This window comes from Nelumbo nucifera, chromosome 2 (assembly GCF_055504915.1).
Source record: "Nelumbo nucifera cultivar China Antique chromosome 2, China Antique-T2T, whole genome shotgun sequence".
Taxonomy (NCBI): Eukaryota; Viridiplantae; Streptophyta; class Magnoliopsida; order Proteales; family Nelumbonaceae; genus Nelumbo; species Nelumbo nucifera.
In genome coordinates this window covers 83,501,191-83,645,369 of record NC_142650.1, presented here as the reverse complement: position 1 = coordinate 83,645,369, position 144,179 = coordinate 83,501,191, and the positions used below count along the sequence as shown (strand labels likewise).

Here is a 144,179-nt window from a genome sequence, read left to right as displayed (position 1 = left end):
TCAACAAAAGATCATAGCCTACCTTTGTTACCCAAGAATCCAAGCCTTTCTTCACCCTTTAAAGAGACCATCACACTTAGCCTTATCACACCACCTACAATAAAATCTCTAGTTCATCCTTGATCGCGAAGGATGGCTGCTCACAGAATCAACCTTTCCCCTATCCCGGATGAAACTCACTTCAACAATTAATAACAAATGTAGGCTGAAATGAGAAACACCCTACAACTACTCCTATAGAAAACAACAGTGGCTGAATGGAGATAAGGGAATATGTCCGACGGAGTATCCTTTCAGAGCCAACCTTGCATCCACACTAGACAAAGTACAGAGCACTCGCTTCTCCGTCGTCGAACAACCTCACATAGTCTCACGAAGTAATGCGATGACGGACGCACCTATCAGTCGAATGGAGATAAGGGAATACATCTAGGACTTGGTGGAAGAAAGCCAGAATAGAACCCAACCCACATGTTAACAAGTTTGAAGACGCACTAGGAGCATTTGCCTTGGATGGAAACTTAAAGATCCAAGAGTTCTCTAAATCCTTGAACGGGCCAGCCTATTCGTGGTTTGTCAACCTAATAGCAGGGAGCATCAACTCATGGGTAGAGTTAACTAAGAAGTTCTTGTCCAAGTGGTTCACCCACGAGCAGAGGTTGACGATGGTGGATCTACGCAATATAGAACAATGTGCTAGAGAAGACCAGACATATATCATGTAATTCCAAAAATTATTGCACTTGGTCTTCGAAGAGCACATGACAGAAAAAGGCTTTATGGAGCAGTGCATCCAAGGGATGCACCTATCATACAGAATGGGGATCGAGAACATTGAATTTGAAACCTTCTACCAGCTTTGGAAATGTGCTGAGAGAATAGCGTGGACTGTCACCACCCCGGTGTCACAACCAATCTCATCAGGGTCGCAATATGCCAAGAACGAGACATAAGCTATCAATCATAGACACTAAATGCTAGAGAGCCCAGCCAGGGGCCCTACTATCGTGGAAGCAACCAAAATTGGTGAAATGGCCTGCTACCAACACCCCCTCCTCCTTTCCCTTGTAGCAAGAGTGAAGTAATCATGATCATGAATAAGCTCGTAGAAGGCCATGTAATCAACCTACCACCACCACCAACCGAGGTTGACCCCAAGAAGGAAAGACACGGGGAGAGATGGTGTAACTATCACCAGTCGCCATATCATGACCTAATGGACTACTTTACCCTCCGACAGCTCTTCGGGCAAAAAGTAAAGTTGGATGTTAAAAAGAAGCCAATGCAAGTAGAAACCGACCCCCTGCGCACTCCCGAGGAGGCAGTATAAACATGGTCAGATCATCAAGAGGTGATCATGCAAACATGTTGATACATTAGTTTGACCAAAACCCAAACCTGTAGTAGTTTCTCGGCAAACAAGGGGCCAATGCCACGGTGCGATAGCTCGCTATCAGGGCACTAGTGAAAGCTTTCAGGAGACCACTTGAACCCCACTGCATAAGTAAGTCCCATGTGAAGTTCACCCCAGATGACATGTTGGCCACAGACCCCCATCACGACTGAACCCTATATATCATGGCCAAAATAGGGGGTACAAGATGCAGTGCTCATTAATTGATCAAGGAAGCTCTATGAACCTAATCTCTCTCCATACCCTAAAGCTCATGAACATACAAAAAGAAACTGTAAGAGGTCTGCCCATTGAGGTCACAAATTTTAACAGAAATATGTCTATCACAAAGAGGTCGATCAAATTGCCAGTATCCATTGGAACTTTCTTCATCAACTAGGAATTCCAGCTAATCTCAAGAAAAATGGCATACCACGCCCTATTGGGGCAACCATTGATACACGGCTATGAGCTCCGGGAAGCTCATGGCTGGCTCAAAAAGATGGAGTCGCCACCCATTTTTTAGAGGAAATGGGCCCTCATTTTAGATTTGAAAAACTTGATTTAAGTCTTTGATAGTGACTTCATCCTCCATGGAAAAGGCACATAACTAAGAGATTTCATGTCCCAAAGACAGGGAGAGGAAAGATATTAGGCACCCCTCTTTCCAAGCTATTATAGTAACCCAATAAGGGGATTGTTCATAATCAATTTCTTTCGAAGAAAAACATAAATTGTTGTAGGAATTTCTTAAATCTAGATGAATATGCTTCCAACTTCTCCTAAGACCAATTTTGATGTGATGTTATCAAGTCTTAGGTATTGATTTCCCTAAGACCCTCGCCTCTCTGCCTCTATTTTTAGTCAAGAAGAAATTGAAAATGATGGTTCTCCAACATTTCAAAACCTCAAGCAACCTAGAAAAACTAAAAAACAATAGTGATTATGAAATCAGGTTTAAAAGTTAAAATGAAAGGCTTACCTTTCGTATGTACCTTGACGGGAGTTTTCCAATAGCTAGGGATGAGATAAAATGAAGTTTAAATGGGTTCTTGAGCTAGGGGTGCTTCTGGTTGCAATAACTTCCGCTTGAAAATGGAGGAGGCGAGTTTGGAATTTGATGTTCAAAGTACCTCCGAATTTTGGGTGAACAAGAGGCAATATATGGCCTAGGAGAAAGCTCTCTTCTCTCTTTGTTTCTCTCTCTTTCTCTCTCTCTCTAGGGGCCTCCCTCAGGTTTCCTCCCTCAGGTTTTTCTCCTCCTTCCTTTCTCTTTCCCCTCTTCTCTCCCACCCCTCCTTGAGCTTAAATTAGGTCAGTATTTATAGAGGAAGGGAGGGGGTCAGGTGTAAATTCATTCAGCTACAATTCTTGGGATTCAACGAAGGTTTTTTACATAATTAGGCAAAGATTCTTCAAATACGTAGTCAAACTTTCCTATTTGGTGAAAATTTTCTTTGATTTAGGGGTGATTTTCACGGGTTTTGTGCATCCAATGGGAAATTAGAGCGTGCCTATCATGGCATTCTCGTATTTGGGACTATTAGGCAAAAAATATAAATTTTATGAACTTATAAATGTTACTTTGTCTTTTCTTGGTTTTAAGTAGGGATATCTTGAAGGGATAGGAGATCCATCATATGGATGGCTGAACCATGTAGGGAGGCTAGGCGAAAATTCAAAAATTTCTATTCTTCCTTCCGGGAATCGAATTCCCAGTTTTAGAAAACTGCATTTTTCAAGGATCATTCTTACACCAAACAGGACCAGATCTGAAACCAAAAGAAAGAGGAAGGAATACCTAATATGGAATCCATATGTGTAGCTCCCAAAGTAGGTGTTCACGCCCAAAGAGGGTGAAGGGATGAGAGATCCATCATATGCATGGCTGAACCCTGCAGGAAGGTTGGGCGAAATTTCAAAAATTTCTCTCTCCCATCCGGAATCACATTCCTTATTTTAGAAAGCTGCATTTTCAATGATTGCTCTTGAATCCAAAACCAGACTAGATCTGAAACCATTAGGAAGTGAGGGATATACCTGATATGAAGTAGTAGTAACTCCCAATGAAGGTGTTCACACCTAAGGAGGAAACCAAAACCCGCTTCCACTGAAGATGACACAGTGTGTGATGAAGCAGGATCAATAGGGGTTGGTGAGCACGACTTTAGATTGCTCCTTCTACCAAGAAGCAATGTCAACAACAATTCTTGATCACTTCCACAAGTGGAGATCGAACTGGGTAGGGGCGGAAAGAACAGGGAAGAACTTTGTAGATTGTTGTGTGTTAAAACTGAGGAATTTGCCCCCTATTTAGAGTCTTCTTTGGATCAGCCTCCTATTCTAATTAGGAAAGAGTTTCTTGATCCAAATCTGATATTTGGATCTGGACTCTTAAATGGATAAGACTTATCTTATCCTTTCAGCTAATCTTAATCAGATTATACATCGATCTACACATCAACCACATGGGTTCAGCCCAGCCTTTGTTACAAGGCCTGACCAAATTCACTGTAGGAGACAGTGAATCCCTGAGTCCATCACCATGGGCTCTTAATGGGCCCAACATTTACACTAAATGCTCCTTAGGTCCAGCCACCTTTGAAAACCCAAGGATTGTGGGCAGATTCAAGATTATCCCATCAGGTATTACCCTCAATGGTCTTACACTTAACCTCTCAGCCCATAATGATCAAACACTACCCGACAAGAGAGGATCTCTACCTTGGCTGCAAGGTACAGTGTTGTACTCTCTACTCACATGGATCCCAAGAATTAAAAACTTTTTGCAAAAATTTTGAAACCATAATATATATATGTATATCTCTACATAAATATATTTTGCAAAACAAATTTCAACGTTTGAAATCAACTACTGGCAATTTAGGTTTCTATCAAAGAAAGTGCATTCCCCGATCGTTCACTTTGTCTGACAAAGGAGCTGATCATGTCACAATGATCAGATGAATTCTTGGACTGTCCCAACATACCCAAGTTTTGACCCCCTTTAAGGATCTCACTGATTGGCATATCAAAGATAGCCCAATCCGACACCTAGTGCAGTACCATAATCAAGTCTGGGAGTCAGGTGCAACATTCTAGTTTTGCTCATTTATCTCCAAGGTCCAGGGCAATACTGGAATTTGGTCTGGTTTAGGGTTTCAAGAAAACCCACACTGCATGTACCTCAATTCTCACCCTGTTAGCTGAGACAAGCCACCCCAACCAACTTGGTGGCACATCAGTGTCAGCCTTGGCAGGATAAATCTCCCCAAATTTATCCAATGGCCATGAAGATTCTAAACTAACACGAGTCTCATAAGTGTCTAGTTTAAGCGTATTACACAGAAACACACCACAATGACATGAATCAATTATGTACTTTATTCATTTACAATAAATGTCAAAAGATGCATCAATTTGATTGGAGCTAAGGGCATAACTATCTAACAAAGGGTACCAAAACCCGCTTTCACTGAATATGGTGCAGCTTGAGATAAAGCAGGTTCAGCAATGCAGTCCTTCAGCAAGAACTGCAACCAAATAGCTTGGATCAAGCAAGGGAGGTGAGCACAAATTAGATCTAATATTTTCTTGCAAAAATCAGAATCAGAACTGATCTCAATCAGTTCAAGAATGGAGGTTGAATTAGGGTTAGGGTGGCAAGAGCAAAAGGAGAGAGAGAGAACTAAGAGCAGTGTGTGTAAACTGGAGCAGTTCACCCTCTCCTTTTATAGTCCTTAAAGTGCAGCTCTCCTAATTCAATTAGAAGTTTCCTAATCCAAACCTTTATTTGGATCTAGACTCTTTAAGTGGATAAGAGTTATCCTCTTATCTTATCTGCTGATTCAAACCTAGATCCATACCCATATTCGCCCCATGTCACAGGACTGCTTAAGCTGTCATGTGACACCCCTGATTAATCAAATTAATCTTGGGCCCTAGGCCCATTAAGTAAATGGCTCACATCCCTAATCAGTTGATGGCTAACTTGGCTCTCTTTGTATGGCATGGGACCCTAACATTGGCCTTACAAATGCCCATTTGGGTTCAGCCTACCTTCTGTGACAAAGCCTTGCCGAAATCACTGCTGAGCATAGTGAACCCCTGAGTCCATTTGTATGGGCTTTTAATGGGCCCAACATTTACAATAAATGGTCCTTGAGTTCATCCATCTTATGAAGGCCCAAGGACAATGGTCTTAAGTGAGATTAGCCCATAAGGAATAAAAGCCCTATATGGTCTTACACTTAACCTCTCAGCCCTTAATGATCAAACACTGCCCGACAAGACAGGACCTCTCCCTCAACTGCAAGGTTGAAATCAACTACCAGAAGTTTATTTTACAAAACAAATCTCAAACAAGTTTGAAATCGACTGAAAGAAGTTTTGGTTTCCTAATCATTCACTTTGTCTAACAAAGGGGGGGATCCTATCACTGTGATCACCCACTCGAGTGAATTCTCAAACTGCCCCAACATACCCTGGTTTTGACCCCCATTAAGGATCTCATTGATTGGCATATCAAAATATAGCCCAATCCGGCACTTAGTGCAGTACCATAATCGAGTCTAGGGGTTAAGTGTAACTTTTCAGTTTTGCCCATCAGTCTCCAAGGTCCAGGGCATAACTGGAAAATGGTATGGGTTCAATGTTTCAAACAAACACATACTACATGTGCTTTGGGTCTAACCCTGGAAGCTGAGACAAGCTACCCCAACTTACTTGGCAGCACATTAGCGTAAGCCTTGGTAGGATAAACATCCCCAAGTCTATCCAACAGCTGAGAACATTCTAGATATAACATCAATCAATTATGTACTTTTATTCATTTACAATAAATGTATATGTACATCAATCTGATTAGAGCTAAGGGCATACACTCACTGTCTAACAACTTCCTCTTGCACTTAAGTCCAATCGAGTACAAGCCGGAGTCCCATACTTTCCATGTGTTTTTCGAACATTTTCTGTGTCAGTGGTTTAGTCAATGGGTCTGCCACATTCTCTATTGATGCTACCTTTAGAATCTAGACATCCCCTCTACCAACAATCTCCCTCAGTACCAGTGTTGTCATACAATAGTGGAATGGGTGATATGGTAGGATTCCAAATTCTAGGATGAACAACTTCATTCATTAGGTAGCCTCACTTACGACAATGTGTTTGGCTTGGGTCATGGATTATTTTTCTTACTACATAAGACCCCATCATAAAGATGTAACCAGATGTAGAATTTCTATCATCTAGATCTGATTGGAAGTCAACATCAGTATACCCGATGATCTGTAGTGAACTACCATCGAATTCTAGACAAAACTCTTTTGTCCTATGAAGGTATATGAGTATGTTCTTTACAGCAGTCCAATGCTCATGTCCTGGGTTTTATTGGTATCTACTTACTACACTCACAACCTGAGAAATGTTTGTCCTAGTGCACAACATGGCATACATAATGCTCCCTATGGCAGAGGCATAGGGAGCCTCTCTCATGCCCTCAATCTCCTCGGTAGTCTTGGGAGACATACCCTTGGAGAGAGTGACTCCATGTCTGAAAGGGGCAAATCCCTTCTTGAGTTCTCCATGTTGTATCTTCTGACAATCTTGTCAATGTAAGTAAATTAGGATAATCCCATTATTCTTTTTGATATATCTTTATAGAGTCGAAGTTCCAAGATGTAGGAGGCTTCTCCAAGATCTTTCATCGAGAATTGTTGCAGAAGCCATACCTTTACCATAGTTGATAGCTATAAATATATAACCCTAGCAAGTGCACTAGTTATCAAGTAGTATAAAAATATCGTTCCCACAGGGATTTAACAAAATAAGTATTAGAACCACCATCTTCCCTAATTATCTGGACAATCGAATTTCAGATTTGAGAAAGATCTACTGAAAATAAAAACTAGAAAAAGATAATAGAAACAAAGGTGATCACTAACCGAATATGCAATGGATGAAATCACTAGGGTTTTTGGTCACCTAACCAATGTAATCAATATTGATGGGTTCAATTAACCAAGATTATTTGTCATTCCCATAAGCTGAAGTCTTTCCAATGTTATTTAATATTCTCTCTCGAGATATACTAAAACTACGTCCATCAGGTAACCCTTCGATCTCTCGAGTAGAGCTCTCAAGATGGAAATGCATTAAGTCCAAGAAAAACCATTAAATTCAAATGAATTATGTATATATATCTCTATATACCATTCAATTCACACTATGAATTATTCAGTTGATTATGTGAATTCTTCTCTTGATTCATTCACATAACACAAATCAATTAAGAGGTGGCCAAGCTCTTAATTGCATTAAGCACAATAATTCATAGACTATATGGAAATCATAATCTTGGATAAATCATAGAGATAAAAATATATTCATTAACATGGTTAGGCTTTCCACAACCCTAGCAAGAAACAAATCAGTTCATGATAAGAGAATTAAAGCAAACAAAGGGAAAGAAAGAACTCTTGAATTCGCCCATGGTGCTGAGATCTCCTCTTCTTGCCGCCACCTTCTTCTTGAAGTTTCTTGAATTCTTGATCACCTTTCCTCTGTTTCATGATTTCTTTTCTCCTCTCTTGACTGATTTCTCAATGCAATTCATGATCCCCTCCAGAGATTGAGTGATGCTAAGGCTGGTCCGCCCCCTCCTTTATATAGCTTAAAGGGGAGGTGGTGGTCTCCTACTTCCTCTTGAAGTTTATCTTACAAGAATAGAAAGTCCTATTCTAATCCTACTCTTATCTCTATATCTATTGAACTCAATCCCTTTATCTTTCTAAGATTACATCAAGAATTTAGATCTGGAAAGACTCTTTTCAGTTTCTTGTTCTTGGATTCGTATTAGACCTCTTCTGCGAATTGGGCTTCAGCTAGGCTTTTCTACAAGTTGGGCTTCAGTTGCAGATTGGACCTTCCTACGAATTTTCCCCGACTGTGGGCCCAGATTTGACTTTGATGCAGAACGAATCAGCGAAAGCTCAAAACACAAAAGTTGTGGATTTTTCTCTTATCTTTCCAGTGGGTCTTGAATCAGCCCAATCTAAGTTTGGATACGCGAGTTATGCCCAGATTACTGAACGGTGCCGAAACTGTGAAAAATCATCCGATTTGCCTTTATTTGCTCCTGATGCCTTCTTTCATGCCCTAAACCGAAATACAAGGAATATGAGTCCAATTAAGTGATAATTAAGTATGAAAGACAGAATTTTGGGGATAAAAATGTGATAAATTCTATTCTCATCAATAGTCAACATTCCTACACCATTCTCAATGTGTAGAATGTCGTCTACATACAAAACTAGGCTCCCACTGATTTCCTAAAAGCATAGGGTTCATCTGGATTTTGTTCAAAGTCAAACTGTTTGACGGTAGAGCCAAATCGGATGTTCTAACTTCTTTAAGCTTGCTAAAGTCCATAGATGGATTGGTTTAGTTGACAAACCATGTGTTCCTGACCAGCAGCAATAAAACCTTGTGGTTGTTGCATATAGAAATCTTTAGTAAGATCTCTGTTCAAGAACGCGGTTTTGAAATCCCTTTGCCAAATCTCAGAGTCATAGTCTACAACAACAGCTAGTAGGATCCATATGGATTTAAGCATGGCTACTGGAAAAAAGGTTTCCTCATAATTGATTCCTTCTTTCTGAGTATACCCCTTTGCCACAAGTCGAGCTTTGTAGGTCTCAACCTTCCTATCAGGGCCCTTCTTCCTCTTGTAGATCAATTTGCAACCAATTGTTTTCACCCCAGAGGTGGGTCTACAAGAGTCTAGACCTTGTTAGTTTCCATTGAGTCCATCTCGGCTTTCATGGCATCTACCCACTTCAAGGAATCTATGTCCAACATAGCTTCAGTATAATTCAGGGGATCTCACTCACTGATCGTTACTTCCATCAAGTAACATTCTTGATCATAGTCGTAACGAACTGAAGGCCTAGAAACCTGGGTAGATTTTCTAAGTTGGGTGTTATTTGGAACTTGTGGGACATCTCCCACTGCTCCCGAACTCTCCTCATCAAGAACAATTTATTGACAATGATTGTCCAGGATGTAATTTTCTTCCAAGAAGTAGGCATTTTGACTACAAAACACCTTTTGCTCTCTTGGGTCATAGAATAAGTATCCTATAGAGCTTTTGGGGTAGCCTACAAATAGGCAATGTCTAATCTTGGATTCCAATTTTTCAGCACTTGTACTTTTAACATGTGCCAGACAACCTCAAATCTATAAGTGTTTTACCGGTCCAAAGCTCATAGGGAGTCTTGGGAACGGATTTGGTTGGAATCGGGCTCAGCATGTATATCGCAATGTCCAATGCATACCCCAAAAGGATATAGTTAGTTCTGAATGAACATGGAGTGATTGGACCATATCTAATATAGTCTGATTTCTCCTCTCTGACACACTGTTTAATTGTGGTGTAGGAGGAGGAGACAACTATGGTACAATCCCATTGTCTTTTAAGTAGTCCATGAATTCGTTGGAGAGATATTTGCCTCCTTGATCTGATCGAAGGGCCCTGATCTATCTCCCCATCTGTTTCTCAACTTCTTGTCTAAACTCTTTGAACTTTTCAAATGATTCAGATTTATGTCTCATTAGGTAAACGTAGCCATACCAAGAATAATCATCAGTGAAAGTTATGAAATAAATGTGCTAGTTACATGTCAGTATGTATTAGTTCAAGTGTGCATGTAGATCTTTCAGGCTTTCCCGCAAATGATCATTTTGTCATCTTACCCTGAAGGCAAGGTTAACAAGTTGGTAGATCTTCTACATTTAGAAAATCCAAAGGACCATCCTTTACCAACCTTGTGATACGATCTATATTAATGTGGCTAAATCAGTAATGCTACAAGCATGTAGGATTAACTGTATCACGCGATCTTTTCTTGGGGATAATTTCCGACGTAGTTTCGGTTATATTTGTTTCCAAAGACGGACAAAGGACATAGAGACAATTGTTAAGTTCTCCATAAGTAAGGAAATTGTTGTTCAGTTTAATAGTAATCATATTACTAAACAAAATAGAATAACCATCCTTGCACCATTTTGAAACAAAAATCAAATTTCTTCTCATAGTTAGTACATAAAGACAATCTTTAAGTTTAATAAAATCCCTCTCTGAAGAATAATTATATAGTTCCTATTGTTGTAGCTACAACTGTTGTAGAAGTCCCCAAGTAAATTGTCACCTCATCATCACTCAGCCTTCTACTTTCTTTGAACCCCTGCAATGTGTTATATGCATGAGTAGAAGCCTAGAGTCAATACATTAGGATGCAAAAGTGACAAACATATTGGTCTCTATGACAAGAGATTCGAAATTACCTTCTTTGTTCTTGGTTTCCAGATATTGAGGACAGTTCCTCTTCCAATGCCCGTTATGTTTGCAAAAGTGATGTTCATTTGATGCTTTGTCCTTCTTCTGCTTTTTCAGCTTGCCTGCTTTCTTCTGAGGCCTCTTCTTGCCCTTCTTCTTTCTCTCGCCTGACTTGCCACTTTCAACAAGAATGGCTATCGATTTATCATTCTTTATCAGTTCTTCGAACCTCTGCAACATATTGCTAAGTTCCTGAAGGCTAACTTTTAGCTTGTTCATGTTGTAGTTCATGACAAACCGGTTAAAGGAGGGAGGTTGAGAGTTTCAAATTGCATCAGTTTTGGTGTCCTCATCTAGTTGAGAACCAAGAGCCTCCAGTTCGTTAATATAACCCATCATTTTTAAATAATGGTCATGGACCCATTGCTTCTCGATCATCTGGGTGGTCATCAATAATTTGAGGACCTTTTAATGAGCAGAACAATTATGCTCCTCATACATAGTCTTTAGACTATCCAGGATGTCTTTAGAAACTTTGATCTTATCGAATTGCCTCTAGATAGCATTATCTAAAGATGCTATAATGTAACACTGGGAAAGAGAATTTTCTTCTCCCATTCCTGATACTCTCTTTTGCAAACCTCAGAAGCCCCGTCACCCGGACGTTCCAAAGCAGGGTTCTTAGCAACCTTGTCTAATTTCTTGGATGTCAAAATCAGGTTAAGGTTACAAAACCAGTCAACATAATTGGGTCCCTTAAGCTTATTATCATCCAATAACTTAGCGAATTGTCCGTTTCCCATTTCTGATAAAAGGCAATAGTGATTAGTCCACAACCTAAAATTGATTCATGTTAATTACATAGAAAGGTCTTTTATCTATGTTCCATCTCCATTTATACATCTTTGAGATTTTCCTCCTATCTTAATGACGGAGACATGGTACATGTCTCTGGAAATGTGGGAAATCACATAGGTGCATGGAGTCAACTATTTCAGCTGCAAAACCCCACCACTTTCTATGAATGATTATATCCACTCATCCAATGAGCTTTCCCTTTGGCCTCTATCAGACAAGATTCATTACCATTTGAGGTTAAATCTTTCTGTCTAGTAAGTGCTAACCCGTCATATCGTGGACCCCAAGGTATCATGAAAGAGTCTTTCCATTTTAGGATAGGCCTCTCCTACATCGGTCTATGGCGCCCCTATCATCTTATGAAGCAATCCAACCAACCGGACCAGCAAATGGATAACCCAATTTTATGGTGCATATCCTCATTGTTGATTCAGCCCGCCTTCATGCTAATGACAGAAGGCCTTTAGAGAATTCATCATATGAAATTACCTATCACTTGCACTTATATTAACTGGAGGGAACAAATTAAGATAAATCCTAGATTTGATTTAAGTCAAACTAAAGTGGCTCCTACTGACTTTCATAAAGTCATATGCAAATGGGCCCAAAATGGGCTAGGGAGATCATCCAATGATCTGATGGGCATCATGGCAATGATGTGCATTCATCAATGATGTTCACAGAGAGTCACATACGATTAAACATGGGCCAAGTGCTTATGGCCCATGTGCGAATCACATTCAGCACATCACATACATTCACATCCATAGATTGGTCCAATCAAATAAATAATTGTAAAACCCTAATTAGTTTTAGTTAGCACACTACCATCCCATTAAGCCCATGTGTTATCAAATAATAACATCTAGGTATATGGGCTAAACTACAGAAGGCAGTTTGGCCCATATAGCAGTTATGCTGAAAGTTGGGCTGATGTTGCATTAACTTAACAGAAATTAGGTCTTACAAGGGAGGGCCAAATTGTATCATGTAATGGGCAATCAAACCCTTGACCCATAACCAAATTTAATCCACTTAAAACCTGACCCATGGGATTGATAACAGACCCCATTGGACCATGGGTTCGGTCCAACCAGTTTAGACCAAACTAGGTCAATTCGGCCTAAGGTTTGGTGTCCAAAACATGTTACAATTTTCAAGATTTTGATATGAAATTATTAACAGCCAAAATTGAAATTCAATCACAGCAAGAAAACACATAACATAGGGCTGCAAGTGTAATGGTTCAAATCTGATCCAGACGAACTGCAAACCTGCAAGAAAAGTGTTAATTGCAGATTATAGAATTCCTCCTCCGTGCTCTTTAGCAAATCTTCCAATGTAAAAACAATAGAAAAACCTAATTTTCTATTAATTACATCAGAATAAATCCTATACATTTTGTCTAAAAATTAAAAAAATATATATATTTATAGAACAAAATTGAATAAACAAAATTATAAGGTGTGCAAATCTTGGCGCCGTTAAAGAATTCGTTCTCCATCACACAAACAGCCCAAGAATTCAAGAAATAATGATATAACAATTCTATAATTATTGCAAAATAATAATGAACTAATTTCATATCAAAACGCCCAAAATCTGAGAACCAAATTCTCAAAAAATTGCTAATTGCGCAAATTGGGTAGAACAATTCTGTTGATTTGATTCTTGATTCAGATCTAGTTTATTTTGGTTCAAGATTGAACCTTTGGCCCTGATACCACTGAAGGGAAGGGAGATCCATCATATGGATGGCCGAACCATGCAGGGTGGCTGGGCAAAATTTCAAAAATTTCTTTTCTCCATTTCTGGAATCGTATTCCCATTTTTAGAAAAACTACACTTTTCAAGGATCGTTCTTACACCAAACCAGACTAGATCTAAAACCAAAAGAAAGGGAAAGGAATACCTGATATGGAATCTACACGTGTAGCTCCCAAAGTATATATTGACACCCAAAGAGGGTACCAAAACCCGTTTCCACTAAAGATGGTGTAGCTTGAGATGAAGCAGGTTCAGTAATGCAGTCTTTCAGCAAGAACTACAATCCAATAACTTGGATCGAGCAAAAGAGGTGAGCATGAATTAGATCTGATATTTTCTTACAAAAATCAGAATCAGAACTGATTTCTATCAATTCAAGAATGGAGGTCAAATTAGGGTTCGGGCGGCAAGAGTAGAAGGAGAGAGAGAACTGAGGGCAGTGTGTGTAAACTGGAGCATTTTGCCCTCTCCTTTTATAGACCTTAAAGAGCAGCTCTCCTATTCCAATTAGAAGTTTCCTAATCCAAATCTTTATTTGGATTTGGACTCTTTAAGTGGATAAGAGTTATCCTCTTCTCTTATCTCCTAATCCAAACCCAGATCCATACCCATATTCACCCATGTCACATAACTGCTTAAGTTGTCATGTGACACCCCTAAATAATCAAATTAATCTTGGGCCTTAGGCCCATTAAGTAAATGGCTCACGTCTCTAATTAGTTGCTGGCTAACTTGGCTCTCTTTATCGGTAGTTTTGGTTTCCATCAGAGAGAGTGCAGTCCCGATCATTCACTTTGTCCAACAAAGAGGTTGATCCTATCACTATGATCACCCACTCGAGTGAATTCTCAAGCTGTCCCAACATACCCAAGTTTTGACCCCCACTAAGGATCTCACCGATTAGCATATCAAAGATAGTCCAATCTGACACCTAGTGCAATACCATAATCGAGTGGTTAGGTGTAACTTTCCAGTTCTGCCCACTAGTCTCCAAGGTTCAGGACATAACTAGAAAATGGTACGGGTTCAATGCTTCAAACAAACACATATTGCATGTGCTTTGGGTCTAGCCCTGGCAACTGGGACAAGCTACCCTAACCTATTTGGCAGCACATTAATGTCAGCCCTGGCAAGATGAACTTTCCCAAGTCTATCCAATGGTTGAGAACATTCTAAACTAACAAGAGTCTCATAAGTGTCCAGTTTAAGGGTAATTACACAGAAACACACTAGATATAACATGAATCAATTATGTACTTTTATTCATTTACAATAAATGTATTTATACATCAATATGATTGGAGCTAAGGGCATACATTGTCTAACATATCTTGGGGTTTTTGGGCCTTTTCAATTAGGATCTATCTCATTGGTGCAAGTGTTCTAATGGGTCAAGAGTGGGTTTGACATTAGCCATCACCCTTTTGAACCTTCAGGTTAGGACAGATGATGTGGTAATTTAATATAGTGTGTCAAAATGGTATCTTTCTAGTTTAACGGTCAAACGGATGAATCTAGTCATGAAATTTGATGTTTTAGGGTTTTTTGGGTCTTTTAACATAGTGGTGATGTCTGATTGGTCAAATAGGATCGGAATGATGGAGATCTATGGCTGACAAGTTTGAATCAATGAGATTTTCTGAAATAGAATCTTTGTTTGATGAAGGGTGAAACGTGGGAATTTTGGGATGAAATTTGGTGGGTTGGTGCTTTTGAACATCCTGAATCTAATGGAAGTAATGGATCTTTTCAGTGGTATAGCTTGACTAATTTAGTTTGGATAATGGTCTTAGCTTATGGTTTTCCAATTAATGAAAGGATTTGAAAAGAAATCTTACTTTTTTTAATGGTCAAATGGTGGGGTTTGGTCATGAAATTAGACATGTTGGGGTAGTCTAAGAATTCACCTGAGCGGGTGATCATAGTGATAGAATTGGCCCCTTTTTCAAACAAAGTGAATGTCAAGGTTTATACTCTCTTTAATAGAAACCTAAATAACTAGTAGTGGATTTCACAAGTCTTTCAAATCTTATTTTGCAAAATGTATTTATAGGTTATATACTGCTATTTTATGAAAAAGGTTTGCAAAAAACATTAATCCCAGGATTTATCTGAGCAGAGAGTGTGGCACTACACTTTGCAGCTAGGGGAGAGGTTATTCCCTATAGGACAATGTTTTGATCATTATGGGCCGAGAGGTTAAGTGTAAGAAACCATTACAGGGCTGATTACCTAATGGGTTTTGTCTTACAAGTGAACATTATCCTTGGGTCTTTATAGGGTGGTTGAATCCAAGGATCATTCTGGTGTAAATGTTGGGCCCAAACTAAACCAATGTTGATTGGGTCAAGGGTTCACTACCATACAATATCAGGCCCAAAGTGGCCATGCAACACTTAGAGTGTTGGACAATTTTGTATACCCTTAGCTTCAATCAGAATGATATACTTTATGAGTTTATTGTAAATGAATAAAAGTGCATATTTGATTCATGTTCCCTTGGTATGTTTCTGTGTAATACCCTTAAACTGGACACTTAATGAGACTCATGTTAGTTTAGAATGTTCACAGCCAGTGGGTCAGTCTGGGGAGACCTATCCTGATAAGGCTAACACTGTTGTGCCACCAAGTCGGTTGGGGTGGCCTGTCTCAGTTGCTAGGGTGAGACCCTAGGCACATACAGTGTAGGATTAATTGAATCTATGAACTGGACAAAATTTCCAATATTGCCCTGGACCTTGGAGATTGATGGACAAAACGAGAAAGTTACACCCGACCCCTAGACTCGATTATGATATTGCACTACGTGTCGGATTGGGCTATCTTTGATGTACCAATCAGTGTGATCCTTAGCGGGGGTCAAAACCTAGGTATGTTGGGATAGTCTGAGAATTCATTTGAGTGGGTGATCATAGTGACAGGTTCAGCCCCTTTGTCGGACAAAGGTAATGATCGGGGATGCACTCTCACTGATGGAAACCAAGACTGCCTGCAGCCGATTTCAATCGTTGAGATTTGTTTTGCAAAGTATATTTTATATGAGATATAAAAGTACATATATTATAGTTTCTAAAATGTTTGCAAAAGGTTTTAATTACCGGGATCCATATAAGCAGAGACTGCAACACTGTTCCTTGCAGCCGAGGGAGAGGTCCTCCCTTGTTGGGCAGTGTTTGATCATTATGGGCTGAGAGGTTAAGTGTAAGACCATTGAGGGTAATACCTGATGGGCTAATCTTGCATCTGCCCACAGTCCCTAGGTGTTACAAGGTGGCTTGGCCCAGGGACCACTTAGGGTAAGTGTTGGGCCTACAGAGCCCATTTGATGGGTTTCAGGGGGTGCACTATCCATAGCAGTTTATTCGGTCAGGCCTTGTGACAAAGGCTGGGCTGAACCCATGTGGCTAATGTGTAGATTAATGCTTGGGTCCCACGTCATACATGGAAGCCCAACTAGGCAGTAGTTAGGAAGGTTAAGTGAGCACATAAGCTTAATGGGCCTAAAGCCCATTTCGAACTGGACTTATTTGATAAGTTAAATATGGGCGAAATAAGAGATGGATCAGCAGATAGGATAGAGCCTTAACCCTATCCACTCAGAGAGTCCAGATCTAAATATGATTTGGATCTGGAAACTTCCTAATAAGATTAGGAGAAGGTTGATCCAATCTGCAGATAAGATAAGGGTTTATCCTTATCACCTAAAGAGATGTTTTGATCCAAATAAGATTTGGATCAGGAACTCCTAATTGGATTAGGAGCTGATCCTTTGGAACTACAAATAAGGAGGGGGCAGCAGCCTTTAGTAGATACATACTCACATCCTCTTCAGAGCTGAAATCATAGAAGAAAGATTTCTGCAATCCCTGCAAAGATCTTTCTTACCGCCTCCATCCTGCAGCCGCCAGACTTCTAGTTCGATCTCCTGTTGTGGGAGAAGTCAAGATTCGATCTTGACATCAGTTCTTTGAGAAAGAATTGATAGGAAGTTCTGCTCACATGCCATTCTGCTGTTTTTTTGCGAAGGACAGAATTCTTGGAGAAGAATACTGTTGATTCTGCTCCATCCTGCACTGCGCCATCTTCAGTGGGAGCAGTCTGTGGATCCTTCCTTGGGCATGAACACCTTCGTTGGGAGATGGTATTTCTCCGTATCAGGTATATTCCTCTCCTACTTCTTTTGGTTCAGATCTGGTTCAGTTTATGGTTCAAGATTGATCCTTGAAAAATGATTTTCTAAATAGGGAATGCGATTCCTAGTTGAAGGGAGAGAAAAATTTTTGAAATTCGCCCCTTTATTCCACAAGATTTGGGCGTCCATACGATGGATCTCTCATCTCTTCAACTGAACCAATGTTGATTGGGTCAAGGGTTCACTACCATACAATATCAGGCCCAAAGTGGCCATGCAACACTTAGGGATGTGAGCCTTTGAAGAAAGTGGGCCAAAGGTTCATTACTAATTACATTAGTTAACTTGTCACATGACAACTTAATTTTTCATGTGATTTGGATCAGAGCTGGGTATGGTTTTGGGTATGGAGCACCTATCCTCTTAAGTGGATAATGCTTATCTCTTAAAAGAGTCCAGATCCAAATCATATTTGTATAATCTCCTAATTAGATTAAGGGAGCACATATCCTCAAGCTCTCTCCTCTTCTCTCTTCTCTCTTCTCTTCGAGAAACCCTATCATGACCAAGGCTTTTCAAGAAATGATTTTTATCAGTTTATCCTATTCATTTTAGTAAGAAAAGTGTTGGGAAAATCAGGTCACAGATCCCATTCAACCTAAGTAAGTTGGATAGTAGTTTTGCTAAAAATAGTGTTGCTAAACCGGCTTCTCCCATACACTGTGTCATCTTCAGTTGGAGGCTAGTTTTGGGACTGATATTAGGTGTGAACTTCCACCTTGCGATCTGCACTTGTTGTATCCATATCAAGTCTAATCTCCCATTTTGATTTGGTTTCAAACCTGGACCGATTCATTGCAAGATCAACCCAAAAAATGCAATTTTTCAATACATTAAGAAATCAATTCCTAAAAGGACAGTTTTGTATGCCCTTAGCTTCAATCAGAATGATGTACTTTATGAGTTTATTGTAAATGAATAAAAGTGCATATTTGATTCATGTTCCTTTGGTATGTTTCTGTGAAATACCCTTAAACTGGACACTTAATGAGACTCGTGTTAGTTTATAATGTTCACAGCCAGTGGATCGGTCTGGGGAGACCTATCCTGACAAGGTTGATACTGTGGTGCCACCAAGTCGGTTGGGGTGGCTTGTCTCAGCTACCAGGGGAGACCCTAGGCACATACAGTGTAGGATTAATTGAATATTTGAACTGACCAGATTTCCAGTATTGCCCTGGACCTTGGAGATTGATGGGCAAAACTAGAAAGTTACACCCGACCCCTAGACTCGATTACGATATTGCACTAGGTGTCGGATTGGGCTGTCTTTGATGTACCATTCAGTGAGATCCTTAGCGGGGGTCAAAACCTGGGTATTTTGGGACAATCTGAGAATTCATCTGAGTGGGTGAGCATAGTGACAGGATCAGCCCCTTTGTCGGACAAAGGTAATGATCGGGGATGCACTCTCACTGATGGAAACCAAGACTGCCGGTAGCCGATTTCAACCGTTGAGAGGTTAAGTGTATGATCATTATGGGCAGTGTATGATCATTATCGGGCAGTGTATGATCATTATGGGCTGAGAGGTTAAGTGTAAGACCATTGAGGATAATACCTGATGGGCTAATCTTGCATCTGCCCACAGTCCCTGGGTGTTACAAGGTGGCTTGGCCCAGGGACCACTTAGGGTAAGTGTTGGGCCCATAGAGCCCATTTGATGGGTTTCAGGGGGTGCACTGTCCATAACAGTGTATTTGGCCAGGCCTTGTAACAAAGGTGGGCCAAACCCTTGTGGTTGATGTGTAGATCAAAGCTTGAGTCCCACGCCATACAAGGAAGCCCAACTGGGCAGCAGTTAGAAAGGTTAAGTGAGCACATAAGCTAATGGGCCTAAAGCCCATTTCGAACTGGGCTATTTTATTAGTTAATAATGGGGCGAATTCTGAGATGGATTAGCAGATAGGATAGGGTCTTGACCCTATTCACTCATAGAGTCAAGATCTAAATGTGATTCAGATCTAGAAACCTCCTATTGAGATTAGGAGAAAGCTAATCTAATCTGCAGATAAGATAAGGGTTTATCCCTGTCACCTAAAAGGGGTCTTATCCAAATATGATTTGGATAAGCAGCTCCTAATTGGATTAGGAGCTGATCTTTTAGGTTAACAAAAGAAGGAGGGGGCGGCAGCCTTTATGAGACACACAATCAGATTTTCTTCAGTGCTGACATCACAAGAAGAGAGAATTCTGCACCCTGCGAATTCTTTCTTACCGCCTCCCTGTTCTTGCCGCCCTGTTTTGCCAGTTCGATCTCCACCCGTGGGAGAAGTCAAGATTTGATCTTCACATCAGTTCTTGGAGGAAGAATTGATAGGAAGCTATGCTCACGTGCCATCCTGCTGTTTCTTGCGAAGGACAGAGTTCTTGGAGAAGAACATTGCAGATTCTGCTCCATCCTGCACTGCACCATCTTCAGTGGGAGCAAATTTTGGATCCTTCCTTGGGTGTGAACACCTCCATTGGGAGGTACTGTTTCTCCATATCAGGTATAATCCTCTCCTACTCTTTTTGATTCAGATCTGGTTCTGTTTATGGTTCAAGAATGATCCTTGAAAATATGATTTTCTAAATAGGGAATGCGATTCCCAGTTGAAGGGAGAGAAATTTTTGAAATCCGCCCCCTTATTCCGCAATTTTTGGGCGTCCATGGGATGGATCTCTCATCCCTTCAATGGTATCAGAGCCAGGTTCAAATCTTGAACCAATTTGTTTCAGATCTGAACCTGTGCAAATGGGCAGAAGGTGTTCTACCCGATTTGCGCAGATATGGGTTTTGGGAAATTTGTTCCCAAATTTAATGGGTGAATAATCTGAAATTAATTTTACATAAATCTGATTATTATTTAGAATTGTTCTTTATGATTTTCTTGATTTATGGGCTGTTCGTACAAAAGGAGATCGAAATCTTGATTTGCGCAGGGAACTTGCGTTTTTGCAGTTCTTGAATTATTCTTGGTCTGTAAATAATATTTTTTTATTTTCTAGACTCAATGTATAGGTATTCAATCTGATGTAATTATTAATAGAAATAGGATTTCTATTTATTTTAATTTTGGATCGAAGATGGTCGTGCAGAAAAGGAGATTTCGCAGATGGAAGAACTGCAATCTACGATTTGCAGTTTATGAAACTGCAAACTGTGATCTAACCTCTATTTTGCAGGATGGATTGTGCGAACAACCCTGTTTGACTGATTCTTGTTTTTCTTTTATCAGTATTTAATTTCAGATTATTTTCTTGAATTAAAGATCAAACCCTAGACCCATTCGAACCAAGATTGGTTCAAATTGTTTGGACCGAATCTAGGGTTTAATCAAGGCTGAAAGTCAGCCCTAATTTTCCCACTAATGGGCCTAAGGATTGATGTTTAATTAAATGGTTAATTCGGTCCAACCTGTAAAGGCCCAGTTTTAAAAGGTTAAAACTGCTAAAAGCCCACTTAACATTTAAAGCTAAATGGGCTGAACCATTTGGCCCATGTACTTAGATAATATTAATGGTTAATATTATGAATTTAAAATGGGCTTCAAATGGGCCGTACAAATGGTTAATTGATTGGATCAATTTATCCCTGCATGTGATGTATGGATGTGTGATGTGCTACGTACATGGGCCAAAAGTACTTGGCACATGCTCAATCGACAGTGGCTCTTGCGCACACCATGGCTGAATGCACATCATTGCCATGGTGTCCCTTTAGGTCATTGGATGATCTCCCTCAGTGGTGGGCCCACACCTCATCGAGAGGTTACGTGCGGAACCCTAGCCGTTTTAGGCCCACCAAAATCTGGCTTTATGAAAGTCAGTGGGAGCCACTTTGGTTTGACCTAAAATCAGAACTAGGGTGTAATTAACTGTTCCCTCCAGCTAATATGAGTGCATGTGATAGGGAGATTCATATGATGAACTCTCTAAAGGCCTTCCATCATTAGCATGTGGATGGTCCTTCAGTAATGAGGAAATGCACCAGAAAATGGGCTATCCATTTTAAGTGAATGTTAGCACCCTATTTTTGCTCGGTCTCCTTTCTAACTCACTTTTTCACCCTAGATACCCAATCAGACCTCACCAACTTCCTCAAAACTTGCCAAAACCCTAGGAAACCAAATATCAATTTAAATACCCTCAAATCTGCACTTAAACCAACAAGATTCCTTTCCAATTGTCACAATTATGCCATGTCACCATACCCACCACACGATCAGCCTCCATCACATGAAAAAAAAAAACCTTTGAAAAACCAATCATACTGAATTTTAGCCCTAAATTCATTGAGTTTGCCATTCATCCATTAGAGATTCCATTTTGACAAATCTTGCACTACGACACTTCTCGAACCAAAAACCTATGGTCAACGCATCCTTGACATGACGAAACCCTCTCCACAGCCTTGTAATTCAAATCTATGCCACTATACCAAGCTAAACCTATAATTCCCTATTAACCCATCCATCAAGCCAAGATTTCATTGAGTCCCCACATTGGTAGAAACCTCTAAAACAATCAGATACTCCCATTAGACCCCAAATATCCCAAGATATCCACCACCCAAATTTTATATCTAAAAATCCCTGTTTTGCCCTTCATATGCAAAGATTCCAATTCGACCATTCATATTCTCTACTCCCAAAATCTTAAATTTCCATTATGACACTTCTCCTAACATTTCCAAACCCTATCATAACCTTCATTAACCTCCTGATTGACCATCCAACAAATTCCAGACCCAAAAATATCCATTTGGCCCTTCATTTAAAAAGATTCTAAATCGATTTCTCTCATTAAATGCAATTATCCAAATCCAAAATTTCCATTTGACACCTCCAAGCCTTATCAAAACCCTCATCAACCTTCTGATTGACCATCTATCAAATTTCATATCTCAAAATGACCATTTTACACTCCGTTTAAAAAGATTTTGAATAAACCATCCTAATCGACTGAATTCAAGAACTACATTGTAAATCACCATCCAATGCCATCAAACCTAATCAAAATCCCCATTAACCTCCCAATTGATGATCCATGACATTTCAGAGCCTAAAATGACCATTTTACCGTTCACATAAAAAGACTTCGAATGGACCATCCTCATCGCCCAATACGCCCAATATTCAAGTTATTCATTATCATGCATCTATCGATACCTCCAAACTCTATTATGAGATCCGGGAAGCTCAAGGCCGGCTCAACACATTTTCGCCACCCATTGTTTAGAGGAAATGGACCCTCATTTTAATATTTGAAAATTTTGATTTAAGTCTTTGATAGTGACTCTGTTCTCCATGGAAAAAGCATACAACCGAGAAATTTCGGGTTCCAAGAATTGGGAGAGGGAAGGTATTAGGCACCCCTCTCTCCAAGCTGTTGTAGCAACCCAATATGGGAGTTATTTAGGTTCAATTTCTTTTAGAGAAGAACATAAATGGTTGTAGAAATTTCCTAGATCTGGAGGAACATGCTTTCAACTTCTCCTGAGACTGATTTTGAGGTGATGTTATCGGGTCTTAGGTACTGATTTCCCTAAGACCCTCACCTCTCTGCCTCTATTCTCAGTCAAGAATAAATTTTAAACAATGGTTCTCCAACATTTTAGAACCTCAATCAACGTAGAAAAACTAAAAAATTGTGATTATGAAACCAGTTTTAAAAGTCAAAATGAAAGACTTACCTTTTCGTATGTACCTTACTAGAGCTTTCTAGCAATGGAAGCAAGTTCAAGAAGCATGAATAAGATATTGAGATGGATGGTGTGCTTTTTGGTTTCAAACCTTGCAAGTGAAAACAGATGGTGGATTTGAAGTTTGATCTTCAAGGATTTTGGGATTATAGAGGTTGGAAAAATGGTCTTCTTTCCTCTTCTTTTCTTTAGATCTCTCTTTTTCTGGTTTTCTCCCCATTTCTCTTTTCCTCACTCTCTCTGGAGGCCTCCCTCAAGTTTCCTTTTCCTTCTTCCTTCTTTTGAGCTCAAATTAGATCAATATTTATAGAGAAATTGAGGAGGGTCAGGTCTAAATTCGTTTAGATACAATGCCTCGGATTCAATAGAGGTTTTTCACACAAATAGGCAAAGATTCTTCAAAGAAATAGATGTCCGGTCAAGCTTTCCTATTTAGGGAAACATTTTCTTCGATTTGGGGGTAGTTTTCATGGGTTTTGTGTGTCCAATGGGAGCTTGGGGTGTGCATGTCGTGGCAGTCACGTATTTGGGGCTGTCAGTGGTAGAAAATGTAAATTTGATAAACTTCAAAATGTTATTTTGTCTTTCCTTGGTTTTAAGTAGGGATATCTTGGGGTTTTGAGCTTTTTGGTTCTATTAGGCTGTATTTCATTGGTACAAGTGGGCCTAGAATGGGTCTAAAATCAGCCATCACCCTTTTGAGGCTTCAGGTTGGGACAGATGATGTGGCAATTTAATCTGATGCATTGAAATGGTATCTTTCTAGTTTAATGATCAAATGGATGAATCTAGTCATGAAATTTGATGTGTTAGGGTTTTTTGGGTCTCTGAACATAGTAATGGGGTCTGATTGGTCATATAAAGTTGGGATGATGGATGGTATGCTCAAATTAATGAGATTTGCTAAAATAGGATCTAGGCTTGATGGGGGGTCAAACTAGGAATTTTGAGCTACAATTTGGTAGGTAGGCATGGATTAGGGTGAGGAGTCAAGCAAATAGTTCTGATCTGAGAAAGATATGGTCGATCTTGGCAATCGTTTAGGGCCATCAAAATTTGATGTTGGTATTTTTGTTGTTAATCATCATAGATTTATGGTGTGATGCATTAGTTGATTGCTTCCTAGTGGTCTTAAGGTGATGAACGTGTTGGATTTGATTTTAAGGATTTGGAGTTTAAATATCGTATAGGTCGAGGCTATTAGAAAGGAAGTTGATGTGATGAATGGTGGGTCTTTGTAGTTTAGTCATAAAAATTAATGTATAACTTAAGTTGTAGTTTTCCAAGTCTGGGGATGATGTCTGATCGAACATTGATATTGATCTCAAGGTTCTTATTTGTCCTATGGATTATGTCAAAGGTGGGTATTTTGGGTTTGGGAAAATCTCAAGTTGATTTGGTTATGTATCCATATTTCTGGGGTCTAAGAGGAGGGTACAAAGAGGTTGAAGGGACCGAGAAAAAATTGGGAGCTAACAACTGCCCCTCTTTGTTGGATGTAGCAAACTGTCAAACAACAAAGAAAAAGAAGAACATGGATTTTTGTGAGGAACAACTGTTTGAAAGGAGGAGATTTTGCTACTGGAATTTCAGTCAAGGTTGAAGTGGATGTAGTGCAAAACCTTTACTTGGAAGGTTTTATACCATCCCAAGCCTTGGAAGTAAATTGTAACTATCAAACAAACACGAGAAAAACATAGTGTTGCTATCCAAAAAATAGCTAGCATTAGTTTATGTTTGATTTTTGATTAATGCATGCATTAGTGATTGATGATTCAAAGGATTTTATAGGTTTTGGTATTGGTTGTAGTTTGTTAAGTTTTTTTATGGATTTCAATTTTGATATTTGTTGGATGTTTATAGGTTGATTTTGTATGGGTTTTGACCTTTTTATGTTGTGACATTTGAATTGATGTTGAATCCTGAATCAATCATTTGATTCAAATGATTGATGGAGTTCTACTTAGTTAATATGCATTTTGGTTTTTGCTTTGAGTTATTTACATATCTTCATTTTGATTTAAATATTTGATGGATTTTGAATTTTCATGGTTTTGATATTGATTTGAATATTTCAATCCCCAGTGGAGTCACCAATTGTGAGCTCCGAGAAGCGAATGGTCGGCTCAAAAAGATGGAGTCGCCACCCATTTTTTAGAAGAAATGGGCCCTGATTTTCAGATTTTAAAATTTTGATTTAATTCTTTGATAGTGACTCCATTCTCCATGGAAAAAGCACTTTACCGAGAAATTTTAAGTCCTAAGGATTGGGAGAGGGAAAGTATTAGGCAGCCCTCTCTCCAAGCTGTTGTAGCAACACAATATGGGAGTTGTTCAAGCTCAATTTCTTTTGAAGAAGAACAAAAATGGTTGTAGGAATTTCTTAAATTTGGAGGAACATGCTTTCAACTTCTCTTGAGACTAATTTTGAGGTGATGTTATTGGGCCTTAGGTACTAATTTCCCTAAGACCCTTGCCTCTTTGCCTCTATTCTCAGTCAAGAACAAATCGCAAACGATGGTTCTCCAACATTTCAGAACCTCAAGCAACCCAGAAAGACCAAAAAAAAAATGTGATTATGAAATCATGTTTAAATTAATGGGTTTTGTACGCCCAATGGGAGCTTGGGGCGTGCCTATCATGGCAATCTCGTATTTGATGCTATCAGTGGTAGAAAATATAAATTTAATTAACTTTAAAATGTTATTTTGTCTTTTCTTGGTTTTAAGTGGGGGTACCTCTGGGTTTTGGAGTTTTTTTAGTCTATTAGGCTCTATTTCATTGGTCCAAGTGTTCTAATGGGTTAAGAATGGGTTTGACATCAGCCATCACCCATTTGAAGCTTCAGATAGGGAAGGGGTAATTTAATTTAATGCGTTGAAATGGTATCTTTCTAGTTTAATGGTTAAATGGATGAATTAGGATATAAAATTTAATATTCTAGGGTTTTGTGGTTCTTTGAGCATAGTGGTGATACCTGATTGGTCAAAAAGGGTCGGGATGATTGAGATTTATGGCTAACAAGTTCGGATCAATGAGATTTGCTTAAATAAAATCTTTGTTTGATGAAGGGCCAAATGGGGGAATTTTGGGATGAAATTTGGTGGGTTGGAACTTTTGAACGTCCTAAATCTAATGGAAGTGATGGATCTTTGATCAGAGGTGTAGATTGATTGATTTTGTTCAAATCATGGTCTTAGCTTAAGGTTTTCCAATCAACAAGAGGGTCTGAAATGGAATCTTATTTTCTCAACAATTAAATGGAGGTGTTTGGTTGTGAAATTTAATGTGGTAGGGTTTTTGGGTATTCGAACATAGTGGTAAGGTCTGATTGGTCATATGAAGTTGGGATGATTGATGGTAAGCTCTAATTAATGAAATTTGTTGAAATAAGATCAAGGCTTGATGGGTCAAACGAGGGAATTTTGATTTACAATTTGGTAGGTAGGCATGGATTAGGGTGAGGAGTCAAGTGGATGGTTCTGATATGAGAAAGATATAGTCAATCTTGGTAATCATTCAGGACCATCAAAATGGGATCTTGATGTTTTTATGGTTGGTTGTCGTAGATTCGTGTTAGGATGTGCTAGTTAATTATTTCCTAGTGATCTTAAGGTGATGGATTTGTTGGGTTTGATTTTGGAGTTGGAATTTGAATATCACATAGATCGGGGCTGTTACAATGGGAGTTAGTGTAAGAAACGGTGGATCTTTGCAGTTTAGTCATGAAAACTAATGTGTAACTAAGTTATAGTTTTCCAAGTCTGGGGATGATGTTTGATTGGACATTGATGTCAAGCTTCTTATTTACCCAGTAGATTATGTCAAATGAGGGCATTTCGTGTTTTTGAAAGTCTCAAGTTGATTTGGTTATGTTTCCAAGTTTTGGGGGTCTAAGAGGATGGTACGAAGAGGTAGGGTGAAGGAACCAAGAAAAAATTGGGTACTGACAGCTGCCCCACTTTGTTGGAAGTAACAAGCTGCCGAACAACAAAGAAAAAGAAGCACATGAAGATTTTTGTGAGGGCCAAGTGTTTGGAGGAGGATATTTCGCTGTTGGAATTTCAGTCAAGGTTGAAGTTAATGTAGTGCAAAACCTTTGCTTGGAAGGTGTTGTACCATCCCAAGCCTTGGAAGGCAATTGCAATTGTCAAACAAATATGAAAAACATAGTGGTGTCATCTCGAAAATAGCTAGCATTAGTTGATGTTTGATTTTTTATTAATGCATGCATTGGTGATTGATGATTCGAAGAATTTGATATGTTTTAGTATGGGATGAAGCTTCTTATGTTTTTTTTTATTATTTTTATGGACTTCAAATTTGTTATTTGTTAGATGCTTATAGGTTGGGTTTGTATGGGTTTGACCTTTTTGTGGCATTTGAATTGATGATTTCATGAAAGCCTATAAATTTTGGTTTGAAAGACTGTTGAGTTTTATGGATTTAGGTTTTTGATAATTGATATTGAAGCTTGAATTTTCTATTTGATTTAAATGTTTGATAGAATTTTACTAAGTTAATATGGATTTTGGTTTTTTATTTGAATTTTTTACAGGTCTTGATTTTGATTTAAACATTTAATGGATTTTGAATTTTGATTTGAATTTTCATGTCTTTTGATTTTTGAAATTAGTTTTTGATTTAAATATTTGAATTATTGTGGGTTTTAGTTATTTGATTTAAATGAACGTTGGCTTTTGATTTAAAGTTTTATGGTTTGATTTTTTAAAATGGTTATTTGATTCAAATATTTGATGGATTTAAATTTTTACAGGTTTTGATTTTTGAAATCGGTTATTTAATTTAAATATTTGATGGAAGTTTGCTTACTAATTTAATATGGATTTTGGCTTTTGCTTTGGATTTATACGGGTTTTGAATTTTTATGTTTAATGTTGAAATCATTTTAGGAAACCATTTTGAAAACTTTACAACGGTCATGTGATTGCTATAGTGTATGTTGCCATTTTGATAGGTAATAAGAGTCCTTCATATAGGAGTTACTTGCGCGTTAAAACTTCAATAATTCGGGCAATGAAAACTATGTGGTGAAAAGTGTACGATGTTAAAGTAAGTGTAATGCCCCTAGTAACAGTTTAGATTTCATAAGGGTGGTTTGAGGACAAGGTGGTCTGGTCACAACTTATCTAGCTTTCTATGATTCTGGACATACTGCCATGCATCAAAGGCAAAAGATTTTTGAACTCTATAATTGATTTTAGGAATGAACGAACTAAAAGTTTTTATCAAATAGTGACTCCAAAGCCTAAGCACTGACTACACCCGTCCAAGTAAGACTCGGATGGGAGAGGGAAGGGGTTAGGCACCCCTCTCCCAGGTCCAATAGGTGGGTCCCACATGGAATTCCCAAACAAGCATAAACACAAAATAAGCAACTATTTAAGCAAACTAAAGAAAGCAAATCATAAGAAGAAATCATCACAAAAGAATGGAATCTTCCTATATTTTCCTTTTTTTTACTTTTTCATTATTTACATTTTTTTGTTTTTAATTTTTCTAGTTTTTTATTTCCATTTTGTTTATCATTTTTTATTTATTTTTTACTTTCTCTCTTTTATTTTTATCAATTATTTATTTTTTGGTCATTTTCATATGAAATCCTATTTGTAGATTCAATCACTAGTTATTTACTAGCCTACTTTCTCCCAAGCCCTTCTCATTATTTCTTATATTTATTTGTTTATTTATTTTGTTCATTATTTTTTATCTTTTCTTTTCTTTCACTATTCTAAATCAGCCACTCACTCTTTCCCATCTCTAATTCACAAAAGCACCAACTTGGCTCCCCTCTGGTAATTCACTCACCTTTCTCCTTTCTCTTCCTTCCTATTACTTTATCATTTTGTTGTCATTTATTTTATATTCTCTATGATTAATCAAGTTTCCAATCGAGGGGAGTCTAACATCAGCAGCCTTCTCTAACTCTAGTACACTAAGGCTTAATAACCACAAGAATCTAATATTTTTCATCAAGATTTTAGGCTTTTTAACAAAAAAAAAGCATTCAATTCTAACAAGAGTAATCCTATAACTATGATAACAGGAAAATTTATCAGTCCTCAATCCTATTCTAAACAAGTCATTAACCATTGAGCTAAGAGAACACCACTACCTTATCAATTCTCAACATGCCAACACAACAAACACCATCCTAATGAGATGCCTAGGAGCAGGAATACTTATTAGTCCTCCACTCAAAGTAGGAATAACATGATAGGTGAAATGAATAACAACAATATACTGGAATTAGGGATTATCCTTAGAGAAAATGATAACAAGAAAAAGAAATCGCACAAGTCCAATTTCTAGATCTCAAAGAACTAGTAGAGACCCTTCATTTGAAATAGAAAAAAAAAAAGAAAAGAAAGAAATGGTTGAAGCAATAGGAAGGAGCCATGACAAAATTGAGCCAGTGTCAGAGATTTTATGGGAGTTGGCTCAATGATAGCCTCATTGCTAGCTCCGATTACTCACCCCTCCCATTCAGATCTGGATTATCCCATGGCAAAACACATAGGACTCAACTCGGGAAAGCATGAAAATGTAAGTAAAAAATGAGAAAACAAAATGTAGGAGAAGATGACAAAGCTTACCTAGTCGTATTTTGGCCCGGGTTCACTGCTGCACCAGGGGAGTTTCAATTGATTTTAGGTTTCCTTTTTGAATGACAATGGTGACTGGAGGTGATGTCTAAGATGTTGATGAAAGGGGAGGTGGTTCCATTGCAAGCTTCACCTAAACTTAAGAGGAATACTTCTGGTAAATCTTGTTGTGGTTGGCTCTATTCAATGGACAACGAAATAGAGCTTATATGGAAAATGAAGGGAGCCAGAACACTAGAAGAACCAATGTGGATGATGGAAAATGAGAATAATCTCAAAATGACTGTAAGAAACCATCAAAAATTTGAGTGAAAATGAGGTGAAGATCGCCACTATGATGACTGGAGTATAGGGGTAGAAGATAATAAGAAAATGGACACCAACAACAAGAAAGGAGGGGCGGAAGTAGTGAAAAAGAGAAGGAGGAAGAAGAGGAAAGAAAAAGAAAAAGAAAAAGAAAAAAGAGGAAGAGAGAAGGGGAAATTGGGTTGCCACTATCACTGCCCTATTTTTGTCAAGTAGTAAATGATGAATAATACTTCTCTTCCTTTAAATATAAAAATTAGGTTTCATTTAATTATGCCCGAAGGTAGATCTCAAGAAGTGAGAAACTTTGATGAATTTCAATAAGTATTCGATTACGCATGAAGACAGATCGCGCGAAGTGAGGGTCGCACGAAGCAAACGACTTTGATGAATTTTGATGGGTATTTGATTATACCCGAAGGAGGATCGCACGAAGGGAGAGATTTCGATGAATTTTGATGGGCATTCAATTATGCCCAAGGTCAGATTGCATGAAGCGAGGGTCACACAAAGCAAAAGTTTTTGATGAATTTTGATGGGTATGTGATTATGCCCGAAGGTGGACCGCACAAAGTGAGAGTCGCATGGATCGATAGTTTTTGATGAATTTGGATGGGTAGTTGATTATACCCAAAGGCAGATCACACGAAGCAAGAGATTTTGATAATTTTTAATGGGTATTCTATTATGCCTAAAGGCAGATCGCATGAAGCAAGACACTTTGATGAATTTTGATGGGTATTCGATTATGCCTAAAGGTAGATCGCATGAAGCAAAAGTTTTTTTTTTTGAATTTTGATGGGTATTCGATTATGCCCGAATGAGGATTTCAAAAAGCGAGAGATTTTGATGATTTTTTGTGAGTATTCGACTACGCCCAAAGGCAGATCCCACAAAGCGAGATATTTCGATGAATTTCAATGGATATTCGATTATTCTTAAAGGTGGATCACACGATGCAAGAGATTTCAATGAATTCCGATGGGTATTCAATTATGCTCAAAGGTGGATCGCATGAAGCAAGAGATTTTGATGAATTTCGATGGGTATTTGATTATGCCCAAAGGCGGATAACACAAAGTGAAAGATTTTGATGAATTTTGATGGGTATTTAATTATGCCTAAAGGCGGATCGCATGAAACGAGAAATTTTGATGAATTTCAATGGGTATTCGATTATGCCTGAAGGTGGATCACATGAAGCTAGAGTTTTTAATGGATATTCGATTATGTTCGAAGGTAGATCGCATAAGGTGAGAGATTTTGATGAATTTCAATAGGTATTCAATTATGCTTAAAGGCGGACTGCACGAAGCGAAAGTTGTTTATGGGTATTCAATTATGCCCAAAGGCAAATCACACGAAGCGAGAGATGTTTTATGAATTTCGATGGGTATTTGATTATGTTCGAAGGCAGATCACAAGAAACGACAGATTTTGATGATTTTTTATGGGTATTCGATTATGCCCGAAGGCAAATTGCACAAAGTGAAAGATTTTTATGGTTATTTGATTATGCCCGAAGGCGGATCGCACAAAGCAAGAGATTTCGATGAATTTTGATGGGTATTCGATTATACTCAAAGGTGGATCGAACAAAGCAAGAGATTTCGATGAATTTTGATGGGTATTCAATTTTCATTAGTATCATGTCCTAGTCCTTGATGGTAGGCACAATAAGCTTTCTGGTTGAAATTCTTTAGATCTGCATGAGTCTTCCAAGACAATAAATGAAGGTATCCTTTCTTGACCAAGATGGACAAAAGTTTTGAAAGTTGGCAAGGTAATGGGCTAAAGTTCTTTACTTTTTTCTTGGATGGTTGAGGTGGTGGCGTAGGATTCGAAACAAAAACTGGTGGTATTGCTCTTATGTGGGAGATTAGCCAATCAACTTTGAAGGATAATAGGTTAACTGCTTTTCAAAGTTCTTCGATCTCTTATTGGATTTTGAATTGATCTCTGGTAGGTGTGGTCATCTTTCCTGTTGGGAGCATTAGACTTTAGATGGAATACAGACATGCATGGAATGAATGTTAGTGAAGTTGTGCATAATATGTGTGCATGTAATACAGGGTTGATGTAAGCAATGCCTACACTATAAGGGTTGGTACCTAGAAAGTGTTTGGGTAGAAAGCTTAGGGCTTTTAGGAGAAGATGCTAAAAGGTATTAATTTGAGAATCCTAAGATTTTAATTTTATTTGATTATCCGAGTCACACCCAAGCGCCACTTCCCATGCTGCCTACGTACTCCTTGTGTGGGTTCAGACCAATTGTAGTTCTTGAAAAGGTTACAAACTTGATTACATATTTTAGTTATGTTTTAAAGGATATTGTCCGATGTCGATAAGATCTTGGACGCTGCCTTTGAGTACTATGCAATTGTTTGTTGAGTGCTCTGGTCCTTGGTGATAAGAGCAATACTCACCCATCTTGACGCTCTTTGGTAGGTGATTGGGAATTGGTTTTGGTGACAAAGGTGTCCAATATCCATTCTCAATCAATTGAGAAAGAAAGAGGGAGGGAGAGAATCATTTCTTGACTCTTCTTTTGAAAGGATCAGTTAAAGTTTGACGTTTTTGTATTGAGGAGGAAGATTGATGTTTGATGGCAACTATAGTAGGTTCTTTGATCTCAACTAATGGATTCGTAGATGCTAGGTGGATTCTCTTGTACTTAATTCCCGGTTCAATGCATGCACCGACCTTTTCTAATTGATGAAAGTCTTAGAAAGCTTGTCCTATCATTAATGAATAGAAAGGTTCTTTGAGTGACTTGATAAAAATCTTAATCACTTCATCCTCTTGCAAGGGTTCCTTTACTTTGATAGACACAATCTTCCATTGTTTCAAATACACAAAGAAATTTTCATCCAATCCTTATAAGGTGTCCTAGATCACCCCATGTCAGTGATGAGTGGAAATCAAAACTCTTGATAAATTGTTCTGCCAATTTTCTCCATGTCCTCCAAGTGTCTAGGTTGAATCGGGTATACCAATCCAAAGTAGCTCCTTTTAGGCTCTTAGAAAATAGTTGGGCTTACAATCTTTCATTAGAACCAAGTTGAAACATATTCATACTATAAAGAACGATGTGAGCTCTAGGACAACTAGATCCATCATACTTATGGAATTTTGGGATTTTAACATTTTTAGGAATGTCAAGGTTGGGGTAAGGGCACAAAGCATTGAACCCAATTATCTCTTCTGCTTGGGATTTTCTTATGTCCTTTATGTCTTCTTTCATCCTGACCAATTCTTCTTGATAAAGCACAAGTGACAACTCTTGCTTGGTGGGAGGTTGATTAGAGGCTTGCTTCATGATGATCCTGAAAGGGTTCTTTTTAATTTAAGAGGGATTTGAACTTTTGTTTGATTTGTGTTGTGTCCTTTTATTTTACTCTACTAGAGCTAGGCTAGGTAGATGTTTTAAAGTTGGTTGCCTCAAGGACCTATGTTGTTGGTTCTATGAGGGTATAAATCCAGGTTGTTGGCATCTAACAGGTGGGAATAGACTAGTGTGGGCTAAGAACTAGTTTTAGGGATGCAACATGTGATGACATGCGATATGCTCATGCAAATGATGAAGTGCAGGAAAAAACAATGGAAAACCATGACAAAGCCGATCTGCCCCTAGTATGCACCTAGAGCTATCGAGGTTTCTATAACTTAGCTAACTAGATATTGGATCCTAAGAAAGAATGGGTCAAGATTAAACCTAACTTGCAAGGGTATAGGGTTCTATGGATGAGGTTAATGTAATAGACTTGGTGTGAAGTTATAGGGTTTTTGTGTCTACACAAGTGTTGGTCAAAAGGAAGGAATTAACCATATTCTATGGTCATCTAGCTATTAATTGGAAGGCTCCTAAGAAGGCTAGCTGTGTAGGTAATTTGATAATATAGCTTCCTTGGAGTGGGTCAAGAAGACCTAGCAAGGATGTGAAAGGATCTATAGAAAACTAGGCAAGATTATGCAAGGGGAATGTCTATAATTGGTGGATTTCTATCGAAAATTGGATAAAACATTTAGAAGGTAAAGACCTAGGTTGAAGTTGAAGTTGGTAAAAAAATCCATTCTTCAAAGAAACTTTGAAAAACCTTTTGGGGGTTTGAGCAAACTTAATTAACTTTTTTGGTTTTAATAAAATTGAAAGAGTATTCATGGACTTTGGTATTTTCTCAAGTTTATGAAATGTTGATTTTTTTACATGACTTGAAATTATGTGAGTTAGGATTTGATAAAGAGACTTTATTTGATAATCCTTACAATATAAACTAATGGTTTGACCATGTTATTTCACTTCATTTCATGAGTTTTTCCTTTATTGTGTTTTTGTTGATTTGATAGAATTATATGTTGGATGATTCTGGAAATAGATTTTTATTATGAGTTAGGTATTGGGATTTGATGATATTTGATACATTTATTCTTTCCCCTCATTTTTTATTATTAACTTTGGAACATGAGCAGCTAGTGTTGTAGTTAGGAACAAGTTCTAATTTAGAAAATAATTTTGGGTTTTGGAAAAGGTTAAGACTTAAAGGAAATGCTAAGAGTAATTAGTTCCTGCATCACTCTTATGAAACAATAACCTTTTTTATGTTACTCCTTAAGAGCAAACTCATTAGGTCAACATCTACTTAGTTTGGAGAAGAGCAAGAAAGATATTTGAGCTTTAAAGTTTATGAAGGATCATGAGAATGTCTTTTTGATACTGGCTAAGGGAATATCAATCCCTACACCATATGTATACCTACTTGACATCCTAGAGTTTTGAAGGTATGAAGGTCTAAGTGGCCTTTTGATGTTATATTGGTCAAGGGAGGGTTAGACCCTTTATTATATATATCTACTAGATACTCCTGGAGTGGGTCAATGTGGCATTTTAATGCTACTTCTTAAGAGTTGAATTCATAGAGTTATGCATCTACTTAGCCAAGAGGTGGATACTAGACAAATAATATAAGGGGTCAAAATGGCCTTTTGATGCTACCTCTCAAGAGCTGAGCTCATAGAGTTATCCATCTACTTAGCCAAGATTGGGAACAAAAACCTGGAGTCGGAAGATGATCATTTTAGATGAGAGTTTCATATTCTAATAATTGTAGTTTTGATTTTGTTCTTAACTCCTAGATTTCTTATCCTTATTTTTTTATTATTGTAGTTTGAATCTTAGATGAAACTTGTAGATTTGATTTTCATTTGTTTTTCTCTATTTATTTGGTTTTGATTTTTTTATCTTACATTATTATTGTTATTTAACTTTGATTCAAGATTTTGATATGTTGAAGTTTACTTGGGATCTAGCTTAGACTTGGATATCATTTGGAAATTTGGGCCTAGGTGTTGCCTTCAGTAACTTTTAGGGTGTTTAAGTGTCTTCTAATGGAAGATCAAATCTTCTTTTATTTTTGTTATTTTTTTAACGGGTTGAAAGAGTTTGGCCTTCACTTTTTTATCCTACTTCTAAAGATGGAAACCACATAGTGCAACACTCACGGTGTCCTAGTCCTAATTAGACTACAGTTCCGCTATCCTATTCTCATTGAAGGCTTCTATGTATGGGTATTATAGGTTCAATGAATGAAATTATTAGGTGGTTTCTAGACTTAAAAGTTTTAATCAAGTTGCTAGCCTTCAAACCTCCACACATGGACAAGTTGGCTTCTTTGGTTGGTGGCTAGTTTGAAGGTTTTGGTGGAGCATTTGAGAACCAAATTCTAGAGGCACACACATACTATCCTTCTCCTAATAATGTAAAATGGGATTCTAATTCTATCTACATGAGAGTATGTAAATTATGAGTGTTCAAGCATGCAAGAAAAATGAATAGGAAAAAAACAAAGAATAAGGGGAGAATGCAGCCATGTGGCCACATTTGGGGATCTAATAGAAGCTATATTCTCTTGATGCTTTTTAACTAAAACAAAGGAGAGGAAAGAGTAGAACAAGAAACCAATACAATTTACTCCTACCCAAAAACAATGCTAATTACACTTAGTTATAAAGAAAGCAAAAAACTACAAATTTTGCGAGATTACCAAAGGAAAAGGGGGGGAAGAGAAAAAAAAGAAAACACCCAAAAGAACAAAAAAAAAAGGAAAAAAACAAGGGGCTTGTAAAAGCCTCATAGTTTCTGGGTGGTAGGCCCCTTTAGGGCCTTCCAGATGGGAACTGTAAATTTTTTCTATGGTATTGAAGGATAGTCGCGATAGAGATCCAATGCACATGCAATGGAGGGTGCAATGCAATAACAGGCGCATAAAGGGCAGATGGGTGCGATTTAGGTGTGATAAGACTGAGATAAGGTGTGATGGGTAGGTTCTGAGGTGCGATGAGCAGGTTCTATGGTGCGATGAGTAGGAAGGAAGGTACTATGAACAAGTTTTGGAGTGCGATGAGCAGGTTCTAGAGTGCGATGAGCAGGAAGGAAGGTGCGATGAGTAGGAAGGAAGGTGCTATAAACAATTTCTGGAGTGCAATGAGTAGGAAGGAAGGTGCAATGAACAGGTTTTGGAGTGCGATGAGTAGGAAAGAAGGTGTGACGAGCAGGTTCTGAAGTGTGATGAGCAAGTTCTAAGGTGTGATGAGCAGGTTTTATAATGCAATGAGAAGGAAGGAAGGTGTGATGAACAAGTTTTGGACTGTGATGAGTAGGTTCTAAGGTGCGATGAACAGGTTCTAGAGTAAGATGAGCAGGAAGGAAGGTGCAATGAACAAGTTCTAGAGTGTGGTGAGCAAGTTCTAAGGTGCGATGAACAAGTTCAGTGCAATGAGCAAGAAGGAAGGTGCGATGAACAGGTTTTGGAGTGCGATGAGTAGAAAGGAAGGTGCAATGAAAAAGTTTTGGAGTGCGATGGGTAGGTTCTGAGGTGTGATGAGCAGGTTCTAGGATCGGCCCAACCTTTAGAAAACACTCCCAAAACCTAATTTTTAAAACCCTAGCTGCTCCCCTCTCCATTCCCTCTCAAAAATTCAATCAAACAAGTTTCAATTTGAATTTTAAATTTTAAATTGGGAGCTCCCCCATTCTAGGTCATTAATAAGGGTGACAAATGGGAGAAAGTTAAGGAAGCTTGTCTAGCCATTTATAGAATAGAGAAAAGGCCGAACATAGATAGGAAGGAGTCTAGGTTTGTCCTAAGAAAGAAAAAGAAAAAAAAAAGAAAAAGAAAAGTTAGAAAAAAAATTTAGAAGCCTCTCACCCCTTGGGTTGGAATCAACAAATCCCAATCCTCCATATTTTTAAGCCTTATTATTTTCTTTGATAATTATTTTTAAGCCTTATACATAAAACCTAGAAAACCCTAACCAAGACCAAACTAAACCCAAACCAAACTCCCCCCGTTCGGTTCTAACCCAACCAAGTCATCCTAATCCAACCCAAACCGAACCAAACTAGCCTAACCCCATTCGGTTTAAACGAAAAAACATTAAAAAAAGGAAAAAAAAACTAGACTAAAACCCAAAAACCGAACCAAGGGAAGGGGACTCACACACACTCTCTTCTCTCCAAGACTCATTCTCCCTTCTCTCTAGACTGAACCCTAGCCTGCATCTCCTTCTTCCTCTCATCTCCTTCCTCCATGGTGTTAGACAGTTGTATGCCCTTAGCTTCAATCAGAATTATGTACATTATGAATTTATTGTAAATGAATAAAGTACACATTTGATTCATGTTCTTGTGGTGTGTTTCTATGTAATACCCTTAAACTTGACACTTAATGAGACTTGTGTTAGTTTAGAATGTTCACAGCCATTGGGTAAGTCTAGGGAGATTTATCCTACCAAGGCTGACACTAGTGTGCGACCAACTGTTGGGGTGGTTTGTCTCAGCTACCAGGGTGAGACCCGAAACACATGCAGTGTAGGATTAATAGAACCTTTGAACCGGACCAGATTTTCAATATTGCCCTGGACCTTGGAGATAGAAGGGAAAAACTGGAAAGTTACACCTAACCCCTAGACTCAATTATGATACTACACTAGGTGTCGATTGGGTTGTCTTTGATGTACCAATCAGTGAGATCCTTAGTGGGGGTCAAAACCTGGGTATGTTGGGACAGTCCGAGAATTCATCTGAGTGGGTGATCATAGTGACAGGATCAGCCCCTTTGTCGGACAAAGGTAATGATCGGGGATGCACTCTTTCTGATGGAAACCAAGACTGTCGGCAGCTGATTTCAATTGTTGAGATTTTGTTTTGCAAAATATATTTATATAAAGATATATATATATATATGTTATGGTTTCGAAATGATTTGCAAAAGCTTTTAATTCCCGGGATCCATGTAAGCGGAGAGTGCAACACTGCTCCTTGCAGTCGAGGGAGAGGTCCTCCCTTGTCGGGCAGTGTTTGATCATTATGGGCTGAGAGGTTAAGTGTAAGACCATTGAGGATAATACCTGATGGGCTAATCTTGCATCTGCCTACATGTCCCTAGGTGTTACAAGGTGGCTTGGCCCAGGGACCACTTAGGGTAAGTGTTGGGCCCATAGAGCCCATAAGATGGGTTTCAAGGGGTGCACTGTCCATAACAGTGTATTCGGCCAGGCCTTGTAACAAAGGTTGGGCTGAACCCATGTGGCTGATGTGTAGATCAATGTTTGGGTCCCACGCCATACAAGGAAGCCCCAACTGGGCAACAGTTTGGAAGGAGGCTAAGTGAGTACATAACCTTAAATGGGCCTTAAGCCCATTTCGAACTGGGCTGATTTGATCAGTCAATTAAAAGGGGTGAATTCTGATATGGATCAGCTAATAGGATTGGGCCTAGACCCTATCCACTTAGAGAGTCCAAGATTTAAATGAAATTTAGATCTGGAAGCCTCCTAATTAGATTAGGAGATGGCTAATCTGATCTGCAGATAAGATAAGGGTTATCCCTTATCACTTAAAGGGACTTCTAATCCAAATATGATTTGGATTAGCAACTCCTAATGGGATTAGGAGCTGATCCCTTTAAGATTATGAAAGGAGAAAGGGGCGGCAATTGTTACGGGTTGATGTTCAATTTTCTTCAGAGCTGAAAATCACAAGAAGAGAGATTTCTGCACCCTGCGAATTCTCTCTCGCTGCCTCCTTCCTGTCGCCGCCATCACCTTCAGTTCGATCTCCAGTTCTTGGGAGAAATCAAGATTTGATCTTGATTCCAATCTTTTGGGAAAAGATTGGTAGGAGTTGTACTCACAAGCCATCCAGTTGATTCTTGCGAAGGGTCAAGTTCTTTTGGAAGAACATTGCTGATTCTGCTCCATCCTGCACTGCGCTATCTTCAGTGGGAGCAGATTTTGGATCCTTCCTTGGGCGTGAACACCTCCATTGGGAGATATTGCTTCTCTGTATCAGGTACATCCTCCCTCCTACTCCTTTTGGTTCAGATCTGGTTTGGTTCTTGATTCAAGATTGATCCTTGAAAAGCATGCTTTTCTAAATATAGGGAATTCGATTCCCTGCAAAGATGGGAGAAATTTTTGAAATTTCCTCTATCCATTCCGCAAGACTTGGGCATCCATGTGATGGATTCCCATCCCTTCACATGGAACCCTAGCCTCCTCCCACCTCTCTTCTCCCTCTCCCAAGACCTCCATGAATGAACCTTCATAACATGAAACCAGCCATCAAAACCTTCCACCATCGAACCCTTCTCAAGATCTCTCCCTCTCACAATGCCTCCTACTTCCTATCCCCCATCTCCATCTCCTTTAACCTCCATCAACAACACCACCGAATACCATCTTCTTACTTCTCCATTTCCATCAAAAAATGAAGAAAAAGAAAACATCAACAGGGATTTTCGGCCAAGAAGAAAGAAAGAGGAAAGGATAAGAGAATAAGAGAAAGAAGAATAAGAAAACAAAAGAAAGAAAGAAAAGAAGATGGAGGACCTTCACCCTTTTCAGCCTAGGTATGAGCTGAACCAATTGATCTCTCTCTCTCTCTAGCTCTCGTTCCCCTACCTTCCATCCTTTTCCTCTCACAACAAAACCTAGCTTCATTCTTTTCCTTTCCATCACCACCAAACCCTCAAGAACTCTCCTCCCCTTTGGATTGAGCCATTGATCTCTCTCTCAAACCTTTATCCCCACATAACCCAACCGAACTCACCCTCTTCTTCTTCCTTCCACTGAACCACCTCAACCAATGAACTCCCACTACCTCCATCCTTCTCATTTAGTCCAAGCAACCCCAAACAAAACAAAAAGGAGAGAGAGCTTGTGTGGAAAACTTAGTACATTTCCACTAAGGTAGAAACAAAAAAAAAAAAAAGAAAAGAAAAGCAAGAAGGAAGAAGGAAGACATCCAGTCCAAGGGTCTTGGGAGCAAAACAATCCCAAGAAGAAAACTAGAAAGGGGATTCCTCTACAATATTTGTGCAAATCTGGTGGAAAAAATCCAGTCCATTGCATCCCCCCACTATCCATTTGATCAGAGGTCACAAAAAAGTTGATCTTCTCACCTCACTCATTTTTTTTTCTTTTCATTTTTGTTATTCATTCTTAATATTATTTTTTTTCCTTATGCATCCTATTGATTTTGTAGTTAGTTTTATTTTTTTCAAAACTTCATTTTCTGCTTATAGGATAATTTCATGCATTATCTTTAGTTGACCATATGGTGATTAGATGTATGAATCATTAGAGCATTTTGTTATTCAATTTAAATGAATATCCCATGTATTATAGTGTTTATTTTAGCTTAGTTTGAATTTATTTCAGTGCTGAAATTTGTTCATTTTCATAGCTTTTTAATTTGATTTTGTCTAAGTTAAGTGAAACATGCCGATTTGAGCTACTTGTTTGTTTATTCTTATACTAATATTCTAGGTAGTCCCTTATTTCAGATTTGTCAATTTTATTTATTGAATGTTGTTATGCAATTTTCTTGAAGTTTAGTTCTCTTGTGATTAGATGTAGGAAAAATTAGTATAGTTTGTTGATAGCTTTCAATGATTATCCCATGTTCTTTTAGTGTTTATTGGGCATGTTTTGAACCAAAAAACAGTGCCGAAATCAACTTATATTAATAGGGGTCCAATTCGGTTGTGATTAGTTAAGTGGACATGCATTTTAGAATTCTTTTTTGAATGAAAGAATGTATATTTATTGGTGTTATTAATTCTGTTTTCATCCTAATTGGAATCTTTTTTTTTTTTGGCTATCATGATTGTTTATTTTTTGGGTTGAGAACTGCTTTAGAGAAGTTGCTCATGGGGGATTGAATCCCTTGTGATTTGGCCTCTTTCATTTGCTTAGTAGGAGTGTAAGGAACTTTGGATAAAGAGGGAGGATGCCATGTAGTTGAATCACTTGGGAAACAACTCCATAGTGACCATCCTCTTTGGTAGGCAAACTCACTAGCATTCTTGTTGGCTTAATCCATTCTAGTTTTTTTTTTTTTTACTTAATTAGGGGAATGGTATTACATGTTGAATATAGGAGAGGGATGCCTAACACATTCCCTCTCTCCCCTAAAAAGTACGTAGAATAACCTTACTTTGGGCACATGAGAGTCTTGTTTTGTTTTTTGAACTTGGGAGGCACGTCACTCCCATGTTCCTTGCATTGATGGGTGGTGGCTCTATACCATTTCAGCCATGGAGTGAACCCCAAACTCAATTGGGATGTTCACAGTGAACGAGTATAGATCGAATCATATCTAATCATGTTCAATTCATTCTTTTAGATACACTATTTAATTGTGTGTAGCTAGAGGGGTTAACTATGAAAGTATTTTGCTTTCCCTAAGGTAATTCTTGAATTCATCTAAGGGATATTCACCTCCTCGATCTGACCAAAGGGTTTTGATCTCCTTATCCAATTGCTTCTTAACATCTTGTTTGAATTACTTGTATAGGTATGGCACTATAAAGATGACCCAAGTTCTGGAGATAGTGAGTAGGATGTTGGAAATACTAATGGCATCAGAGATGATACTAGTTTGTTTAAGTGAAAATGAAAGTTTTAAGTAATAAAGGGCAAGATGATGCTAGGGTTAAAAAGCTTAGGGAATGAATTATGTCTGGACAAAGAAAATGGAACCAAATGGTGGAAAGATGAATGATAGAATGGTCAGAATGATAGAAGTCCCTTTTCACGTCATGAGCCCTACTATTTATAGACAAGAATAGGGCTCACCTCATGCATAGGCAAGAATTCTAGAGCATCCCCTAAACGGTTAATGACTTAAGAATTCTAGAATATTCTCCAAGTGGTTAAGGGCTTAAGTCCTTAGGTTTCTCTGATGATGACACATATTGGGCTACAATGTAGAGAACATATTCACTTTGATTTCCATGCCCACGAGCTCCTACTTTGTGTCATCTCAGGGGAAACAATATCGACCATATGATAAACTTTTTAGTTATTTTCTCCCTAAACTATAATTTACTTTATTTGTTTTTGTTTTGCATCTTACGAAAGGTATCTACAATTCAAGGTTTAGCGGTAAAGAGCATTGTGGCTGCCCTCTACAAGAAGAGTCTATGGCCCTCCTTAGGTGAGTACTACTAACTAAATAACCATAAAAACTAGTCTTGTTACTATTGATAGCCCATGGTGACGCTTTAGTATTATATAAGTTCATCCCCTTACACTTCGAACTCAAAGGATTTAGGTTTGTGTCACATCAAGCATATGTACCCATACCATAAGAATCATTAGTAAAGGTAAACTTATCCACCACGTACCCTTATGTTCATAGGACCATATACATTTATCCGTATCAAATCTAATGCACCTATGGATCTATGAGCTTCTCTAGTAAATGGCCTTTTAGTCATTTTGCCTTGTAGGCATGGTTCATAGTCTATAAAATTCTCTTAAGTTTAGAAAATCTAAATGACCATCCTTAACTAGTCTTGTGATACTTTCTTTATTAATATGGTCAAGTCTGAAGTGCCACAAATAGGTAGGGTTAATAGTTTCACGAGTTCTTTTCATTGAAACGGTGACTATTGTTTGTTCAATAACATTAGTTTCTAGGGAATGATGTAGTATGTAGAGGTATTCTCTATTTCTCCACTAACTATGACTTTACAATTCAATTTAATAGTAATCATATTACCAACAAGAAAAGAATATCCATCACTAATAAGTTTAGAGACAAATAAAATCTCTTCTTAACTACGAAATGTAAAGACAAGCTTTCAAAACTAACATTTCTTGCCCAAAAGCTAACTTTACTACTGTAATAGATATAGTCGCAATAGTTGTTGACATTCCCAGATGGCTTTTAATCTTTACTCAATGGGCAATAAGACCTAGGACTTTAGATCTAGAATTTGGCTTGAACAAGTATGCTAGGGCTTTAAACTAGATGGTTTGATTTGATATGCTAGTAAGAGTGTTAGAAGGAGCTTGATCAAGGTAATTAGATAAAGATTGTGCAAGTTTGATGATTGGGTTTCTAGAGTTTTTAGGCCTTTCAAGAAAAACATTAAGGTGTGATCAGGTGCTTAGGGCATGGATTGGGGGATTCGAGAAAAAATTGAGCAAAAATTGAGTGGTGACAATCCTATAGGTACCCATGAACTAACCATTTTCCCCTAACCCTAATGGGTTCCTTACCCATATTAACACGCATGATAGATGGATGGGTTAAGTTGGTCGGCTTAGAAATTGCCACCCCTAACACTAAGGTGGCGTTTATAAATCTGAAAATTCATATATGAAAAGTTAAAAAGATATTAAAACAGTCTGAAATCTGAAAAGAGGCATTGATGCTTTTCTACTTTTCAGATGCTCTGAATACTTTGGCTTGTTTGTGTTTGACCAAATTTTTAACATCTGAAATGCATTGTTTTTACTATTTTACCCCTAGAATAGATTATTTGGTAAATTTGAGCTCAATTTGTACTATTTCATATAAAATAATTTATCAAATTCAAAAATAATATTGAAATCATACAAAAAAATAATAAAATATATAATAATTACGAAAAATAATTAATAATTAATAAATAACGTAATTAAATCAATAAAAAATAATCTCACTTAAAAAATAATAAAATAATAAAAATTAATAGTTATAGTAATATTGAACTTACACGAATAAAGAATAATTAAATGCATAATAATTATGAAAAATAATTAATAATTTATAAATAACGTAATTAAATTAATAAAAAATGATTATTCACTATTAAAAAATTAATAAAATGATTAAAGTTTAATAAAAATTAATAGTTATAATAATATTGAACTAACGCAAATAAAAAAATAATTAAATACATAATAATTACAAAAAAATTGTTAATAATTAATAAATAACATATTTAAAATAATAAAAAATAATTACTCATTATTAAAAAATAATAAATTGATTATATTTAATAAAAATTAATAGTTATAATAATATTGAACTAATGCAAATAACAAAAAATTAAATACATAATAATTACGAAAAATTAATTAATAAATAATAAATAATGTGATTAAAATAATAAAAAATAATTACTCACTATTAAAAAATAATAAAATGATTAAAATTTAATAAAAATTAATAGTTATAATAATATTGAACTAACATGAATAAAAATAATTAAATAACGTAATTAAAATGATAAAAATAGTTACTTACTATTAAAAATAATAAAATGATTAAAATTTAATAAAAATCAATGGTTACTAATTAATAATTAATAATATTGATTAAAAATATCTTCAACAAAAAATACAAATTAAAATTTAATAAAAATTAAAATGATCAAATAAAAATAAATAAATACATAATAAAGCGATGCACGCTGCATCCAAGTGCCATCTCTTCCTCGAGCGGTTGCGATATTCGGATTTTCTACAACCAAAATTTTATTCAATTGGCCTTCTGTGGAAGTCTCTGCATTCTCTTACCAGAAGTTTGTTGGCTTCACTCTGGAAGAAACAAAAGGACGAACCCATTTGGTTCCTTCGCCTTTACAAGAGAAATTCAATTCCATGAAGGCCATGGATGGAAAAACAGAGCTATAGATGCTAGCTTTTCAAGCTCCCAATATCAAACTCCTCCGCAGTCATAGCATTGAAGAGAGTGAAACAATGCAGATTTTGGATCTTGCTGTTTTACCTGAACCTGAGCTTGATCTACCTATATTTTGTGCCAACTTTTTCACCACAGCTAACATGAATATAGTTGTCTTGGACCTTAATCCTACCTTCGATGTTATGAACCACAGTGATTACAAACAGAAGTACTACAAAAACTTAATGCCCTTGGTCTCCAGTATACCAATATTTTACCATGGGGAGGGAAGATTACAAGTGAGTCATTGAGATTTTTCTCACCAATTGTGATATGGACCAAGTTCACATCAAGCCAAGACAAACATAATATTTTATATTCTGGATTCAGGACCAAGCATCCATCTCCTTTGATGGACCAAGCATCAAAGGAGATGGATGCTTCTCAGGTTATCTGTAATCGTGAAGCACAGCATAAATGTCTATCATAGAGAGCAGAGAAGGATCCAGGTCACCAAGTTCTGAAGAAGTTGATTGGAGAGAGTCATGCGAAGGTTTGATCAGAAGCTTCCTTTTCAATGGAGTTGATACACTAGGAAGCAAAACATTTTTGGATTACTTTCCAGAGTACTGGTGTGAGAATGGGAGTATAAACCAGAAGCGCAGTATCATTGGGAAGTCCTTTGAAACTCGTCCTTGGGATTCAGGAGGAAAATTCATTGGTAATGATATTAGATAACTGGCCTTATTTTCTTTCTGTTTCTCTTATGTTTAGAATGTGGAAAAATCTGTATCACCTTCTTGTTACAGATCCGTGTATGAAGTTCGTGTTTCCTTAAAGAAAAAAACAAAAAAAATCGTCCTAAAGCGTCTTCATATTACAATCCACTAAGGCGAATAAAAATGTGCCAGAATAAATCATCAACAGTGGAATAACTAAGGCGAATAAAAATGTGGGAACTTAAAAAAAACACACATAAATAAATCATCAACAGTTCATCTTCCAAAAGCCAAAGCAAAGAGGAAAAAAAACATACGTAAAAGCAAACAAACAACAACAGTTCATCTCCCGTTCAACAAAGCAATCTTCCAAAAATCATCAAAGAAAACAAACAACAGTTCATCTTCCGAAAAATAAAAAAACAAACATAAATAAATCAAACAAAAACAAATCAAACGAATCAGAAGAAGAATGACTACCTGGAGCCCAGAGCTTGGACAGAGGTGTTCTTCCTGGAGCTTGGACAGCAGCGTTCTTCCTCGAGCTTGACTCACCAGTGGCGCTTTGGGATCGTTCGTAAACACAAAAATGTTTAGGTTTTCTAGGTTTTGGGGTTATCAAGGGTAACTTTGGTCATTTACAAAAAAATGTAAGGATATTTTGGACATTGGGACAGCTCTGAAACGCGTCTAAGCACGTTAAGAGTCGGCCCAAGGTCTATGATTTTTAGATCTGAAAATCAATTTCAGACCCAGTTTAAGAGGTACAACCAAACAATGGGTGAGGTTTGAAAAATAGCATTTTCAGATTCAAACCTCTAAAAAGTGCAATCAAACGCCACCTAAGTGATGACCATCTCAACTATTGGGGCATTGGCCAAGCATCCACAAAGAAGAAAAAGAAACATCATAATAAATTAAAACCCCAATACAACTCATCCCTAAGAATTAGTTAAATAGACAACCTTGATCTACCCTACTAGTTAGGGATGATGTTATACATAGTTACTACTCTTTAGGTAGGCAATGTTAATGCTCTCAACAAAGAAACAAAGACTTAATTTCTTCTATTTCTTGGATATCTAGTCTTAGGTTTTCCACAATGAATGAGTTCGATATGAGTTTTATATTAATATATGTTCTTTACAAATCAAAAGAAAATATGTGGGGTTGGGCCAATTATCCATTAATGTTCCTATTGAATTCAGATGTTATATGACATGAATAAAATAAACTAAAAATGCATGAATATCATATGTTATTCTTTTACCGATAGAAATAGACTCATATATAATTTCATAAGGAAGAAGATTGCAAACTCCATAGAAAATTCTATCATGGTTACCCTCTTAAGTCTATACCTTATTTCAAGATCAAATTCAATGTTACTAATGTATTTTGAGGATGTATTTGAATTTCTATAGCATCAAGGTTGCATATCAAAAGGCTTGGAAATGGCTATCTTGATACACTTTGGGCAGGCATGGATATGGTAGAAAGATCAAATCAATAAATATATTATTGATACAAATTGAAGTTTGAAATAACTATGAATAAAGTATAAATACATAACAATTGTATAATTCAATTGATGGGGCAAGAAAAAAAAGAAAGAAAAAAATGTGTGTATGTATTCTGTTTTGCATGTTTTTCTTGCAGTAGGATCCCAAATTGTTGTTTTTGGGTAGTTTTGTTGAAAATTTGGGACCAAGGGTATTTTCGTCATTTTATAAGCCAGATTTTAGTCAGGGGCAATTGGGTGCATTTCTGTTGGGTTTTGGTCTCTTGGATCTTTTGTAACAAAAGTTATCTTTTAGGGTTCATTTGAAGTTAGTTTTATTCTTAAGGAGTTGTTGGTGAAAGGGAAACATTCTGGGAGCTTATGTGTAAACTAGATTGTCCAACAAAGTAGTGAGTCTTATAAAAGAGAAGGGGGTTGTTTCTGTAGGGATATTTTTAGTTCTTCTCTCTTATATGAGCTATAGCTCTGCCCAGCTAGGGTTTTCAAGCATTGGGAGCTTGGGTTTTGAGGAGTCAACCCATTTTGGCACCTTCCAATCCCTCCATCGCTGCGTGTCCACGTGGGAGGCCAGTTTGCTGCCATTGTTACTATAGCGGAACTGTTCCAGGAGGAGTTCTACTTCATGTCAGGTCTGAAATCCCTAAAAATCCAACTTATTTTGTTGTTTCCAGCTTGGTGTTTCTTGTTCTTATTGTTGTACTACATGTAGCTTGTCTTTCTGTCCACATCAAGTGGTATCAGAGCAAATTCTTTCCTTGGGTTTGCTTCAAAGTTCATCTCCTTCTTGTGTTTTCTATATTATCATGGCTGCAAGGGGTGGACATGGTAGGGGTGGTAGAAGACCACAACATGTCACTATAGAGGTTTTCCAAGAGGCTATAAGATGACTACAAGAATAGATTGAACATCTTGCTCAACTTGTAGTTCAAAATGCTGCTAGGGATAGCGACGTAGCGAATGATTTAGGGCTAGGAAGAAGAAGACAAGCTCCTTAGAGTTGATGATCAACTCACTGACATTATTAGTGAAGAATCAAGTGAAGACATTGAGCAACCTAAAGGTGATCAACATGGAAGGAATAACAACCAGCGGTGGGAAGACCGAATAGTGCCAGCTTTACAATCTAATCAAGGTCATGGTGTTCAACTTCATATTTCCGAGTTTGATGGTGAGTTGAAACCTGAAGAGCTTCTAGATTGGTTGCACAGTATTGAAAATTATTTTGATTGGAAAGAAATGAATGAAGAAAGTGTTAGACAGTTTTGTATGCCCTTAGCTTCAATCAGAATGATGTACATTATGAGTTTATTGTAAATGAATAAAAGTACATATTTGATTCATGTTCCCTTGGTATGTTTCTGTGTAATACCCTTAAACTGAACACTTAATGAGACTCGTGTTAGTTTAGAATGTTCACAGCCAATGGGTCGGTCTGGGAGACCTATCCTGATAAGGCTGACACTGATGTGCCACCAAGTCGGTTGGGGTGGCTTGTCTCAACTGCCAGGGTGAGACCCTAGGCACATGCAGTTTAGGACTAATTGAATCTTTGAATTGGACTAGATTTCTAGTATTGCCCTGGACCTTGGAGATTAATGGGCAAAACTGGAAATTTACACCCGACCCCTAGACTCGATTATGATACAGCACTAGGTGTCGGAATGGGCTGTCTTTGATGTATCCTTAGCAGGGGTCAAAACCTGGGTATGTTGGGACAGTATGAGAATTCATCTGAGTGGCTGATCATAGTGACAGGATCAGCCCCTTTGTCGGACAAAGGTAATGATCGGGGATGCACTATCTTTGATGAAAACCAAGACTGCCGGCAGCCGATTTCAATCATTGAGATTTGTTTTGCAAAATATATTTTATATGAAATAAAAGTATATATATTATGGTCTCAAAATGTTTGCAAAAGGTTTCAATTCCCAGGATCCATATAAGTAGATAGTGCAACATTGTTCCTAGAAGTCGAGGGAGAGGTCCTCTTTTGTCGAGCAGTGTTTGATCATTATGGGCTGAGAGGTTAAGTGTAAGACCATTTTGGATAATACCTGATGGGCTAATCTTGCATCTGCCCACAGTCCCTAGGTGTTACAAGGTGGCTTGGCCCAGGGACCAGTTAGGGTAAGTGTTGGGCCCATAGAGCCCATTTGATGGGTTTCAGGGGGTGCACTGTCCATAACAGTGTATTCGGCCAAGCCTTGTAACAAAGGCTGGGCCGAACCCATGTGGTTGATGTGTAGATCAATGCTTGGGTCCCACACCATACAAGGAAGCCCAACAGGGCAGCAGTTAGGAAGGCTAAGTGAGCACATAAGCTTAATGGGCCTAAAGCCCATTTCGAACTAGACTAATTTAATAAGTTAAATATGGGCGAATTCTGAGATGGATCAGCAGATAGGATAGGGTCTTAACCCCATCCACTCAGAGAGTCCAGATCTGAATATGATTCAGATCTAGAAACCTCCTAATGAGATTTGGAGAAGGCTGATCTAATCTGCAGATAAAATAAGGGTTTATCCTTATAACCTAAAGGGATGTCTGATCCAAATAAGATTTGGATCAGCAACTCCTAATTGGATTAGGAGCTGATCCTTTAGGGTTACAAAAGAAGGAGGGGGCGGCAGCATTTAGAAGACACACCTACTAACATCCCCTTTAGAGCTGAAATCACAGAATGAAGAATTAAGCAACCTTGCAGAATTCTTTCTTGCCGCCTCCTTCTTCTTGCTGCCCAAATTTGCCAATTCGATCTTCAGTTGTGGGAGAAGTCAAGATTTGATCTTGATATCAGTTCTCGCAGGAAAGGATTGATAGGAAGCTGTGCTCACGTGCCATCTTGTTGTTTCTTGCGAAGCACAAGGTTCTTGGAGAAGAATACTACTGATTTTGCTCCATCCTACACTACGCCATCTTCAGTGGGAGCAGTCTTTGGATCCTTCCTTGGGCGTGAACACCTTCATTGAGAGATAATTTTTCTCTGTATCAGGTATACTCTCTCCTACTCCTTTTGGTTCAGATCTGGTTCAGTTTATGGTTCAAGATTGATCCTTGAAAATATGGTTTTCTAAATAGGGAATGCGTTTCCCAGTTGAAGGGAGAGAAAAATTTTTGAAATTCGCCCCCTTTATTCTGCAAGATTTGGGCATCCATACGATGGATCTATCATCCCTTCAATGGTATCAGAGCCATGGTTCAAATCTTGAACCAATTTGTTTCAGATCTGAACCTGCACAAATGGGCAGAAGGCGTTCTACCCGATTTGCGCAGATAAGGGTTTTGGGAAATTTGTTCCCAAAATTATGGGTGAATAATCTGAAATTAAATTTTATATAAATCTGATTAGTGTTTAGAATTGTTCTTTATGATTTTCTTGATTTATGGATTGTTCATACAAGAGGAGATCGAAGTCTTGATTTGCGCAAGGAACCTGCGATTTTGCAAATTGTGGATTATTTTATTACTTTTGGTCTGTAAAATAATTTTTTTATTTTTTAGACAGAATGTATAGGTATTCGATCTGATGTAATTATTAATAGAAATTAGGATTTCTATTTATTTTATTTTGGATCGAAGATGGCGGCGCAAGGAAGGAGATTTTGCAGATGGGAGAATCGCAATCGGCGATTTGCAGTTTATGAAACTGCAAACTGTGAACAGCCCTATTTGACAAATTCTTGTTTTTCTTTTATTAGTATTTAATTTCATATTATTTTCTTGAATTAAAGATTTAATTAAAGATCAAACCCTAGACCCATTCGAACCAAGATTAGTTCAAATTGTTTGGACCGAATCTAGGGTCCAATCAAGGCTGAAAGTCAGCCCTAATTTCCCACATATGAGCCCAAGGATTGATAATAATTAAATAGTTAATTCGGCCCAACCTGTAAAGGCCCAGTTTTAAATAGTTAAAACTGATGAATCCATCAACCCTAATTTGTCCCATATACCTAGATAATATTAATGATTAATATTATGGACTTAAATTGGGCTTCAAATGGGCTTTACAAATAAGTAATTGATTGGATCAATTTATCCTTGCATGTGATGTATGATGTGTGATGTGCTACGTACATGGGCCATAAGTGTTTGGCCCATGCTCAATCGACAGTGGCTCTTGCGCACACCATGGCTGAATGCACATCATTGCCATGGTATCCCTTTTGGTCATTGGATGACCTCCCTCAGTGGTGGGCCCCACACCTCATGGAGAGGTTACGTGCGGAACCCTAGCCGATTTAGGCCCACCGAAATCTGGCTTTATGAAAGTCAGTGGGAGCCACTTTGGTTTGACCTAGATCAAACTAGGGCGTAATTGACTATTCCCTCCAACTACTATGAGTGCATGTGATAGGGAGATTCATATGTTGAACTCTCTAAAGGCCATCCATCATTAGCATGAGGATGGGTCCTTTAGTAATGAGGAAACGCACCAGAAAATGGGCTATCCATTTGCTATTGAGCTTGTCTAAGTGTTTCGAAAGATGATAGGGGCGTCATAGACCGATGTGGGAGGGGGCTTCACCAGAAAATGGGAACTCTCTTACGGTACCTTGGAGTTCACGAATATGATGGGTAAGCACTCACTGGATAGAAAGGTTTACCTAAAAACGGCTCCGAACCTTATCTAACAGAGGCCAAAGGGAAAACTCATATGATGAGTGGATGTGATCCTTCACGGAAAGGTGGTCAAACTATGCAGTTGAAACAGTTGGCTCCATGCATCCTATGTGATTTCCCACATTTCCAGAGACAACCCGCAGTCTCCGTCATTGAGAAAGGGGGGAAATCTCAGAGATGAATAAATGGGAATGGAATGTAGATTAAAATCCATATCTATGTAATGAACATTAATCAAATTAGGTTATGGACTAATGTTTGCTCTTTTATCAGAAACTGGCGAACAGACAATTTGCAAAACTGCTTGATGACAACAAGCTGAAGGGCCCAAACTATGCCGACTGGTACAGGAACCTTATGTTGGTCTTAACCTCTGAGAAATTGGATAAGGAAGCCAAGAATCATGCCCTGGATCATCCGGGAGATAGGGCTTCTGAGGCCTAGAGAAGAGAACTCCCTTGCCCGCTGCTATATCATTGCCTCCTTGGACAACCCAATTCAGAGGCAGTTTGATCAGATCGAACTTGCTAAGGATGTATTGGACAGTCTCAAGACAATGTACGAAGAACATAATCATTCTACTAGGCAGAAGGTCTTGAAACAGTTCATGACCGCGCAGATGTCCAAGGGCCAACAGATTCACGACCATTGTCTCTGGATGATGGGTTATATCAACGAACTGGAGGCTCTTGGATCCGGGCTGGATCTAGTAACACAGATCGATGCTATTCTCAACTCTCTGCCTCCATCCTTTAATCCATTCATCATGAATTACAACATGAACAAGCTGAACGTCAGCATGTTGGAACTCAGCAATATGTTGTAGAGGGCCGAAGAATTGATTAAAAAGGATGAGCCCATTGCCATGCTCGTTGAAACTAGCAAATCGGGCAAGAAAAGAAAGGCAAAGAAAAAGCCTCAGAAGAAGGCTGCCAAACCCAAGAAGTAGAGGAAGGACAAGGCATCGGATGCCTGTCACTTCTGCAAGTAGACCGGCCATTGGAAAAGGAACTGTCCCACCTACCTGGAATCCAAGAAAGGTAATCTCAAAACTTGTGTTATAGAAACCAACTTATTGGTAGCTTCTGCGTCCTGGTGTATTGACTCTGGGGCTTCAACTCATGCGTGTAACTCACTACAGGGGTTCAAGGTAAGCAGAAGGCTGACTGAAGGAGTAGTCATGCTCTACTTGGGGACTACTACAACTGTTGCAGCCGTGGCCATAGGAACCGTGGAGTTACTTTTTAGAAAATGAACTATTGTACTGAAAGATTGTCTTTATGTACAAAATTTAAGAATAAATTTGATTTCTGTCTCAAAACTGTGTGCAGATGATTATTCTGTCTTCTTTAGTAATACGATTACTATTAAAAGAAATAATAGATTCATCGCATACGGGGAACTGGAGAACGGTCTCTATGTTCTGCATCATTCTCTAGAAACTAACATAACCGAAACTACGTCGGCTGAAATCCCCAAGAAGAAAGCCCGTGATACAGTTAATCCCACAAGCCTGTGGCTTTACCAACTTGGCCACATCGGTGTTGACCGAATCACAAGGTTGGTAAAGGATGGTCCTTTGGATTTTCTAACTGTAGAAGATCTTTCCACTTGTGAGCCTTGCCTGCAAGGCAAGATGACGAAACGGCCGTTTAACGGTAAGCTTGAAAAATGTATAGGCACACTTGACCTTATACATACTGATGTATGTGGTCCCCTGAGTGTTAGGACACGGAATCAACACATGTATTTCATCACCTTCACCGATGATTTTTCACGATATGGTTTCGTGTACCTAATGAGACACAAGTCTGAATCCTTTGAAAAGTTCAAAGAGTTCAGACAAGCGGTCGAGAAACAGTTAGGGAGAGAAATTAAAGCCCTCCGATCAGATCGAGGTGGCGAGTATCTCTCTGATGAATTCAGGGACTACTTAAAGGACAATGGGATAGTATCACAATTAGCTCCTCCTGCTACACCACAACTTAACGGTGTTTCAGAGAGGAGGAATAGGACCTTATTGGATATGGTCCAATCGCTTCTCATACACTCAGAGTTACCCACATCCTTTTGGGGTTACGCATTAGAGACTGCGATTTACATGCTAAATCGAGTTCCAACCAAATCTGTTCCGAACACTCTATATGAACTTTGGACCGGAAAGAAACCAAGTGTCAGACACTAGAAGATTTGGGGTTGTCCAGAATATGTTAAAAGAACGAGTGCAGACAAGTTGGAATCCAAGACCAGCCGTTGCCTATTTGTAGGCTATCCAAAAGGCTCTGTGGGTTACCTATTCTATGACCCAAGTAAGCAGAATGTGTTCTGCAACCGAAATGCACAATTCTTGGAAACCGATTATATCTTGGACACCCATCGTCAGAAAATAGTTCTTGATGAGGAGAGCTCAAGAGCAGTGGAAAATGTCCCACAAGTTCCAGGTAGTAACCAACCTAGAAGATTTACTCGGGTATCCCGGCCACCAGTCCGTTATGGATATGACCAGGATAGTTACCTGGTGGAAACCTTGACATGTGAGGAGGATCCCGTGACTTACGCGGAAGCTATGTTGGACATAGATTCCCAGAAGTGGGTGGAGGCCATGAGAACAGAGATGGACTCAATGGAGACCAATGGAGTCTGGGCTCTAGTAGATCCGCCCTCCGGGGTAAAAGCAATCGGTTGCAAATGGATTTACAAGAGGAAGAAGGGCCCCCATGGTAGGGTTGAGACCTTCAAAGCTCGTCTGGTGGCGAAAGGGTAGACTCAGAAAGAGGGCATCGATTATGAGGAAACCTTTTTGCCTGTGGCCATGCTTAAATCCATTAGGATCCTGCTAGCTGTAGCAGCATACCATGATTATGAGATTTGGCATATAGATGTCAAAACTGCATTCCAGAATGGAGATCTTACTGAAGATATCTATATGCAGCAGCCGCAAGGCTTCATTGCTGCAGGTTAGGAACACATGGTATGTAAACTTAAAAGATCCATTTATGGACTTAAGCAAGCTTCTAGAAGATGGAACATCCATTTTGACTCTACTGTCAAATCGTTTGACTTCAAGCAGAATCCTGATGAACCCTGTGTTTACAAAAAGTACAGTGGAGATAAGGTTACCTTCTTTTTTCTGTATGTAGATGACATTCTACTCATTAGGAATGATGTAAGAATGTTAACTACGGTGAAAGTATGGCTTTCACAGCAATTCTCCATGAAAGATCTTGGAGAAGCCTCCTATATATTCGGTTTTCGACTCTATAGAGATAGATCGAAGCGGATAATAGGATTATCCCAATCTGCTTACATTGACAAAATAGTCAAAAGATACAGCATGGAAAACTCCAAGAAAGGAAATGTTCCTTTCAGGCACGGAGTCACTCTCTCCAAGAAGATGTCTCCCAAGACTTCTGAGGAGATTGATGGAATGAAAGACGTTTCCTATGCCTCTGCCGTAGGGAGCATCATGTATGCCATGCTGTGCACTCGTCCGGACATTGCTCAGGCAATGAGTGTAGTAAGCAGATTTCAGGCCAACCCAGGGCAGGAGCACTGAACTGCTGTGAAAAACATACTTAAGTGCCTTCAAAGGACAAAATAGTTTTGTCTAGTATTTGATAGTAGCTCACTACAGATCCAAAGGTATACAGATGCTGATTTCCAGTCGGATCCAGATGATAGAAAGTCTACATCTGGATATGTTTTCACGATAGGATCGTTTGTTGTTTGCTGGAAAAGCAGCAAACAAGGGTCCACTACAGACTCCACGACCGAGGCCGAGTACATTGTCACATGTGAGGCTGCCAAAGAAGCAGTGTGGATGAAGAAGTTCATTCACGAGTTGGGAGTAGTTCCGTCCAGCACATCACCCATCCCGTTGTTGCGTGACAACAATGGAGCCATTGCTCAGGCTAAGGAGCCACGAGCCCACTCGAAGTCGAAGCACATCGAGAGGAAGTACCACGTACTACGGGAGATTGTTGGAAAAGGGGACGTCCAGATTTAGAAGGTAGCGTCAGCGGAAAATGTAGCAGACCCATTGATAAAACCACTATTACAGAAAGTGTTTGAGAAACACGTGGAAAGCATGGGACTCCGGCTTGTACCTGATTGGACCTAAGTGCAAGTGGGAGTTGTTAGACAGTTTTGTATGCCCTTAGCTTCAATCAAAATGATGTACATTATGAGTTTATTGTAAATGAATAAAAGTACATATTTGATTCATGTTCCCTTGGCATGTTTCAATGTAATACCCTTAAACATGACACTTAATGAGACTCGTGTTAGTTTAGAATGTTCACAGCCAGTGGGTCGGTCTGGGGAGACCTATCCTGATATGGCTAACACTGATATGCCACCAAGTCAGTTGGGGTGGCTTGTCTCAGCTACCAGGGTTAGACCCTAGGCACATGCAGTGTAGGATTAATTGAATCTTTGAATTGTACCAAATTTCCAGTATTGCCCTAGACCTTGGAGATTAATGGGCAAAACTGGAAAGTTACACCCGACCCCTAGACTCGATTATGATATTGCACTAGGTGTCGGATTGGGCTATCTTTGATGTACCAATCAGTGAGATCCTTAGCGGGGGTTAAAACCTAGGTATGTTGGGACAGTCTGAGAATTCATCTGAGTTGGTGATCATAGTAACAGGATCAGCCCCTTTGTCGGACAAAGGTAATGATCGGGGATGCACTCTCTCTAATGGAAACCAAGACTACCGGCAGCCGATTTCAATCGTTGAGATTTGTTTTGCAAAATATATTTTATATGAGATAAGAGTATAGATATTATGGTTTCAAAAAGGTTTGCAAAAGGTTTCAATTCCCGGGATCCATATAAGCAGAGAGTGCAACACTGTTCCTTGCAGCCGAGGGAGAGGTCCTCTCTTGTCAGGCAGTGTTTGATCATTATGGGCTGAGAGGTTAAGTGTAAGACCATTAAGGGTAATACCTGATGGGCTAATCTTGTGTCTGCCCACAGTCCCTAGGTGTTACAAGGTGGCTTGGCCCAGGGACCACTTAGGGTTAGTGTTGGGCCCATAGAGCCCATTTGATGGGTTTCAGGGGGTGCACTGTCCATAACAGTGTATTCGGCCAGGCCTTGTAACAAAGGCTGGGCCGAACCCATGTGGCTGATGTTCAATGCTTGGGTCCCACGCCACACAAGGAAGTCCAACTGGGCAACAGTTAGGAAAGCTAAGTGAGCACATAAGCTTAATGGGTCTAAAGCCCATTTCGAACTAGACTAATTTAATAAGTTAAATATGGGCGGTTTCTAAGATGGATCAACAGATAGGATAGGGTCTTAACCCCATCCACTCAAAGAGTCCAGATCTGAATATGATTCAGATCTAGAAACCTCCTAATGAGATTAGGAGAAGGCTTATCTAATCTACAGATAAGATAAGGGTTTATCCTTATCACCTAAAGGGATGTATTTGGATCAGCAACTCCTAATTGGATTAGGAGCTGATCCTTTAGGGTTACAAAAGAAGGAGGGGGCGTCAGCCTTTAGAAGACACACTTACTCACATCCTCTTCAGAGCTGAAATCACAGAAAGAAGAATTAAGCAACCTTGCAGAATTCTTTCTCGCCGCCTCCTTCTTCTTGCCGCCCAAGTTTGCCAGTTCGATCTCCAGTTGTGGGAGAAGTCAAGATTTGATCTTGATATTAGTTCTCGTAGGAAAGGACTGATAGGAAGTTGTGCTCACATGCCATCCTGTTGTTTCTTGCGAAGGACAACGTTCTTGGAGAAGAACACTGTTGACTCTGCTCCATCCTACACTACGCCATTTTCAGTGGGAGTAGTCTTTGGATCCTTCCTTGGGCGTGAACACCTTCATTGAGAGATAATATTTCTTTGTATCAGGTATACTTCTCTCCTACTCCTTTTGGTTCAGATTTGGTTCTGTTATGGTTCAAGATTGATCTTTGAAAATATGATTTTCTAAATAGGGAATGCGATTCCTAGTTGAAGGGAGAGAAAAATTTTTGAAATTCGCCCCCTTTATTCCGCAAGATTTGGGCATCCATACGATGGATCTCTCATCCCTTCTGAAAGAAAAGTGAAGCTTGTAACAACAAAGATGCATGGGACAGCCTTAGATTGGTGGAAAAATTACCAAAGCGACAGAGAAAGGAAGGGGAAAAGAAAGGTTAGTTCCTGGGGAAGAATGAAAGAGAAGTTGAAATCCCAATTTTTACCACCAAACTATGAGCAAACTCTTTATCAAATGGTGCAGAATTTAAGGCAACGGGAAAAGAGTGTAAAGGAGTACAAAAAAGAGTTTAATAGATTAACTCTTCGGAGTAATATGTCAGAAACTGAACAGAAAAAGGTTAGTAGATATATCAACGGTTTGAGGTTGCCAATACAAGATCAAGTCAGCCTACATTGCTCATATAAGATAAAGGATGCATATTAGCTAGCTCTAAAGGTTGAAGCTCAATTGAGTCGGAGCTCAGGGCGGAGGCTAAGTGTTGTACAAGGTACATCTTCATTAGTAGGTTGAAGTGTTGGGGCTGGTAGGGGTCGTGTGATCAACTAAGCATGCCCTACAGTCCAAGGGACTTCAAATGCAACAAAGAGCAGTTAAGGACAGCCTACTATTAGATGTTTTAGGTGTATGAAGTTGGGACATCGTTCAAATGAATATCCTAATAGAAGGATTGAAGGGAAAACACATCTAGTTGATGAAGTCACTGATGAACAACAAGATGATATAGGCCATGTTGAGGATGGATAAGTGGCTGAAACTACTAGAGCTAATGCTTTAGAGGAAGAAAACTTGGATGGGGATATTGAGGGTGAGGCTCTAGTGATATGACACTCTATGGTTGCACCTCAAGAACCACTACCAGGGGACTGGTTGAGAAAGAATATCTTTAGAACACGTTGTACAGCTGGTGGGAAGTTGTGTAACTTGATTATTGACAGTGGGAGTACCGAGAATCTTGTTTCTCAAGAGATGGTGGATAAATTACAGCTCAAGATTGTTCAACACCCCCGACTATATCGTATTTCGTGGTTCAACAAAGAAAATGAGGTAAGAGTTTCTTCTAGATGCCTAGTTAATTTTTCTATCGGTAATACATTTGAAGAATCGGTATGGTATGATGTTGTCCCAATGGATGCATGCCAAATTCTCTTGGGTCGCCCATGGCAATATGACTGTAAGACCATTCATGATGGGGACAATAAGAAGATAACTCTTAAACCAATGCAACTTGCAAAAGGAAATAAGAAGATAACTCATAAACCAATGCAACTTGATTCATTTCCAAAGAAGGAAACAAAGCCAACCGCTACTCTCTTCACCTCAAATAAATTGGCTCGAGAATATGGGAATTTGGATGTTGTTTACGTGCTGGTTGCAAAAGAAGTTAGCAAAGAAACACCTGTTCCAGAGTTGGTGAAGAAGCTACTTCATGAGTATGCTGATGTGATGCCTGAAGAGCTACCTGATGGCCTTCCTCCCCTAAGAGATGTACAACATCATATAGATTTAATGCTGAGAGCAACCTTGCCTAACCTACCCCACTATAGAATGAGCCCTAAGGAGCATGAGGAGCTCCAAAGACAAGTAACAAAGTTGTTGAAGAAGGGGCTGATCCATGAGAGTTTAAGCCCATATGCTATACCAACTTTGTTCACACCAAAGAAAGATGGTAATTAGTGTATGTATGTTGACAGTCATGCCATTAACAAGATTACAGTTAAATGCAGGTTTCCCATACCCTGCCTTGATGACATGTTAGACACATTGGCTGGATCACAAGTCTTCTCAAAGATAGATCTGAAGAGTGGATACCACTAAATTCGTATCCAAGAGGGGGGTGAGTGGAAGACTGCATTCAAGACTAAGGAAGGTCTTTATGAATGGCTGGTTATGCCTTTTGGGTTGTCTAATGCTCCTAGCACCTTTATAAGGTTCATGAACCAAGTTTTAAGGCCGTTCATGGGGAAGTTTGTGGTAGTTTATTTTGATGACATACTCATCCACAACAAAGATCATGACAACCACTTAGAACACTTGAGAGCAATCCTAGAAGTCTTGAGATAAAATCAGCTATATATAATTTTAAAGAAATGTAATTTCATGACAGATCGGTTGGTGTTTTTGGGATATGTTGTTTCAGCCAAGGGAATTGAGGTGGACTAAGAAAAAGTTCAAGCTATTCAAAAGTGGCCAACACCAAAGACCTTAACTAAAATTCGTAGTTTCCATGGGCTAGCAACATTTTATCATCGGTTTATAAAGAATTTCAGCACTATTGTGGCACCCATTACTGAATGCTTGAAAGGAGGTGAGTTTATTTGGACTCCCACAGTTGAGAAAAACTTCCAAGAGCTAAAGATGATGATGACGTAGGCTCTAATAGTGGCTTTACCTGATTTTAACAAGCTCTTTGAAGTTGAATGTGATGCATCCCATGTTGGGATTGGAGCTGTCCTTAGCCAAGAAGGCCATCCAATTGCTTACTTTAGTGAGAAACTCAATGATGCTAGAATGAGGTATTCCACTAATGATGTTGAGTTTTATGCCATTGTACAAGCATTGAAGTTTTGGAGGCATTATCTTATCCACCATGAGTTTGTGTTGTATTCAGAACATGAAGTATTGAAACACCTTAACTCCCAACAGAAAATAAGGGGAAGACATGCTAAATGGGTTGACTTTCTACAACAATATAATTTTGTTTTGAAGCGTAAGACTGGACAACAAAACTGGGTAGCTGATGCTCTTAGTAGGAGAGTTCACTTGGTGTCAACAATGTCTACTAATGTTGTCGGATTCAGCTCCTTCAAAGACCAATACCAAGATGACCCTTATTTTGGCCCTATTTGTAGAAGCTATATAGATGGTGACAAGGATACTCAAGCCAAGTTTGTATGGAATGATGGTTACTTATTCATGGGCAATAGGTTATGTATTCCATCAGGATCCTTGAAGGCATTACTCATTGTTGATTTGCATTGCAATAGACATTTTGGTTGCAAAAATACACTTGAAATGGCCTTCAAAAGGTACTTTTGGCCAAGGCTACAAAAGGATGTGTTCTATTATGTTGATAGATGTCACAAGTGCCAAACATCGAAGGGGCAGCATCAAAATATAAGTTCGTATCTTCCCTTACCCATACCAGAAGCACCATGGACTGATATTACTATGGATTTTGTGTTGGGGTTGCCAAGAACAGCTACAGGTAATGATTCTATTTTTGTTATGATAAATTTCCTGTTGGGACTTACCAAGAACAACAATCTAGTCATGGTTTATTTGCGACATGAGAAGTTTCCTGTTGGGACTTACCATAAGTTGAAGCAGAAAAATATTGGTCCATGTTAAGTGCTGAGACGGTTTGGTGACAATGCATACGAAATTGAGCTATCAACTGATTTGTCCATTTCACCCATTTTTAATGTAGCGGACCTCTTTGATTACCATGGGGACCTAGAACCAGCAACAAAGGATAGGCGAGGACAAGCATAAAGGGCCAATAGTTCTAATGAGTTTGAACAAGTAAAGGGTGTAGAAAATGTCCGAGTCACCAACACTCGAAATGGGGCCTATTTTAGGTTCTTGGTCAAGTGGAAAGGAAAACCATTAATTGAGAACTCTTGGATTAGTGAAGAGGAGTTTATGAAGCTAGATGGAAATATGTGCAAGGCTACTAAAATTGCTACTCGCACGGGGTCGAGCCCTTTTTAACTCGACGGGAATGAAGAGGCAAGAAAAAAAAAAGAAAAAAGAAGGAAAAAAAGAAAGAAAAAAAAAAGAAAAAAATGTGTATGTATTCTGTTTTGCATGTTTTTCTTGTAGTGGGATCCCAAATTGTTGTTTTTGGGTAGCTTTGTTGATAGTTTGGGACCAGGGGTATTTTCATCATTTTATAAGCCAATTTTTTGTCAAGGGCAGTTGGGTGCATTTCTGTTAGGTTTTGGTCTCTTGGGTCTTTTTTGTAGCAAAAGTTATCTTTTAGGAGTTCATTTGAAGTTAGTTTTATTCTTAAGGAGTTGTTGGTGAGAGGGAAACATTCTGGGGGCTTATGTGTAAATATTTTAACTAGCTTGTCCCACAAGCCAGTGAGTCTTATAAAAGCGAAGGGGATTGTTTTTGTAGGGGTCTTTTTAGTTCTTTCTCTCTTGTTTAAGCTGTAGCTCAGCCCCATCTAAGGTTTTCAAGCATTGGGAGCTTGGGTTTTGAAGAGTGAACCCATTTTGGCACCTTCCAATCCCTCCATCGCTGTGTGTCTGCACGGGAGGCCAACTTGCTGCCATTGTTACTGTAGTGAAACTGTTCCAAGAGGAGTTTTACTTCAAGTTCATATCTAAAATCCCTAAAAATCAAACTTCTTTGATGTTTTCAGATTGGTATTTCTTGTGCTTATTGCTGTATACTTGAAGTACTACATGTAATTTGCCTTTCTGTCCACATCATCAATAGTCTACAAGAACGAATACATTACAATCTACAAAAACAAGAGTTTGGGAAACAGATACCATACATAACTTTTCTAATAATACATCACCCACTATATTATAAAATTAATCTAAAGACATACTAGATACATGAAAATGCACAAGTCCATAAATCAAAATATCCAAGACCTGAAATACAAGACTAACATATTTTAATTACTTGATCAATTTTTCTATATTTTATTTGTTTTGATTTTGTAAACCAACCTAAAACAAATTACGGTGATGGGTTTAGCTTCTGAAAAACACTAATGTAAATTAAGAAAAGAAAGACTAGTTTGTAAAAAATATTTTTTATTTCTATGAATAATCAAAATGTTGTTATTTACATATCATTGTAAATTAAATTATTAACTAATAATTCACAAAAACTATTAATCAAAAAATTACATTGGAATTTCTAATATAGACATCATGTCATACACAATTCATAAATTTCAAGTACTAAAATACTTATTCTATTTTTTTACTAAAATACTTAATTACCAAAGATATAAGAAAAAAACATTTTTAACATAAAGTTGTGGATGACCAATGGATTTGACATATCATTAATAGATACATATTACAGTTCTTTCTTATCATCAAAAACATTTAAAATAGTTTTCTTATGCTTTTTTTATTTCTCTAACTTTTTGTAAAGATCCATGAATCTACTAAGACAATAAAATCCGCTTATTCTCAATTCTAATGAGCTTTTTTCCGGTTTTCAATGCAAGATCTCAAGTGGTTTGTCAGACACTCAAGAAAGTGAGAAACCTAAAACCAGAAAACATAAATTATGCAACCGGCACGTGATCTTTATCAATCTATGTCAATCCAATACCCATCTTTTCTACAAGTTAGAGGATTTCCTCACTCACCTCACAACACTTGTAACCGTGCATTGGGAACATCATCCCATGAAATGTTCCCAACGCAGCTGCAAGGGTTGTGAGGTGGGCATGAGGAGCAACTTTGTGAGGAAATCCGAACTCACGATTGATACAGCACGATACACAATGAGTTAACGACAACCAGCATGTGAGGAATGAATGGGCACTAAGCCAATTGCACCCTTGCCATGTGACAATCACTAGAAATGGTTGTGGTACACCCTTTTTCGAAAATGTCATTAATACCTTAAGACTTTTAAGCTGTATTTGATTCGAAAGAATAGGTAGGGAAAGGAAGAGAAAGCTAGAAAAACCCATACAAGGTTTGTACAGGTTTCTCCACCCTTCTCTTTCAAACCAAGCACACCATTATAGTATATTCATACATATCTTAATTTTTCCATCAATAACCATGCATTTGCACATTACAAAGCTTGCTAATCTTACTACATCTCTCGACATTGCTTTTCCAAAGTTTTATTATATGCCAGAGCAGTACCCCTGATTTTGAGCAAGTGTGGAATCTTTTCAGCACCTATTTCAGTTTCAGCTGTCATCAAACGGCCCCCTAATGCACATGGAATGTTCAAAGAAATTAAAAGAACCAAAATAAGTCAACACCTTAAAGGGTGTAGAGATATAATTCAGCAACAAGCAGGATCACGTAAACTGTAACCTAGAATCAATGTCTAGACTGATTTGCAGACCCAGAAAAGAACCTTCAAGATAATTGAACTACATTGTCATTTGACATTAATTCCATCGATGGAAAATTCCAGCAGTGGCATCAATTCCTTTTGCCCAGTGACCTTGCACATGTGGACCGCACATAAACGTCATCTTTTGGTTCCTTCTGCCACAATCCTCCACTTGATTTTCCTTCTCTCCTGCCACAAAATAATCCCTTTTGTAGATAGGAACAGTGGCTGGCAAGGGAACCAAGAAGTCAATCATATTGTTTACTTAATCCTCCATGCAATGCTCCTCTGATGTCTCCCCTGCTTAAACAAGTGGAGGAACTACTGTAACCTCTGAACCATGCCCCATAAAATATTAAACGGATGGTCATCTGATAAATCTGCAGACCATAAATTTACCTTTTTCCTTCAATCTGCCAATTTGAGGAAATCTACGTGCTGCTTTTTCAATACTCTCGGAAGTTGAGGATGCCTTTCAATCTGCAAAATAAGGAAAAAGGACATCAGTAAAATCCGTTATTGGCAGCTTTATCAGTTTAAGATTATGGAATGTGATAATGATATAGTGACCATTAGAACATCCACAGATCACACCAGCAAGAAAAATAATAAAGATATACTGTTTAACAGATGCTGTTGTCCAAGGATCAAAAGTTCAAAGCCGCAAAGAATACCAGTGCCAACACAATTCAAGACAAATGCAATAAGATCCATGGCAGTTGCATTTATACTGTAGGACTAACTTTAAACTATAACAAACTTTGTTTGAAAATAAAATAACAGAAAAGGAAAGCTAAGTCAATGGGTCTAATATTTTAAGAAATGCAATTCAATCATATAGAGACAAAATTATCCTCACATATCTAAAAATTTTAGAATTCTCAAGATGCCAATATGGATGTATAGCAAGTAATGATCAATACTGACATGGAAGAGAGAAATCATAGAAGAGAAAGAAATCATAAATCCTGATCCAGTAGTGATTCATAATATTTGAGTCTTTTTTATTCTTGAAAAAGCTTTATCTTATGGTTTTTTGGTGTCATAAGAACAAATCCAGTTACACTAGGGTCAAAATAGTTCGAGGCATCTCACAGAAGAGTTTCTTAGATCTTTGAAAAGTTGATGTTATAGGTTCTATATTCTTCTTGTTCTTGAAGCCTACTTTTAAAGATCAAAATTATCCCTTTGACTTGGATGGAGTTTGGTTCTATAGCCGTTTATTTGAAAAACGGTACCAGCTCATCGCCACATAGGCATTTATTCCAAAATTCTATTTGGTAAGACATTTATTAGATAAACGTTTGTCTAAGTTTATGTGAGAACCAACTGTTCAGAAAACACCATTTTTAATGGTTCCCCCAACACCCAGCTGTTTATTTACAGTTCAGCTTATGTGGCACCTAATGGTGTCTAATGGCACCTAACTGTCAAAAAACAATAAATAAACGTTTATTCTCATTTTTCAAGACAAATCCTATACAAAATGTTTCTTCAATAAATGACCACAGTACCAAACAACCACTTGATTTTGGTGTATGACTAGACAATGTTTAAAACCTGACTCGGAGCATGATGAACCACTTTTCCCACCACGTGGACAGGTCACCACTTCAAATGTCTCAATCAACTGAGAACGTTCCTTGCTCAACTGGCATCCTAGTAAGGTTTTCAAGAATGTTAGGAGAGAAAGGGAAGTGCCTACTTTCAAGGGAGATGAAGACCGGCAAACATTCTTTGATTGGATTGCTATACTAGAAGAATATTTTGATTGGCATGATATGTCTGAAAACCAAAGTTTTAGATTTGCACACATGAAGCTTGTGGGTATTGCTAAAGTATGGTGGAGAACTCTTGAGTAACGACTAGAAAATAGAGGTGTATATCCTATTACCACATGGGCAAAAATGAGGAGGTATTTGCAAGAAAAGTACATTCCACAATACTTCCATGATGATTATATGTGGAGTTGACTAATCTCAAGCAAGGTTCGCTATCTGTAGTTCAATATATGCACAAGTTTGATGAATTATATATTAGATGTGACATTACAGAAAGTGAAAGGCACAAATCAGTTTATTTCATGAATGGACTAAGGGATGGTATCAAGAATGAATTGTCTACAATTCAGATTTATGACTCAGATCATGCCTTTGAATTGGCTCTCAAGATAGAGAAGAAGCAACTGGCTACAACAAAGAATTTGAAGCCAATGAGAAGAAAGTACAAAGTTGAAGATAAAGAAGATGATTTCTTGCATGCTGATGCCCGTCCTAAACCTAAAGTTGTGAATGAAGAATTTCAACCTATAGAAGTTGTAAACATTAAAGATCAAAAGGGTGCTGGCCAGGGAAATATTAGAATTGTTGAAGAAGGAACTTCCAACACCCATGGTCAACTTGAGGCTAACGATCAAGAAGAGATAGAAGTGGAGCAAGTTGAAGAAATTCAGGTGCAAGATGCAAAAGTGTTGGTTGTAGTAGATTTGGGAATTACTACTCCTTTTGTCATTGGGGTACATCAACTTTTCATCCTCAAGTTCTTCAAAACTTGAGGACGAGTTTTTTTGAACTAGGGGAGAATAATACAGGAGCAGAAGAATCAAATTTGGAATTTTCTTAAATATTCTGTATTTTTGTGTATTTGGACAGTATGGGTATTTTTGTCATTTTAACTAGTCCTGTGTGGGGCCTAGGCTATAACATCTTTGTTCATCTAGTTTAGTAAGGCCTATCTTTCAATTTTCAGTTTATTTGCATTAGTAGATAGAAAGCTATTATGTTTCTTGACGCACAAGACAAGGAATGGCATTTTTGTAATTATGGTGAACAGTATTCCGGGCCACAAGTCACTCTAAGCTAATGAATGAATGAAGATTTCTTAAGAGCTCTCTTGCTGTATGGAGTGATTCCTACAAACCCTGGAGTGATTCTAGGACCCCTTGGAGTGATTCCTTGGGATTTCTCTCTTTTCTCATTCTCTACCCTTTCTACTCTCTCTCTCTCTCTTCCTCTCTCATTTCTGTTTTCTGATAGTTTGTTCCAGCCCTACTGCATCACTAGGTCACCACAATGATCACCCCAATCCATTGTGAGTATAAATCTGTCCAATCTGGAACATATTGGGATGGTTTGAAAGTTGGACCAAGTAAAATTGTTGTAGGCCATAGGAAGTTCCTTGAGCTCAAAACCATCAATGAATTGATTAAACTTCCTCATACTCATACTTATCCTCTATCTTGGGCTATTAGTCTCCCTGTCAATCTCATAACATTGAAATCACCCCCTAGACACCAACACCCATCCCACAATACTCTAATATCCTCCAATTCTTCCCAAAACTCATTTCTTTCCCTATACCCATTAGGACCATAAGCATTTGCTATTACCCATTCAAAACCATCAGCCACTTGTCGAAATTTGATTGATACAGTGAATTTGCCCACCAGCTCTTCAACACCAATCAAAGACTCATTGTTCCACAATTTAACTATCCCTCCCAAGAACCCCTATGATGGGGATATTGCCATTTGAGACCCCTACTTTTCCAAATGCTTTTTGCCCAATGACTAAAAACAAGAAGTTTAGATTCTTGTATCAAGAGAATATCTGGCCTTTCTTTCCTCAATAGTGCTTTAATGGTTGCTCTTTTCCTAACCCTACCTAATCCTCCACAAATTTAACCTCTTTCATATTTGACACACCAAAATCCTCTCCACAAACCTCATCCCTGTTTCCTACATCCTCCACCTCTGTTATATCTTCCACCCCTAATTCTTTTCTCTTCAGATCCTCAAAGAAACCCTTTATCATCTCCCAAATCCTCCTTGTCTATTCCTCCTCTTCTGCACAAACTCCACCCTCCCTATTAATCTCCTTCTCCCCCACTATTCTAATCTCATCTTGCAACAAGATGGTCTCCCAGGAAGCTGAAATGAAAGCTTCAGGCACAGAACAAGGGTTAGTAGCTAAAACAGAATAAAAAATATACCCAATTTAACTATATGGGAGGGTTTAGACACATTAGGAAAGGACAATATCTTTTTCTGATTGACAAATTGGGGCTTGCTATCTTTCCCAACTGGGGCAACTGCTAGGGAGCATTCTGTAACATTTCTAACCCTATATGTACTCTGCCAAACCCTTATGGACACCTTGCCTAAATTGTACATTTGCTTCCGGTAACCCCTTGTTTGGACTTCAGTTTCCCACCCCAACACCTCATTGTACTCCACCTGAATGAGGCCATTACCGATTGCCAGCAGATTCAAAAAAGGGATTTCCTTCGTAGCTTCCTCTACTTAAGCAAACAGAATGTCTATATTCAACTCGATTTCCATAATAGTTTGTCCATGAACCATGTTGTCCGCCAAAAAATCGAGCTTTGTATCAGAGTTTCAAACATCATCCTCCAACTAATTGTAGTCCAAACAACCATTATCCTCAATTCCCTTGTCCTCTAATCTATTACTGACGTAGTTGGGGTTTGACAACTGCCTCAGAAGAGATAATGAATGTTGCCTTTGGTCTTGGGATCCACAGGAGTAAAGTCTTTAGGCGAGAAAAAGGCTTCAAGCAAGCAGTTCCATTGGTTTGGGATAATGATACACGTTGGTTAAGGTCCCTAGTCGATTGCAAGTCATGCTGCACATGACCAACCTACTCAGACTCGCTAAAATTTCTAAACGAACCCACAACACGGCCTGAGATACCACCCACTAGGTTCAAAGTAGTTGGGTCCAAAACTTTCCTAATCTTCATCTTAAAATGGGTTAGGCCCCCAATAGGGTTAGACTTGGTCAACTCCAATGTTTTAAAAACGCAAGGTGAGGCACGTACCTTTTTGAAACAAGGTGCAAAAATACAAAAACAATGCTAAAAAATCAAAAAAAATGTCAGAAAATTAAAAAAATGACAAATAATTCAAAAAATGAAAAAAAAAAATAACAAATATTAAACATAAATATTAATAAAAAATAAAAACTTAAATTTTAATAAATGTTTTAAAAAACCTATTATCTAAAATTAAAATACATAAAATGTAAAGTGTATTCAAATGAAAATTTAAAAATAAAATCAAACATATAAAACATTTTTAAGCATGCAAAACCCAACAATCTCTTTTTTTTCCTCAATTGCGTTACTTCAAGTAGCTAATGTAATGTAAAACATATTACATTCCTAATTCTACAAGCCGCCATTGTGCCACAGCCCTTGAGGCAAGCCCAAACAAGTCCATGTTAGGGTCCTAGATTCTTAGTTCTCACACAAAAAATAATGATTTTATAATTTTAATTGCTTTTTAAGAAGATATTGTAGTAGGATGAATGAATGAACAACATTACCAAATAGGAGGTTCTCGAAAGAATTTAGGATCCTAACATGGACTTGTTTGGGCTTGCCTCGAGGGGTGAGGCACGGGGTCCAGGGGCGCAGCCGCTAGGTTCAAAAAAAAGCAAAAAAGCATCAAACTTTCAAAAGGCGCACAACTGGGCTGAGGCGCGGGGCGCATCAGGCATAGCCCTTTCACGTGCGCCTTTTGAAAGGGCTACGCCTAGGACTTGGGTGAGGCGCCTACCCTAAAATGCGCCTCGCCTATGTGCCTAGGCACGCCTTTTAAATCACTGGTCAACTCAGTCCAAACTTTAACAATTTCATCATAAGATTTAACGCTAGCATCTTTAAAATTAAATTCAAATTTTTTGAAATATTTTCTTTCTCAAGGTCCATCTTGATTTGGGCCCCTTAGTTCAATTGTTCCCATTCCATAGTAAACAAGCCTTTCAATTATTTTTTTCTCCTCTCCTCTACCACCACGTGCACTCCAAGTTGCTAGGTCAATTTCATCTTCAACCTCTAACCCTTCTCTCCAAATCTCCAAAGTGACTCTTCAGGTTCCATCACCAACTAGACTTGGATCCAAAAACCATTAACTAGGATGTCAATTGAGCAAGGAACACTCTCAAGCTTTACACCAACGATTTTAATCTTTGCCACCCGAAAATTAGCTACATCAAACTCTATAAGAACAACCCCCCTAGTGAGCATAGGGAAACGGCTCACTTGGGCTGAATTGGAGTCCCCACCCATCAGCTAAGGAAATGGAGGTGATGGGACCTCCGAAAATGATTTTCAAAACCATTTTGTTTTAATACTGACTCCAACATCCCGAGGCACTGGCGCTAAGCCAGTCCGGGTAGTAGTCGTACAAGATTGCAACTAGTGTTAGGTTTTGAAAAGAAACTAAAAGAAAAGATGAAGAAAATAGAAAAAGAGAGAAGGAGAGAGAGAACTCGAGAGAGATTTATGAGAAGAGATAGTGGTTGTATTAGAAACAGCCGCCCCACTCTTAAATTTATATACATAGTGTCATAATTGTAAAAGGACTGAATTGCTTACATGGCAAGATAAGATAAGATAAAGCTCAAATACTAATCCTAAGGACCTAATCATAACTAATAGACTAATCCTAATCATAACTAATTGCTGACATACAAACACTATGGTGTGGGGACCACACTAGTGGGGTCCACATTAGTGTTCTCTACACTCCCCCTCAAGTTGGGAATAGATATTTGGCATTCCCAACTTGCATAGATCTGCCTCTAACTTCTTCCTTGGAACAACCTTGGTGAGAAGGTTTGCGAGCTGCATGTCGAAGGTGATGTACGGAAGACATACTTCTTGAGATGTAACCCTTTCTCTGGTAAAATGTCGGTCCACTTCAATATGCTTAGTTCTATCATGCTGTACCGGATTATGGGCTATATTAATGGCAGCCTGATTATCACAGTACAGCATTAAGGGCTTCTCATAAACAATACACAACTCTTCAAATAATGATCTCAACCATAGAATCTCAGCCACACCATTTTCCATGGACCTATATTCAGCTTCAGCATTGAAATGAGAAACAACATTTTGTTTCTTACTCTTCCAAGAGACAAGATTACCTCCTACAAAAAAACAATATCCAAAGGTAGATCTTCTATCATCAACACACCCGGCCCAATCAACATCTATGTAAACTTCTATCTTCATGTGATCATTATTCTTGAACAAAGTGCCTCTGCCTGGGCACCTCTTCAAATATGCCAATATCCTCTCAACTGCAAGGAGGTGAGTAGTTCTAGGAGAGTGCATATACTGACTAACACCACTGACTGCATAACTGATGTTGGGTCGTGTGAGACAGAAAGAGAAGTTTTCTAACTAACCATTGGAACATAGCTTTATCTTCAAGAGGCTCTCCACCCTCTGCACTGATCTTGTGGTTCTGTTCAATAGGTGTGCCAGCAGGCTTAACACCCAACTTTCTAGTTTCTTCCAACAAGTTAAGAACATACTTTCTTTGATAAACAAAAAATCCCATGCTTGGACCTAGCTACCTTAATGCCCAAGAAGTATCGTAGCTCTCCCAGATCTTTCACCTCAAACTCTTGATGAAGGAGTTGCTTAATGCCCAAGAAGTATCGTAGCTCTCCCAGATCTTTCACCTCAAACTCTTGATGAAGGAGTTTCTTAAGGGACTCAATCTCACTATTATCACTCCCTGTTACTACAATATCATGCACATATACAACAAGCAAGGTTAAGGAAGAATCCACTCTTAATAAACAAGGTGTGGTCAGACTGGGCCTGCACATATTCGAACCTTTCAAGGGCTTGTCTAAATCTATCAAACCAAGCTCTGGGGTTTGTTCAACCGGCAAACCATCTTTCATGTCAAGGCAACTGCATGTAAACTTCTTCCTGCAAGTCTCCGTTGAAGAAGGCATTTTTAACATCCATCTGATACAACGGCCAAGAGTAACTGGCTGCAAGAGATAATAGGACTCTGATAATGGTCATCTTTGCTACTGGTGCAAAAGTTTCCAAGTAGTCAATACCATATGTCTGAGTAAATCCCTTTGCAACTAATCGGGCTTTATACCTTTCAACGGAGCCATCAGCATTATATTTCACAGTGAACACCATCTACATCCAACCAGTTTCTTCCCTTTAGGTTGATCAACTATCTCCCAGGTATTGTTTCTGATGAGGGCATCCATTTATACTTTTATTGAATCTTTCCAGTCAGGAACTGACAAAGCTTCCTGTACTGTTCTAGGAATGAGAATATCAGCAAATGGATGCAAGAAAATACTTGTAGGAGGGAGACAAATGATCATAGGACAAGAATTGGGAAATGCAGTGAGTTGTGCATATTGTGCAACGGCGTTTGCCTTCGGACTACAATGGTAAGGTCAAGGTCATCCAATGAAGGTGAAGGCTCAATGGTGGAAGGTATCTCATCTATAATATCTGGTAAAGGGACTGTGGTACCTGGATCTGGATCTACAGAAGGAACTAGGGTTGGCCTGGACTACTGATGACCAAAATCAACCTGCCTCCACTGTCTGTGATAGACTCTCACATCCCTGCACCTCTAACAACCCTCCCCATTACATCCCTCTTCACTTAATGGAATAGGTAAAGGAACTTCTAATGAGTTAATCCTAACCTCACTACTCTCCCCCTAAGGAGAAACCTTTGGATAATAAGGTACATCCTCAAAGAAGGTGACATCGATAGAGACAAATCTCCTCCCAGAAGTTGGTTCATAGCAGCAATATCCCTTTTGAATTTGTGCATAACCAAGGAAGATACATTTTGAGGCCTTAGGATCAAATTTGGAATGATGACGTCCAAGAATCTGAACAAAGCAAGTATACCCAAAGGTTTTGAGGGGGAAGGTAAATAACTCTTTATCAGGATATAAAAGGGTAAAAGAAGGTTTCATGTCAAGAACCCGTGAAGGAATTCAATTGATGAGATATACCGTTGTAAGATTAGCATCACCCCAGAAACGTATAGGCACATTGGATGTAAACATAATGCTTCTGGCCACCTCAAATATGTGTATATTCTTTCTCAACAACCCCATTCTGTTGTGGTGTACGAGGAGAGGTACTCTGATGGAAAATCCCATGGTCAAGCAAATAAGAGGCTAATGGGTTTGCAGAATATTATTTCACATTGTCAGATCTAAAAATTTTGATTTTGACCCCAAATTGGTTTAAAATCATCTGATGAAAGATTCGGGTCAATGCTAGAACCTCATCTCGAGAACGCATAAGATAGAACCAAGAAAACCAAGTATAATCATCAACAAACAGCAAGAAATATCTATACCCTCCCATGGCAGTGATATGGTAAGGTCCCCAAACATTGGTATCCACAATTTCAAAAGGAATACTACTTCTATTGTTACTTAATGAATAAGTTGTCCTATAGTGCTTTGCAAGCTCACAACTTTCACATCTCAAATTGGACATCTGGATGGATTCAAACAAACTAGGAAACAAACTTAAAGCCCGAAAAGATAAATGACCCAACCGATTTTTTTTTTTTTTTATCAATAACAACTTCAACAATTTTATTAGAATATCACAAGAATAGTTACAGCAAGGAAGACAAGCACTCTTATCTTCCAAAAACAACTTAAGTCCTCAAAGAAAGAAAAGGAAAAAAAAAAAAAAGCAATTTAGTTACAACTTAGCCCAAAACATTACATCCCTTTCTATCCCCTGTTTAGCTAGCCCATCAGCTATAGAGTTAGCTGATCTTTTAACCCAACTCGTACTGATTTCCATTTCCCGCACCAGACACTTGAACTTTCTTCTCTCATTGTTGTACTTCCATAATCCACAGTTGTCTTTCTTTAGCCACCCTATCACCACCACCGAGTCCCCTTCAACTATGAGTTTTCTAACGTCCATATCCTTAGCTTTCTGAACTCCTTCCATAACTGCCAAGATCTCAGCTCTAAGAGAATCCGCCACTCCAATTGGACCTGAGAACATGGCTGAAATAACCCCTTTCTCATCCCTAAAAACACCCCCAATCCCTAAATGTCCAAGATTCCCCCTACAACTCCATCAAAGTTCAATTTTAGGAATCCAGCAGGTGGGGGTGTCTAAGACACCTTCACAACTGATTTGGAGTTCATACAGCTTGCAATCTCACCCCACTTCCTCAACACGTCATCCATTGTGTAGTCTGTGAATAGCTCTAGAGATTTCATCCATTGTACAGCCCTGATATGGATCACAACCCTCAATTGTTCAGCCCCTCTCTCTTCATCCGAGAAGATTCTAAGATTTCTTTCTTCCCATAAAGACCAGCATACTGCAGCCCTCAGTCCTTTCCACATAGTCCTTCCCCTTTTCACACGCCACCTGAACAAAGGAGAAAAAAGGCTCTGCAGATCAGAAGGAGGGTTTCCACCTGCGCCCAAAGAGAGAAAAAGCCCATTCTCAAATTGACTTTGTAAATTGGCAAGGCACTAGTAAGTGAAAACCAATCTCCCCATCCGCTTTGCATAGAACACACCAATGAGATGATAAGCATGTATTAGGTCTCTTCTTTTGAAACAAATCACCAATATTGAATCTTTCCAGATAGGCTTCCCAACAAAAACTACCAACCCTAAGAGGAATTGGTCAGCACCAAACCTCATTAACTGGAAAAGGGGAGGTTGCAGGGCTGGTGGACTAACATAAGACTTTGAAAGAGGAAGAACAAGAAAAAGAACCTGTGGAGGTCGGGGTCCAAGTTCTAGAGTCCACCTTAGAGGGGTCAATGAAGACATTATCTAGAAGGTCAAGGAGGCTCAAGACACTATGGAGGTCAGAGTCCCTCACAGCCCTCCTCAATCCCACGTTCCACCCAAACCCAGAACTTGAAGAGGAAGAGGTGATGAAAAAAGAAATTGGCTTATTTTTTAACTCAAAGAAGGAATACAAGAAAACTGGTCCTTAAGTGGAACATTCCCCACCCAAGTTTGTTCCCAGAATTTTATGCAAGTGCCAGAATTCAAATCATACTTGACAAGTGGGGAGAAGACTGGAAGCAAATCATGAATGGCTTTCCAAGGTGAATTGCTTGTGGACCTTGCTCTGATTCCAGCATCCCATCCTTTCTGCTCCATCCCATGTATGCTTGCCACTATTTTAGCCCATAGCTTCTCCTGCTCCAAAGGAAACCTCCACAACCACTTTCCCAAGAGGGCCGAGTTCCTTTTCCCGATATTCCTGAGCCCCAAACCTCCACAAGCTTTACTCCTAGTCACCATTTTCCAGCTAACTCTATGGTCCCTCTTGTCCTCTCCCATCTCCCAAAGGAAATCTCTCATTAATCTCTCCAACCTACTAGAAACCTTCACTGGAATTTTGAACACTGAAAGGAAATAAATGGGTAAGTTTGCTAGCGTGGCCTTGATCAGTATAGTCCTTTCACCAAGGGAGAGATAATTCTTTTTCCAAGAAGCAAGCCTTTTTTCAAATCTCTCCACCACCGGGCTCCAAAAACACTCTCTCTTGGGATTATCACCTAGAGGCAAACCTAAATAACTCAAAGGCCAATCTGAGACTTCACACCCAAGCACTTCTGCATTCTCCCTAACCTCTCCCTCCTCCATATTCACACCCACTACACAACTCTTCCCGAAGTTCACTTTCAGGTTTGACATTTGCTCAAAAAGTTGAATCACTAATTTCAAATTCCTTATGAACCTCACATTACCTCCTTTACAAAACAAGGTCGTATCATCAGCAAACTGTAAGCAAGTGAGTGGGATGCCCTCCCTACCAACCCTCCATCCTCTAATGAGGCCCCTAGAGTCTGCACTGTGAATCAACCTTCCCAACACATCAGCAACAAGTAAGAACAAGAAAGGGGATAGGGGGCCACCCTGTCTTATACCCCTAGTGGCTGGGAAAAAATCTACCATTGTCCCATTCACTAGTACTGAGTAATGACAATTCGGACACACCCCATGATCCATTTACGCCATCTAGCCCCAAACCCCAATTTGGTCATGGCTTTCCTCAAAAATTCCCAATCCACCATGTCATATCCCTTCTCCAAATCCAGTTTACAAACCACCTCCTTCTTTTTATCCTTCTTGAAACTCTCCACACTCTCATTGGCAATGAGGACTTGATCTATAATCTGTCTTCCACTCACAACATTTACGCTTAAATGATCCTTGAATTCAGCCATTCTATGAAGACCAAAGGATAACGGACTTAAGTAAAATAAAGCCCATCAGGTAATCAACCCTTAATGGTCTCTTACACTTAACCTCTCAGCCCATAATGATCAAACACTTCCCGATAGGGAAGGACCTCTCCCCTGGCTACAAGGTGCAATGTCACACTCTCTACTCGGATGGTTCCCGAGAATTAAAACATTTTGCAAACATATATATATATGTATTATATATATATATCATATGTATATTTCGCAAAATCAGATTTCAAAACACTGTTGAAATTCACTGCCAGCAGTTCAGGTTTCCATCAGAGAGTGTAAACCCTATCATTCACTTTGTCCAACAAAGGGGCCAATCATATCACTATGATCACTCACTAAGGTGAATTCTCAGACTGCCCCAACATACCCAGGTTTTGACCCTTGATGGATCTCACCGATTGGCATATCCAAGACAGCCCAATCCAGCACCTAGGGTAGTACCATAACCAAGTCTAGATATTATGTGTAACTTTTCAGTTTTGCCCATCAATCTCCAAGGCCCAGTGCATAACTAGAAAATGGTACAGGTTCAGACGTTTAGTGTTTCATCCAAACACACACTACATGTGCTTTGGGACTAACCCTAGCAATTGAGACAAGCTGCCCCAACTTCTTTGGTAGCACATCAGTGTCAACCTTGGCAAGATAAACTCCCCAAGTCTATCCAACAACTAAGCACATTCTAAACTAACACAAGGCTCATAAGTGCCAAGTTTAAGGGGTAATTTCATAGAAATATACCAATATCAACATGAAACAATAATGTACTTTTATTCATTTACAATAAATGTATCTAAACATCAATCTAAATGGAGCAAGGGCATACACTGTCTAACAGCTAGATCAAAGTCTTGATTTGGGGTTGCAACAACTTTAGCTTGAGACTCGATTTGAACCTAAATTTTGGGCATGAACTACCAGTTTGGAAGCTGCAATTTGTGGTATTTGTATCAGGCATGTTCCCAATTTAATTTGGACATCAAATTTGATCACCTAACCGTAAATCAATCCTAGGAGAAAATTGTTTCTCCATGAGAATTTCAAATTCTCTATTCTTGGGCTGATGAAAGATTTAATTTTTATACCTGTAAATCCGGCAAGGCTCAACCCTTTTCGGCACAAATCAATCCTTTCAACAAGGATTTGTCAATCTGCTAATTAGTTGGCCAATTGGAGTGACATATGGCTATATAACATGGATACTAGTAAAACTAAGCACATATTACCCTCACTTTATCTTCCTCTCTTCTCTTCTCTAGGAGGCCAAACTCCCTCGATTAGCCTCTAAGTTGGGTGGTAACCCAACAATCTGGTATTACAGCCTATCAATGCCACAAACCAAATTGTTGACGATGGATGAACAAATGACTCGCTTAGAGAATGGCCTACATTGGTTGGTTGTAGAACCACAACAATTGAAGGAGTCCTTATCAACTATTATCATTCAATGCGAGAAGATAGTATCATTAGCAACTTTCAACAAGGACAGTGATGAAGATGGGTCCAGCTAAGGAAGTAACCATCGTGGTAGAGGAAACACTAGAAGGTATGCAAGAATTGACATCCATACATACTTTGGCAATTACCCAATCACATGAATCTAGAAAGTCGAGCGCTACTTTGAGTATCATGAGACCCCTAAGAATCGGCGTGTTTCAATTGCCTCCTTCCATTTAGATGGGGGGTTATCTTGTGGTTCCAATGGTTTCTTTAAGATTACCCCCAAGTAACATGGCCCAATTTCACAAAAGCTCCATGCACTTCAACCCATCAAGTTTTGATGATTATGATGAAGTCTCCAAACTGAAGCCAGTACTGTTGATTAGAGACTATCAAATTGAATTTGGAAAGTTGGCGACCAAGATGCATGGATGGCCAAAAAAGGTCCTATCAGATATTTTGTGAAGATCTAAAGGATGAGAACAAGTTAGAGATGAAGGCATGGTTTTCAAAACCAGACCGGACCGGACGGTCAGGCCGGAAAAAACAGGAACCGATCGGTTCCGTTTTTCCCCAAAACTGGATTTTCTCCAAAAAACGTTGATTTTGGTCAGCAAACCGCTGACCTGGGCGGTTAACCGTTCGAACGGTTTTGACCATTTTTTATTTTTTTTTTATTTTTTTATTTTTTTATTTTTTTTTTGTCAAAACAGGCCAACCGTTCGACTCAGGAACCGACCCCTCACCGGTTCGTTCTCCGGGTCGGTTTTAAAAACCTTGGGTGAAGGTAATGCAGTCAGTCCACCTCAATTACTACTGCTATTGGCCTGAGGCTTAGGAGGAGCTGTTCATAACTCAAGTAGCTAAGATATCTATATAGGACCTCGTTGGATTATCTTTTTTTATAACAACATAAAAAAAAAGAACTTTTATTAAAAGAACGGGTTGAGACAAAACCCAACATTACAACTACTCAAAGGAGATGCATTCAACATTTCTAACACTTGCCAAAAGTTTCTCCAAATTCTGATGTTGAAATCCGGGCAAAGTCTAGTAACACCAGCACCAATCTGCTCACATCTGCCAACACTCTTTCAATGCTTCAAGACTTATCTTCAAACAATATTCTATTCCTCTCCTTTCCAAATACCCCAACAGATTGCAAACAGAATGCAATTCCAGCAAATTTAGCCTTCTTATTACCCTGAAAACTCAGCTAGTTTGAGAAGATCTCCCTTGCAACATTAGGCTGAACATATATAACCCCAAAGAGAGCTGAGAAGAAGTGACAACAAAAATCTGCTACCTTGAATAAGATGTACAGATGACTTGCAGATTCCTCTTCATCTTCACACGTGTAGCATCCAATAGCCAAGACAAAGCCTCTGCTCTTTAAATAATCAGCAATTAAAATACCATCATCCATGGCCACTAACCACGCAAATGCTTCAACTCTCAAGGAAATAGGATTACCCCAGATACCTCCCAAACGAGAATTTTCAACTTGACCCCTTATTAAGGCTGAATATAAGGATTTAAATGTGAATCTTCCATTCTTGCATTCCTTTCACCAAATCACATCCCTCTCACCACTTGAAATCTTAACCTCTTCTAATTTACTAAGCAATAAAATGCATTCTTCCATTTCCGAGTCAAATAGCGCTCTTCTGAATTTTGGATTCCACACAATGTGCTCCCCCCTCACTTCAAAGCATTGGTTAATTTGCACCTTATGATCCAATACCCAAAACAGCCTTGGACAAATTTCACAAAGCCTTCTAATTCGACACCATTCATTTTCCCAAAATCTAACATTTGTTCCATTCCCACCTCAAATATGGTATGGCTTATAAACTCTTGCTTGAATAGCATTATTCCTTTTCAAACACGCAACCTATAATTTGAAGACACCTCCCAACCAAATCCTACCACCCCATACTTGCCAACAATAACTCCTCTCTGCAAAGACTCCACTCTCCAACCCACCCAAATCTGCAATGCCATTTAGCCAAAAGAGCTTTATTAAAAAGCCTTACTCATCTAATGCCCGATCTACTTTGTTTTTTGGTCTCCCCTAACTAACCAAATGAAACTTCCTTTCCGTGCTCGTTCCTACCCATAAAAGAAAAAAAAAAGAAAAAAAAAATCTCTTTGAATCTTTTCTATTTCTTTGCCACTACCCCCGGATGCTTAAGAGAACATTCTAGACAAAAGTAATCAGAGCTCAAAGAGAAAGATACATTGCATTCCAAGCTGCCAACCTCTTATCAATTCTCTCAATAATTGGGTCCCTCAAAGAAACCATAGATGCCCTACCATCCAATTTGAAGACCAAACTAAATAAAAGGAACCTCTCCAACCTTGCAATCCAAAGCAGCTTCAATAATTACTCAAAAAATCTCTCTGACCTGCAATTGACTCTAAACCCTCTTCATTGACAACCCCTACAAATCCAGCTGATCTCAACCATCATGAATATCCTCAACCCTTGGATTATTTTTGCAATCTTAGAATTTGATATCTGTATCTCCAAATTTAATAGAACTGAGGTATAGAATACCTGACCAACTTGAAGCAGTAGAATCAATCAGCAAGAATATATCTGAACTATATAAAGCAGATACTTGCCTTGATATTTGTGCAGGTCATAAAAGTTAAATTTGACTATATAATGTTAACTTATATCTTTACTCTTTACACACACACGTAAGGTATTCCTTGATCCCAGATTTGCTTCCAAGACAAGATTTTGAGTAGTCATTACAGCAATCACCTTTAATATGTGCCACTCAAAAGGAAATTTAGGTTTCTTGGCCTGAGAAAGAGAACAACTGGTACAAGTAACCACTCAATCATTTTTCCTTCTAATACGCTCAATGTCATCATTATCGCACCTAAATTGGGTAAGAAGCAAAATTCAGTTCCTTCAGGCAATCTACCCAAGACCACATATCTATTAAGGAATTACCAATTGATCCTTTTTCACTACCTGAACCAGGTTATTTTACCCCTTGACACAGTCCTTTCAGAACCTTCAACTTGCAGAACAGAAACTATGAACAGCCTCGAGCAATTCATTGAAACGACATTTTTCTTTCTACTATTATTGTTCATGCCCTTGAGTAACTGCTTTGTACATTCTAATTGCTCAAATTCTAGAGAATTGAATAACAAATGAAAATAACATAAACAAATGACCATAATAGAGTGGCTATTCAGTTTTACAGCTCCAAATTGTTTCTTTCCCACATTTAAACCTAGTACAGCATCATTAACCATGAACACAACATTCTACAGCATAAATTTCCAGGCAACTTTTCTTTTGAAGCACTACTGCTCATAACAACCATACTCCCACCATCCTGAACAAGGCAAAAGCAAGGGAAGCTAATAGATTGCACTTAGCATGTATGACCCACATACACTCTTGAATAAGGTATATGAAAAGAATATGCTGCACCATCCAGATGAAAACAAAGACAATAAATAGCCTATGACACAACAGGAAGAAACTTGAGATGACTTATTTATATGAAAACCAGTAATAATATTTACTAAATTGTTCGAGTGTTTTAAGACATAAAAGAAATCAGGTAAAATACAAATTAAATATTTTAGAACAGGACAAATATAAGCAGATCAGACATAAGTTCAGTCTGGAAAACAAAACACTAACCAATGGGAGCACAGAAGAAAACATAGAATAAGGAAAATACTTGCCTAAGGAACCATGTAGTGAACTGATCATCTCACTGCAAGACTACAAATATCTCCTCAGATATTCCAGGAGCATCTCAACTTAAAGTGGATAATGTTAGTTTTTTTCTTGTAGGTATCCAGTCTATATAGCCATTTAATTATAAGGAAATGGCAAACCAAACAAATTAAAAATTAGGAATTCATAACAAAAATAAATCTAGAGGGAAAAAGACAAGGATTAAATGAATAGGAAAAAGAGAGATAAAGGACCACTTCTTGAACTTAATTTATTACAAGTATCATATGCCACCATTCAATCCACTCATATGGTTTACAATTAAAAAAAAAGACAATGATCAATTTCAATGACTACTCTCTAGGAAAGAACTAGATAAACAACAATTTATATCTCCTCTGTTATGCCACTAATGCTCCACTAACCACCAAAATCTAACTGATCCTTTAACCAAACAAGCCCACTTTAAGGAAATAGCATTCCCAATTCTAATCAGCATGCAAATAAGAGAGATAAATACGTCACCATTTAATCTCCCACAACATAATAAAATGAAGGCATACTGAGACCCAGAACGTCATGACATACATCCACAATCTCAATCATCTCTGTTTCTTCTTCATCCATAAGGTCAAAACAAAATGGAGCTTTAATTTTGAGCTTATACTGCACCTAATAAATGGACCAGAGCTGTGAAGAGAAAACAAGTTACACAATGAACAGTAATTGCCATGAATCTAACATGAAATGATCCCAAGTTAAAATATGCCTCATCCAAGAAACCTCAAACAAATATAAGATTAGATCTCAAAATTAGAGAACAAAACTTCAAATATACTGCTAAAATATAACATCAACAGAACATATAAACATCTGAGATATAAAAAATAGATGCAAACAGATTATTTTCAGACTACCATTCATCCCTAAAGACAACAGTCCACTTCAACAGTCAAATGGTGTACCCCATTCCCCGGACACCTGAGTCTGAGAGAGGCAACTTTGTGTTAAAATCCAAAGGTCAGGTCCTTATCCAGTCCACCCCTCCTAAGATCCTAGATAGCAGGTATCAATGTTGGGTAATACCCAAACAACTCCAAGTAAATGCATGCACCTTCAACCAGTAAATCAGTTATCCATATCCAGTACATAAATGAGAACTCACATGTTCATATACTTTAACACCACAATCATCCACATCATGCACTTTTAAATGCCATCTGCCCCCTAAATTTCAATGATCATATAAGTGTGCAAGAAAATACTCAAGTGACTACATCCAACAAGAATACGAAACTGTCCTCTATTAGATGCTAGCTATAATATAGAGATGAACACTGCCCCCGAAATAATGCACAAGATTTCTTCTATGCAGCCAAGGAAATACCGTGATGCACTACACATCTTGACAATATTGAATATCTTGGAGAAGTACGTCTTGAAATAGAATTTTTTTTCTCATTTCACTGCTTTCTTAAAAGTCTTTGCACCAAATTAGTAGAACCACCTCTAATGGTGGATCTCACATAACTACAACACTAGTAATATGTTTTGAACAGATTTTCTTTATACTACACATAATATCTAGAAGTTCACAATTCATTCTGAAATCCAGCAAACCATAACAAAGCCCCAAACCATGTGATGTACCATCGCACATATAAGTAGACAAGCTTACATAGAGGTACAATATACTTATATACTCACTACTCAAAGTTCAAAAATAGTCTCATGTTTGCTTAAGGAGATGAGCTTTCATATTGGAATGCATCACAGAGAGGTCAGAACATCAAATGCTTGTTGTATACAGTATCTACTACTGGCATTTCAGTCTCCATATACCACTGGCATTTCTGTCCATATGTCACAGCCAACCAACTCAACTCAATTCAACTTAACAAAGCCTCATTTCTACTATTTGAGTCAGCAATACAAATACTGTTCGACCATTTCACCCCGTAACAGCATCATCGATATGTATCCAAATACTTATGGTCAAGAGTGGAAAATAAAAGAGTTCTCTAATGGTTCTAGAAAGCTAACAATAATAAAAGAACAGATGTGGGATCTGGAACACCATTTATGATCAAAAATATTCAATGAAATTAAGACATTACCTACTTCAATAGGATCTCCAATTCAGAAGAGGACCAATCAAAGCACAAGGCACAAATAAATAAGATCTTAGAAAAAGAAGAATACCTTCAGACAGAAATAGACAAGAATGTCCAAAACAAAACGTTGAACTAGTACCGTAGTGTTTAGTAGATACAAGTAAAGGGTACATAACAAGTCTTGTAATAATAAGTCAGGTTATTATGTCTAACAATATTGAGATCAAAGATCACTGTGCTGTGAAATTGTTGAACCTAACCCTTAACCATTGAATATTGCCATGTAAACAGCCAAGAAAAAGGTCTAGGTCATGCTTTATCATTTCAAACTGCAGATCTTTCAGATCTCAGCGATGTGCAAGGCGTGACTTGTCAAATGCACTCCATGAACCAGATCTAACACCACCATACAATGGACCCTTATCAGCAACACCCTGTGAAGCAGCAAACCAAAATCTCAAGAAACTGACAAGATACAATAGTTCATTCCTAAAGTTGGTACATGTTCACAATTTGACTGGTAATTAGCGAAAAGGCAAATAAGATAATCAGCCATACCGAGTGAAGCCCATATCCATCCCCATAGGAAGAAAGGAAGTGCCCTTCAGGGCTACTAAGTTTAATTCCATGAGAACCACCTTGAGAAACCAGAACATGAATGATAAAGTATTAGGATAAAAACAGAAACAATAAAACCTCTATAAGTAGAAATACTCAATCTGAAATATGGATTGGAAGAATGAGGAATATCAATAAAGAATATACATGCTAATAGTGGAGAAAATATAAAGGGGTGAAAGACAGGATATACCAGCAGCCCATGGCCTGGCATCAGCACTTGCAAGGTCTGCACGAAGTTTTTCAACTTCACGAGCCATGGAAACCAAGTTCTTCTCCATTGCTTGCCTCTGTTCCACCATCTCAGCATTTGCCTTCTTCTCATATTCAAAAGCAGTCCTATAAAAGAATAGTGCTTTTAGAGTTGTTTACCAAGGTAATACAGTACAGAAAGTGCAGTGAAGAAAAATGACCAGGAAAGATGGAAAAAATAAAACAAGTCAACAAAAAAACTAAGCAATTCAATCAATATTGTTGATTATTACCTAGCACGCATAACCTCCTGATGTAAACCATCTAATTCTGCCCTCAAGAGAGGAATTTGTTGACTATCGGCTTGAAACCTTGCTAAATCTTGTGTAAGGCTCTGAACTTGCACAGCCAGATCCTGCCTAACAGAATTCAATTTCTGAACTTCTGCTCGTAATTGAACAGCTTCATTTCTCAAAGGCTCAGTTGCCCGAAGATCAACTTCCAGCTTCAAACCTCTCTCAATCAGTTCCTGTGAATGTGCTTCTTTCCCAGCATGGATGTCTGCAATGGCAATATTCAAGCAATGAAGCTCCTCCTTTACAGCACCTAGCTCCTGCTGCAGTGCCAGACGATCTTCAAACAGCCGCCGGTTGTCAGCCAAGAGCCGCTGGATTTCAATATGCTGCATCTCAAGTTCTTCCTCCAACAATGCAGGATGGGGTGGTCGAGGCACAGGACCTCGAGCATATGGACCTTCAGGAATATGACGAGGCATGTGATTTCTCCCTGCCATTATGGCTTAACCTATAAAAGGAAATAAGCAACATCTAAATAGAAGCAATAAAATTCACATATGAATAATAATTAAACATCAAAAAGTAAAGTCATTGTGTGGTAAAGGATAGTAAATTTAATATATAAAGCATTAAGAGGAAGAAATCAAGTGTACAGTAATTAAAGCCTTGACGAAATGTCTTGGTCACTAGAAATTAAGTTAAAATAATGGTCTGTTTGATTGTCGAGAAAGAATGGGATAGTAGAAACTGAAATATCAAAGAAATATTGCCTAAAAAATTAAAAGAACAATGGTTTTGTTAAGGACAAAGAAGAGAAAAAGAATGAGAGAAAGATGAGGAGAGAGGCAAAATGTTCTCTAGTCGCCTCCTCTAATTGTATTTATATTTAATTGATGTAGTACAAAGACTAAACACCCCTTAAAAATTAAAAGAACAAGAGGGCTTAGGCACAACAACTAAAAGAAACATAATAGGTAATAAAAATATAAAAGATAATTGGGCCCATAGAGTTGTTGGCCCAGTAGCTGAACTGTCAAAACTCCCCCTCAAGTTGGGAAAAGATGTAAATCATTCCCAACTTGCATAGATCATGTTCAAGCTTGTGCTTTGCAACTCCTTTAGTGAAGACATCTTCTAACTGCAACTCTGATGTGGCATAAGGCAAACACACCTCGCCTAAGGACAGCCTCTCCCTAATAAAGTATCTGTCAACCTCGATGTGTTTGGTCCTATACTCCTATCATGCTGTTAGGAACCTGCCTAACACAGCTCTTCGAGGGAGACAACCTCCTGAATTAGAGAGAGAGAATGATGCTGAAAGGTCCCCCCCTATTTCCCTTGTCTTTGATTATTTACACTGTTTTACAGAGTTTCCCTCACTTACATTCTTTAATTTCTTTTTCTGTTAAAACCGCTGCAACTGGATGGTCAGTTAGTTGGACTGTTGACATGGCCTACTCTTGTAAAACTGGCTAACCATTTTTTGTTGTTCTGTTTCAGCAGTCTTAACAATCCCTCCCTCCTTTAGAGAGACCTTGCCCTAAAGGTCTAAAGTGGGAAAGTTCGTTTGCAGATCCAAGAAAGGGCCTGTTCATTTGCTCTGAAGTCTGACATCTGAAAGTGCAATAATTACGTTAAGAGGTATATTGGTATTGGTGAACTTTTCTTTCCTCTAAACTCTTTTTTGGGGGTATCATTGGAAAACAAAAAATTGTATAATTGCACTTTAAGAGATAAGAGATAAGAGGAAACGAACAACCATTTTTCTCTTAAAGTTAAAAGATTCCTCTTAAGAGATAAGAGTTAAGAGGAATCAAATAGGCCTTAAGGCTCCCAGGTGGTATCCCCCTCTGGAAGTTTAGACCATACAACTAGTGCTTCCGAAATGACTCTACCACCACAGCGCACCCATCTAAAGTCAATGATGCGGGCTGGCTCAGTCTGCACTTGTCCTTCATCTGAAAATGTGGGTAGGGTAACACTTGTAATGGCTCCTGGCTTAGGCCCTTTCTTCAGTAAGGAGTGTAAAGAGACTGGGCTGAATGGGCCCTAACAGCTGCTTATGTGATATCCTTTATTTTTATCTTTTATTTTATGTTGATGGGCCTCACTTAATGGGCCTGTTATTTGTTCTTGTTTTATTTTCTTTATGTAATTGCCAAGCTGGCCGCCCACTTAAGGGCATACTTGTCATCATTAATTTTTAAAGATTAATAAAATAGGGTTAGAGGAGAAGGGTGATTCATTCGACTTCTTCTTCTCTTACCTCTTCTCTTCGACATACACAGCTCTTGCACTATTATTCAGATCTGATTTGCACTGTTAATTACTGATTTTAAACCTGATATTAGAAGACTAATTCACATCTTGGTATCAGAGCAGGTACAGTTCTTTCTTCCTTTTTCTTCGTTCCTGTACACTCTAAAATCAAGAGAGTGTATGGAGAGATAGGTTCTCTATAGTATAGAGAATCACTTGCCCAGTTGGTAGAAGGGTTTGGAGATTTAAGTTCTGGCCAAATTTTGACAAGAAGTGATGTTGTTTTGCTGTTGCCCAAAACCCTAGCCAACTAGAGATTTTTGAGGTTACCAGGAAAGGTGAAGCTTGGGTGTGGCGCTCTGTGCTTGGAAGGTGTCTTGTGACTGTTAAAGGAGGGCAATTCAGGTTAGGAAGAGTTTCGGTCAGTCTGGTTGGTGCGGCACCATCTTCTCTCTTCCTCCCATCTATTGGACGGAGCAAAACCCTAGTTTTTCAAGCACCCTATTTCTGGTTTGACTTCAAGTAAGTTTGCATAGTTAAAATTTCAGTTCTTTGACTTCCGTTTGATTAATGGAGACATACAGAAGTGAGTTCAAGCAGGTGCCGGTTTCTGGACCTGCTCCAGTAGATTCCGTTTTGACTGGTGTTACCACGATTAAGCTAGATGGGACGAACTATCTTGCCTGGGCACAGTCTATAAAAATTTCTGTTTGTAGTAGAGGAAAACTCGGGTATCTCATAGGCAGTAAGGTGAAACCCGAAGAGACAGATCCTGAATTTGAGAGATGGATGCAAGAGAACTCTACCGTTATAGGATGGTTAGTTAACTCTATGCAACCTCATATAAGCTAGCACTATCTCTGGATGTCTTCTGCTAAGGAGATATGGGACAGTGTAACTGAGACTTATTCACAGAAACCGAACGTAGCAAGAGCGTACAAATTGAAAAGTGATGTGAAGAACCTGAGACAGGGGGAGAAGAGTGTAGCAATCTACTACTCTATACTAAAATCCCTATGGCAGGAAATTGATGTTATGGAAATTGTGGTATGGGAGAGTAAAAAGGATGCTGAAATGTACAGAAAGCTGGTGTTGAGAAATAGGGTGTTCGAGTTTCTCACTGGACTCAACCCTGAGTTTGATATTATCAGACAGAATATTTTGGCCAGAGATGAGGTTACTCTATCACAGGGGGAGTCCACCTACAGAACACTTTGCACATGCAGGAATGAAATCTAAGGGGCCTACTAAAAAGGGAGAGCAGGTGTGTGAATATTGCAAGAAACCACGGCATACCAAGGACACCTGCTGGAAACTTCACCCTGGACTACTCCCTGAGAGGTTTAAGAACAATCCTAAGAAGGGCAGTCAAGCGGGAAAACTCAAGACTACTAATGCTGCTAGAGTACCTAAAGGGGGAAGTAAGGAGAGTGAGAAAACATCAACCATTGAGCAGTTGGCTGCAATCAAGTTAGACTTTGAGAAGTATGGGAGGCTCCTAAATCACCTAGAAGCTACAGTTTCTTCAGCCCACCCTTCCAACAGTACATCCTCTTCATCGGCTTTTGCTCACTCAGGTACATATGCCTTAGCAAATCATGCTTCAGTTTCAGGTAATCATAAACTCCCTTGGATTATAGATTTTGGTGCATCAGACCATATGACCAGCCTATCAAACCTTTTTTGTTCATATCATCTCCTCTCTGGGAAAGAGAAAATATCCCTTGCCGATGGGTCACTTGCCCCCATCTCTGGTAAAGGAGATATAAAGACCTCTGACACCATGTTCTTATCTTCTATTCTCCATGTTCCTAAGCTTAACACAAACATTTTATCTGTTAGTAGCTTAACAAAGTCCATGAACTGCAGCATAACCTTCTTTCCCACTCATTGTGTTTTTCAGGACCTACAGTCTCAGAGGACGATTGGGAGTGGCCATGAGGCGAACAGAATATACCTGTTGGACACACCAGATCAAGCCTTGGGACCACCTCATGGAATTGCTTTAGAGTCGGTTGTGTCAGAGTCTATTAACAAAATTTTGTTATGTCATTTTCGGTTTGGTCATTTGTCTTTTTCTGCTTTAAGTCATCTATTCCAAGATATGTTTAAAGGAGTGTCTTTATCTAGTCTTCATTGTGAGTCATGTGAGCTAGCAAAGCATTGTAGACATTCCTAATCAATCAGTAATAAAAGATCTCTTTCTCCTTTCCATATTGTTCACTCTGATGTGTGGGGGCCATATCACATGCCAACCATGGGGGGCTACAGGTATTTTATCCTTTTTATTGATGATTATTCTCATTATACTTGGATTTATCTCATGAAATCCCGGGATGAAGTACCAATTATTATGAAAAAATTTCATGAACTCATTCTCACCCAGTTTAATACCCGTATCAAAATATTCGGCTTTGACAATGCTAAAGAGTATTTTGAGAAAACCCTCTCCACCTATCTTGAAATTTTTGGGGTTATTCATCAAAGTTCTTGTTCCTACACTCCACAACAAAACGGGGTGGCGGAAAGAAAGAACAGACATGTGGTTGAGGTTGCCAGATCCCTTTTTATTTGTATCCCATGTTCCTGTAAGGTTTTGGGGAGATGTTGTTCATACTGCTACCTACCTAATCAACTGTATGCCCTCCCGGGTCCTTGGCTTTAAAACCCCCTTTAGTCTTCTCTTCCCGGATGAGGATTTCTTTTCTCTCCCTCTCCGTGTATTTGGGAGTACTTGTTATGTGCATATTCATAGTCACCAAAGGCATAAATTTGAACCTAAGGCTCATAAGTGTGGGTTTTTGGGATATGCCTCTACACAAAAGGGTTATTGTTGTTTTGATCCAATTCGTGGCACCCGCTTTGTATCTCGGGATGTCACCTTTGCAGAGTTGACTCCTTTCTTTAGTATTCCTCCTGAGGGGGAGACATCTGATGAACCCTTTGCTATGTCTCCAGTTGTTCCTCTTCCCATCCCATGTGAGTCTGATCACGAGGTGTCCACCTCTTCCACTAGACCCACCCCTGATCCTCCTCTTGCTTCTGCTCCTACTCTCCAAAGGTGTTACCAAAGGCGGAGATTCAGACATGCAGGTTGTTTCCACTCCTTCAGAAGAGCATCTTGCCACTCCCACAGTTCTTGAGGAAACATGTCAACCCTCTATCGACCCACCTTCGACTGTCCCTGACCTTGACCTTCCTATTGCTCTTCGCAAGGGCAAGCGGAAGTGTACATCCCATTGCATCTCCAAACATTTATCTTACAGCCTTCTCTCTCCTTCCTACTACTCCTTTCTTGCTTCTGTTTCTTCACATGTGATACCCAGGTCTGTACCGGAAGCATTATCTCAACCTAAATGGAGGGATGCTATGATGACTGAACTTGAAGAATTATATAAGAACCATACCTGGGATATTGTGGACTTGCCGGAAGGGAAGGAACCAGTGGGGTGTAAATGGGTGTTTACCATTAAATATCACTCTGATGGCTCGGTTGAGAGGTATAAGGCTAGGTTGGTTGCCAAGGGTTACACCCAAATGTATGGTATTGACTATCTTGAGACCTTTGCTCCTGTAGCTAAGATGACTTCAGTCAGGGTCTTGCTTTCTCTAGCAGCTACCTTTGACTGGCCCCTACACCAGTTTGATGTTAAAAATGCTTTTTTGAATGAAAATCTGCATGAAGAAGTCTATATGTCTCTACCTCCAGGGGTGTATGGGAAAGAAATGAAAGGCAAGGTGTGTAAACTACACAAATCCATTTATGGTCTCAAACAATTTCCTCGGGCTTGGTTTGAGAGATTTCGGGCTGCTCTTGTCCCCTTTGGCTACATTCAAACACAATCTGATCATACATTGTTCTTAAAGAGAAATAACACTCTGGTGACCTTCTTGATTGTTTATGTTGATGAAATTGACTGGGCCGAATGGGCCCTAACAGCTGCTTGTGTGATATCCTTTATTTTTATCTTTTATTTTATGTTGATGGGCCTCACTTAATGGGCCTGTTATTTGTTCTTGTTTTATTTTCTTTATGTAATTGTCAAGTTGGCCACCCACTTAAGGGCATACTTGTCATCATTAATTTTTGGAGATTAATAAAATAGAGTTAGAGGAGAAGGGTGATTCATTCGACTTCTTCTTCTCTTACCTCTTCTCTTCGACATACACAGCTCTTGCACTATTATTCAGATCTGTTTTGCACTATTAATTACTGATTTTAAACCTGATATTAGAAGACTGATTCACATCTAGGAGATTAGAAATACAAGATGTAATCTTGATGTTGCCGGTAGGCCCAATTTGTATGCCACAGACCCTATCCTCTAGAGGATTTTAAATGGTCCAAAGTAGCGTGGACTGAGTTTATTCCACTTCCCGCTTGCTACTGAAATCTATCTGAAAGGATGCAATTTAAGAAACACCCTGATGGAGGGTGATTTGACCCGACCCCCTGAGACGGTGACACGTGGACATGACTCAGCACAAGTAACAGCTCAGCACCACAGCCTGACCACGACTAAGTAACGAGCCCGCAGGACAGCTCGCTATGTCACAGCTCGCCATAGGGTGAGCTCGCTATAGCGCGAGCTTGAGGACCCCCGATGTACTGAAAGGGAATACTCCAAGATAAGTCTATCCCAGCTCGCGAGCTAAGATAACCAGCTCGCTCCAACACTTAGGCAGAAAAACTGCCTTAAGGGCAACCTCAAGAGGAATCACCTCGAAGTACCCCTGGGAGCTCGCTACAAGGTAGCTTGCAACAAGAATATCTCGCTACAAGGCAGCTTGCTACGGGATAGCTCGGTACAAGGCAACTCGCTACTAAACGACACGACGTTTTCAGGAAGCTTCTATCTGACAAGATCGTACCCGTCAGACTGCACCACGTCTCCTGACTGATGGCATAGTCCCAGCCAGCCCGACAGATTGCACCCACGTCTCTTGACAGATGGTGGCGTGTCTGTCCTTCCGGGACGTGTCACTCATCCGATTGGGTAGTACGCTGCAACGGTTACCTGTGCAGCCCTGGCAGATAACGACTGCGACAGAGGTCCAGTGGCGGTTACGCCCAATTTGACAAGAACGCCCATATTTAAGAGCCCCTTGGTCGAAGGGGAAAAGGTATCTTGAACACCTGGAATATATCTGAACTCTCTCTCAAACTAATCTCGAACATTCAGTGATCCAACGTGACCTGCACTATTAGCCTTCTTCGCACTCTTTATTACTTTCTCCAACGTTCTAACTTAAGCATCGGAGTATTCCCACCGGGCAAGTCCCCCGGGAATCCTTCATCTTCTTCTCAGGTACCGTCCGTCGCCAGCCAGGAGCCAGTCAGCTGCCAGCTAGGAGTGTCCGGATTGCGCAGCATCATTTGGCGTCGTCTGTGGCAAACACTTCAAAAAAGCCTTCCGAAGCCGAGCTCGTGCTTCGCGACACTCATGAGGGCCTGTGCGGCAGACACTTGGGGGGCAGGGCCCTCGCCCAAAAAGCGCTACAACAGGGGTACTACTGGCCAACAATGAAAGCAGATGCTATTGAGCTCGTCAGAAAGTGTGACAAGTGCCAGAAGCATGCCAACATCCACCATCAGCCTGCTGCCGACCTCAAGTATCTCACCAGCTCGTGGCCCTTCGCACAATGGGGCATCGATATACTCAGACCGTTTCCACCAGCGACAGGCCAGAGGAAATTCTTACTGGTAGCAGTTGATTATTTCACCAAGTAGGTAGAAGTTGAACCTCTCGTGACAATCACAGCTCGAAATGTACAAAACTTCTTTTGGAAAAATATAGTGTGCCGCTTCGGGTTACCTCGGGTACTGATTTCTGATAACGGTAAGTAGTTCGAAGACATTAAATTCCAAAACTAGTGCCAAGACATGGGAATCCAACAGAACTTCACTTCAGTCGCACACCCTCAAGCAAACGGTCAAGCAGAAGTTACGAACAGAGCTATCCTCCATGGACTGAAGGCATGGTTAGACCAAGCTAAAGGACTATGGGAAGACGAGCTACCCAGTGTTCTATGGGCTTACCGAACCACAGTGAAGACCGCCACAAGAGAAACCCCCTTCAACCTCACCTACGGCACTGAAGCAGTCATCCCAGCTGAAATCGAGGTTCCCTCGCTACGACTAGAAGCATATGACAACAAGGCAAATGAAGACGAGCTACGTACCAACCTCGACCTGCATGACGAAGTAAGGGACACCTTGCATATATCAGGACCGCAGCCTACCAGCAAAGAGTAGCTCGGTACTATAACGCTAGGGTCAAGAAGCGGAACCTCTGCGTCGGCGACCTGGTCCTTCATAAAGTTATGGTACCTGAGCCCGGTGTTGGCAAGCTCGGACCGAATTGGGAAGGACCCTACCGAGTGAAACGGGTGCTCGGGGAAGGAACATACGAGCTCGAAACCCTAGAAGGGAAACAAGTACCTCGGGCATGGAATATTGTCAACTTAAGGCAGTATTACCTGTAACTACTGAGTAGACCACGAGTCACTCTCAGAGCCTAAGGGCCAAAAATGCCGAGCTAATGCGGACCTCAGCGCGATAAGACCCAATCGCCTCTATGGCATGGGCGAACTACTGAGTAGACTATGAGTCACTCTCAGAGCCTAAGGGCCAAAAATGACGAGATAACGCAGACCTCGGCGCGGTAAGACCCAGTCGCCTCTATGGCATGGGCGAACTACCCCTAGCCTAAGGGTTAATACGCCGAGCTAACTAAGACCTCGGCACTGTGGAAGACTTAATATGCCAATTAAACGGTTAAGTACCAGAGGCGTAGGCAACTCGGGTCTGAACCCTATGAAGCGTAGCTCGTCTCGGTATGCTGGTTGAACCCAACAAGGAACGACCTGTGAAGATACAGTTCAGGCATACATGGTAACTACTTCGGGGTATACTATAAAAATATCTCAAGCATCAAGGGATAGCGCGGGGTAACAACTACCGAAAAATCCTACTTCGGGTATGTAGCTCTGACAGCTCGAATGATAAAATCTCTTCGGCAGAAAGTAAAGAGCACACCATACTTAGCAGAAAAATATAAAAATTTCATTACTAATTTATATAAATAAAAAACCGGGCTTAACAACCCGGGAAAAGTTCAACAAAAGCCAAATAGGGCCCAACTGCCCAAGAAAGAGATTTAAAACCAGGTTCTGACACCCGGGAACCACCAGAATCCATTCAGAGAAGAAAAACAAAAGAGCAACCGGCCTCAGGGATCCACCACCTCCACCTCGTCATCGTCCTCTGGAGAGTCAGGCTCCTCCTCCTCCGCTAGGTCCGCCGTCTCAGGATCCAGACCTTCATTGTTAAGCCGTCGAGGTTGAGCCCGGAGAACTTTCAGACCAGCCAGCGGCAGAGTTTGAATCCAAAGCAGTAGGAGCTCGAGCCATACTCCACTTGGAGGTCGTGGTACTCCTGGGAGTCCTTGAAGTCCCACACCGCCTTAGCCCGCTCAACCTCCACCATGGAGTCAAAGTTTCGAGTTCGGTCCTAAAGCGTGGACTCCAAGTCTCGAACCTGCTTGCAAAGAAGCTCCCTCTCCGCTGCCACCCTCGACGACTCCTCCCGGTAGCGAGTACTCTACTCAAATAGTCGGGCGATCTACGCCTCCTGGTCCTAGACGAGTAGTTCCTGGGCCTCGCTCCCCTTTTGAGCCTAGAGGACATCACCTCGAGCCCGGCCGAGCTCGCCCTAGAGCTTCTACACGGTTGACCTCTGAGCACGAGCATCGTCGGAGTGAATGTTGGTCTGGAGGGCCATGGCGTGGATGGCGGAGTTCACCTGCCAACAAAAGACTAAGGTCAGAAAATAGAAAAGGAGAGAAAAGAAAGAGAAGGAAGAAAAAGGCCACTTACCACCATGCAGTGAGCGGAGGCTAGCTTAGCGAGCTCCTTGGGGTCCATCTCTCCCCAGCTGGCGATCTCCTCGTGGCAGACCGCCCTTCGGCTCTTTCGCGCAGCCACGATGAAGTCATTAACACCCTCCCAGTTCCCAGTAGGGAATTGCGGGAAGGGGAAGGGGCAGGATGGCCCAGACGGAGGGAACTGCCCTTACCCCGGGAGCTCGCCCTCCTCAAGGCCACCTTCCGTGGCAACTCCCGCGAGTGGAACCTCGAACGGTGGGGAAGCGAAGGCCGGATCAGCAGTCTCGAACTCAGTGCTCCCAGAAGTGGAAGCTCGGACAGGACGCGACCTCTTCGCCTTGCGCTTCTGGTTGCTGGATAGAAGGCGGCGTGTGTCTACACCAGACATGATGGCTGCCAAAAATCACAAGGTATTAGTCCAGTAAAAAAAAAATTTGCAAGACACTACGCGACCTAAAAGGCAACCTACCAGGGCTTAGGCCGACCTGCACGAGCTTGTCCTCGGTCAAGTAGTCCAACCAATGGAAGCCAACCGCTGCCCAGGATTGCAGCGTTTCCCGAACTTTGGGGTCCAAGTCAACCCCCGAATCCTGGATGGCGGCCCTCCAGTGAGTTGGGAAGGGCCACCCTTCGATGTTGCAAACTACAAAATAGTTCCGCTTCCAGGCCGGGATCCTGTTCGGCAGCTCGTATAAGAGGTTGAAGCCGTGGCGGGAAGAAAAATAGTAGGAACGCCTTTCTGGAGGCGCTCCGAGAGAAGCATTCTTAATGCACAGAATGGTGGAAAGGATGTCAAGGTTAAGAAGGGGAAGACAGTACTCATAAAATAAAGAGATAGTTCCAACTACATTTCGGATGGAGTTGGGGTGAAGCTGGTCAACGGTGACGTTGAAGTGATTCAAAACCTCCACTATCAGAGGATGTAGAGGAAGACGGAGGCCAGCGGTGAGCTACTCCTGGAAGATCACTATCTCATCAGGACCGTGCTCCCAGGGATAGTTACCGAAGGGGAGACTATAGACAAGGTCTCTGGGGAGGTTAAATTGGAGAACCAAGGTCCTAAGTCTTTCCATTGACATGGAGGAAGGACCAAAGCTATCTGGCTCCCTGCCCCAAGAGGTAGAAGCAGTTTCGCCAGAAGCCTCCCGAGCTTCCGGAGCCTGCCCCCAAGCTCCCCCTGAGCTCGAGGGGGCGTCATCTTGGTCATCACCCCAGGAGAAGACGTGGTACGGATACCCAGACATACTGACAAAATGATAAGACTCACCAGGAAAGAGATGAACCGAAGAGACGGTGTGAGCAGAAGAAGAGCTCGGGCAACTAGATGGAGAAGCGACCTCAGAATCCGAAAACAAGGCAAGTTAGCATAAAAGAAAATGAGGCCTGGGGCCCTCCTATTTATAGCTACTGTGCCCTCAAATCGACGGCTCGGATTAAGACAGATCTGACGGTTCACAGTCAAGCTGATCGCACGTCTTCCGAAACCGAAACGTGACTGGTTGCACGTCTCCCATGATTAAGGTAATGACAGTTGCACGATTTCCGGAGTTAAGAGCCACTTCGGCACGTTTTTTCGGCATTCGAAAAGTCCAGAAATCCCCTGACTTCCGTGCGCACATTTAATGCGAGCAGTCAATCAAGTTTGAACATTGAGTCAAATCCACCCGTCACACTTCTTCAACTCCTCACGCTAAGGTAGCACCCTTAGCCCGAGGAGTGGGGGGAAATTGATGGAGGGTGATTTGACCCGACCCCCTGAGACGGTGACACGTGGACATGACTCAGCACAAGTAGCAGCTCAGCACCACAGCCTGACCGCGACCAAGTAACCAGCCCGCAGGACAGCTCGCTACGTCACAGCTCGCCATAGGGTGAGCTCGCTATAGTGCGAGCTTGAGGACCCCCGATGTACTGAAAGGGAATACTCCAAGATAAGTCTATCCCAGCTCGCGAGCTAAGATAACCAGCTCGCTCCAACACTTAGGCAGAAAAACTGCCCTAAGGGGCAACCTCAAGAGGAATCACCTCGAAGTACCCCTGGGAGCTCGCTACGGGATAGCTCGCTACAAGGCAACTTGCTACTAAGTGACACGACGTTTTCAGGAAGCTTCTATCTGACAAGACCGTACCCGTCAGACTGCACCATGTCTCCTGACTGACGGCGCAGTCCCTACCAGCCCGACATACTGCACCCACATCTCTCGACAGATGGTGGCGTGTTTGTCCTTCTGGGACGTGTCACTCATCCGATTGGGTAGTACTCTGCAACAGTTACCTGCACAACCTTGGCAGATAACAGCTACAACAGAGGTCCAGTGGCGGTTACGCCCAATTTGACAAGAACGCCCATATTTAAGAGCCCCTTGGTCGAAGGGGAAAAGGTATCTTGAACACCTAGAATATATCTTAACTCTCTCTCGAGCTAATCTCGAACATTCAGTGATCCAGCGCGACCTGCACTCTTAGCCTTCTTCGCACTCTTTGTTACTTTCTCCAGTGTTCTAACTTAAGCATCGGAGTATTCCCATCGGGCAAGTCCCCCAAGAATCCTTCACCGTCTTCTTCTCAGGTACCGTCCGTCGCTAGCCAGAAGCTAGTCAGCTGCCAGCTAAGAGTGCCCGGATTGCGCAGCATCACACCCAATCACCCACTGCATAGTAGACATCTTTGTGATGCTTATCATAACTGTGCTTCATCCATTGTTGTGCTTGTAGGAGATGATTTCTCGTTGTATTAATTGTTCCTCCAGGGCTGCCACTGTCGTAGTCCCCTTTTCATAAGTAGAGGAGGGTCCCGACCATATAGAGCTCTGAAGGGAGTCATCCCGGTGGCACTATGGAAAGTGGTGTTGTACCACATTCAGCCCATTGAATCCATTTCTCCCATTGCCTTGGTCGATCTCCAGCAAAACATCTGAGATATGTTTCAAGACTCCTATCAACCACCTCGGTCTGTCCATCAGATTGGGGGTGGAAGCTAGTTGATTTGAAGAGCTTAACCCCATGTAGATGAAAAAGTTCAGCCCAGACACGGCTCATGAAAATAGAGTCTCTGTCAGACACAATTGATCTGGGAAGCCCATGAAGACGTACGATTTCCCGGAGAAACACTTCAGCAACTGTGACTGCTGTAAATGGATGTGATAAAGGTAGAAAGTGACGTATTTAGTCAATCGATCAACCACCACAAGGATAACAGTTTTACCGGTGGAAACAGGCAACCCAGTGATGAAGTCCATTGATATATCATCCCAAACTTGAGTTGGAATTGGAAGTGGTTGCAAGAGGCCTGCTGGTATTGTAGTAGCTATCTTATTTTGTTGACACACAACGCATTCAGCTATGAAATTTTGGATCGAGGAACGCATGCCATTCCAATGGAATTGTGTGGCAATGCGTTTCTGAGTGTGTAGGACACTGGAGTGACCACCTGTGGGCGAGCCATGAAGTAGTTCAAGGAGCTTCCAAAGATGGGCAGAATCTGCTGGGATTTCCAGGTGACCCTTGAAGAAAAGTAGACCATCCTTGACAGTATACCATGGGTGTTGTGACGGCTTCTCCAATACTTGGGTCTTTAATTGTTGTAATCCAGCATGGGAGTGAGCTTCACTTTGAAGCTGATCCATGAGTGGAGAGGTTGGGGATGACACGAGTAACTGAAATGATTGTGGGTGCCATGAGAGGGCATCGGCCACGCGGTTAGTAGACCCCGCTTTGTACTCGATTGTATAGTTGTACCCTAGTAATTTGGGCAGCCATCGTTGTTGTTCAGGTGATAGGATCGTCTGTTCTAACAAGAACTTCAAACTTTGATGGTTGGTCCTGATGACAAATCGTCTACCAAGCAAGTAAGATTGCCAACGCTACACTGCTAGAACCACTACTATTAATTCCCGTTCATAAACTGACTTGGCCCACTTTTGTGATGTCAAAGCCTTGCCGAAAAAGGCTACTGGTTGGCCTTCTTGCATGAGGACAGCCCCAACACCTTGACTGGATGCATCACATTCAATGATGAAATCTTTTGTGAAGTCAGGTAATGCTAATGTGGGTGGTGTCGAATCTGTATGTTTCAATTGCTCAAAGGCTTGTTGGGCCTGGGCTGACCAGTGGAAAGCATCCCGTTTTAGTAATTGGGTCAATGGGGGGGCAGATGTTAGGCTGTAGCTTTTGACAAAGCGGCGATAATAACCTGTCAGGCCCAAGAAGGCCCTCAAATCTTTCACATTTTTGGGTTGCGGCCAGCCCACTATACTAGTGATTTTATCTGGGTCCACAGCTACAGTCCCATTTTCTACATGTCCCAGATAATATACTTGAGATTGTACAAACAGCGAATGGGTCTTAAGTGTTGCAAGTGTAACCTGCAGATGGTTCAGATGTTCCTCTCAATTGGGGCTATATACCAATATGTTGTCGAAGAATACAAGAATGAATTTACGTAAATATGGCTGAAATATGTCATTCATTAAGGCTTGAAATGTCATTGGAACATTGGTCAATCCAAATGGCATGACCAAGAATTCATAGTGGCCATCATGTGTCCTAAAAGTCGTTTTGTGAATATCCTCCATATGTACCCTTATTTGGTGATACCCGACCCGTAAATCTAACTTTGAGAATATGGTAGCCCGATTGAGTTCATCAAGTAGTTCATCAATGACCGGTATTGGGAATCGGTCCTTAATGGTGATATTGTTAAGGGCCCTATAATCAATGCAAAATCGCCAAGTCCCATCCTTCTTTTTAACTAGTAACTAGTAATACCGGTGAGAGAATGGGCTATGGTTGGGCTGTATTGCTCTTTTCTCAAGCATATCTTGAACTTGATTCTCAATTTCAAATTTTTGAAAAATAAGGGTATCAATGGGGTCTTACATTTGGTTGGTGTGGCTCCTGGCATGAGAGGAATGTGATGGTCATGCTCCCAGGGTGGAGGAAGCGCTCTTGGGGTACTCCAAACACGCTGTCATATTGCTGGAGGAGTTGTTGTAGGTAGCTGTGGTAGCCTTCAGGCCCACTTGGGTTGCTGTTAGCTAAGAATAGGCTGGACCAATTCAAATCAATGTGCATGAATATGGGCTGATCAGGATCCCCCATTTGTTTTGTTAATGCTGCAAGAATGATGGGCCTTGGGACTTTGCACATTTGTCCTTGTAAATGGACTATAGATTCACCCGATGTGAAGTCCATGGTGAGGCAAGCCCAATGACAAACCACGGGCCCTAATTGCCTTAACCACTGGATACATAGCACCATGTCTTCTCCACCGAGATTAAGGGGATATAGGTCCACGGAGAATTGATGCCCTTGAATCTTCATGGGCAAGCCCAAGCATATACTGTTGCAAGATAGGCTATTACCGTTGGCTACATGTATTGTAAAGGACCTCTGTTGGTTGAACCAAAAGTTCCAATTTATCCACAAAATCTGAGTAATGAAATTAAGGGAATTGTCGTTGTCTATGAGGATCGACACGTGGCGTCCTTGGATTAACCCGGATACTCTCATTGTCTGTGGAGACACAAGTCCCATGAGGGCTTGCAGGGATATTTTGGCTGTCCCAGTCGGCTGTATTTCCCATCCGGGTTCAGATTCTCCGTAGCCAATTAAGTCGTCTTCCTCCTCGGTCTTTGTCTGGAGAAGAAACAATTGTTGTATCTTGCACCAATGGCCCGGTCTGAATTTTTCTTTGCGGTTGTAGCACAGGCCTTTATCTCTACGGGCTTCCATTTCGGCCCAGGTCAATCGTTTGAATGGGATGGTTGGGCCTAAGCCTAGTATCCCATTCTCTTTGTTCGGCGCTATCGGTCTGGTTGATTGCCCCCATGGCCGATGAATCCTTCTTGCTCATGCGAACTTGTCTTCATACAGTCTTGTCAGAGCTGTTGCATTTATGACCGAAGTAGGCTACATCGCCTTTACTTAAAGTCGTAGTTCTTCCTTCAGGCCACCGACAAAGCTTCCCACCAGAGCTTTTTCCATCCACCCTTGGACCCACACGGCCAGCTTCTCGAACTCCATCTAGTAATCTTTAACTGATCCCACCAGTCGCAGTGTTTCCAAATTTTCATCGTGACCCTCGAACCCACACGATCCAAAGCGATGGTCAAGGCATCGGTGAAATCTGCCCAAGATTGGCGAGGGTGCCCCCGTTGGTACCACTGAAACCATAAGATAGCTTCTCCTCCAAATGCACAGAAGCTACAGCCACCCTATCTTGCCTGGATGTCTCATGGTAATCGAAATAGCGCTCTGCTCTAAGAATCAAAGGAGTCGGATCGCCGCCTGAGAAAACAGTAAAGTCTATTCTTGTTGCTCCCATTGCTCCAAGTCTTGTTCTACCGCTATTCTCATTGTTACGCTCTTCTTGATTTTACCTGTTGTTGTTTGGTGACATTTGATCCAGTCGATTGAGGAGAGCGGTGAATCCTTCCTTCATTTCATTGAGGTCTATTAACATCCGATGGATCTCTACCTCCATCTAATCCACCCGAGCATCTACTTGGGTTGTTCTCGTGTTGATCATGTTGGCTCTAATACCAACTTGTTAGGAACCTATCTAACACAGAGCTCTTCGAGGGAGCCAACCTCTTGAATTAGAGAGAGAATGTGAGAGTGAGTGAGAGAATGATGCTCCCTTGTCTTTGATTATTTATATTGTTTTACAGAATTCCCTTCACTTACATTCTTAAATTTCTTTTTCTGTTAAAACCACTACAAGTGGATGGTCAGTTAGTTAGGCTGTTGACGTGGCCTTCTCTTGTAAAACTGGCTAACCATTTCCTATTGTTCTGTTTCAGCAGTCTTAACACATGCTAAAGCGGGTTGTATGCAATATTAACAACAACTTGTCACACTATAGCATCATAGGCTGCTCCACATTGATACCAATCTCACTTTATAGAGATCTAAGCCGGAGAAGTTCCAAAACACCATGAGCCATGGACCTGTACTCTGCTTTTGCACTAGATCTGGCCACCACAATTTGTTTCTTACTCTTCCGTGAAACCAAATTGGCTCCAACAAATGTACAAAAGCCTAATGTAGGGTTGAAAATGTTAGAATCCATCATATGGATGGCCGAACCATGCTAGATTGTTGGGCGAATTTCAAAAATTTTTCTAACCCATCCCGAGAACCAATTTCCTTGTGATTTTGAAAACTAAATTTTTTGAATCAATCTTGCACTGAACCAGACCAGATTTGGAACCAAATTGAAAGAAAATTATACTTGATATGGAGAACACAAATTACAGCTCCCAAGATTGAAGTTCACGCCCAATAACAGTCCCAAAATTGGCCTCCAATTGAAAATGGCACAATGTATAGGAGAAACCGGTTCAGCAACACTTGTTCTAGAAATTCTTCTATCCAACTTGTTTGGATCAAGTGGGACGTGTGAGCCTGAATTTCTTCAATTTTTTTTTTTTTGCAAAATCACAGAAGAAAACAAACAAAAGTCAGTTCTTGAAAGCCTAAGTCAAATTAGGGTTTCTTGAGAGACAATAGAGAAGAGTAGAGAACAAGAAGATAGGTGCTCTTAATGGAGCAAACTCCTAATCTAATTAAGAGATGATTCAAATCTGATTTGGATCAGAACTTTTCTTTTCTTAATTGATAAGCATTATCCTCTTAAAAGGATAGGTGCTCCATACCCAGTTTCAACCCAAATAACATGACAACTTAAGTTGTCATATGACCACTTAACTAATCATATTAGTATTTAGTAATGGGCCTTATGCCCATTTTTCGTAAAGGCTCACATCCCTAAGTGTTGCATGGCCACTTTGGGCTTGATATTGTATGGCGTGGGACCCCACAAATGTCTCACACAAGTCCATAAGAGTCCGGCCCTACCCCTGAAAGAGGCTAGGCCAAATTCACTGCTCAAGGCGATGAACCCCTGACCCAATCAGCATTGGTTCAGTTTGGGCCCAACATTTACACCTAAATGATCCTTGGATTCAGCCACCCTATGAAAACCCAGGGATAATGGACTTATGTGAGATAAAGCCCATCAGGTAATCAGCCATGTAATGATCTCTTACACTTAACCTCGCAGCCCATAATGATCACAACACTACCCGACAGGGAAAGACCTCTCCCCAGGGTGCAAGATGCAGTATCACACTCTTTGTTCAGATGGATCCCAAGATTAAAACCTTTTTCATAAAATAGTAGTATAACATATAAATACATTTTCCAAAATCAAATTTCAAATAAAGTTAAAATCTACTGCCGGCAGTTTAAGTTTCTATCAGAAAGTGTAAACCCTGATATCCTCTTTGTCCAACAAAGGGGTCGATCCTATTACTATGGTCACCCAATCAGGAGATTTCCTAAACTACCCCAACATGCCCAGGTATTTGACCCTTGATGGATTTCACTGGTTAGGCATATCAAAAACAACCCAGCCCAACACCTAGTGCAGTAACATAATCGAGTCTGAGGTAATGTATAACTTTCCAATTTTGCCCATCTATCTCCAAGGTCCAGGGCATAACTGGAAATTGGTCCGGGTTCAGTGTCTCTTCCAAACACCCACTGTCTGTGCTTTAGGTCCAACCCTAGCAGTTAAGACAAGCTACTCCAACTATTTGGCAGCACATTAATGTCAGCATTGTCAAGATAAACTCCCCAAGTCTATCCAATGGTTGAGAACATTCTTAACTAACATGAGTCTCTTAAGTGTCCAGTTTAAGGGGTAATACACAAAAATGTATACCAATATAAACATGAAACAACAATGTACTTTATTCATTTATAGATAAATGTTTATGCACATCAATCTGATTGGAGCTAAGGGCATACACTGTCTAACATGTAGATCTCTTGTCATCCAAGTATCCTACCCAATCTATATCTGTATATGCCTCCAGCTTCACATGTTCATGATTAGCACATCACACACCTCGACCAAGATGATTCATTTAGACAAGGATCCTATCAATAGCTTCCCAATGAGTAGCCAATGAGGCATGCATGTACTGACTAACCACACTATAGGAAATATTTGGGTGTGCCATGTAGAGATATAACAATCGGCCCACAAATCTCTAATACCCCCATACATCCTTAACCAGTTCACCATCTAATGCACTAATTCTATGATTCTAATCAATGGGTGTATCTACAGATTTCACCCCAAGTTTTCCTATCTCCTACAACAAATCTAGAGAACATATTTCCATTGTACCAAGTCCAAACCTTGCAACTTCTATTCCCAGGAAGTATCTTAGTTCTCCCAAGTCCTTGATTTCAAACTCCTACAGTCTTACTACAAGGACTTCTTGAGCATATCTATCTCCTCCAGATCACTGCTTGTGACAATAATGTCGTCAACATATACTATCAAAATTGTCACTAGAGGCGCAGGTTGTCACCTCTCCAAATTACATGAAAGCCCCTTGGAGAGGCATAGGTTGTCGCCTCTCCAAATAGATTACATAAAAATTAAAGCATAAAATACATGAAGACTAATACAACATTATAGTGGAGCCTAGAACAAAGCTTCCTTATTTTCCCCTTATTTTTCCAATCAATCAGCAAAGGTATTTGTTGATCTCCCCACCCACTGTATTGTTAGACATATTCCTTGTCAGCCACTTGAATTTCTTTAATTCATTCTTGTAGAACCACAACATCCTCAGAATTCTTCAACCACTACACCACTACCCAATTCATTTGCATGATACTCTCCTTGTATGGCAGCTAGAAATTCTGCCTTAACAGAATACCCAAAGCCCAAAGGACCTAATTAGAGAAGAATAACCTCTCCAAACTCATTTCTCAATACACCTCCCATTCCAGAGGGCCCTGTGTTTCCTTGGCTACTCCCATCAAAAATCAACTTAATGTAGGATTTGGGTTCATTTTTAAAGCTTCTTTTCTTTGCCAAATTAATTTGTAATATTTCTTTTTAGTAAGGGGTTATTTGTTATTTTATATTTAGTATGGATTTACTTATAATTTTCAATTTTAAGTTTCTTACAAAGCCTAACATTATGTATTAGGGTTATGTTACATTTTGAGAAATTGAAATTTTCAAATTCTTCTCACCTTCAACTGTTCTCCTCTCTATACTACTACTCTTCTTGTTGTTTCTTCTTTTCTTCTAACAGGTGGTGCTGCATCAGTTAGGTATCAGAGCCTGAACCACACCTCCACTAGTTACCATTAATCTCCTTCATCTTCCCAACTCTTGGTTGAACCAGGTAGCAGCTCACCACCGCCCCTTCCCTTTTCCTTTTCTTCTTATTCTTCTCTTCTTTTTTTCTCTTCCCTCTAATCTACAATCGAACCTTACAACAATCACCACCTCACTCTCTTTCTTCTCTCCACTCTTTTTCTTCTTTGCGCTTCTCTTTTACTTCTTTCTTCCTTCCCCTTCTGCCCCAATTCTGTTCTCAGCAACAGAACATTAACTATAGCCGTCTCACCCCAATCTATTTTCCACTCTCGTTGTTCCCCTCTCTCTTCACTCTCTCTTCGTTTTTTCTTCTCGTTCTTCTTCCCTTTGTTTCTTTATTTTCTCTACTGCTGCAACCAAGCTAAAGACACCAGTCTGTAAGCAGCCTCTCTCTACCCTGTCTTTCAGTTCCACATCAGCCATCCAACCTCCTAAACCAGCCGCTAACTCAAATCAAAGAGCATAGCATAGGGGCAAATAACAAAAAGGTTTCTTGGGATTATAGTTCAGATTTAAATTGTTGTTTTCATTTCCTGCAACTGAAGCACTAAGCCTAAAAGGCCGTTTTGAACATTGCTACTCATCGATGACACACGAACTATTAGGAGGCCCGAGAAATTATTTGTCATAGCTGAATCCAAAAAAGCTTGAGGTCACTAGGGGTGGCAACGAGCCGAGCTTTTCACGAGTTGCTCGAGCTCGGCTCCTGAAAAGCTCAACTCGGCTCGATTTCAACCGAGCTCGAGCTCGAGCTCGAACCCAATCACTGGCTCAATTATGAAACGAGCCGAGCTCGAGCCTACTAGAGCTCGGCTCGTGAGGCTCGCGAGCCGGCTCAAATATTTATATTTGATATTTAATATATAATATATATAATGATATATATAATAAAATTATAGAAAATAATATATATATAATAAAAATATTATAATTCTTAATTTTTTAAATATCAAATAAAAAATATTTTTATATATATATTTTTATTTTTATAAAATATTATTTCTCAAAATCGAGCTCGAGCCGAGACGAGCTCGAGCTTATGAATTTTTTACTCAAGCTGAGCTCGAGCTCGAGCCTCGTACTATCTGGCTTGGCTCAGCTCAAATCCACCCCTAGAGGTCACCAACCCAAAGGATTGAGTATTCAGAAAACTCATCACAGTTGAATAGGAAGATAGTTTCAGGAACTTTGAAAAGTATCTCTCTTCCATTTGGGTTTTGGATTCACTCCTTTATCTGTTGGGTAAGCTGGCCATTGCTTTTAGGCCCTTAACAATCTTGTGAAGGCCGAAAATATATACGTAACCATCTTACCATCAGTACCCTGCATGTTTTTGTGTGCCCTCATCTCTTTCATTCAAACAAAAAAAGAAAAGGAAGGCCTCTTATTTCTATAGTTATTTTCTATATATATATATATATAGAAAGCTTTGACCACACAAGCTTGACCACTTTGGTAGCAAGTACTTTGGAAGTTAGGAGAATAGAATGAATAATGCGTAAAAATTGCAAAGTTGTTCCAAGGAAAAGCTTGACCACACAATATAGATTAATGATGGCAGAAGTGTGTATTAAAAAATGAAAGAAAAATAAAGTAGAAAATAGGTGCCCAAGAATTAGGTGGGCAAATCTAAAATGAGAAAAACTAATACAATTTAGTGACAGACTAGTAGCGAAAGGAAAGTAGAGTTTAAATGAAAAGACTAATAACATCAAAATGAGAAGACCCCAAAATTCAAAAAAATAAATAAGATATAATCCAATGCCCACAACTAACTTTCATAAAAAGAAAAGGAAAACACTTAAATAAAAACCAATCACAAAATTAACATTAAGTTTAGTATTGAAATTAATAAAAAGAGATAACATTAAAAGAGCAATCAGCATCAAGAGTTTTTTAACCATTACAATCAGGCATAAAAATAATAAAAGAGCCATATCTTGGTGTCAATCCTGGCTATTTGGGATCTTGGGAAGAGTAAGCTAGATAAGGACCTAACATTTAGCTTTTTTGCAGAAAGTGGGCACTCTCAGACTGAAACCTGCATTTCAATGCTTGTCATCCCAAGGTAAACCATTGCACCAAGCAATGACCCCCTAAGTATAGGATTGATATTAAACCTAATATATCAATGAGTAAAGTCATGAGGATCAAGTACTATATCCACAGGTGAAACCGTGAAAGCTAACCAAATTATATCTGGAAAGTAAATTATGTATTAATGTCATAAAAGGAATTATTCCATTGCATGATATCCATCAAGTATAGGCCTTTGTACACTAAAAAAATTGAAGAGAGAAAGAGAAACCAAAGCATATGTGAGATATAAATTAGTTACTCCCAGCAACACACAAAATCACAGAATCTGATAGTCTCAAAGTTCTTCAAGATAGCAGTCCTACAAATAGAGTGTATTTCAGCTGTCATTACTTTGCCTTCTTCTTGTACCCCTTCAGAAAATAGTGCATTTCATTCGTTTTAGAGTCCCCAGCATACCATAAAAAGCCGTAATCTCCATAATACTCTTCCCCTACGGCTAAACAATGATACTCAATCTGGCACCATATCTCTTATGTTTCCTGACAGGAGCAGATGCATTACTACAAAGGAAATAATTTCAGACTCTATTATAAGAGAGGAGCAATGTAGTAGGAAATGATTTACCATCCAACATTTTTTTTATTTGATCGCAAAAAGTCTTTCTCTTTCTCCAAAGACTTCCCTCAAGAAAGAGGCAGAAACTAAATGCATATATAATCTACACAAACAGGATAATGTACCATACAGAATTGGGGAAGACCAAAAGATATGTTTCATTCTACAAATATAAGAATTATCCCTAAATCCATTTGAAAATTGGAAGACACCAAAAGCAAAAGAAATAAATAAAAATGTTCCCCGCTTTATTAAATGATCTTCACATACACCGTTTGATGGTTGAAGCTTTGAACTGATTATATTAGTTCTTCCATCCCGCCTATTCCTTAAACTCCAAGAAATTGCAAATTAAATCAGTTGAGAAGGTACATTTCGCAATTCCCATCTAATCCACCTCCAAATCCTCATCTTCAACCCTAAAAATCTCTTACAGTTCTAGAAACGTAAAGCACATAAGATCTATAGCGAGAGAAAAAAGATGTTTCCAACAAGGCAAAAAACCCACGGAGAACAATCAAATAACAAGTATCAAACAAAGAAAAAAAAGGAGAGAAATCTTAAGACAATACCGGGTTGGCGGTTGGCCGCAGTCTCCGGCGTCTTCTGAGGAAGAGACTCTCAGAGGAAGCGTTCGGTTTAAGATAGAAGAATGTCTGCTGGAAGAGGAAGGTTGTCACTTGTCAGCGCGCCCAGTAGCGTGCAGGTTCGTATCGATTGAGACTAAACGATCCACTACGAAAACCCAAGGCCTAACCCGGTCAGCTGATTATCTCGTTTCAATATATTAGTCAAAACCCGTGCGATGCACGGTTTAGTAAGAAAAATTTGAAGAAAACAGCCAAGACATATATATATATATATTAAAACTGGTTCTCCCATACCTTTCCTTGCAGAAACCCCTTCCTAATTTTATATTTTTTTGAATATTTTATTTTTTAATCCATATAATTATCCTTTAAACCAATAAAGAAATCACATATGCTTAACTATTTCTAACAACCATAAAGAAACAGAGATTTGCTTTTCTAACATGGCACCACTTTCCCCCACTTCCTCCTAAATTCTCTAATTTCTATTTATCTCTTAAATTATCTCTAACTCTTATTTATCTCTTAAATTATCTCTAATTCTCTCCTAAACTATCTCTAATTCCTATTTATCCTCTCCCCCACTTTTTATCTATATCTATGTAAAGAAAGTTTCAATTAAAAAAATTTAGAATTATTCAAATGTTATAACGAAATTATATACTAAATTTAAAATATTTATTTAAAACACAAAAAATTAATAGATTTAATAATAATCATATTATTAATAATTCAATATTTTTACAAAATTCATCATGAAATTATGTAGTAGCAATATAAATTATAATTTTACGAATTATTCAATTTAAATGTTATTCAAATAATAAAAATTTAACATTAAAAAACAAAACATTATTTAAATATTTCAATAACTAAAAATCTTAAATAAAAACAATAAAAATAGCTACATAATATAAAAATATTTAACATTATGTAATAATAATAAAATAAATAAAATTCAAATGATGAAAATTTTTAAATATTTTATATATTATTTAAATATTTTAATAACAAAATATTTAACATGACAAAATTTTAAATAGTTAAAATAACGAAATTATGTAATAAATTTTAAAAAAATAAAAGTAGAAAAATAGAAATAATTAATATTTTAAGAATTTAAATAACAATATTATTAGAATATTTTGGAAATTTTAGGAAAATTTATTACATTTGATAGATTTTGGAAAACCATTGAAAATTTATATAATTTTCATTGCAAATTATTGAAAATTATTAAAGATAAATGACTATGGGAAATGGAAAACTATAATTTGAACAAATAATTACACAAATTTATTAAAAAATGTGTGTTCATATTTTCCCGTGCATCGCACGGGTCCCTGCTGGTTTCCAATTAAACATGCTCCATTCAAGATGGGTTATGTGTAGTTTATTTCATTATAATTCAAGTTGTGCTTTGGTGATAGTGTTTAACTTCCTATGCTCTAGATATATTTATATTATTTTTTGTAATTTAATGCTAAATCTTTTTGTATTTATAAACCATCCTTGTGTTTTGACCCCTCTAATTTTGAAAAAAAAAATGCAAACACCTCATCTCCCTTAGCTTTTTAGTAACAAAGACATTGAAATTTCAAATTTACCTTTCCACTAATTTGTTTTTCCTAACAACTTTAAAGAATAAATTTCTCTACTCTTCTTGGACAAAGAAAGTATTTTAGTAAATTTACATCTTAAGATGTTGGTTAAGGGTAAATTTGATATTTAAAGATATTAATACATTACATCAACATTTTCTATTTCAAATGCTAATAGATGGATGGTATTTACACCTTTTTTCAAAACAATATGGGAGGTTTTTGTTAATGTCAAAACATAGGGGAGGTTCATAAGATTGTTAAACTAATTAAACTATATTTTCTTACCAAAAAATTAGTTAAACTATATTTAAGATTAATAAATTTTTATTAATTTTTACTTCTATTAATCTTTATTAAGTTTAATTATAAAACTAATAATTGTTAGATAATTTTGTATTGGTTTTATATTAATCTTAAATAGATATTAGTTTTAATTTATCTTGTTACTTTTTATCAATAATAACATTTTCTAATAATTTATATTTTATTTAAGTACTTTAATAAATTATTTTTACTATGGTCGATTAATTTTTATTATTTTCAAATGAAATATAAATGGATTATAATTTTTACAATGTTTTAAACTTGTTATTGACTCAAACAATTAAACCATTTGAACCATCACCGCTTATTTCTAATTCTTGGTTTCCTAAAATCTGTTAAGTCAAAAACCGTTGATTTGGCCAAAACCTGTTTCTGCCTATGTGGTTGAACCATTAATTCTTTTGACCTAGTCATTAGGTCAGGGTTACAATATACAATGTAATGAAAACTTCTAAAGGACTTAACTTTGTGCTTAGTTATTTGATTGGGGTGATCTTTTTTTTATTTTGGGTAACTTTTCGTGATCTTTGCAACCCCACTATACAAAAAAAACTTATTTTGTGGCCTCAAATTTCAATTTTTGGCTCTTTTTCGTTATAAAAAAGTTAAAACTAAAATAAAAAGTACAAATTAGACCTAAAATAATATACATACATACATACATACATACATACATACATACATACATACATACATACATACATACATACATACATACATACATACATACATACATACATACATACATACATACATACATACATACACACATACATACATACATGCATACATACAAAATGTAATTATATTATTTCTAATTCTTGGTTTCCTAAAATCTGTTAAGTCAAAAACCGTTGATTTGGCCAAAATCTGTTTCTGCCTATGTGGTTGAACCATTAATTCTTTTGACCTAGTCATTAGGTCAGGGTTACAATATACAATGTAATGAAAACTTCTAAAGGACTTAACTTTGTGCTTAGTTATTTGATTGGGGTGATCTTTTTTTTATTTTGGGTAACTTTTCGTGATCTTTGCAACCCCACTATACAAAAAAACTTATTTTGTGGCCTCAAATTTCAATTTTTGACTCTTTTTCGTTATAAAAAAGTTAAAACTAAAATAAAAAGTACAAATTAGACCTAAAATAATATACATACATACATACATACATACATACATACATACATACATACATACATACATACATACATACATACATACATACATACATACATACATACATACACACATACACACATACATACATACACACATACATACATACATGCATACATACATATATACATACAAAATGTAATTATATTATATCATGTTATACATATATAAATGGATGATGTGTCATTGTTTGACTAGTACAACTTGGATAGTTAAAACGTTGGCTCATAACCTAGAGGTAATAACTATTTAGACTCCAAGTTAGTTTTCTAAAGCATTGGTTTTAGTTGTTAAGTGAAGTAAATAATATTTTTTGTGAAATGCAAATTACTTGATTAATTAACTTAAAAATTAGTTATCTTTCAAATGGAAGTAGATTATGTAGCCTAATAATATATCATTGAGTATCTCCATTTTAATATGATTATTTTTATTAATAGTTATAATTTAATATAAATATATCTAATATATATAAGTTATAGTTAAATTAAATGGCTATGGGTATTGAAAAAGTTAATGAATTTTAGGTAATTTAATGGAGTAATGGAGAGGAGAGAGAATTAATGGTGAGTTAATGAGAGGAGATAAAAAGTGTTAAAGCTGATTGGCCACTTGGAGTTATTTTGTTCAATCTTAAAATTAGAAAATTCAAAAAAAAAAAGAAAAAGATAAGTGCCTTTCAAAAAACAACTAGAAAGTAGGAAAGTGCTAGATTGGCGCATTCCCTTTTAATGTATATATGGATATATATGGCAGGGAATGGCAATTGGGCAAGTTCAAGGTAGGGGCCATATTCCCTATCCCGATCCTAACCTTTGTTGGGGATATAAGTTGCCCTCCATCTGATATCCCTGATGGAGAGCAAGGATCCAATCCCTGGTTTTTTAATTAAAAGCACTTTTGGAAATATATTTACTTAGAATAAAGAAATTTTTTAAATACAAATAATATTTTAAATATATTTTGATATATACAATATAAATATTGTTATAAATAATATTATATATAGTATAATAGATTTAAAGTAAATAAAACTTAATATATAAAACTAGGGTCAAGGTGAGGCGGGGACTTCACTCCCCATCCTCGTTTGGGGATCCTTATTAATCCTCTCCCTTGCCAAGGCAATCTCCATAAGTCAGCCAGGGATGGGGAAAATTGCATCCCTTATGGATGGGCCAACTAGTAAAAAATGTATAGTCAGCCAATGCAATAAAATGGTTGTCTATGACATCGATTTAAGGTGGAGTTTGATAATTCTGAAATTGAAATCAGGAAAGTTAAAAAGATGTTAAAAGTGTTTAAAATCTGAAAAGAGCCATGATGCTTTTCTACTTTTTAAATGCTCTGAATAGATAAAGTTGTTTGTGTTGGATCAACCATTCAACATCTGAAGTTCCCTAATTTTACTATTTTACCCCAGAGCAAACTATTTGATAAATTTGAGTTCAATTTGCACTATTACATATCAAATAATTTATGAAATTCAAAATAATACAAATAAAGAATAATAAATTAATAAATAATAAGTAACACAATTAAAATTAATAAAAATAACTAATGACTAATAAAAAATAATAAATAATTAACAAAGAAAGCTCCTGGACCTAGCTATTAATTAGAAATAAAGATAGCTCCTCAATCCAGGAGTTCCAGGACTATCCAATGAGTGGTTGTCTTGGATTTCTGTAGTCCAATAATCACTCGCCTAAACTCAATAAGTTAGTGGTTTGATAAAGATGGTGTACCATCAAGCATTCTCTTTTTAGTAGCTATTGTGCCATTCATGTGGTGTGTGGCCTTCTAAGATACATGCGCAATTGTGATATGTGTTCCTCTCTTCTCTTTCTCTCCCCTCTTTTCCTCTTTTTTCTTAACATGTGGACTTTTTAATATATGGGCTTGTCATTTCTCTCTCTTCTCTCCTCCCCATCAATTGGTCCCTTTCATTTCTATCCTCTCTCTCATTTTCTCCCTCACAATCTCTCTTAACTCTTTCAATTCCAGCTATTTTGTTTTCTTTCATTTTCCTATATCTGTTTTGCGATGGTTCATGGGTAGGGTTCTATGGTGGTTTGCTGATAGTCATGAACTAACGTGTTAGTGCACTACTCCTTTACTGATAGTAATGAACTAACATGTTAGGATTTAGGTATTGACCTTAGTTGGCCATTTTTCTTCTTGATTGAGATGACATTGGCTAACCATTGTGGGTGAGCAATTGGTTTCATGAATCTTACTTTTAGGAGTCATTCGACTTCCTCTTTGATCTTTAAAGGTATTTCTTGTATGAAGATTCTTTGTGGTTGTTTCACGAGCTTAAACTTGGGATCGATGCAGAGTGAATACTTAACTAACGTTGTTAGCACCCAATTTTTGTTTAGTTCCCTCTCTAACCCAATTTTTTCACCCCAGATGCCTGATCAGACCTCACCAACTTCCTCGAAACATGCCAAAACTTTAAGAAACCAAATCTCAACTTAAATACCCCCAAATCCACCTTTAAATCAACAAGATTCCCTACTAATGGTCACGATTATGCCACACCACCACACCTGTTACCCAATGAAACTTTATCACATGAAACAAATTCATTTATCATCCAATCACACCAAATTTCATCCCTAAATCACTTCATTTCACCATTCATCCATTAAAGATTCCATTTCAATACATCTGACACTTCGCCACGTTTTAAAACCCAAAACCTACGATCCACACATATCCAACATGATCAAACCCTCCTAACAGCCTCATAATTCAAAATCCATGCCACTTCACCAAAGTCCAACTAAAAATACCCTTATTTACCCATACATAAAACCAAGATTCCATTTTGAGCCCTTCGTTGGCCAAAATACTCATAACTTAGATCCTTACGATTCCCACACCTCTAAAGTCATTGGACACTTCCATTAAACTCCAAGGACCTCAGGATACCCACAACCCAAATTTTAGATCCAAAAATCCCTATTTTCCCCTTCATACACAAAAACTCCAAATTGATAATTCTCGTTACTCTTTACTCTCGAAATCTTAGATCTCGATCATAACACCACTCCCAAATTCACCCAAACCTCACTAAAAATTTCATCAATCACCTGATTGACCATCTGACAAATTTTAGACCCAAAAATACCCATTTTACCCTTCATCTAAGAAGATCCCAAATAGACGATCCTCATTAGCCACCACTCTCCTAATTCGAGATCTTCACCGAGATACTCCATCTGTTAGACAGTTTTGTACGCCCTTAGCTTCAATCAGTTTTGATGTACTTTTGATATTTAATGTAAATAAATAAAGTACATGTTTGATTCATGTTGTGTGGTATGCTTCTGTGTAGGACCCTAAAATTGGATAAACCCTTATCCACTTTTAGACCCAAAATGACTATTTTACCCTTTCATCAAGAAAAATCCTGATTTAACGCCCCTGTTGCTCGACACACTCCAAATCATGATTTATCACTCTGGTGCACTCCCCAAGGCCATCAAACCCTATCATCACCCTTTTCGGACACCTTAGAACCCCATTGGAAAATTTCATTACAAAATTCCCCATTTTATCCCTTCATCTATGAAGATTCCAATTCGTGCGATCTCATTATTAGAGATAAACCTTAACATCTTGAGTTTAATCTCAACCCTTGAATCCTACACATCATACCCCCTTGGACTTGCCTTCTCTTTGCAAAAATCCACCTTCTGTTTTTCATTTAAGTCCCTACACATTCTTGGGAAATCACCTAAACCCCCCACTAAACCTAGAATCAATCCTAGCCTTAGGTTTGAGCCCCCTTGCTTCACCACCATAGGATCGGCCTAACCTTAACTTCCACACCCCCAAAACCCTAAATTTCAAAATCCTAATTGCCTCCCTTCATATTTACCTTTCAAATTTTAAGTTTAAATTTTAAATTTAGATCTCCCACATTTTAGCCATAAATAAGGGAGACAAGGGGGGGAGCCTTTGAAGGTATGTTGTCCCCTAGTCTTAAATTCGGTCAAAGAGGGAGGAAGAGCCCATGACAGAAAAAGAAAAAGAAAAATATATGTGGCAATCCTCCTAGCCATTAGATGGGAACCAAATCATCTTAGCCATCCATCATTTTGAGAGTTTACCCAAAACCCTAAAACCCTAACCATTCTTTCTTAAACCAAACTAGACCATAAACCCTTTCCAATTCAGTCCAAACCTAACCAAGCTAAGTCTAGTTTGGTTCTAATGAGACTAAACCAATCCCTAACTGAACCAACCTAGCAAACCCTATCCCAATAAAAAAACCCTAAAGACAAGTAAAAAAACCATCTTTTTTGAAGAGGGATTCTCTCACATTCGGTCTTCTCTCCCCAAGACTCTTCCTACCGAACTCCACCTTCCTCCTCTCTCTCAACCTCCTTCCTCCACCACCGAACTCCTTGGCTCTCATCTCTTCTCCTTCATACCCAACAACCAAAAACCCTAGCCTCATCCTTCTCTCTCACTCACTCCCCCATTCTCCTCCATCTCTAACCCCTATTCGATCTCAGCCCCTCAAAAAAAAAGGGGAAGAGAACATCCCATTTTCGTGTAAATGAAGGAGGAATAAGGAAGAAGAAGAAAGAGGAAGAAGGAAGAAGAGAAGGAAAAGATCTCCTCAATTTTGGCCAGGTAAAGAAACCCTAATCGAACCTCACCTTCTCTCCTAACTCTCCTCCCCATCCTTCCCAATCTTCCTGACCAAACTTTACTAAGAAAACCTTCATCCACCTTCAACCAACAACACCACAGCTGAAATCTCTACCTTCCTCCCTCTTCCTCCTCCTCCTCCTCCTCTCTCTCTCTCTCTCTCTCACATTCTAACCTGAACCAAAATCCCCATTTCCTTTCTCCCTTAACCTTTCTCACACCCAAAGCAAAACCGAAATCCCTTTATCTCCCTTCTCACTCTATCACCAAAGTCTCCTATCCACCACCATCTCACGACCAAAATCTCAGGGAAACCATCTCATTCGACCAAGAGAAGCCAAGACAAGCCATTCAACCAAGAGAGAAGCAAGGGCAATGCTAAAGAGGGTTAGCCATGTGAAGGAGTAAAAGGAAGAAGAAAACTAGATTTCGGCCCAAGCAAAGAAGACCATCAAGCATTTCAGCACCATCAACATTTCAGCTCATATCATCCATCACTAATTGTTTGTCAAAAGGCCACAAAGATATGAGCTTCTCATCTCATTCTTTTCTTTTTCTATACATTTTTTCTTGAACTTTATTGGTATCATAGGTATCTCTAATTTCAGCATGTAACCCTTTTCATGTAGGTGACATTATGTAATTATTTTGAGTAGTTTTTCATGGTGGATAGATGTAGGAATCATTAGAACATTATTTAATCACTTTGAATGAATATCCCTTGTCTTATAGTGTTTTATTTTGGCTGAATTTGAATTTGTTTCAGTTTTGAAATCTATTCACTTTCATAATTTTTCAATTTGATTTAGTCTAGGTTAAATGATTTCTTTCTTGATTTTTTTTTTATATTGGAAATAACAATTGGAAGGGATTTTCATAGGAGATTGAATCACTTGTGCTTTCCCTTTCCCATTTGCTTGGTAGGAATGAAGGGAACCTTCGACAAAGAAGGAGAGTGGCATGTTGTTGCCAAATCCTTTGCTCCTTTAAGGGTTTCCCACACCCGAATTGAGAATGGGAGGGGTAAATCATTTGAGGGAAGAATCCTTTATGACAATCACCCTCTTTCATGCATAAAATTACTAGCGTTCTTGTGGACTTAAATCTTTCCATTTTTTTTTCTTTTCACTAAATTAGGGGAATGGTACTACTTATCAATTGTGGGAGAGGGGTGCCTAATACCTTCCCTCTCTCTCGTAAAATGTACCTAGATTGTCTTCATTTTGGGTGTGAGTCATGTCTTGTTGTGTTTCTTGAACTTTGGAGGCCCATCACTCCCATGCTATTTTCTTTGATGGGTTGTGGCTTCACTCCATTTCAGCCATGAAGTGAAGTTCAAATTCAATTTGGATGTTCACAAATGTTAAGTCCAATCTGGGCATCAGGTTGTACGACAAGGCATCCGATGCCTGTCACCATTGTCACCAGACCGGCCACTGGAGAAGGAACTGTCCTGCCTACCTGGAATCCAAGAAAAGTAATCCCGAATCCTGTGTCATAGAAACCAATTTGTTGGTTACTTCTGCTTGCTGGTGTATTGACTCCGGGGCTTCGACTCATGCATGTAACACATTGCAAGGTTTCAGAATAAGCAGAAGACTGAGTGAAGGAGAGATACCGCTCTTCTTGGGAACTTCTGCAAGCGTTGCAGCTATGGCCATCAGAACCGTAGAATTATTTTTTAGAGAATGATCACTTGTACTTAAATATTGTCTTTATGTACATAATTTAAGAAGAAATTTGATTTCTGTCTCAAAATTGTGTGCTGATGGATATTCTGTTTTCTTTAGTAATATGATTACTATTAAAAGAAACAACAAATTCATCGCATACGGGGAATTGGAGAACGGTCTCTATGTTCTGCATCATTCTCTGAAAACCAACATAGCTGAAACTACGTCTTTTGGCGTTCCCAAGAGAACTTGTGATATTGTTACTCCCACGTGTCTGTGGCATTACTGTCTTGGCCATATCGGTATTTGATGAGAATAAAATTTGGCATATCTTTATCCCTCAATATTTAGTATTTTGCACGTAATTGGTACCTAATTGGACTCATTACTCTTGTATTTCAATTCAGGGCAAGCAGATAGGCGATTGGAAGAAAACAAGGCTAATCGGATGTCTTTGCACAGTTTCGGCACCGATCAGTGATATGGGCATAACTCTTAATTCCGGATTCCGATTTGGACATTTCAGGAAGAACTGGAAAGATAAGGAAAAGGCCCACAACTTTTATGTTTTGGGTTTTGGCAGAATCATTCCGCATCGAAGACGAATTCGGGCCCAAAGTCGGAGAAATTTCGCAGCAAGGCCCATTTCACAAGCTGATGCCCATTTCGCAGAACAGTCTTGAAGCAAGCCCCAATTGTTAAAGAAGCCCAGTTCGAATTCAAGATCCAAGAGTCCCATTAGAATAGAAGTTGAATGTAATCTCAATAAAAGAGTTTTATCAAATTTAAATTCTCAAATTGTAATCCTAAAAAGATAAGAGATAAGAGTTAGGTAGGATAAGTTCAAATTAGACTAGGACTTTCCAGTTTGAGGATAATCTCCTTAAGGGAGTTGGAGAGCAGCCCTCTCCCCAAATCTATATAAAGGGGGGGGGGGGGGGGGGGGGGGGGGACCAGCACCCAGGCATCAATTCCTCCAAGAGAGAGCTTCAGTCTTCAGAGAGAGAAATCAGCAACCAAGGAGGAAAAAGCAAGAGTTCGCCCCCCTTTCTCATCTGGAAGCTGCGATTTCATCATGAAGTGTCTGTAAGTTTTTACTTCTGGTTGAAGGGTTAGGGAATCCTTGATTCTGTAACATTGTGAGATCTAATTGATTTTTATTTCAGTTCATTGTTTATGGGTACTCATATGTTTTCTGCGAATTAACTATGAGGATTATTTTTTTTGATAAAGCAAGAATGGCCCCTTGCTCATTCAATGGAAATAATCCGTGGCCGATTGAACCTCCAGTTTCGTATATGATTGGTAAGTTCAATCATGGTGGCAACTAACATAAATTGATTGCAAAAAAGTTTTCGATCTATGTTAGGAAAATATCTGATATGGTTTAAACGATCCGAGCTTGTGAGATCGCTGACTAGAATTGGGTCTCTCCCCTCTTAATGCTATTAATAGGTTAAATCCTAAGAGCTTGTTTAGGACTGCCTATTAATAAGGGAAGCAATCAAAGAGCTTGTTTTGGTTGTCGAATAATAAGAGTAGAGGCTGGCTGTTAGAGCTTGTTAATAGCTATACCAATTTATTCATAAGCATATGAATCTATCTTTGCATCAAGGATCAATGCTACGAATCAAAGCTGAACTTGTCCCTTCAACCGGAAGCCATCCCCCATCGATTTAATCTTTGTTTTCTAATATTTTCTGCTATTTTCTTATTTTCCTTAGCTTTACAATCCCCCTTAATCCATCTACTTGGAAATAAATCCACCAAATCCCTATGGAGAACGACCTTGCTCATCACTATCTGCAAATTATTAACCCAGAGCAAGACTATTTATCTTTGGTTGGGTTCGGCACCCACCAAATTTTGGTGCCGTTGCCGGGGATTGGCATCCTAAGTAGGTTTATTTCCTTTTGTTTGGTTTATGCCTCGCTCTTCTCGTGTAGGTGAACTCCACTACGACCCTGAGATCGAGAAAATAGTTCGCCGCTTAAGGAAAGAAGCCAAGCAACGCCGCAACCAATCAGCATCACTCCCCACTTCCGAAGTGAAGTCAGCTGCAGAAATCGTTGAGCCATCCAACCATTCTGAAGAAGAAGTCATGGCCAACAACGAAGAAAGAACCCTTAGAGAGCTAGCTGCACCGGATCTGCACCAACAACCTCTCTACATCGAATATGCAGATCTAGCGGTACCCTTTAAACTTAAATCAAGTCTTATACACTTACTCCCTACTTTTCGTGGACTTACAGGCGAAGACCCTCACAAGCACCTAAAATAATTCCACGTAGTATGCTCAAGCATGAAGCCTCAAGGTGTTACCAAGGAACAGATCAAACTGCGTGCCTTTCCTTTCTCACTAGCTGATAAGGCTAAGGATTAGCTGTACTACCTACCCTCCGGTTCCATCACCACATGGAGTGATATGAAAAGGCAATTCCTTGAGAAGTTCTTCCCTACCTCCCGAGCCACTAACATCAGAAGAAACTCTCTACGAATACTGGGAGAGATTCAAGCAACTATGTGCCAGCTGTCCACAACATTAAATTCCAGACCAGCTCCTTATCCAATATTTTTACGAAGGGTTACTACCAATGGATAGGAGTATGATCGATGCAGCAAGCGGAGGAGTGTTGGTGAACAAAACTCCTACACAAGCAAGAGAGTTGATCTCAAACATGGCAGCCAACTCTCAACAGTTCGGCTATAGGCTCAACCCTCCAACAACTCATGCTAATGAGGTAAACATCTCCTCCCTAGAACATAAAATTGCAAGCCTGACCTCTCTTATCTGTCAAATGGCCACAGGTAATACACAAACGGTGAAGGCTTGCGGGATTTGCTCAACTCTGGGACATCTAACTGACATGTGCCCTACGCTTCAAGATGAACCTTACGAACAAGATAATGCTGTTGGGGGATTCTCGCAAAAGAGATACGATCCCTACTCGAACACCTACAATGCAGGATGGAGGGATCATCCCAACCTGAACTTTGGAACCAAGCCCTTCGGCTTCCAACATCAGCATCAAACCAGGCCGTCGGCTCCACCATATTCAGCCTCCCCCAACTCAGGTATGTCTCTCGATGAAATTGTGAAAGCCCTTGCAACTAATACTCAACAATTTCAACAGGAGACAAGGACAAGTATCCGAAACCTGGAGAATCAGGTCAGCCAGCTAGCGACAGCTATGAGTCAAATGGAATCCCAATCATTAGGGAGGCTACCTTCTCAGACCACGACCAACCCGAAACAAAATGCTAGCGCTATCACGTTGAGAAGCGGGAAGGAACTGAATGAACCCTATCATGAAACATCCAAAGATACAACTAGAAAGGAGACACCATCCCAAACGGATTCAAGTGGAAAGCCACCCCAATCCATAGTCATCGCTCCACCTTTCCCTAGTCGATTTGCAAAATCCAAGAAGGAGGAGCAAGACAAAGACATTTTCGAGACCTTCCGCAAAGTTGAGGTAAACATCCCCCTCCTTGATGCAATTAAGCAAGTACCCTGCTATGCCAAATTTCTCAAGGAGCTGTGCACTACTAAGAGAAGGCTAAAAGGCGATGAGAAGGTCCATATAGGAGAAAATGTTTCAGCCATTCTCCAGAAAAGACTGCCCCCTAAATGCAAGGATCCAGGTATGTTTACCATTCCCTGTAAGATAGGAAATGTACAGATCGAAAAAGCTATGCTAGACCTAGGAGCTTCAATAAATGTCATGCCCCATTCTATTTATACAACCATGAATCTCGGACCATTAAAAGAAACGGGCGTGATCTTACAACTTGCTGATCGGTCTACTACATACCCGAAGGGAGTCTTAGAGGACGTCCTAGTCCAAGTTAATAATTTGGTCTTTCCCGCCGATTTTTATGTGATCGACACGGAAGAAGATAACTCTTCCAACTCGACCCCAATTTTGCTAGGAAGACCCTTTCTTAAGACGTCCAGAACAAAAATCGATGTGCATAAGGGGACACTTACCATGGAATTCAATGGTGAGATGTTATTGACTCCTTAGTGCAGCAGACTTTTGAGCTAGAAGATGAAGACACACTGAGAGTTGCACTTAACAATGGGCCTGATCAACTGCAACAAGCAAAGCAGAAGTTTATGCTGAATTCAAAACTGCAAACTTTGACTTCTGAACTGAACTCTTTTGAATTTGCTCGTAATTCTTCTTTCATTAGTTTGCCCCTATCTCACACAAGGCTCCTTCCATCTATTGTGCAGGCACCCCAGCTAGAGCTGAAATCATTACCAAGGCACCTAAAGTACATGTTCCTAGGCAAGGGGGAGACACTACCTGTGATAGTTTCCTCCAAACTCGATGCACTGGAAGAAAGGAAACTAATTCAAGCACTTAAGGAACGCAAGGAAGCGATCGGATGGACTGTAGCTGATATCAAGGGGATAAGCCCATCTGCCTGCATGCACAAAATACTCTTGGAAGAAGACTCCAAACCTGCAATCGGAGCCCAACGCCGATTAAACCCACCGCTGATGGAGGTAGTGAAGAAAGAAGTTTTAAAACTTCTAGATGCCGGGATAATCTATCCCATTTCATATAGTAAGTGGGTAAGTCTGGTACAAGTAGTCCCGAAGAAAATAGGTATGACGGTGGTCGAAAATCAAGACGGTGAGCTAGTGCCTACCCGAATTCAAAATGGGTGGCGGGTGTGTATAGATTACCGGAAGCTGAATTCGTTAACCCGAAAAGACCACTTCCCGCTCCCTTTTATCGATCAAATGCTTGAAAGACTAGCTGGCAAATCTCATTATTATTGTCTTGATGGTTATTCAGGGTTTCATCAAATTCCAGTTGCACCTGAGGGCCAAGAAAAGACTACCTTCACCTACCCCTTCGGTACCTTTGCTTATCGGCGCATGCCATTCGGTCTCTGCAATGCTCTCGCCACATTCCAAAGATGTATGGTTAGTATATTTTCAGATTATGTGGAAAGCATTATAGAGGTATTTATGGATGACTTCACAGTGTATGGGGATTCTTTTGATTCATGCTTATCTAACCTTACAAAGGTACTTGAAAGGTGTATAGAAAAGAACCTCGTGCTGAATTATGAAAAATGCCATTTCATGGTCGACCAAGGCATCATTCTAGGGCATGTAGTCTCTTCTAAGGGAATCGAAGTTGATAAAGCAAAAATAGATGTTATTAAATCCCTGCCCTATCCCACGAACATTCGGGAAGTTCGCTCTTTCCTTGGACATGCAGGATTCTATCAGAGATTCATCAAGGATTTCTCCAAGATAACTCACCCCTTATGTAATTTACTCCAGAAGGATGTGATGTTTGATTTTGATGAAGGGTGTAGGGCAGCCTTTGATAAGCTGAAAGAATTGTTGACTTCAGTCCCAGTCATCCAGCCACCGAATTGGGATCTTCCCTTCGAGATTATGTGCGATGCAAGCAATTATGCCATCGGTGCTGTTCTAGGACAGAGGGCTAGAAGAGCCGCTCATGCAATATATTATGCTTCGAGGACCCTTGATGCTGCCCAATGCAATTATTCAACAATAGAGAAGGAACTCTTGGCTGTAGTTTTTGCCTTAGAAAAATTCTGTTCATATTTGTTGGGTACTAAGGTGATTGTTTACTCTGATCATGCAGCCCTAAAATATTTGCTCGCTAAGAAAGAAGCAAAGCCGAGGCTTATCCGCTGGATTCTCCTACTACAAGAATTTAACCTTGAAATCCGTGACAAGAATGGTGCAGAAAATTTGGTTGCAGACCATCTTAGTAGGCTGACTACAAGTGAAGAGGCAACACCCTTGAAAGACGAGTTCCCAGACGAGCACCTTTTCGTGATTCAAGAAGTAACTCCATGGTATGCAGATATAGTTAATTATTTGGTTACTAGAACCATACCAGGAGAATTAACAAGAGCTCAAAGGGATAAGTAAGAAGCGATGCCAAGTACTACATTTGGGATGACCCATATCTGTGGAAGCAATGTTCCGATCAGGTCCTTTGAAGGTGCGTGCCCAACCCCAAAATCCCCTCCATTCTTCACTTCTGCCACTCATATGCCTGTGGGGGCCATTTTGGCCCAAAGAGGACAGCACGTAAGATACTGGAGTGCGGATTATTTTGGCCTACCCTATTTCGTGATGCTTATATGTTCTGCAAGGCCTATGAACAATGCCAAAAGACAGGTAATTTAAGCCATAAAGACCAAATGCCCCTTACCCCTATACTGATATGTGAAATATTTGATGTATAGGGTATAGATTTCATGGGCCCATTCCCTTCCTCTTTCGGTAATGTTTACATCCTACTAGCTATAGAATATGTTTCAAAATGGGTAGAAGCTAAAGCTACCTGGACTGATCATGCGAAGGTTGTTGTAGATTTTTTCAAGTCCCACATTTTCTCCAGGTTCGGAATGCCCAGGGCGATAATAAGTGACCGAGGCACTCACTTCTGCAACCGAGTGGTGGAAGCTCTATTCAAGAAATACAATATGACCCATCGAATTTCCACTGCATACCACCCACAAACAAGCGGACAAGCCGAAGTGTCAAATAGGGAGATAAAATCCATACTTGAAAAAATGGTTGACCCTAGAAGGAAGAATTGGAGTCTAAGACTCAATGATGCACTATGGGCCTACTGCACAGCCTACAAAACTCCTATAGGTATGTCTCCCTACCGTTTGGTATTCGGCAAGCCATGTCATCTCCCTGTGGAACTGGAACATAAAGCATACTGGGCGGTCAAACAATGCAACATGCGCATGGATGAGGCAGGAGAACAAAGGAAGTTGCAGCTACAAGAACTAGAAGAGATCCGCAATGACGCTTTTGAGAGCTCTCGAATCTACAAGGAAAAGACAAAAGCCTTCCATGATAAGATGATCTCAAGGAAAGATTTTGTAGTTGACCAGAAAGTTCTTCTTTTCCATTCCAGGCTTAAACTCTTTCCCAATAAGTTGCGATCTCGATGGGTTGGACCTTTCACTGTTACTAACGTCTTACCTTATGGAGCAGTTGAGATTCAGAGTCCGACCACAGACAAGAGGTTCAAGGTAAATGGGCACCGTCTAAAACCCTTCTATGAAGGATTTCAGGTATACAATGTGGAAGAGGTACCCTTCGAAAGTCTGACCTATAAAGAGTAGGGCATAAAACTCTCTCCCCACCCACCTTCCACTTTATCAGGGAAGTTTGTTCCTTTTCTTTTTTTTTTCTCTCTACTTGTTTTCCCTTTAGTTTCCACCTTTTATTAAGTTTTAAGTGTGTGTGTGTGTGTGGGGTGGGGGGGGGGGGGGGGGGGGGCGTACAGGCTTTAACCGTTTCATTTCAAAAAAAAAAAAAAAAAACACTCAACTCTTTTGAAATCAATTGAAACAATATTTTGGGAAAATTCTTGTGGACCTAGTAATGAGACACAATTAAGGAGTACACGACTTTTCTGAAGCCATTCCCTTTTTAGCTAGTCCTAAATTCAGGTTTAAGTAAACAGGGCAAATACTTACCATTGCTACAAATGGTATGATGGAGCATAAAATGCACCTAGCAGCCAAGTCATCTGATAGTAGAACGGAGCATAAAATGCACCTACTAGCTAACAATTCAAACAGTAGGATGGAGCATAAAATGCACCTACTGACAAAGTAATTCAAATAGTAGGATGGAGCATAAAATGCACCTACTGACCAAGTAATCCAAAAGTGAGATGGAGCATAAAATGCACTCACTTCTTTAGAGGAGAGAAAAAGAAAATAAAAAGAGAGAGAAGATAAAAAGGTTTTCCCTGATTTACTACCTGGTTTGCAGTAGCAAAAATTGGATTGACTGATGAATGGGTCATGTATGACTTGGTTGTGTTGATTTAACGATTTGCAATAATTAACCTAGAATATTTGTAGAGAAAGACGAAGGAGAGTTGAGTTTAAAAATTGGTAGGATAGCTAGTTTGTTATTGTTCTCTTTTTTTTACTTGAATTCTGACTTGCCCGAGGACGGGCAAGGTTTAAGTGTGGGGGGATTTGATGAGAATAAAATTTGGCATATCTTTATCCCTCAATATTTAGTATTTTGCACTTAATTGGTACCAAATTGGACTCATTACTCTTGTATTTCGATTCAGGGCAAGCAGATAGGCGATTATAAGAAAACAAGGCTAATCAGATGTCTTTGCAAAGTTTCGGCACCGATCAGTGATATGGGCATAACTCTCAATTCCGGATTCCGATTTGGACATTTCAAGAAGAACTAGAAAGATAAGGAAAAGGCCCACAACTTTTATGTTTTGGGTTTTGGCAGAATCATTCCGCATCGAAGACGAATTCGGGCCCAAAGTCGGAGCAATTTCGTAGCAAGGCCCATTTCACAAGCTGATGCCCATTTCGCAGAAGAGTCTTGAAGCAAGCCCGAATTGTTAAAGAAACCTAGTTTGAATTCAAGATCCAAGAGTCCCATTAGAATAGAAGTTGAATGTAATCTCATCACTATCTGCAAATTATTAACCCAGAGAAAGACTATTTATCTTTGGTTGGGTTCGACACCCACCAGTATTGACCGAATCACAAGGTTGGTCCTTTGGATTTTCAAACTATAGAAGATCTTCCCACTTGTGAGCCTTGCCTTCGTGGTAAGATGACAAAACGGCCATTCGGCGGCAAGCCTGAAAGATGTACGGGTACACTTGACCTTATACATAGTGATGTATGCGGGCCCCTGAATGTTAGGAGTCGTAACCAACACGTATACTTCATCACCTTCACCGATGATTATTCGCGGTATGGTTACGTGTACCGAATAAGACACAAGTCTGAATCCTTTGAAAAGTTCAAGGAGTTTAGACAAGAGGTCGAGAAACAGTTGGGGAGAGAAATTAAGACCCTTCGATCCGATCGAGGTGGCGAGTATCTCTCTGACAAATTCAGAGACTACCTGAACGTCAATGGGATAGAATCACTGTTAGCTCCTCCTGCTACACCACAACTTAACGGTGTTTTAGAGAGAAGGAATATGACCTTACTTGATATGGTCCGATCACTTCTCGCACACTCGGAGTTACCCACATTCTTTTGGGGATACGCATTAGAGACTGCGATTTACGTGCTGAATAGGGTTCCAACCAAATCGGTTCCGATCACTCCATATGAACTTTAGAGTGAAAAGAAACCAAGTGTCAGACACTTGAAGATTTGGGGTTGTCTGACACACGTTAAAAGAACGAGCCCGGACAAATTGGAATCCCGAACCAGTCGTTGCCTATTTGTAGGCTACCCCAAAAGCTCTATGGGCTATCTATTCTATGACCCAGGAGAACAAAAGGTGTTCTGTAGTCGGAATGCCCATTTCTTGGAGGAGGATTACATCCTAAAGAATCATCGTCAGGAAGTTGTTCTTGATGAGGAGAGCTTAGGAGTAATAGGAGATGTCCCACATGTTCCAGGTAGTGACCAACCTAGAAGATCTACCCAGGTATCTAGGCCACCAGTCCGTTATGGCTATGACCAGGATAGTTACCTAGTGGAAGCCTTGACTAGTGAGGAGGATCCCGGGACTTACGCGGAAGCTATGTTGGACATAGATTCCCAGAAGTGGGTATATGCCATGAGAGCTGAGATGGACTCAATGAAGGCCAATGGTGTCTAGACTCTAGTAGATCTGCCCACTGGGGTAAAAGCTTGCAAATGGATATATAAGAGGAAGAAGGGCCCCGATGGAAATGTTGAGACCTACAAGGCTCACTTGGTGGCGAAAGGGTATACTCAGAAAGAGGGTATCGATTATGAAGAAACATTTTTGCCTGTGCCATGCTTAAATCCATTAGGATCCGGTAGCTATAGCAGCATACCATGACTACAAGATTTGGCAAATGGATGTCAAAACCGTGCTCCTGAATGGAAATCTTAATGAAGATATCTACATGCAGCAGCCGCAAGGCTTCATTGCGGCTGGTCAGGAACACCTGTTATGTAAACTTAATTGATCCATATATGGACTTAAGCAAGCTTTAAGGAGTTGGAACATCCGGTTTGACTCTGCCGTCAAAACGTTTGATTTTGAGCAGAACCTGGATGAGCCCTGTGTATACAGGAAGTCCAGTGGAGATAAGGTTACATTCTTGGTTCTATATGTGGATGATATCCTATTCATTGGGAATGATGTGGGAATGTTGACCTCGGTCAAAGTATGGCTTTCACAATAATTCTCCATGAAAGATCTTGGAGAAGTGTCTTATATACTAGGTCTTCGACTCTATAGAGATAGATCGAAGCGGATAATAGGATTATCCCAATCTACTTACATTGACAAAATCGTCAAAATGTACAACATGGAGAACTCCAAGAAGGGAAATGTTCCTTTCAGGCACGGAGTTAATCCCTCTAAGAAGATGTTTCCCAAGACATTTGAGGAGATCGAGGACATGAAGAATGTTCCCTATGCCTCAGCCGTGGGGAGCATCATGTATGCCATGCTATGCACTCGCCCCGATATTGCTCACACGGTGAGTGTTGTAAGCAGATTTCAGGCCAACAGGGCAGGAGCATTGGACCGCTGTGAAATGCATACTTAAGTACCTTCAAAGGACAAAAGAGTTCTGTTTTGTATTCGATGGTACATCACTACTGATCCAAGGGTATACCGAAGTTGACTTCCAATCAGACCCAGATGATAGAAAGTCTACACCTGGTTACATATTCATGATAGGATCGTGTGTTGTTTGCTGGAAAAGCAACAAATAGGGATCCACGGCGGATTCCACAATCAAAGCTAAATACATTGTCGCAAGTGAGGCTGCCAAGGAAGCCGTGTGGATGAAGAAGTTCATCCAAGAGTTGGGAGTAGTTCCATCTAGCACATCACCCATCCCGTTACTGTGCAACAACAATGGGGCTATTGCTCAGGCTAAGGAGCCATGAGCCCACTCAAAATCGAAGCACATCGAGAGGAAGTATCACGTACTATGGGAGATTGTTGGTAGAGGGGACGTCCTGATTCAGAAGGTAGCTTCAGCAGAGAATGTTGCAGATCCATTGACTAAGCCACTCACATAGAAAGTGTTTGAGAAACGCATGGAAAGTATGGGACTTTGGCTTATTCCAGATTGAACCTAAGTGCAAGTGGGAGCTGTTAGACAGTTTTGTATGCCCTTAGCTCCAATCCGTTTGATGTACTTATGACATTTATTGTAAATGAATAAAGTGCATATTTGATTCATGTTATGTGGTGTGTTTCTGTGTAATACCCTTAAAACCGGACACTTATGAAACTTGTGTTGGTTTAGAACTCTCACAGTCAGTGGGTCGGTCTGGGGAGACCTATCCTGATAAGGCTGACATTGATGTGCTGCCAAGTCGGTTGGGGTGGCCCGTCTCTGCCACCAGGGTGAGACCCAAGGTACATGTAGTGTGGGATCAGTTTGAGACCTTGAACCGGACCAGAATTCCAGTATTGCCCTGGACCTTGGCGATTAGTGGGCAAAACTGGAATGTTACACCTGACCCCTAGATTCGATTATGGTACCGCACTAGATGGCGGATTAAGCCATCTTTGATATGCCAATCAGTGAGACCCTTAGAGGGGGTCAAAACCTGGGTATGTTGAGATGGTTCATGAACCCATCTGAGTGGGTGATCATAGTGACAGGATCAGCCTCTTTGTCGGACAAAGGTAATGATCGGGGAAATGCACTCTCTTTGATGTTAACCAAAACTGCTGGTAGTTGATTTCAATCATTGAAATTTTGTTTTGCAAAATATATTTATGCGATATAATATATATTATAGGTTTCCAAAATTGTTTGCAAAAGGTTTTAATCCCTGGGGTCCATGTAAGAGGAGAGTGCAGCACTGTACCTTGCAGTCGGGGGAGAGGTCCTCCCTTGTCGGGCAGTGTTTGATCATTATGGGCTGAGAGGTTAAGTGTAAGGCCATTGAGGGTTAAACCTGATGGGATAATCTTACATCTTCCCACAGTCCTTGGGTGTTACAAGGTGGTTTGGCCCAAGGACCACTTAGTGTAAGTGTTGGTCCCATAGAGTCCATATGTTGGGCTTAAGGGGTTCACTGGGCTTTCTAGTGAATTCGGCTAGGCCTTGTGATAGAGGCTAGGCCGAACCCTTGTGGCTGATGTGTAGATCAACATTTGGGTCCCACGCCATACAGAGAAAGCCCAACTAGGCAGCAATTTGGAAGGCTTAAGTTAGCACATACACTTAATGGGCAAAAGTCCAATAGGAGCTGGGCTAATTAGATTAGCTTGAATGGGGCGAATCTGAGATATGAACCAGCCTTAAAGGATAAGGGAAAGTCCCTATCCACTCAGTAAGAGTCCAGATTTGAATATGATTCAAAACTAGAAACTCTTAATCAAATTTGGAGGGCTGATCATGATCTCCTAATAGGATTAGGAGCTGATCCCTTTAGGATTATAAAAGGAGGAGGGGGCGGCAGCCTCTAAACAAACTCATCCCAGATACAGATACAACATAGAAGAGAGAAATCAGCATATAGTGAGACTGTGCTGATTTTTCCCTGCCGCCTCCTTCCTTCCGCCGCCGCCTTTAGCAGTTCATCTCCACTCACATGGGAGTCATCAAGAAGCGTTTTTTATTTCAGTTCTTTGTGAAGAATTGGAAAGAAGTTGTGCTCACCTGCCGTCCAGTGGGCTCTTGCGAAGGATCTAGTTCTTGTGAAGAACGTTGCTGATTCTTCTCCGTCCTACATTGCGCCATCTTCAGTGGGAGTAGTTTTTGGTGACTTTTTTGGGCATGAACACTTTCGTTGGGGGATACTAATTATCCATATCAGGTATTTCCCTCTCCTATTGTTTTGTTCAGATCTGGTTCGGTTCTTGATTCAAGATTGATCATTGAAAATTAGTTTTCTAAAATAGGGATTGTGATTCTCAGTTGTAGGAAGGAAAGAAATTTTTAAATTCGCCCATTCTATTCTGCTTTATCCGGGCGTCCATACGATGGATCTTTCATTCCTTCAATTTCAAGGATGAACTTTCCTTCCGTTCGAGGATTCTCATAATACACGTGTGCTACTTCCGTTCGTAACCCCTTTAAAAAGATGTGGTACGGGTGACATCACTATTTAGCTTGCGCACCCTCGTTAGGCTCACGAGGTGTCCCGTCACGCGCGTTACTTAATGACGCATGTGTTTATATTATTTGTTTATGATTTGTGGTGAGTTTGCGCTCCTCGCGATTCTATAATAACTTTAAACTCATCGCAAGTCCGCGTGGTTCCGGAGCTCATCGCGGTTTTGTGATGGATTTAAACTCATTGCAAGTCTGCGTGGGTCCAAAGTTCATCGCAACTTGTTTCAGCTAAGATGTGTGATGACTTATGGACTCATTACATGCATTCACATAGTATTAGTTTGATACCTCTTCTGTTTTGATAAGTGACCACCTTGTACCTATAATTAGAGGTGTAAAGTGCGGGCCGTGCTGTGCTGGCTCGTGGGCTGTCACGGGCTGTGCCGCCCTCCCCGGTGAAAAATTTGGGGGTCGGCCCGGCACGACCCACAGCCCAAGCCCATGCAGGCCCGTGTCACGGGCCGGGCTGGCCCGTCAGTCGCCTTGGGCTAGGTCGGGCTGTGCATTGAGTCAAAGCTATTTTTTTAAAAAAATTGATAAAAAACTTAAAATTTTAATTTTATATGAAATTTGTGTATAAAATTGCTTATATATACATTAATTAAATAAATTAGTACAATAAAATTTAAAAATATTTATTTTATTAATATATTATATGCTATATATTATTATATAATTATAATTTACATAATATTATATAAATATATATAATATATATAGGTTGTACCGGTCCGCGGGCCACGGGCACCATGTCCCACTCGGTCGTGCCATGCCGTGCTGGCTCGTGGACATAAAACCCTAGGCCCGCATGCTCGTGACGGGCCTGGCACGACCCGCGGACCATCGGTTGTTTGCATCGATGAACAAGACTCATTCTTTTGATTAATTTCAGTACTCTGAATTGCATTGTTTCTCATTTGATTTTCGTTCTTTTTAATTCTGATTTTCTTTCTTTTTAATTCTGGTTCGTTACATACAACCCCCTCCATCTTTGTTCACGGAGCACACAAACTAGGTTAGATACTCTCTATGGGAACGATCCTTACTCACACTACTGCATTTATTTTTAGGAGTATAAGTATTATTTTTGGGTGCCTACGACAGCACACTAGTTAGTTTTCACAAAAGGTCAATCGGGTTCAACTCACCAACTCCCCAACCTAACCAGGTCAATTTGGTTGGCCAAATAGCCCACGACTGGTCCAAACCAACTCATGGACACTCATAATTTTAGATAAATTAATAGTCTTGTCTCCGATAAATAACAATAGTTTAATCTCAAAAAATTATTAAAAATTTATAGCGAAAACATACAATAAGTACTAAAAATATATTAACTTAGTCAATAAATAGTATAATCTCAAATAATAGTTTAATCTCTAATAAATATTAATTAATCATTAAGTTATAACAAAAATACAATAAATACAATAAGTACAACAAATTAAATTTAAAAAATTCAATAATTGTAGTTTAATCCATGGTTTTCAAAACCAGACCAGACCAGATGGTCTGACTGAAAAATCGGGAATCGCTCGGGTGACTGGTTCCGTTTTCCCCGAAACCATTGATTTTGGTCAACAAACCGTTGACCCGGGCGGTTAACCGTTCGAATTGTTCAAACGGTTTTGACCTTTTTTTTTAAAATTTTTTTTTGTCAAAACAATTGACTGTTCAACCTGGGAACCAGACTCCTAACCAGTTCATTCTCTGGGTCACATTTGAAAACCTTGGTTTAATATCCAATAATTATTGAAAATTTTCATTTAAATAACAAAACAAAATAAATTTATACATAATCATTGAAAATACATTTATCACAAAAAATAATAAATAATCACTAAAATACAATAAATATTAATCTTAGTATATATATTTATATAATAAATATAGATTAAGAGTTTAAAATTATTATTAATAAATATTAATATTTTTGAAAGTTATTTTCTCGAAAAACATAATTTCGTGAAAGATATTACATATTATTAAATATTTGAAAAACATTTAAATTGATATTCCGAAAAAACATAATTTAAATTGTTAGTTATTATTAAATATTTTAAAGTTATTATATAATTTTGTTAGAATGTTTAAATAATTCTTAAATTTTTTAATCCAAACTTTCTTTAGATATAGATAAAGAGTAGGGGAGAGGATACATAGGAATTAGAGATAATTTTGGAGAGGAACTCTCTACTGAATTAGAGATAATTTTGTAGATAAATAGGAATTAGTGATAATTTTGGAGAAAGTGGGGGAGGTAGTTTAGGAGAAATTTTAGGAGAAGAGATTATTTAGGTTATGGGAAAGTGCATCTCATTGGTTGTTTAATCTAATCAAGATAAGCAATGATTACTATTTTATATTTTTATAACAAAAGAAAGTAAGAAATAATACAAAAAATGGAGAAAATAGATAAATAGCTTCTCTTAAAGGAGAGCTATGCTGACATGGTAGGACCTGTTTTAATATATATATATATATATATATATATATATATATATATATATATATATATATATATATACCTCCGGGATGGCCTTCTTCGTGGTCGGGGATGTCAGCGTCCTCGTACTCCTCCACGATCGAATAGTAGCTCTCCCCATTCTCGTCAGTCACCCGCACACACCTGGACCTTTTCTTCCTTTCTGGGGCCATCGGAGGCTCACTCACTGGGTTCAGTAGTTGGACACTTTCTACTTTGGCCTCTTTGGTTTACCCTTCCTTGGAAAACTCCATATAGTATATTGCATCCTGTAGGTGGGTCTTTGTTCTATCGAACGAGACACGAGTGGCTAGGATCCTGATGGTTCGACCTTTGTGCTTGGCTTCTAAGCATTGATGGTAGGTGGACCGAACAAATGCCATTCCATGTATCAGGGGCCACCCCAATAGGGCATGGTATGTCGTTTTTCAAGAAATCACTTGGAACTCCTAGTTGATGTAGAATGGTCCGATAGCCACCGATAACTCAATCGACCCTTTCATGACAGAAGCATTTCCATTAAAGTCTATGACCTCCTGTAACAGTCTCCAATATGTTCATAAGCTTTAGTGTGTGAAGGGAGATCAAACTCATCGAGGTTCCTTTGTCAACCAACAAGCGTCACATCTCATATCCCCTATTTTCGCTATGATGTATAGAGGCCGGTTGAGATGGAGGTTTGTGGCCAACATGTCATCCGGGGTGAACTCTACATGGGATTTGTCCATGCGATGAGGTTCTAGTGGCCTTCTGAAAGCTTCCACTAGTGCCCTGATGGCAAGTTGTCGCGTCATGATAGTAGCCCCTTGTTTACTGAGGAACTATTGTAAGTCTGGGCTCTGCTCAAACCGTTTATGCTACCCCCATGCGATGAGGTTCAGCGTGTCTGGGCGGTCACCTCCTAATGACCCAACCTCATTTATGCTAGCCCCTTGCAAGTGTGCAGGGAGGGGGTCAATCTTCACCTGGGTCGGCTTTCTCTTAACGACATCATCTAGCTTTACCTCTTGCACGAAAAGTCGTTGGAGAGTGAAGCGGTCCATTAAATCATGGTGTTGTGACTGATGGTAGTTACACCACCTCCTCCCATGTCTTTATTTCTCGGGGTTGATTCTGGGTGGTGGTAGTGGGCCATTCCATCGGTTCTAGTTTCCGTTGTGATAGTAATGCCCCTGGTTAGACCCCTTGGTGTTCTGGGGTCTATGAACAATGACGTATATTTCATTCCTTGCATACTACGACGCTGTTGATGTTGGGTTGGTAATGGTGTGCGATATTCTCTCTGTGCACTTCCATTGTTCAACGGAGGTTTCGAATTCAACATTCTCATTCCCTATTCTATAGGCTGGGTGCATCCCTTGCATTTACTACTCCACAAAACTCTTTTCTAGGGCCATAGTATGACGGGTAGAAGAGGAGCCCGCAGGAACACAAAAGCAAGTTTGAGGACGTCTTGGTATCCTTCGTTCTCGATAGGGATCTCAAAGTTTGTGAGTTCTCAAAATCCTTGACCGGTTCGGCATACACCTAGGTCGTCAACCTTACTGCCGGGAGTATTGACTCATGGGTTGAACTGGTGAGAAGGTTCTTGTCAAAATGGTTCACTCTGGAGAGGAAGCTAACAATGGCTGATTTTAGAAATACAAAGCAGTGTCTAGGAGAAGACCTATTCTGTCTTTGGCGAACACGCCATGGAGAAAAGCTTCGTCAAACAATGTGTGCAAGGGATGCAACCTACCTACAGGATAGGTATTGAGAATGTGGAAGTAGAAACATTCAGTCAGCTACGGATGTGCACAAAGAGAACAATGCGCACAATCAATAACACTTTAACCTAGTATACACCAACTCTAGGGCATATGGAAGAAACGAAGCTTATGTAGTTGATCTGAAGCCCCAGAACAATGGAGGACCTAGGCAGGGGCCCTACTATCGCAATGCTACCCAAGGAAAGAGGAATGACCTATTGATCCCTCCTTTCCCCTGTACAAGGGAGGAGGTGATCATGGTAATGAACAAGCTAGCTGAAGATAGGGTAATCAATTTGCCACTACCGCTAGCAAGAGTAGACCCAAAAAAGAACAAACACGGTGGGAGGTTGTGAAATTAGCACCAATCACCACATCATGATCTAATGGACTACTTTTCTTTAAGAAGGCTATTTGTACAGAAGGTAAAACTAGATGAGTTCATGAAAAGAGACCCAGCACAGTTGGAAATTGATCCCCTCCCAGCTCACGTCTAAGGGGGGAGTGTCAACTTTGTTGGGGCCTCGGGTCAATACCAACCTGACGCACTAATAGAAAGGCTCGCACAAAGCCAGAAGCTCCAACACTTCCTCATTAAGTAGGGGGAAAGCACTTCGACAAGGAAATTGGCTATCGAAGCACTAGCAGAAGTCTTTAGGAGACCATTAGAACCTTACCGATCGCACCAGTGTGGAGTTCACATCGGAAGACATGTTGGCTGCTGACCCTTACCACAATCGGCCTTTATATGTTTCAACAAGAGTGGGGGGTTCATCAAAGGCCTGCCCATGGAGGTAACAAACTTTAATGGGATCGCATATGTCACAGAGGGGTCTATTGAGTTACAGGTAGCGATCAGACCGTTCTCCATCACGTAGGAGTTCCAGGTCATCTCAGGAAGGACCGCCTACCATGTCCTCTAAGGGCGACCTCTAATACATGGTCTAGCCCTGGTCCCATCAACATATGTGTTAGATAGTGTGGATTTTCTTGAAACCCTGAACCGAACCAAAATTCCTGTATTGCCCTAAACCTTGGAAATAGATGGACAAAATTGGAATGTTACACCTGACCCCTAGACTCGATTATGATACTGCACTAGGTGTCGGATTGGGATATTGTTGATATGCCAATTTGTGAGATCCTTAGAGGGGGTCAAAACTTGGGTATGTTGGGACAGTCCGAGAATTCATCTGAGTGGGTGATCATAGTGACAAGATAAGCCCCTTTGTCGGACAAAGTGAATGATCGGGAAAATGCACTATCTCTAATGGAAACCTAAACTGCCGGCAGTGGATTTCAAATGTTTTGAAATTTGGTTTTGCAAAATATATTTATATAGAGATATACTTATATATATTATGGTTTCAAAATGTTTGCAAAAGGTTTTGATTCCCGAGATCCATGTGAGTAGAGAGTGCAACACTGTACCTTGTAGACGAGGAAGATGTCCTCTCTTTTTGGGTAGTATTTGATCATTAAGGGCTGAGAGGTTAAGTTTAAGACCATTGAGGGTTATACTTGTTGGGCTAATCTTGCATCTGCCCATAGTCCTTAGGCCTTCATAAGATGGCTGGACCCAAGGATCATTTAGTGTAAATGTTGGGCCCATTAAGAGCCCATGGTGATGAACTCAGGGGTTCACTGTATTCAGCAGTGAATTCGGCCAGGCCTTGTAACAGAGGCTAGGCTGAACCCCTGTGGCTGATGTGTAAATCAATGTAAGGGTCCCACGCCATACAAAGAGAGCCAAGCTAGCGAGCATTAAAAGGAAGTGAGTCTGAAAGCTTAATGGGCCTAAAAGCCCATTTCAAACTGGGTTAATTGGATTAATTAAATAGAGGAAGATCTGGGTTTGGATCAGCAGATAAGGATAAGATGATAACTCTTATCCACTTAAAGACTCCAGATCCAAATAAAGATTTGGATCACGAAACTCCTAATTTGATTAGGAATAAGTTGATTTTGAACTACAAATAAGATAAGGGATTATCCTTATCACTTAAAGAGTGCAGATCCAAATAAAGATTTGGATAAGGAAACTCCTAATCAGATTAGGAGATTATCTCTTTAAGGTTATAAATAGAGAGCAGGGTGGACCTGAAAAAGACACACAACACAGAGAGAAGACAACTCAGTTAGACTGGTCTTGCCTTCAGTTCTTTTTCTTCCTGCTCTTGCCACCCTACCCTGTTAGATCTCCCGTTCTTGGATCTGATCAAGATTTGATCTTGATATTGTTTCTTGCTGGAAAAAACAATTTTGAAGCTATACTCACTACCCTATTTGATTCTTGCTGAAGAATCACAAGTTCTTGGTGGAGAACTACCTGCTGATCCTACCTCATCCTAAGTTGTGTGATGTTCAGTGGAGGGAGGATTTGGTACACTCTTTGGGCATGAACACCTACTTTGGGAGGAACTTTTTGCGTGGATTCTGTATCAGGTATATCCCTCCCTAATCTTGGTTTTAGATTTGGTCTGGTTTGGTTACAAGAACGAACCTTGATAATGTAGTTTTCTAAATTGGGAATAGGATTCCCGGATGGGAATAAAGAAATTTTTGAAATTTCGCCCAACCTTCCTGCAGGGTTAGGCTATCCATATGATGGATCTCCCATCCCTTCAATATGACCAATGCATAAAAGCCAAGCACAAGGGACGCGTAATAAGGATCCCGAACCCCAAGGTCCCTTTCAACAAATTGGAAGCCCGCCTACAAGCACAACTTATTATACGAAGCTGGCAAACAAAGAGGAAACGAGGATAGCCAAGGTAGAAGGATTGCAGCTACCAGACCTTGCACGAGGTAAGCCCTCAGCGGTAGCGGAAAAGAAGAAAAGAACTGGGTGTGTATGAGTAACCGGCGGCGACGGGAAGAGCTACTACACCATCGTCGCAGTTTGTGAAGGTGATGAGGCACCGGTAACCAAAAAGGCCATTCTTGAGAATTATTTCACTGGGCAATTTCCACAGAATGACATTGTTGTAATTTCATCACCTTGCGATCAAAACATGAATCGCAAACAATAGAGGAACCAAGGGAGGAAATCTTAGAATATTGCGATGAAGTCCAGGCACCTCCCAAGTGCATGACGGATTCCATCGACATGGTGGAAGAACCCTTAGAGGAAATAGACCTAGTGGTAAAGGGAAAAAAGAAGAAGCCGTTATACATATCGGCCAAGGTAGGATCCAAGGATAAGGGAAAGTTGACTGCACTATTTAAAGAATTTCAAGACATCTTTGATTGGTCCTATGACTAGATGCCAAGCCTGGACCTGGCCCTTGTCAGACATTCATTGTGTATAGATCCCAAGTTCAGGCCCGAGAAGCAACCACAAAGGATCTTTAAACCAGAAATAGCTCTGAAGATTAAGGAAGAGGTCGAACAACTCCTAAAAGTAGGGTTCATCAAACCCATAGCGCATCCCCAATGGTTAGCTAACATAGTACCAATCGAAGAAAAATGGACAACTCAGGTTAGTACCCTAAACTTAGCTATTTGATCGAGACCTTAGAGCGCAACCCAGAACTAACCTCTTCTGACCTCATCGCAGGTGCTATGTCGACTTTAGAGATTTAACTAGAGCCTGTTCCAAGGACGAATTTCCCCTACCAAATATGGAAGCCCTAATAGATTCAATGACGTGGAACCAACTTTTCTCTTTCCTAGATGCCTACAATGAGTATAATCAGATCTTTATGGACCCCAAAGACACACCCCATACAACCTTTAGGACACCAATTGGATACTTCTACAATAAGATGATGCCCTTTGGCTTGAAAAATGCTGGGGCCACATATCAAAGGGCAATGACGAGTGTCTTCCACAACATGATACACAAGGAAATCGAGTGTTATGTTGACGATATAGTGGTCAAAGCGAAAAGGCGAGAAGACCATCCCGTCGTGTTGAGAAAGTGTTCAGTCGGTGCAGAACTTTCAACCTGAGGCTCAATCCCTTGAAGTGTGCGTTCGTAGTATAATCTGGGAAGCTCTTTGGATACAGAGTGGACCAGATAGGGAACCACCTAGATGAAAACAAGGTGAAAGTAGTCCTAGACCTCCCACCACCAGTTAATGCATCCTAATTAAAGACCTTCCTAGGAAAAGTCTCATACCTTAAGAGGTTCATCCCTAGCCTTGCACATGCGGCGACGCCGCTGATGAAGCTAGTTAAGAAGTCTATAGAATTCAAGTCGACAAAGGAGCCCCAGAGAACTTTAGAGCAGTTGAAAAATACCCTGGCTAAGGCTCCAACCATGTTTCCACCCAAAGATGGCCAGGAATTCAAGATATACATTGCATCGGATTTGGAGGCAATAGGATGTCTGTTGGCGCAAGAGGATGACGGAGGAGTCTAGTGTCCGGTATACTATGCTAGTAAAACCCTCAAACCAGCCAAAAAGAACTACTTTCATATGGAACAACAGTGCTTCGCACTGGTGTTTGCTACGCAAAAGTTCAGACATTACATCTTGGGTTAAAAGGTGAGGCTTATCGCACGGAGTGACCCAGTCGGGTTCTTTATGGGTAGACCTCCTCTTTCTGGTAGATTCATGGTGTAGCTGGAAGTGTGTCGTTAACCACTTCGGAACACCAGTTTAGAGATTTATAAATTTTTCCAATCCTCATGTTACCTTAAACAATGTAGTACATGGTGAGGATGGGGTCGAACCCATAGGGAAGTAAGAATAAAAATTATTATTATTTTTTTGTTCTGAATAGATAAAAGAAAAGGGGATTCGGGATTTGTAGAAAGTAAGAAAATAGAATTTATGAATGTTGAAATTAAAGGTTTGGAATTAAACAAGACAATAATTAAAATTCAGAAATTAAAGAACACTGAAATCAACAAAAGAAACAAATAAAAGTGATCCAAAATTCGGATCCAGTGGCGGTAGCTATCCGGGAAGACGAAATACTACCTTTCTCCCTCCATTCAGCCCTCGAACCCCTCAAGACACTTAGCCTTGAATTGGACGAATTCAGATTTGCAACACACACAAATGAACAAAAATTAAATCTAAAAGATTACTGGAATAAAAATAACATAAAAGAAAATAAAGAAAATGAAAAGGATGGTTGATCAAATCTAGTGGCAATAGTTGTAGATTGGTTGGACTGTTTGCAGGAACCCCTCCTAACAAGATCTGGGCATCCTTCCCTTCTACAACGCTTGAACTCCTCAAGAAACCTTAGCCTTGTGAACTGGGTGAATTGACCAACTAAAAGAAAATAAAGAAAACCAAAGGGATGGTTGATCAATTCTAGTGGAGGTAGTTGTAGGTTGGCTGGACTATTTGCTGGAACCCATCCTAACAAGATCTGGGCGTCCTTCCCTTCTATAACCCTTGAACTCCTCAAGAAACCTTAGCCCTGTGAACTGGGTAAATTTATCAACCCCTTATTCAGGGCCCTTGGGTTCCTTTTAATAGAGAATGGTGGATAAAACTGGGATTAGAGAGAAAGAGGGGGGCGACAGTTGGGTTTTTGCAGAAATATGGGTGCCCTAGGGTTTAGAATGGAGGGTTAGGATTGCTCTAAGGTGATCTTAAGATTTGCACAGGGACCCTTAGAGGTCACAATTTTGAATTTAATTGAGAAAATGGCACATTTTGACTATTCTAAGGCCTAGGTAACCCTAAAATGATGCCCATTAAGCCATCAAAGTACAGAGTTATCACACCCCAACTTAACCATTGGTAGTCCCTTAGCAATGCAGCCTTAAAATTACACTGCGTAAAAAGATCATTCCCATTGCAAGATCATCTTTGACAAAATTAGCCAAGTATCCTGATTCCAGAATTCTCAAACTTTGTATAGATCAGTGTTGGGTTTAAGGGGTAAAACTGTCATGCTTTGAACATTATAGAAACTTGGCTTAAAAATCTTATATACCCTTCCATTTGCAGACTGTCTCGATAAGCTGAGATTGATTTTTAAAATCAGGCGGGTACTCTTCTTATCATTTATGACAGTGAATTTCTACCCCTAAACTTGATATGCACAGACATTTTTATTGCTACCTTCCATCGTTTGATGCGAATCTTGAAACTTGCCTTAGGTGAAGAGACCCGGTTACTAATTGTTAGGTAAGTGTCTTTGGCCTTCCCTTTCCCGTTTGACATGAATCTCGACACTTAACTTAGGTGAAGAGACCCGACTATTAAGTTTAGGGTGTCCATTGACCTTTTATTATTTTTCTTTAAAACACTATTTAGGGTAGTCCACTGTCTTTAACAATTTGAAGATTTTTTTTTTAATTTCTTAATCTTTCTCTTCTTATCTTTATAGGGGCAAACTTGGGAGAATTTTCCAATTTCTAAACAGTTTCAACAATACTCAAATAAGACCAATTTTGACTCCTATCACTTGATGCTGATTTCTACAAATTTCAATATTCTTTTATCAGTTTCCTCAACATTTTCTATTGAGGAATCTCTTTTAATGAAAAAAAAGATTTTAAACTTTTCAGTGAAATTTTAATTCTACATATTTAATGGCTTAGCTTCTCAAAATTTTTCTCTCAATTTTTTTTTTCAAAATTTTCTCTCTTTCTTCACCCCAACTTAAATGCTATTGTCCCTAATGGCATAACTAGACTGATGCAAAAGGGAGTTGGGCGAAAGGGAACAATCAAGAGGGTTTTTCCCAAGGGGTTCAAGGTCTGCCAATTAGTCTCGAATCAAGAAAACAAATAAAAACTCTAATCCTAAAAGCAAAAGCAATTGAACTACGTTGGGTTGCCTCCCAACTAGTGCTAAGTTTAACGTCTTCAGCCAGACACAATCACTCACTTCTCTCATCTACACTCCTAGACTCGCTTTCTTCTTTACACAGACAGGGCTCAGATTGGGCTATCCAAGGGGTAGACAGGGCATCTAAAAGATCGTCCACTATATCTACCTTGAACTCATCTTCCCCTAGGTTTGGATACTTAATTGAACTTTCTGTTCCCCAAATGAAATGTCCATTTCTCCCGATTTATAGTTGATGTTTGCATTGGCTGTTGCTAGAAACAGATGTTCTAAGATTATTGGGTTATGGTTCAGTTCCTTGGTTGGGGTCATGTCTAGGACGATAAAATCCACTAGGAAGTAACAGTCCTCTACCCTGACAATGACGTCCTCAATAACACCTCGAGGAGTCTTGACTGACCGATCAGCGAGTTGTAGAATTACCGGGGTAGGTTTTAACTTGCCGATCTTGAACCTTTCATAAATGATAGAGGAGAATAGATTTACATTGACCCCAAGATCCAATAGGGCATAATCAAAAGTGATTCCAGAGATGACACAGCTTATTAAAGGAGCACTAGGGTCTTTTATTTTCTGGGGGAGTTGGTTTTGGAGAACCGCACTAACATCTGCCGAGAGCATCACTTTTTGTGGGGCTGATCGTGGCTTCCTCTTTTGAGTGCATAACTCTTTCAAGAACTTGGTGTAAACTGGGACATGTTGGATCGTGTTGAGGAGAGGGATGTTAATATGGACTTGCTTAAATAATTCCCTGATCTCCTCATTGCGAGTCTCTTTTGTCTTTTGCAATGGCCCGACTGTGAGTGCGGTTGGAAAGGGAACTACTGGTCGATTCACTATAGGTTCTTCTTCTAAATTTTCCTTTCCTTTTTCTTCTCCCCGACCTTATGGTCTTCTTGCTCATTCTCTTGTTCATTAACTTTCTTTTTCTTAGACAGGTCCTCTAAAATCCTCCCACTCCTTAAGGTTGTAATAGCCTTTGCATTTCAAATTGAGCGTTCTTAGGAGGTGGTTGAATCTGCTGTGGAAGAAAACCCGATGGCTGATTTTCTAGGATTCACAACTAGTTGACTTGGTAGTTGACCTACTTCTCTCCTCACATTGGCTTTGGGTAGCTGTCCTATTTGGCTCTCTAATCTAGCTATGGACTACTACTGAGTTAGAATCAACTACTGAACCTGCATGAATTTGTCATCAACTGAACTGGTCTAAGGAGGTTGTAGGTAAATTTGATAAGGTTGGACCGGCTGGTTCCTACGGTAAGTTTGCTATTGGCTTTGCACTTGTGGCCTCTGAAATTGTTGAGCCATGGAGTTAGATGGACTATACTGTTGGGATTATGTGTAGGTTTGACATGGTTAAGCCAGTTGAGTCCCGGGGTAATCATTGTACTCATAGTGAATTTGGGCTTCAAACCATTGAGAGTGCATATCTAGCAAGGCGGTTTCTTGGGCTTGGGCCCTATAAGTGAAGTTGGGCTGATTTTTCCACCCAAGGTTATATGGGCAAAAGAATGAGTTAGCATTGGGTTGGAAAAATCTGTTGGCTGCATGTACTTGGTTTGGAATGACTGGTTGACATGGGCCTGTCGTAGGGCACTAGCTAACACGATGGGCCGGACTTGCATAGTTGGAACATGTTGGGTAGGATGACAAGGTTGGGTGTGGGCCAATTTGTTGACAAAATGTAAGGACTTGATCAAGTCTTTGGGCCATCCCATTAATCTTATCCAGTTGTTGAGACACATGCTTCCTATCTATCCGTGTCTCTGGTTGGAACTAGTTTCTCATTCCATAAATTCTGGCCATTGAATCCATTTTATCTTATTTTGTTTTAACCCTCTTTTTCTTCTTCTTTTTATTTAAAATTTGAAATTTAAATTTTGAATTTTAATTTCAAATTTAGATTTTGAAATTTAAATTCTGAAATTTAAACTGAAATATGAAATTTTTGTTCTTTTTAATTTAATTTTTGAAATTTGAAATTTAAATTCCTAAAATTTAAAGTCAAATTTGAATTTTTAAAGTTAAAAAAATGCAAACAATTCAAACACACGACCTATGGGCTGACCTAAGGTTTCCTAAACTAATGGTTCAACCAATGTGAATCCTCTTAGGTTTACTTGGAATTACACCACTTCTTTTGGTTAGCCAGGTAAGAGGTGGGGATGTGGGAGGCTCCCCTTGCTCTCGTAAGGACCTAATTAACCACAAAACTCACTTAGGCTTAGCTAGTTAACCTCTTTCCTTAGACACCAACCGCCGGTTATGGAAAGTAGTCACAAGTTTCCCTAAGCCAAGAGGTTCTACCTTTAGGAAGGAATGTTATACTGGAAGTCTCACACTGGGAAACCTCTACGATGCGTGGCCGACGAAGAAATAGAGGAAGCGCTAGAAGTAGCCCATAGCTCTGAGCCTACCCCACACCAAGGACAAGTGGCTCTGTACAACCACATCTTATACCTAGGATTCTATTTGCCCACCATGGTGGAAGACACTCAGAAACATGTGAGCAGATGCCATAAATGCCAGATACATGCTGAAAGGATACGCAAACCTGCC

At 39.5% G+C, this 144,179-nt stretch overlaps 1 protein-coding gene and 2 pseudogenes across 9 annotated transcripts; 2 read left to right on the top strand and 1 right to left on the bottom strand.

Annotated features, from left to right (window-relative positions):
* The first annotated feature begins 29,949 nt into the window (after nt 1–29,949).
* LOC148802391 (phytochromobilin:ferredoxin oxidoreductase, chloroplastic-like) lies at nt 29,950–45,888 on the top strand (annotated as a pseudogene).
* A 17,920-nt stretch (nt 45,889–63,808) lies between these two features.
* On the bottom strand, nt 63,809–108,249 carry LOC104590679 (protein FLX-like 3). 9 transcript variants are annotated; one of them, XR_016082486.1, is made up of 8 exons: nt 108,060–108,246; nt 84,494–85,004; nt 84,202–84,347; nt 83,949–84,028; nt 83,651–83,824; nt 81,802–81,966; nt 64,444–64,524; nt 63,809–64,347 (listed from the first exon to the last, which is right to left on the bottom strand). XR_016082486.1 is itself a non-coding variant. In XM_088898052.1 (6 exons), exons 3-6 carry the CDS (start codon nt 84,991–84,993, stop codon nt 83,738–83,740), a joined length of 813 nt encoding a protein of 270 aa, XP_088754178.1. In that variant the 5' UTR covers nt 84,994–85,004; nt 107,263–107,411; nt 108,060–108,240; the 3' UTR covers nt 83,461–83,737. The 9 variants fall into 9 exon arrangements, 3 of the variants coding, with proteins under 3 accessions (XP_088754178.1, XP_010247705.1, XP_088754177.1); XR_016082484.1 differs by having other exon boundaries at nt 63,809–64,344; XR_016082487.1 differs by having other exon boundaries at nt 81,865–81,966.
* Nucleotides 108,250–120,119: 11,870 nt separating this feature from the next.
* On the top strand, nt 120,120–124,674 carry LOC148802390 (uncharacterized; annotated as a pseudogene).
* Nucleotides 124,675–144,179: the final 19,505 nt, after the last annotated feature.

Coding starts and splice junctions, on each gene's coding strand:
- LOC104590679 (XM_010249403.3), bottom strand. CDS start 84,993: ATGGCAGGGAGAAATCACATGCCTCGTCATATTCCTGAAGGTCCATAT. Junction 84,348..84,493: donor CAGGAGGTTATGCGTGCTAG/GTAATAATCAAC, acceptor ATTCTTTTATAG/GACTGCTTTTGAATATGAGA. Junction 83,825..83,948: donor ATGGATATGGGCTTCACTCG/GTATGGCTGATT, acceptor GCTGCTTCACAG/GGTGTTGCTGATAAGGGTCC.